Below are 103,663 nucleotides of genomic sequence, written 5' to 3'. Positions count from 1 at the left end.
TGGTGATATACCCAGGAGACCCGAAAGTAGTGACATAAACAGACATTTGCACTGCAGTGTTCATAGCAGCGCTATTTACAATTGCCAAAAGATGGAAGCAATCCAAGTGCCCATCCAAGAGATGAGTGGATAAACAAAATGTGATATATTCATACAATGGAATATTATGTAGCAGTAAGATGAAATGATGTCCCTAAGCATATGACAACATGGATGAACCTTGAGGATATAATGCTGAGTGAAATCAGTCAGACACAAAAGGATAGATACAGTATGATTTCACTATTATGATTCTGGTAAAGGTAATCTCAAAGGTTTACATTGTAGGATACAGAGGACCTGCAGGTACACAGAAGCTAGAGTCAGGGGAAAGGTTAACCGATGAGGTTGAACTTAAATGTAAAGGGAATGGATAGAAGTGATGGTAGCTAAGTAGTGGGATTATAAATTTCATTGCCCTATTGAAGGTGAATCTGATTGAAAGGGGATGATAGGGCTATGTATCCCACTGATTAACTCTGCAATTATAAAAATGTTCTCACATAAACTCCTTCAAAGGTTTGATCTTGTACAAAGAGTCAGTAGTAGAAGGATATGGGCAAAAACTAATACTGCATGCTATGGCGTATAGTTAACAGGAAGACAGCAACAGTACCACAGCAAACCAGGGTAAACAGTTGTAGAGAGGTACAAGGTATTAGAGGTTTGATTTGGTATTTGCTGAGGCTGTGTTTATCGGTTCTTTGTCTCTTTGGACCAATAAAAATTTTCTAAAACTGAGAGAGCTGCTGAAGTACAACCAAGTGAGGACACCGTAAAACATGTTTGTTTTGGACATTATCTGTAATGTCCAAGGATGGAGGGGGACAAGGGGTACAATGACTGAGAAGCTGAAAGGCATATATATATATATAATAGATGATCTCAACAAACCATTTAAAAGGAAAGAAATTCAAACGGTCATCAAATATCTTCCTGCGAAGAAAAGCCCAGGACCACATGGCTTCATAGGGGAATTTTATTAAACATTCCAGAAAGAATTAATACCAATCCTGTTCAAATCTGTGCGGCTACAAAAAGGAATGATGTTGTGAGGCACACAATTAAATGAATGCATGAACCTTGGAGACAACGTGTTGTGCAAAATAAGCCAGAAACCAAAGTATCTCTTTCAGAAAATACTTATAAGAAGATTGGAGCCTAGATTGTAAGCTTAAGTAGCTGCCATACTTAGTTGGAAGTTGTGTGTTTCATTCTGAAGCACAGCTATATGTGTATGAGTTGGTATTTCTCAGGAACTTTGAGTACCTCTGTGACACCTAAGAATCAACGCTGGAGCTCTGCAACTCTGAAAGTCAGCATTGCTATATACAACAACAGTGAATGTAACAGAAAAAGAGATCAGGCTTCAATTAGAGATAAAAACTAAGCCGATCTGGTTGGGACTAAGGTAAATCAGAATTCAGGGCAAAAAATGACAGTGTATGTTCCACTAGAGCTTCACTTACTGTATGAGACCAAAGTTTTATTGTATCTAGAATCTAAATTTTCTGTAACACACAATCTAAATCAACCTGTCTGGGTAGCTCATTTAAACAACCCAAACACATGGAGATCATAGTGGGAGCAAGGCCTAGTAATTTGGTATGGCTTAATGTCGTACTGGGGACATCCCAGGCTATGGTAGGGTGATAATTAAAAAGTATTGGTAGAGTCCCTTGAGGGACTGGAGGAAGAAAAAAAAAAGTATTGGTGGAGTTCCTTGAGGGACTGGAGAAAAAATGTGAAGCTGTTGAGCTTTCCCATCTCATGGGGACTTTAGGTCAAGCCCTTGACTTTGAAGCTTGCTGTTATGAAACTTACTTCTGTGACGGAGAAGCTAAGATTACCTGTAATTATGCCTAAGAGTTGCTTCCAGGAAACCTCTTTTGTTGCTCAGGTGTGGCCTCTCTTTTTCTCTAAGCTCAACTCTGCAAGGAAAATCATCGCCCTCCCCCCTAGAGGGGACATGACATTCAGGGATGAAATTCTCCCTTACACCTTGGGTCATCATTCCCAGGGATGGACCTGGCCCTGTCACTATAGGGTTGATGGTGCCTTCCAGGCCAAGGAGAGGGAGGGAAAGGTGCAAGAACAAGATATCAGTAGCTAAGAGAGTTCAAATAGAGTTGAGAGGCTATTCTGGAGACTACTCTTATGCAAGCTTCAGCTAGATATTACTAATAGCCATGGCTTTTGCCAACCCCCAACCAACACCCCGGGCTCTGACTGGGATTCTATAATAAAGTTTCATTTATTGAACTTTGAAACTAAGTTTACTTTCCTGAAACCCATTACCTATAATGGGTTCCTAGGCTAGATAAACTCGGAAACCCAGAGGGGCCAGCCTCTCCAAGAATATCAACTAATTCTATCCCCCTATCCTATATCGACACCCATTTTCAACATGAAAAAGTTAGAAAGAGCATAGCCCAAAGATTCTTATTGTGCGGGAGAAGGATCAAAGGAGAAGGAGGGGTTATAACAGAGAAGATAGGATTTCACAAATGAGTATGACTGCTGAATCACATATTGATATTTCTTTTAGCTTCCAGTATTTTGGAGTAGCTAGTAGGAAAAACTTAAAACTGTGGAATGGTAATCCATACCAAACTATGAAATCTGTTCTGTATCTGCTTGTTGGAGTGTACTTTGAAAATTATTGCTTTTTCTTTTTGTCTATATGTTATATTTCACAATTTAAAAAATGTTAAAAAAAAAAAAAGGACACAGTATGGACCCTAAACAACACTGATAAAGGGGCTTCACCAAATTAACAACTTCTCATCAAAAAGCACCATTTAGAATAATAAATAGGCAAGTCACAGTCTGGGAAGAACATTCACAGCCCATATATCTGGCCAAAAAAATCGTATCTAAGAATAGAGAACTCCTGCAACTTAATAAGAAAAAGATAAACAACCCAACTCAAACAATGGGAAAAAGACTTGAACATGCATTTTGCAAAAGAAGATGTGCAAGCAGCTAACAAGGATATGAGAAAATGTTCCTCCAATATCATTTGGCATCACGGAAATGCAAATGAAAAGCCACCCACGATACCAGTGCACATACACTAGCGAGTTCCGATGAAAAGCGCTGACGATGCCTCAGTTGCTGAGGATGTGGAGCAACTAGAACTCCCAAGCTGCCGCGCAAGTAGAGTGAGGTGCCGCCACTTTGGAATACTGTGTGGCAGCTTCTTTTAAAAGTTGAGCATACATCTACCCTATGATCCAGCAATTCTACCCCTAGGTACAGACCCAGAGAACGAATACGTACTCCATGCAAAACTATGTACTTCAATGTCTGTTCATCACCGTATTATTCATAACAACCAAATAATAGAAACAACCCAAATGTCCATCACGCGATGAATGGATAAATACAATGTGGCCTATCCATCCATGGAATATTATTCAGCCAATCGCGTTTTCCTGATGGATATGTTTTTCTAATCTTGCAGTGAAGAAAAGCCTTTCTAAGCAAAATCCAAAGCCAAGTCTATAAAGAAAAAGATGGATACATGCAACTAAATAAAATTTACCTCTTTTTTTTTTTTTCCAGTGGGAGGATACATCTGTACAAGTTCTATGGGGGGATGTTGGCCAATATCAATTTAAATTGAAGGCACATATTTTTCTAATAATTAACTTACAGGATTTAAGCCTACACATTTATTTGCCCTGTGGAAAATTATGTACATTCAAAAAATATTCATGTCAGCATTCTTTGTATTTGCAATGGATTAGAAAATCTCAAATATCAATCAATATGGGACTAATTAAACACATTTTGGTGTTTAGCCCTATAATGGAATCATATGCAAGCATACACCACAAGATTTATATGTGACAGGTGTGAAACTCTCTCTCTTATATATTGCTAAGTGAAAACAGCACGATTCATAATAGTGCGTATTAAGAAGTCATCCTTGAGTCCACTCTTCCCTTCTGACACATCTCTTTTCACTTATTTCCACTGCTGGAATGCTCTTCCCACAAATCTTCACAGGCTGGGTCCTTGTCATTGAGATGCTGTCTCGAATCAAATATTGACTCTTCAGAGAGGCCTTTATTGATTATCCAATATAATATCACCTGCCATCCTTCCCTCACATTATCCTGATCTGATTTCTAATCATCTCTCATGACTGGAAATTACCTTATTTGCCTGTTTACTTTTTTAATGCAGCTTTATTGAGATATATTCACACACCCAATAAACCATCCAAAGTATACAATCACTGGCTCACAGTCTCATCACATAGTTTCTCATCACATATTGACCCATAGTATTGGTGTAGTACATTTGTCACTGTTGATGAAAGAGTATTGAAATATTACTGTGAACCATAGTCCATTGTTTGCAATAGGTACATTTTCCCCCATATGCCCCTCTATTATTAGCTCCTTGTACCGGTATCGTACATTGGTTTTAATTCATGAAAGAACTTTTTCTATATTTGTACAGTTAATCGCTGACGCTGCCCACCACAAGAGTCACTGTGTTTTACATTCCCATGTCTTAACCTCCCACTTTTCTTCTGATGACATCCATGACTCTGAACTCCCCCTTTCCACCACATTCACATACCATTCAGCACTGTTAATTATTCTCACAATAACGTGCTACCATCACCTCGGTCCATTTCCAAACAAGCTCAACCTAATTAAACATTCTGCACATATTAAGCAAGTGCTCCTAAAAGGTACCTAAAAGGTAAACTTTTAGGAGTTCATTCAAATCAATAAGAAAAGATTAAAAAAAAAAACTCAATAAAAAATAGTTTTTTAAAATAGGCATTTTGCTACAAAAGAAAGATATGTGTCCAGTAAACATACAAATAAGATGCACATAATCAAAGAATTCTAGCCAAAATAGAAAAAAAAAATCCTTCTTCGCTTATTAAGTCAGAAATGTTTAAATTTGTTGACATCCGGTATTGTCAAAGATGCGGGAAAATAAGCACGCTTTCACAGCTGGAAGCAGTGTGGATGAGTGCAAACTTTCTGGAAGACAATTTAGTAATATTTACCAAAATTTGATGTGTTCATGTCCCTTAGCCCAGGGGATATTGGGCGAGCAGTTTGGAAGGAAGGGTAAGCAGAGAGTGAGGTATTCGGATGTATGAGAAGAGAGAGGCTGCAGAGGAGAGGGCTGCCTCCCAAGATATAGGATTCATAGAGACTTCCGGAAGGACAGAGAAGGTGACATGAAGACAGATTTGGCCAAGATGGGTGTCACCTCACCTAACCAGGTCTTGGCCAAAATGCTCAGGCCAGGACAGATGCAGAGGGAACTGAGGATTCAAAATTTTTTACGATTTATCCATATTGCCTCCAATACGTTTTGCTGATATTTTCTTCTGCTCTGTGGCCTATCTTTTCATTTTTGTTTCGCATGGCATCTTCCAATAAACGGAAGTTTATCATTTTAACATAGTCTAATCGATTGGTCTTTTTCTTTGTGGTCTGTCTTTTTGTGTCCTATTTAAGAACTCTTTTCCTACATTGAGGTCATGAAGATATCCTATGTTATCTGTTTCAAAACCAGAGGAAATGCTGAGGCGGGGCCTGTCTGAGCCAGGAGAGGAGTTGAAGAAGCACGCTGTGGAAAAGAATGAGCACGCCAGCCAGCCTCAGAGAGGTGACAGAAAGAATCTGCCTCAGGCTACAGGTCTGCAGCCTTTGGTCTGGCGTTCAGCCCAGACATCAAAGAGAACACAGGCTAATTCCAAGATGGAAAAACTGGCTCACTCTCAGGCCCCGGTGGGCATCGGGAGAGTGACTCAGGAGGGATGGAGGAAAGACGGGCTCAGCCCTATTTGCATCTCAATGAGGACAGGAGAAATTACTGTAAGTACTTTTTTGTTCTTGAGATTTCTGATTTTTCCTATTGTTTGAGTTTTTTTTTCTATTCTGGCTCTCTTCCCTTGAAAGAGAAAGAAATGTAGCATTGTGAAATAGACTGTGCACCCAGGGAAGTGCGTGAAACAAATGTAAGACAAAGACACAAATTAATGAGAAGTGAACACCTGTGTAACCCACCACCCCAATGAAGAAATAAAACAGCCCCTTGTAGGTTACCATACCCTCCCCCAAATAACCACTACCCTGATCTGTATCATCTCAGTAGATGGATCACCATAAAAACCATTTACTTCGTCCTGTTTTTGAACTTCCTATAAATGGCATCATGCGATACGTCTTTTGTGCGTCTGACATCTTTCACTCAACATTATCATTTTTTTTACAATTTCTCCATATTGCCTGCAATACGTTTTGCTGATATTTTCTTCCACTCTGTGGCATGTCTTTTCATTTTTCTTTTTTGTTTTGCACGGCATCTTTCGAGAAACGGAAGTTTATCATTTTAACGTAGTCTAATCGATTGGTCTTTTCCTTTGTGGTCTGTCTTTTTGTGTCCTATTTAAGAACTCTTTCCCTACCCTGAGGTCATGAAGATATCCTATGTTATCTTCTAAAAGCTTTGTCATTTGCCTTTTGTATTTAGTTAATTAACCTAGAATTAATTTTTCTGTCTGACAAGAGGCAAGGATCGAGTTCATGTTTTGTTTTGTTTTGTTTTGTTTTTCCATGTAGGTGCTTAAGCGTCACAACACTACTTGTTGAAAACACCGTCCTTTCCTCACTACTCTATTGTGCTACCTTTGTCATAGATCAAATGTATATTTAATGTGACACCTGGGACTCAGAGTTAGAGCACTGAAGCTATGAAAGTCAGCACTACCCCATTCAGCAACTGTTAAAAAACCTGAGAAGGTGATCAGACTACATCTAGAGATATGAATGAAGCTGATCTGGCTAGGACTAAGGTAAATCAGAATACTGGGTTAAAGTGCGATATGGCCTATATTTTCAAATTTCTGTGCAAGGCCAAAGGAACAGATGATAATTTGATGCGAAATTTATATTTTGGGCAGCACATTATCTAATTTAACTGGTTTGGTCAGTTTACTTGAATACCATAATTGTATGGAATCTTGAATAGAGCATGAGATCTTGTTGGTTTGTACAGGTTAGTGTGATGACTTGATATATCCCAGAGTAATTTGGGCAGAGAATAAAAAAGTATTTGCAAAGTCCCCTTGGGAGACTAGGGAGAAAGGAGGAAATATTTAACATCCCCTGTGTTAGTTAGATTCAGTTGTCAACTTGGCCAGGTGAGCATACCTAGTTCTGTTGCTGCGGACACAAGCCAATGGTACGTGAACCTCATCTGTTGCTAATTACACCTGCAGTCTGTTGCTAATTACATCTGCAGTCGGCTAGGAGGTGTGTCTGCTGCAATGAGTGAAGTTTGACTTAATTGGCTGGTGCTTAAATGAGAGAACGCAATGTAGCACAGCCTAGCAGCTCGGCATTCCTCATCTCAGCACTAGCAGCTCAGCCCAGGCCTTTGGAGATGCAGAAAGAAGTCACCCCAGGGAAAGTCGTTGGAACCCAGGGGCCTGGAGAGAAGACCAGCAGAGACCATCTTGTGCCTTCCACGTAAGAAAGAACCTCAGTGGAAAGTTAGCTGCCTTTCCTCTGAAGAACCAACAAAATAAATCCCCTTTTATTAAAAGCCAATCCGTCTCTGGTGTGTTGCATTCCGGCAGCTAGCAAACTAGAACATCCCCATCTGAGGAATTCCTGATATTCTCTCAAGCAGTGGAGACAACAAACTCAATTGGCTGAGCCTTCAATCTTGGAGCTTGCCCCAGTGAGGCTTATTCCTGCAAAGGAAAAGCTAAGCTTGCTGATAATTATGCCTAAGGGTCACCCCCAGAGAACCTCTTTTGTTGCTCAGATGTGGCCTCTCTCTCTCTAAGGCAACTTGGCAGGTGAACTCACTGCCCTCCCCACGATATGGGACATGACTCCCAGGGGTGTAACTCTCCCTGGCAATGTGGGACCTGATTCCCAGGGATGAGCTGGGACCCGACATCACAGAAATAAGAAAGCCTTCTTGACCAAAAGAGGGGAAGAGAGAAATGAGATAAAATAAAATCTGACTAGCTAAGAGATTTCAAAAAGAGTCAAGAGGTTATCCTGGAGGTTATTCTTATGCATTATGTAGATATCCCTTTTTAGTTTATGGTATATTGGAGTGGCTGGAGGGAATTACCTGAAATTCCTGAACTGTGTTCCAGTAGCCTTGATTCTTGAAGAAGATTGTATAACTATATAGCTCTTACAATGTGACTGTGTGATTGAGAACACCCTGTGTCTGATGCTCCTTTTATCCAGAGTATGGACAGATGAGTTAAAAAAAAAAAAAAAAAAGGATAAAAAATAAATAAATAATCGGGAGAGACAAAGGGTAAAAATTGACTAGGTTGAAATACTGTGGTTCAGGGAGAGGGAGAGGTAAGGGGATGTGATGTATGAGTTCTTTTTTTTTTTCTTTTTATTTCTTTTTCTGGAGTGATGCAAATGTTCTAAAAATGATCATGGTGAAGTATACACAAGTATGTGATGATATTCCAAGCCATTAATTGTATACTATGGCTGGACTGTATGTGTGTGGATATTTCTCAATAAAAAGATTTTTATTATTTATTTATTTTTGGCATGGGCAGGCTCCGGGAATTGAACCTGGGTCTCCAGCATGGCAGGTGAGAATTCTGCCACTGAGCCACCGTTGCAGCACCCAAAAGATTTTTTTTTTGTAATGTCCATCTAGTGCCGCCCTTAGACCTGATCACAAGGGAACACTGCCCGTGGCCATGTGCTCTAGGACCCTGCAGATTACAAGCACACACACACAAATAAATGTGCTTAAGAACACAATGTCTGCGTCCCTCAGAGCATCGACACCCTGTACTGGCACAGGACAACCCAGAACCCTAAACGTCTCTCTCGTGGTTTCCACTGTTTGGGCCCTATGAAAGCACTTCTCCACATTTCTTGCCCTATGTTCTCAAAACATAAGGTGGCTGAGTCTGAACACCACAGAAGTTTCTGGAACATGCTGTTGCCAACTTCAGCTGATGGACCCTGCTTAAGTATGGGGAAGGATTAGAAGCACTTAGGTAAGGAATGAAAAAAACAAAACCCTGATTTTGGAAGTCTAGCCCATAATGGTTAAGTTCATGTATCAACTGGGCCAGGTTATGGTGCCCACTTGTCTGGTCAAGCAAAGCGCTGGCCTTATCGTTCCTGTGAGGGCATTTCATGGACTTAAATCATCAGTGAATTGATTGCAACTATTGGCTGATGGCACATACAATCAACTGAAGAGATTACCTTCAACAATGAAAGTAGTCTTATCCAATAAGATGAAGGCTTTAAAAGAAGAAGTGATTATTTCAGCAGCCAGAAGGGAGAGTTTCCATCTCTACTTTGGCCAGCCAGCTTCTCTTGGGGAATCCACTGAAAACCTTCATCAGAGTTCCCAGCTTGCATTTGTGCATCCCCACAGTCATGTGAGACAATTCTTATAAATATCTCATAATGATTTTTAAAAAATAAAATAATAATAAATAAAAATTAAAATCTCATAATATTTACAGATAATTCCTGCTGGTTCTGTTTCCCTAAAGAGCCCAGAGCCCCACTGTGGTAGCCTTGTTTTTTACCACTACTTTTGAGTGTTTAAAGAAAGATAAGTCAGACTGATTCTGGGGTTCAGCATTAGGAATTCCACTTGCCTGTTGTATTAGTTTGAAAGCTGCCGGAATGCAATATACCAGAACTCAGACAGAATTCCCTTTTATAAAGGGAATTTAATAAGTTACAAGTTTACAGTTCAAAGCCCATGAAAATATCCAAATTAAGGCATCCAAGAAAAGATACCTTGGTTCAACAAGGCCGATGACGTTCAGGATTTCTCTCTCAGCAGAAAAGGCACATGGCAACGTCTGCTGGCTTCTCTCCAGGCTTCTTCAGTGGCTTCCCCAGGGCTCTGTCAGTTCTGTTGGCTCTTTTGCTTCTGGTGGCTCTAAAGCTTTTTCCAGAATGGTTCCCCTTAAAGGGCTCCACTAGCAACCCCATCTTGAATGGGTGGAGACACAGCTCCATGGAAACTATCTAATCAAAAGTTACCACCCACAATTGGGTGGGGCATATCTCCATGAAAACAATAAAAAAGATTCCACCCAGCAATACTGAATGAGTGTTAAAGGACATGGCTTTTTCTGGGGTACATAATGGCTTCAAACCAGCACACCTATATTTATAAGCTACACCTTCAATGTCAGCTTAATCTGAAATAATGGTGCTATTTTGGTCTCCCATCTGCCTTAATGTTCTGGCTTACTCCTTATTGTTTCAGAACTTGGGTATGAGCAAGGGGGCTCAAACTCCAACACAACTCAGTGAATTAGGTAATATTTATACCCATTTAACAGCGAGAGAACTGAGTCTTAGAGACATTAGATGAGTCTAGTAATAAAGAATATATTAAAATTTAGTATAAGACTCTCCTTTCAGGGGGAATATTCAACTTCCCCAAGTTGAATTCTTGATATTCTCGCAAGCACTGGGGACAACCAAAGCTATAGGCTGAGCCCCCAATCTTGGGGTTTGTTCATATGAAACTTAACACCACAAAGGACAGGTCAAGCCTACTTAAAATTAGGCCCAAGAGTCACCCCCAAGAGAACCTCTTTTGTTACTCAGATGTGGCCTCTCTCTCTCAGCCAACACAACAAGCAAACTCACTGCCCTCCTCCTGTCTACATGAGACATGACTCCCAGGGGTGTGAACCTTCCTGTTAACGTGGGACAGAGATCCTAGAATGAGCTGAGACTCAGCATCAAGGGACTGAGAAAACCTTCTCAACCAAAAGAGGGAAGAGTAAAATGAGACAAAATAAAGTGTCAATGGCTGAGAGATTCCAAACAGAGTCGAGAGGTTATCCTGGAGGTTATTCTTATGCATTAAATAGATATCATCTTGTTAGTCAAGATGTAATGGAGAGGCTGGAGGGAACTGCCTGAAAATGTAGAGCTGTGTTCCAGTAGCCATGTTTCTTGAAGATGATTGTATAATGATATAGCTTTCACAATGTGACCGTGTGATTGTGAAAACTTTGTGTCTGGTGCTCCTTTTATCTGCCTTATCAACAGACAAGTAAAACAAATGGAATAAAAATAAATAATAAGGAGAACAAATGTTAAAATAAATTTAGATTGAAATGCTAGTGATTAATGAAAGGGAGGGGTAAGGGGCATGGTATGTATGAATTTTTTTCTGTTGTCTTTTTATTTTTTATTTCTTTTTCTGAATAGATGCAAATGTTCTAAGAAATGATCATGATGATGACTATGCAACTATGTGATGATATTATGAATTACTGATTATATGTGTAGAATGGAATATCATAAATAAAAAATAAAAAAAGACTGTCCTTTCAGATGAATAAGGAAAATAAAGATTGTTCAGTTAGTTGTGTTGAAATAATCAGCTAACCATTTTTTAAAAATAAAATTTGGATCTCTCTCACACATTATACCAAAATTAACTCCAGATAAATCAAAGACTTAAGTATAAATAATAATGAAATCATGAAAAACATTAAGAATGGTCTTTTGGAACATGACATAAAAAGTTAGAAATCAAAATTTAAAAAGAGTGAAAAATTTTGCTACATCAGAATGTGAAGAAAAGGTATCAAAACTACAGGAATGGATTAAGAGTAAGAGCATGTTTTTCTGCCATACATAACTCCAAGCCACCAAAGTATGTGACATATTCCCATTTTGGGAGAGTGGGTTCCAAATCATAGATCATGGAGTCAATTGAGCCCTCAAACTTTAACTCCCTTTGTTTTTCTATAACTGAACTTAGTTTCTATCTCCATTACTGGATTTGTGTTTTGAAGGAGATTTTGTACATAAGAAAGAACTTCTACATTTGTGCTTTAATCAATATTCCAGTGTGTGAAAGATAGACATTTTTAAAACCTAATTTCCTTATGCCTGTAAGCTCAATGTATAGATCACTTTATGTTATTTATAAATGTAGTGATTAAGTATAAATTAAGAAAAATTCTATTCATAAATGTTGACTCGATTCATACATCTGGCAGATCAAATTCCCAAAACTATTTGCACATTTAATCAATCAAATTCCCTCAGGCATTAGAAGCTGTAATGACAAACTGGATATAGCTGATTCAATCACTTCAAACTTCTAAAAATGCGAAGCTAACCAGCAAAAACTTTTGACACGCTTACACAACTGAATAAATATTTTAAAATCGGGTATATCTAATCAAGCGATAATCTATTGGCTCATAATTCTTTTAAGCATCTCAAACATCTTACAAAACAAAGGAATCACAAAACTGGGCAGCCTTCCAAAAACTTGTTACTCGCCTGGACAAGCACAACATACCCAAAAGTACTGTTTCTTTTTCATGAATTTATTCATGCAAGACAATGGTTGTCGATCTAGAATGATGTTGCCCCCCAGGGAACGTTTGGCAATGCCACAGCTGGTGACAGGGGCATCACCATTATCTGGTGGGCAGAGGCCAGCGACGCCGCTTGTAAAGGCATAAACGAAATTATATTCGGTGCCTGGGCATCCTGCCTGGCCTGGGCAGGGTCAGCGCCCCAGCTCGCCGTGCCGTCAGGGTAACCCCCATAGCAGGGGCTGTACCTCTACCGCATCTGGGCTGTATGAGAAGAGCCACCCCCAGCTTCTCAGAACAGCCCCAGCTACTTCTTCTTTGAACAGACCCTTTTCCTTTCATGCCACATACAATTTTCTAGCAAGGCTTTTGTCTCCATATGACTCGGATGATAAGTAACTGCCCCCAGTTTCTCCAAACAGCCCTTGCCGCTTCTGCTTTTCATGCTGTTTAGTTTGAAACTCCCCATCTCCAAGATCTGCAGGAAAGTCCTACTCTGCTCCCCCGGGACCCCATAAAGGCAAGAGCCACTGGGGACCACCTGTGCTCCCCCCACCCTTTCCACCCCCATGGACCCTCCGCCAACCCCTACCTGAGCCTTACCGTAGCCTGGGTCAGGCAACCCCAGGACGCCTCCACCAACCTCATTCTCCCCTCCCGTCCCCTCTCCAGGGCCTTTGGTCTAACAAAGCTGTCCTTTCGTGCATTCTTGGCTGGCTGGCTATCTATTTGTGCCTCATCACCCAAAGAACTTCCCCATAAGATCCAAAACATGCTAAACATTCTACAATGCACAGGCACGCCACCACCACCACCACTGCCAAAGGATTATCCAGCCCCAAATATCGATAGTGCTGAAGTCGAGATCCAAGGGTGCTCAGAGGCAAGGCTGAGCCCCTCTTGCCGCATGGAGCCCTTCATGAAGATGCAACGAGCCTGCCCCAAGCCCACGGGTCCCAGGGCCCTTGTGCCCCTCTGCTCTCCCTCTCTGTGATGACAGGTTCACAGGCAGCAGGGCACAAATGTCCTCTCCTCTCAGACCCCCAAACTCACTGGGAGGGACTCTATCTGCTGCTCCCACCCACCCTGGGCACGGCCTGAGGGTGGGACCCCGTGCATCTCATGCTATAGCCACTCATCCCCAGCTCTTGCTCTGCCTCCCTGGTCTGGAGGCTCGTCTCTAATGGACTTCTCAGGCCCGGCTCCTGGGCTGGGGATGGGGATGGTGGGTGGATGGGAAGGACCTGCATGAAGGGAGGCAGGGATGACTCATCGAAGACCCAACACCCTCTTGATATAAATAAACATTTTGGTAACACTTCCTTTGCTCTCCTGAAATAATGATCATAAGTAATATGCCTGCCTACACAATTTTTTTTTAATCACAATATAATGCCTGAGCTATAATAGAAAAGAAAATAAAAGAACAACTTATAACAAAACAGCCTGTATTTCAAAATGTCAATGTTCAGGTACTGTGCTTCTAGAAAACATACTAAAGTGTCAGACGTCTGCTTAATAAATAAGTTAATGCCCTCCCCACTACGTGGGACATGACTCTCTGGGGTGTAAGTCTCCCTGGCAACATGGGACATGACTCCCAAGGATGAGCCTGGCCCTGGCATCATGGGAGTAAGAAAACCTTCTCAATGGAAAGGAGGAAGAGAAATGAAACAAACTTTTAGTGGCTAAGAGATTTCAAAGAGTCGAGAAGTCATTTGGAAGGTTATTCTTATGCAATATATAGATATCCCTTTTCAGTGTTTTGGTATACTGGACTGGCTAGACAGAAATACCTGAAACTGTTGAACCGTACTCCAGTAGCTTCGATTCTTGAAGATGATTGTTTAACTACATAGTTTTTATGATGTGACCATGTGATTGTGAAAACCTTGTCACTGACACTCCCTTTACCCAGTATATGGACAGATGAGTAAGAAAATAAAGACAAAAAATAAATAATCATAGGGGAAATGGGGGATGAAAGTTCAGAAATCTATTATAATGATGAATGCATAGCTATATGATGATACTGTGAACCATCAATTATACACTTTGGATGATTATATGGTATGTAAATATAAAATATGTACCAATAAAATTGCATTTAAAAATAAATAAGTTAGGATTTAAGAAAAGTGAGAAGATTGGAAAGCATTCTGAATAAGGACAAAAAGAGGTAAGAGCAGAAGTAGGCTGTCAAACACTTCAATAAATACTGTGAAAATCCACATTTTTGAAACTGCAAAAAACGCTTGTGTTTTGTGGTCTGCACATGTAAAATGGAGTCAAGTTCCAGGCTGAGATCATAGCAACAGATTTTTCACCCACACGAATGTCTGGGACACATGAAAAGTTGTGTAGAACCTGGATGATTCCTCTTGGGAACTATCACAGGCATCACGGGACCCTGGGCATGCCTGCCACTGCCCATCAGATGCCAGCACAGCTCCCCAGTCATCATCAAGCCAAAACATAGCTCCCCACATCACCAGACTCATACACACGCGCCCCCCACACTCTCTCCTCCCAGGACTGCTGAGTCGTTGATGCTTCAAAATATCAACCTGCCAAGTGGGCCCAATTCCGCCACACCTATAGAAGGATGGAGGCCAAAATGCTCACGGTGGTTTAGTAAGAGCAAAGGGGGATTACAGGGAACATTCTATTCTTTTTTTTAACATTTCTGTATTGTTAAAAAAGTTTCTTTTTTTTTTTAGCTTTTTACAGCAGTAGGCATATACACAACTCAAAATTTCCCACCGTAGCCACTTACAAGTGTACAATTATTCAGTGGCATTAACTGCATTGACAATGTCATGCCAGCAGCACCCTGTTCATCTCCCAGACTTTCTCATCATCTCAAACAGACATTCAGCACCCATTAATTACCACCCCAAGCCTGCCCCCCGATAACCTGTAGTCTACTCATAGTCCCTATGAATGTGTTCATTCAGGCTGTTTCATATGAGATCATGCTCTATTTGTTGTTTGTATCGTGTACAATTCTGCTTACAACCTGTGTGAACATTGCAATCAGAAAAGGAAAACGACAGCTATTTTAGAAAACAATGCATCAGGGCTCCCTCTAGTAAGAAAACAAAAAAAAAAATAAATGGGGGGTGTGTGGGATGTTTTGGGTGTACTTTTAACTTTTATTTTTAATTTTATTCTTATTTTCTTTACTTTATTGGAGCAAGGGAAATGTTCAGAAACCTATTGTGGTGATGAATGCACGTCTGAATGATGAGACTGTGAACCACAGATTGAACGCGTTGTATGAGTATGCGGTGTTTTAGTTTGCAAAACCTGCCCGAATGCAATATACAGTTTGTTTCGTTTCTTTCAAAGAAGATTCAAATATGCGGTGGAGAAACGATTAACTCACTTTATAAAATACCAAGACAGCTCAGCCGCCGGCGTGGGGGGACCAGCCTGGCAGGGTTGCCCGCGGGCGTCCCAGGGTCCACGGCTCAACCCAGCCCTGCAGCGCCCCTCGCCCCTGCCTGCAGGGCCTCCTGGTGGCCAAGTGCAGTACTGCACCCTCCGAGAGACAACGTGAGGGGACGGAAATGAGTCCTGACACAGGCGCCCCAAACTTTTGTACCATTGACTCCTTCCAGGTCTGGTGAAGCTGATGGACCCCTTCCCAGAATAATGGTCTTTAAATATATAAAATAAAATGCATGTGATTAAAAGAAAACCATAAATAGTAATCAAAGTTTTCTCTTTTTTAAAAAAACTCTTGTTAGATAGTAATCCATGAGCTGCTTTCTCAGCGCTTCAAATAACCAGCCCTGGTGGCAGGTCTTATAACCACAGTGATTTTCCAAGCAGTGGTGAACGCACATGGCATTTTGAGATATCAATAGCCATAACGTGATACTGCCAGTGTTTCTATCGATGACGAAGACACAGGCACTGCCACCACCACACTCGTAACAGAAGGAAAAACTTGGCAAAAGAACCCAAGTCCCAGGACAATCGAGGCTGCAAGCTTGCCAAAAGACTGCCGGAACAGAGAGATCTCACTCCAGGGAAATGGGAGTGAGAACACAAGGTGAGAGGAGGCTAAAGCAGCTTTAAAAGGCAATTAAGGAGATGCAGGGGGACATTGCAAGGGTGGTTCAGTGGTAGAATTTCTTGCCTACCATGCGGGAGACCTGGGTTCAATTCCCGGTCCATGTACTTCCCAAATACCACACAAGCAAAAAAATTCAACAAATGGTGCTGCAATAGCAGGATACTCACATGGAAAAAGAATGAAATGTGATCTGGCCATAGCATACAAAAAGAAAAAAAGGCAATTAGGGGATTTCCAAGGGGATAGTTATGTAATTGATTGACCCTTAAATTCTTCACTACATAGGATCTTACAAAGCCAGCAGCAAATAGATGTTGTTTAGGCTAGCATACCTGCCCATTTTTCTAGGCTATTCCTACAGATAGAGCTCAGACAATCACTAAAACCTTGCAAAACCTGCAGCTTCGTTGAGACTACTCTGTTCTTTTAGAAAACCCCATCTTTGGCCAGTTTTTATCGTTAGAGAAGTCCTGCCACGTCTCGGGACGCGGGTCGCTCCCAGCAACTCCCAGTCAGATGGCCATTTTATTTTTATTTGACAAGCTAAACTTCAGTTAGAGGTTAGCGAAAGTCAAGGTGCAATTTGTTTTCCCCATCCAAATTCATAAACCCCCTGAATTCTACTCACAGAGCCCCGGGGGTGCACAGAGTGCAGGTTAAGATGCCCTGGGAGGGAAGAAGTGCTTCTGTGGGTTTTCAGAAGAGGAGGGAATGGCCCATGTGGAAAGGTAAGAAAAGGGATTGGCAGAGGCGCCTTCCTCCACCAACCCACCCACCCCCGGCTCCTCCTTCCCACGGCCTCTTGCCCCTCCTCTCATTTCTTTGTCTTATTCTACCGCATCTGGAGGAAGTCAAAGGCAGAGCCTTCCCGGGGTCGGGAGCTCACGCTTGTCGGCGTCTTCACCCTCTGTGCCCAGCACCCGCCATGCAGCTGCTCCTGCTATGGGGCTGCCTCGTGCTCCCAGGTAAGAGGGGATTGGGTCATGGGAAGGACGTGGGGCTCGGTCCCTAGCCCACCCCGTGAGTCTGCAGAGAAGGCACCTCTTGGATCAATGTTTCCTTTGCCCAAAGCACTTTTCCCTTGCCCAGCAGCCTGACCCTCCCTGGCTTCCAGTCACCCCATCTGTGTCCAGCCTCCTCCGCCCTGAGAGGGGCCCCACCTGCTGCTCCTGGTCCCAGGAGAACCCAGGTCTTCACTCCCAACCCGTGGGCTCCAGGCCAGGTATGGCCGGGGCTTTCAGAGGGGCTTTTCCTCTCTCATCTTCATTTTCCTCCTGTACCCTGAACCCGGAGGCAAGGCAAGATGCCCGCCATGGCTGTCCTATTAAACTCTGCGAGCATTTATCTGGCCCTCCACTTTGCCCACTCCCAACAACCCTGAGAGAGAAAGAATTCTTGCATTACATCAATTCACAGGCCTGCTTTTTTTTTTTTTTTTAACCTGTGAACATCTAAAATCAGGACGCACCTTGCAAGTGGTATCAATTGTTCAATTGGTAGTGTTCTTTCTTATGGTAAAGTTATGCTGAGACACATATGTTATCTTCAGTGAAAAACAGGATATGATCATCACCTTTCGATGAGAAAACCCAGAGGCCCAAAGGGGTCAAGCCACTTGCCCGAGGTCACACAGCTGCTAACTGGGGGTGCTGGGATTCAGACTCCCATCAGTCTGAACCCACGCCAGGTGTGGGGAATCAGCAACAGCCCTGCCCCGGGTCCCGCAGAAAGAGTGGGGAGTCCCGGTCCTCACCGGGCTGCCCCCTGCAGCCTGCCTTCCTTCCGTGAACCGGGAGCTTCTGGGCGTGACTCCGGGGCTTGGACCCCCTGCTGTGGTTTCAGGTTATGGAGCCCTGGTGGGCCCGAAGGAGATCAGCGGGTTTGAAGGTGACACCGTGTCCCTGCAGTGCTCCTACGGGGAGGAGCTGAGGGCGCACAGAAAATACTGGTGCAAGAGAGGCGGCCTGCTCTTTCCCCGCTGCTCCGGCACCATCTACGCGGGCCAAGACAGCCCGGAGACGACGGAGGGCAGGGTCTCCATTCGCGACAGTCCCCAGGAGCTCAGGCTCACCGTGACCCTGAGGAACCTCACCCTGCAGGACGCTGGGACTTACTGGTGTGGGGTCAGAAAACTGGGCCTCGACGAGACGCATCTGGTCTCTCTGCTCGTCTTTCCAGGTAACGAATGTCTCTGCTGCCCCCTGGCTGCGGGACAGGGGATGGGACGGGGAGAGAGAGGGGCAAGCCATCAGGGGTGGACCCAGATTCCCCATCACAAAGGGAGTGCAGTACTCGGCCCGGCCCGGCCCGTCTCATCAGATGTCACGAGAGCCCGGCGAGCTCCTGCAGGTGGAGTGCTCAGCAGGGGTTGATGTGTTGGGTGAATGCGCCTCAGCTGTTCTTTCCCTCTTGCTGCCCCAGGCCACACCCCCTAGTAGGTGACAGCAGGACTGGACCCGGCTCTGTCATATGACATATTCAGTGCCTTTCCTCTCTGCCCAGATGTGGGGGAGAAAGACTGCCAGGGCTTGAGGACGAGATGGACAACCCAGGGAATGAAGAAGATTTCCTGGACTCAGAGCAATTTCTGAGGACTCCTCGGCCTGGCCCAGCCATTGCTGTGTCCCAGAGCCGCCCACACCATGGCCTCAGCTCTTGCTCTCCCCAGATCATGAGGACCCTGGGGCTGGGGCAGCACCCTCGAAGTAGGGAGCCTGAAGGAGGGGCCTGTCGGGCTGCAGCCAGGGGCCCGGGGAAGGGGGCCGAGCAGCTCTCTGAGACTGGGCCTGCTGAGCTGGGTAGAAGGAAGGCAGAGGGGGCCAAGGGCATGGCAGCCCCAGTCTTCACGTCCCCAATCCACAGATGGGCACTGAGGTTCCAGGAGACTAAAGGACTTGCCCCAGGTCTCATAGCAGGACGTAGTGGAGCCAGGCTTCAAACACAGGTGGTTTCTGTCTGTAGTGTCTGCTGTTTTCCTCTCCTGGCCCCATAGCTAGGACCCATCTCCCAGGCCCGTCCCCCCCTCTAGATCCTCGTCATCTGCTGGGCCTTATTTGAATTCAGGGAGAAAAGGTAAACTCATCCAAGACCAGCAGCAGCAGATAAAACACACTGACTTAGTTCTCTGTTATTTACAAGTGTCTCTGATCTCTTCCAATTCCCATCAGTATTCAGACCTCAGTTTATCTAGTTGTGATCTATTTTACCTATATTGGAGACTCTTCTTGTTTTCTATGTGTACCTTCGTTGCAATTATTTATTTGCATATGATAGATGCATGATTCTAATATCCCCCCGATTAGACCTTGTTTGCCTCCCTCTAATGACAGTCAGAATATTGAAAGTGAGAGAGACTGAAGGCAGTGATGTGCTGCTAAATGTTTAACAATTGGCAGGGGGGACAGATGGGCTCTGATTTGTCAGGTTTGACAGTTTCTCTGGTAGAAATACTGCAGTGGTCAATTTCCAGCCATCAACACTTTAATGATCACCCCACAAAAGTCTTGATAATTTGACTATCACCTCTTGTAAGCTGGTCTGAGCTGCCTCCAGCACACCGTTAAGTAATGGTGAAATGTTAGAAAACTTCCTAGGAAGATTGGGACAAGACAAGTGTGCCCAATGATCATTTATTTTATTCAGCACTGCCTGGAGGTCCTAGACAAGGAAATGTAAGAAGATAAAATGTGAATATTGGAAAGAGAATGATAACTATTCTTTACTTACAGAAGACTTGGTCATCTACTTAGAAAATCTGACAATAGACTCACCTAGTATTAGAATAGAGGATAGTGGAGAAAGGAGGAAAGACTGGGGGGGACTAGGATGGATGTGGGAAGTTGAGGGAGCCCAGGGGCTCCTGGGGTTTGGCTCCTGCCCACTGCCTTGGCCCTGACCTCGTGTGGGCTCAGAGGCAAGGCATCTGCCCTTGAGGAGTCCCAGTCTCGTGCGGGAGACTCAGAAGACAAGTAATGCTGCAAATCGATTTCCAGCTCTGCTGGGGGCATGCTGTGGGTGCAGAAAGGAGAAAGGGATTTGCTCCTTCTGAGGAAAGTGTCATGGAGGTGTCTTTTGAGCTGGAGGCTGAATACGGGAAGGGCGTCACATTCAGGGGAACAGCATGTCCATGGCAGAGAGGGGGGCAAGAGACTTGCTTAACTGGGAATGGAGAGCAACTCTGTATGGCTGCAGCACCAGATGGGGAAAGAAGTGAAGCTGCCAAGGTGGGTGAAGTCTGCCCTGAAAGCCACATTAGAGAGTTTGAATTTCAGTTTCTAGGCAATGGGGAGCCACTGACTATTCTGAGAAAGGGAGTAATGGCACCCAATGTGTATTTTAGAGAAAACTCTGGCATCAGTGTAAGGATGGCATGGAAGCAGCAGGCTGGGGGGCAGCTGGGGCACAAGGAAAACTAACAGACTGAGCTAAGCTGGCAGCCAAGGGGACAGCAAGGAGGGGAGGCCACCTGCTCAGCCGGATTCTACTGCCCGTGGCTCCTAACTGGCCGAGGGGAATAGATGATGATGCTCTAAGATAGGGGAGAAGAGGGGTGCTGGCTGCTCCCAAGGAGGGAAACTGGTTCAGAGCAATGATTTGGGGCCTCCCCTGAGACCAGCCTCTCCCTCTCCTCCAGGGCCCTGCTGTCCTCCCTCCCCTTCTCTTTCCTTCCAGCCACTTGCTACTACAACAAGCCTCCAGCCCCGGGCCAAAGCCTGGCACACTCAGCCCCCAGAATTGAGTGAGTGAATGATTTTTCTCTCTCCTCTGCCCCTTTTGAAAGAAATAGCCAGCGAAGGCCTACCAGGTGCCGGACACTGTGCCTTATGGTTGTCCAGGTGTCCCCAAGCCTGGGAGCCAGGCCGCACAGCTGAGGAATTGGAGGCTCAGCAGGGTTAGGTCATTGCTCAGGGTCACACAGGAAGCAGCAGAGCCAGGAAGTGGGCACAGCCTGGCCACAGAGGTCACACTGTGCCAGCTCCATGCAGGGTCTGAGGAGAGTGGGAAAGAGTGGGCCTTGTCCTCTGGCCTGTGCCCGCCACCCTGCCCTGGCTCCCTGGCTGCTGGGGGAGACCAAGGCCTTGCTGAGGCGTAGATGGTGGGCGCTGGCCTGGACAGTGACACGAGCACTTGTTTTCCTGGGGAGGGAGGATGTGCCAGGACTGTAGGGTGAGGGAGGAAGGCACCTACGTGGGTGGTCACAGGGGAGGGGCTCCCCCCACACACACACACAACACACAGGCAAAAAGGAGGTAATGTGCACACACTGGTAGGGGCTGGGTCTGACACGTGGTCTGCGCTCTCAAAGTGGCTTTGTCTAGGCTTCTTTCAGCCAGAAATGCTCTGAGAAATCTGTCCTGGGGAAGCTATGGGTCAGGGGTCAAAGGTCAGCTGTCAGGATGCAGGGTTCAAGGGTCAGGGGAGGTGCTGAGGCATTGCTTTTGGACTTGTAGCTTTTCCTGGACTCCACCCAAGAGTCACCACAGCCAAGCAGGGGAAGACAGAGGACAAGGCCTCTCTGTCCACAGGGCCCTCCCTGTCCGTGCACGCAGGAATCTCCCTGCACACAGGAACCTCCCCTGCAGGGACCTCTCCTGACGCAGGGACCTCTCCTGATGCAGCGACCTCTCCTCATGCAGGGGTCACCAACCCAGCCACACAGCTGCACTCCACCCTGGCAAAGGGCATCGGCCGCAGCAGAAGCAGCTCTAAGCCCAGGTGAGTCCCAGGTGACCAAGGTCACTCTCCAGGCTGTTACTTACCAACAGGTGCCTCTGGGCACATGAGAACCTGACACCCCTCCCTGCAGGTGCATACAGCCTCTGATGACCACAGCCTGGGGTGCAGAGGGCAGGCTGGATTTCAGCCCCCATTAACCCTCAGCAGTGAGCAACCTTGAGCAATGAGCAGCCTGCACTTCAGGAAGCAAGCCCTGCTGCCTGGGCTAAACAGGCACCCCACCCCCACCCCCAGCGCAGGGTTCACCCCTCTCCCTGCCCCAGCCTCAGGGGACAGCCACCCCAGTTCAGTAGCTTTCATCTGAACCCTTCACACCGGTCCCTGTGCCGAGCATTAAAACATGGAGCTATTTAAAAAGCGAAAATACCATCCTTACCCAACTGGAGTTCCCAGCCTGAGAATCAGTTTTTGGGGATCCTAATTGTACTCAGTTACTGATACCCAGGGAACCGCTGGAAGGTTCAGATCCAACTGCAAGTGACCCTGAGGTTGGCAGTGGGGGTGGGGGCCCCCTCTGCATCAGACAGGCACCAGATGTGGTCCCCGCTGCCTGCTGAGCTCCTTAGGAGAGGCAGAGCCATGGCTGGGACCCAGAATAAGTACATCTGCACCCCCTGGGCTCCAGGTGAGAACTGACCCGTGTACTGTGTGCTGAGTTCAGAACCCCGTGGCCGGGTGATCCAGTGAGTTGCTTAATCTCTTCAAGTGTCAGTTTCTCCTGTGTGGAATGGGACCAGTCCTACCTAGTTAGACAGTGGTCGTGAAAATTGCTGGCTGACACAAACTCAGTGCTTGGCACATATCACTGTGCTAAGCCCGTTACCCATCCCAACCCATCTAATCCTCACAACAGCCCTCAGAAGTTTTATTATCCCCATTTTACAGAGGAGGTCAGTAACACCCTGGCAGGGTAAGTCACAAGTGCAAGGCTACCCATCCAGGAGGGAGTGGAGCCAGGGCTTGAACCAAGCAGCCTGAGCTAATTGAATAAACTAATGCATGTGGAGGGCCAACAGCAGCAAATGCTCCACCGAGCTTTGCTGGGTTGGCTCTGACTTCAGTCTAGGGTTGGCTTTCTCAGCCCCATACCTGGGACCCCAAAAGGATACAGACCGGCTTATCTGGTGACAGCCATAAGGCTCCTCCCATCTCACCCTCAGGGTGTCAGTCCCGGTGATCCGCATCCTGGCCCCCGTCCTGGTGCTGCTGGCCCTGCTGCTGGCCACGGTCCTGGCCACCCTTGGCAGCCACTTGCTCCGCAGGAGGAAGGAAGGTGAGCAGAGGGGGCGAGGGGCAGGACCCTCACTGGGACTTGCAGGCCCCCATCCCCATTGACTCCCCGTGATCCCTTGTGGGCCTCCGTGTGTCCATCTGAGATGTGGGCATCGGGGGCCCTGCACCTCCTTTCTGAGGGGGCCACAAGGCAGTCAGGATTAGGGAAAAAAACATGCCAGAGTGGAGGTGGGAGAAAGGGGAGCCCTTGATTGCTCATTCTGTCTGGGCTCATCAGTCACCTCTGTCCCTATTGGCCCCAGTGGATCCATCTTCGGTCCCTGCAGGCCCAGCCCCTTGGGTGGGAACTGACTGCCAAGGGCGACACTGGACTGAGCACTTGACCTTGCGCGGGATGGACATTGTGGCCCCAGGTCTACGGTGTCTCTAGAGGTGGTCAGTCCCTTTCCTAGGCTGGGGTTCAAATCCCAGCCCTGCCCCTTTTCAGCTGTGTGACCTTGGACAAGTCACTTAACTTCCCTGAGCCTCAGTTTCCTCAGCTCACAGATACATATGGACAATAGACTTAGAATGCAGGCCACAAATGAAATAAAAATTTTTCTAGTAGCCACATTAATTAAAGTAAAAAGAAACAGATGAAGTTAATTTTAGTATAGTTTATTCCATCCTATATATCCAGAACATTACAATTTCAACATGGAATCTATATAAAAATATTAATGGTACACAGTCTACATTCATTTTTTTTATATACTGAGTCTCTAAAGTCTGGTGTGTGTGTTACACTAACAGCACCACCCAATTCGGCGTGGTCACATTTCCCGGGCTTGATGACATGTGGCTCGAGGCTCCCATTTTGGACATTATGGATTAAGAGGAATAACTGGAATAATGGAAATTAGAGCCAGCACATGCCAGACCCTGTCCTGAGGCTTTATGTTGTTTATCTCATTTAATTTCCTCTGCACTGTGGAGTCAAGACTACTTCCATTTTATAGGGGTGGAAACTGAGGCACAGAGAGGTGAGGCAGCTTGCCTAGTGTTGCACAGCTAGGAAGTGGTGGAGCCAGAAGGACGTGTGGGAAAGTACTTAGTAAATTGGCAAGCGGCCGCCTTCATTGGAGCCCTGAACTGCTTCCTGACTTCTCCCCTGTGTGGCCCCAGGAAGAGACCTACGCACCAGCTGGACTCAGGCCTAAGAACTCTGACCGTGGAGGGCCTGGCCTGTTCTAGGCCCCAGAGAAAGGCCTGTTTTTTGTTCTGCTGCCCCGAGCACAAGTCCACCTGCCTGCCGTGGCCGCCGCACCTCTCTGTGGCCCTGGGGGTCTCAGTGTGGCTGCAGCCCCTCAGGGCTGGTCACCCACAGGCCCACTCCTTGGCCTCCCTGAAGGGTTGGTTTCTTGGAGCGAAGCCATCGACCAGGTGCTTAGGTGGCTGCTGACCTTTCTGCTCTGGCTGAGCCCCTCCTGAGTATCACCATGTGGCCTCCACGGGGGTCAGCAGCAGACCCTCGCCCAGGCCCCCCTGGGCTTTCCCTACCATGTAACCCGAAGCGCTCCCGCTCGACCTCCCGCTCGACCCCCGGGCACAGCAGATAGGGGTGGGATCCAGAGGTCCAGAGCCGTGGGCCCATCGGCCTTGCCCACATGAGGTACCCTCAGGAGTCGGAGAGGGAACCTGCAGGGTAGGCATGCTCAGAGCCACTTCCCCTCTTGTCCCTCAAAGTGTGGGTCCCAACTAGCTATGGCAGCATGCCCTGAGAGCCTGTTACAAATGCAGATTCTCAGGTCCTAATCCCAGACCTATTGAATTAGAATCCACCCTCAGTGAGACTTCCAGGGGCCTTATGTGCACCTTAGGGTTTGAGAAGCATGGCCTTGGCACACAGAATCACTTCCCCAGCCAGTTTCTGTCCTACATGAGGGGATCTCAACGGCACTCACTTTAGAAGACCCCATCATTCCCAAGGGGCTGAGCTGGCAGGGGCTTTTCTGCCCAACCTGTCCTGCCAACTCCCTCCGGGAAGCCCCACTTCCAGGTGCAAGGGGTCATTCCACCTCCCTGGGAGCAGCTGCAGGCTACTCCTGCCTACTCCTTACTTTAAGGTGCTCCTCCTGGGTCTCTTTCAGTTCAGCTGGCCGCAGGGACTGAGAAGAAGGAGAAGGTGGACTTCTCATGCTTGGTAAGGAAGGAGGCTGGCTGAAGCCCAAGCTCAGATCCCCTTGGGGCTGGAAGGCAGCATCCCGAGGCCCTGACTTCATGCCTTCTTATCTGATCCTCCATGTCTAACCTGGAGCCAGGGTCTGCTCCCCACTCTGAGGAGTTGTGTGAGGGTGAGAGCACTCCAAGGTGCTGGCCAGACAGAGTGCCCACCCACCTCTGATTTCCCACTGGGCGCTGGGGGTGGGGGGATGGGGGACAGGGATGTGGTCACAGACAGCTGTTGAGCGCCCAGCCCTCTTCCCCAAGAGGCAGCGTTCTTCTAAGTTTGCTGCAAATCCCCTGAACACCCGGTGGGAGGTGGGGTGGGGCCTGGGTCCCAGCCCCTGGCTGCAAACATCACCCCAGGGATTCCAGCAGCACACCAGAGCGTCACAACTACGGAGTCCAGTCTGATTTTGCAGGTGAGGAACCTGAGGCCCAGAGAGAGGAAAAGTCTTGCCCGCAGTCATACAGCCAGCCAAGGCCCAAATGGAGGGCAGGAAGTCCCCCAACTGCTGTCCCTCCTCTTTCCAGAACACCCCAGGTGCCTTCCTTGGTTCCGAGACCAAGACGGCGGGGCAGCCCTGGGACCCATGCAGAGGGAGGCACTCTGGGGAACCAGGCAGAGGAAATGGAGGTCCCTGCACCCACCTTCCTGGAGAGGGGAACCTGCCCCCAGGCCCCCTGCCCCCACCCCTTCTCTCCCATCCCAGCTCCTACGGAGAGGGCTGCAGAATCCCACCTCAGAAAACAGAACCCTGGCCCCCGCCCCCAGCCCTCTCCCCGCAGCTAACTGAGATGTCTCCATTCTGAGTACCACGGTTACAGAGCAGGAAAGGGGGACTGTCACCCCCTTCTTTCCTGGCGCCAGGGAGGACAAAGGATTCAGGCCCGACCCCCCTCACCCAGGGAGGGGCTGCGGTGGGAATGGGGTGTCGGACTCGGCTTAGGAAGCAGCTGTTGTTGTCTCAGGAAGCTCATCAAGGCCAAAGGTGGCGGCGGGGAGTGAGGGAGAAGTCACGGCTGGGAGGGCAGGGCTGCCACTGGCCGCCTTTGGAACACCACCACCTGGCCCTGCGTCCTGGGCACACAGGGCTCACTCTGCCAACCTCTGGAAGAGGAACTGGAGCGTGAGGACACAACCACTGTCCCCTTGGGGGAGGCGAGAAAGGGCCGGCACCAGCCACGGTCTTCCACGCTGCTGGCTCCATGCCCGCACTGGGAAAGGCTGCTCATCTCCCTGGTGGACATAACTCTACCTGTCCCTGGGCCTGCTGACCTGGGAGAGGACAGGAAAGGACCAGCAGGCTGGGGGCTCAGGGACTTGGGGTGCAGGGGAGGGGTGGGCAGGCCTTGTTAGAGGAAGGATGGAGCAGATCTCCCAAGCCGCAGAGGGTAGAGGCCCAAGCCCTGCAAACATGACCAGCTCAGAGCTCTGGTATATGGAATGAACTTGGACCCTGGGGTTACTCCCAGTTCTTCCACTTGCCAGCTGTGTGGCCTCAAGCAAGATACATCTCTCCAAGCTTTGGTTTCCCTATTTCACGGGGTCACAGTTAGGAACGAGTGAGACTAGATACCCTGTAGGTGCCCAGTACATGGAGGCTTCTTTGTTTGGCCTCAGGCCCTCAAGGGGCTACCTTGGGAGACCCAGCTGGGACCTTGGCCAGCTCCAGCCTCTGCTCTGAAGGTCGCTGCCCTTGCATTTAGATAGGGGATGGGGGCGGGAAGACCTGCGTTCCTGGCCTAAAGACACATGTGAGCTGCCAGGCCCCGCGAGGGGCCTCCAGGCTGACTGGGGACCTCCTGCCTCTCCGCCCTGGGCCTCACACTCCTCCGCTGGACTGTGATCGCTTAAGGATTTTTCCCTGAATTATTTGATGAGCTTCACTATCTCTGAGCCTATTAAAAAGGCAAAAAGTCAGGTTAGATAACACCCCTGCCTTACCCCCCAAAAAAGGTAGCAGCCCGTGGTTTCTTTCTGCTTATAGAAACAGCAGTAAAGAAAACAAATTAATCATTCCAGGGGTTCCCATTTGTTGAGTGCTAAGATGGTATCATGACTATTCATTATAACCCCAAGAGAAAAATTATCACCCCCATTTCACAGCTGAGGAAACTGAGTCCCTGAGAGGTTGACTGGCTTTGCCCAAGGAACACAGTGACAGGGGCCCTGGGAGAACCGGGGCTGCAGCCAGGGACTCTGAGTCCCGCTGTGCTCGTGGCCCCCCGCCCCACCCCTGCTGCCCCTCTCGCAGGCCAGCCATCTGCCCAAAACGGGCTGTGCTGACCCAGTCTCTGTTCCAGCCCCCGGAGAACAGGTGGGTCCCGGAGCATGCGGTGGTCAACCTCGCTGGGACGGCAGCACCCACCGGGCCTCAAGTCAGCCCCGAGCCACCCGCCAACCCCGGCACGGATCAGATCCACGGCCTCGGCCAGGTGTGGGCCCAGGGCCACCTTCCCAAGCTCCCCTCTGACAATGCAGGGAAGTGGGGGTGGGCTGTCCCCGCAGCATCCGCTCCCCAAGATACGCCACCACCCCCCCCACACACACACACACATCCGCCTTCCTAGCCCATCATAACCACCCGCCATTTCTCCTGGGAAGCGGGCTCCTGACCTCACATCCTCTTCCTCCCGATCCAGAGAATTCTAGCCTAGCTCGTGGGGAGTCACCGGCTGCCAGGATTCCCACCTCGGCCATAGGAATCAGGCCTGAGGCGCTGAGGCTGCTTTTCCAGCCCGGCCGGTGGACTCGGCGGGTGGGAAGAGTCGTGGATGGAAGCCCGAGGGTCGGGGAGGGGGGGGCAGAGGTGTTGGTTCCTGAGCCCCCACAGAGGCCCAGGACTTATGGAAAAGGCTGGGGTGCACCCAGCATCCACCTCAAGAACCACTCCATGTTTTCTTTACAGACCTCGGAGGAAGGAGAGGCCCTTCGCCAGGATCCCCCAGGGAACAGGATCCTGGAGCCGCCCGCGGACGTGTGCGGGGACGAGCTGCGCTTCCCCAAGTCCACCTCGGTCTAGCCCCGGGGCGCGCTCCCGCTGCAGCTGCCCCGGCATCCACCCAGACCCGGGGCCCTCCGCACCCTCCCCAGCCCGGGCCGCCCTCCCGCCTGCCCCCCTCGGCCAGACCTGGAAGCGCCTTCACCCCTAGAGCCTGGCAGGGGTCGCCCCACAGCCCCCCACCCCACCCCGAGGCTGCTCACCCGGGGCCAGGCTGCAGTTTGTACCGTCTCAGGAAAGCCCTGGATCCCGGGTGCTCAGCGACACCCTCACCCTCCTCCCCACCCACCTGCTCCCTCCTTCCCCTCCTCAGATCCTGCAGGCCTGGTGCTGGAGGAGGAAACACCCTGGGCTTGGATCGGGTTCAGTTTTCCCGCACCCCAGGCCTGCAGGGGGGTCGCACAGGACCCAGGAGATGACCGGGTGAAACTGTCGAATCTGCTCCCCTGAGGAAGGGAGGGGGCCTGGAGCGCTTAGAGCAGAAGAGCAGCTGTTTTTTTTTTCTTTTTCTTTTTCTGTTTTAAAATACGAACTGGAGGGTTGCTCAGTGTAGAGAATGTAGAAAGATGTAATAAAAAGAAAGAAAACAAAGTTTTCACACAGAAAGTCCTACCACTACCCAAGAGAATGATTATTTCATTTTGTTATATCTCCTTTTTATCATTTTTTTCTCTACATAATTTTTTGGTGTTCTTTAACAGAGTAATTATTTTGTATATACAAGCTTATATATTGCTTTTTCCACTTAATTATACCGTAAGTCTTCCCCCATGTTATTGCAAACCTTTTATAAATAAAATGCTTACCAGCTGGGTAATATTTCATCCTGCTGTTACGTCTCCATTTAACTGATTCTCCATCACTAGACATTTAGTTTGTTTCTACTTTTGCTCTTATAAATAACCAACAGTGAGTCTTTGCATACAGCTTTTCTGCATTTTGGAGACTTCCTTAGGAAGGATCTGCATTACGTGGAAACGCCCAGTCATAGGGTGCGAACACTTTTGAAGCTACTGATACCCATTGCTAAACAGCCTTCTAAATGATACTAATTTCTCTCCCACCAGGCCTTTCAATCAGCGTTTCTCAAAGCCTTCTCCAGCCTCTGCACCGGTCCCTGAGGGGCAGGAGCCCAGGGTGCTCTCTGAAGACCCCTCAAACCCGCTCAGGGATGCCCCTGAGGTTGGGAGGGCCTGGGGAGCTGAGGTGGAGGCAGACCCTGTCTGAAGAAAACAGGGAAGCCCCTCCAGAGGGCAGCACCTGGGAGGCAGTGTGCACCGCTTACTTTCTCCAGGTGGAGAGGGAGCCCCTGGGTTAGCGGAGGGGTTGTGCAGCAAGTTTCAGGGGGTCTCAGAGAGACCCCAAAAGTTCATCCAAAGCAGACTCCTCTCGTCCTGAAAACCCGTTGGCTGGAGGCTGGTTTGACTGGGGCTGCCCTGGAGGGAACCTCTGGTCCTCTCGGTCTGTCATCTGCTGCTGCCAGAGCTTTCTGGGGACCAGAAGGTGGTCCACCTGGCCACGGCACCCCTACCCTTGCCCATTCTCTGACCACATCCTGACTGAACAGACTGATGTCTTTAGTGAGGCAGAGCTAGGATGGCATCTGTGAAATGCCAGGCGTCACTTGACTTACCAGACTCTCAAACTTCATTCACTGGTGCCCACACCCTCCCCTGACATCCCAGCACCACCTCAGCATCGGCCCCAGCTCTGCCCTCCCAGCCAGGGGAAAAGGACCACTCCCTTGCCAGCCACCACTGTGCAACCCCCTATTTTGTATAGAATTGGTAATATTTCTTCCTTTTACGTTTGGTAGAATTCATCAGTGAAGACATCTGGACCTGGAGTTTTCTTCGTGAGAAGGTACAAGCTGAATATTGTTAGTTGCTATCTTACATGGACAATATTTATTTCGATTTACCTGCTTTTTATCAAGTTATTTGATCACTGTTCATTCTTATATTTCAGATTTTCTTTTTTTTTTTACTCTTCAATTTTTTTAATCTTTTTTTTTTTTGGTATGGGCAGGCACTGGGAATCAAACCCGGGTCTCAGGCATGGCAGGCAGGAACTCTGCCACTGAGTTACCATGGCCCACCCATTAACTGTTCATTTTGATATAGTTTCAAACTTACAGGACAGTTACAAAACTAATACAAAACCCATACAAAGAGCTCCATGTATATATATACACATATACATCCTCTCAGAAACCAAAGTCTATCAGTTTTAACATTTTGCCACATTTGCCATATCATTCTATCGATCCATCAATCTATCAGTCCTTCTGTTTATTGATCCATCTGTCTATCTTTCTATCAATCCATTTTCTGAACACTTGAGTATGAGATGTATACATCATGCTCCTTGCACACTTAACACGGCAGGTACATTTCCTGAGAACAAGGACGTCCACTTAGGAGCTGTTATTAAGTTCAAGAAATTCAGCACTGACATAAGCTTACAGTCTACAATCCAATTTTTTTCATAATGTCTCCAAAATGTTCTTGGGGTCTTTTCTCCTCCATTATTAGATCCTGTCCAGGATTGCGTATTACATTTTATTGTCATTGTCTCTTTAGTAGCTCATTCTTTTTTTGTTAGGTTTTTATTGTGGGAACATATATACAACATAAACTTTCCCATCTCAAAATTCCCAAGCAAACCATTCAGTGGGATTACTCATATTTACACTGTTGTGGTATCCTTACCACCTTTCCTTACTAAAACTTTCTTATCTCCCAAAACAGAAACCCTACATCCGATATGCATTAACTTCCCATGCCCTCTGCTCCTCTCACCGCCCCCCAGCCCCTGCCACTCCTGGCAACCTCTACTCTAACTTCTGACTCTCTGAGCTGGCGTATTCTCTGATTTTTCTTTTGTAGTTGCTGTATCAGTCAGGGTTCTCTAGAGAAACAGACCAACAGGAGACATTTGTAAATATGAGATCTGTACAGGTGTCTCACACAACCGTGGGAATGCAACAGTCCAAAATCTGTAGGGCAGGCTGTGAAGCTTTCAACGCCAATGAAGGGTCTCAACAGCTCCACAGGAAAGGCTCCCTGGCTGAAGAAGCAGCGAAAATTCTCTTTTCCTCCTTAAAAGTCTTCAACTGATTGGATCAAATCAGGCAGATTGGATTATCTTGTCTGTGGGCCTTGCGCCCTCCGTTGACCGTAGATGTGATCAGCCACAGCTGCTGTCAACTGAATGATGATTTTATCAACCAGCCACGAAATACCCTTGCAACAATGGTCAGGCCAGCGCTCGCCTGATCAGACCACTGGCATCACCACCTGGCCAAATTGACACCAGAACCCAACTATCACATTGAGATGGGGCTTACGTTTAACATCCTAAATCTAGAACATTCTCATTGCTTAGTTACCAACTTAACTTCAATGGTATACATAAACTAGTTTCCTATCCCATCTGCCCCCCACCCTTATATAGCTCCTGTCACAAAGTACATGCTCATACATTATGAATTCCACACCACTGATTTACCATTATATTTTATGCACTTGTCTTTTAGATCCTATAGAAAGTAAAAAGTGGAGTTAAAACCAAAATACAATAGTATTGGCATTTATATTTACTCGGGTCATTACCCTCCCCAGAGACCTTTATTTCTTCTGGCGTCTTTGATCTCTTGTCAATTGTCTTTTCCTTTCAACCTGCAGAACTCTCTTTAGCATCTCTCATAGGTCTTGTCTACTAGTGACACACTCCCTCGGCTTTATTTATCTGGGAAATGTCTTAATCTCTCCCCCATTTTTGAAAGACAGTTTTGCCAAATATAGAATTCTTGGATGGCGACTGATTTTTGCTAAAATGTGTTATCCCACTGCCTTCTTGCCTCCGTGGTTTCCAACGAGAAAATGGCATTTAATCCACAGTGGGTGCATGGGTGGGCTTTGTGCTGAGCCACTGAGGGGACAGAGGAGGGCCCAGCCCCTGGAACCAAAGATCCTATTTTTCTTAGGTAGCCTTTTTTCTTGATTCCACACTCACCCTGTTATCGCGGTCCTTTAACTGTTTTCTGGAGCTGTGAGAAAGAAATTTATGCCAGTTCTTGCTGCTTGTTCCTCAGATTTTCTTTTAAGAGCATTTTCCTTTGTCGTTTAGAAATTCTGTTGGTAATAAACTGTTTTTATCTGCAAATCTCTTTACTTCGTTGGCATTCTTCAGTTTTGCTAGGTATACAGTTCTAGATTGACCATCGTTTTCTCTCAGCATTCTGAAGATCTTATCGCTCTGTCTTCTAACATTCATTGTTGGTTATTGAGAAATCTCTTGTCAGACTAATTGTCGCTTGTTTGAAGGTGCCCTGATTTTTCTCTTAGACTGCTCTTAAAATATTTTCCTTGTCTTGTTCTGCAGTTTCATAACTGGCTGTGCACTTTTTATTTTTCTTGTTTGGTGTGAATTGTGATTCTCAGATATGTGAATTTATGGTTTTCATCAGTTCTTCCTGGAAAATTCTATTCAAATATTATCCATACTTCATTCTTTCTAATCACAGACTGGGATCAAAGTTTTTTACACTACTTACGGCTGCCATGTCTCTTAACCCCTGTTTCATATTTTCCTTCTCCTTATCTCTCTCTTCGGCTTTCTGAATAATTTCTTCAGCTCTGTCGTCTAGCTTAGTGTTTATCAAATTTAAATATGTCTATGAATCACCAGGAGATCTTATTAAAGTGCAGATTCTTGTTCAGTAGGTCTGGATGGGCCCTAGTTTTCTGTATTTCTATCAAGCTCCCAGGGCTGGCGGAGCTGCTGAACTAAGGACCATACCTTAGGGAACAATGTTCTGGGTCACCAATCTTTTTCAACTGTATTTAATGTCCTGTTAAACCCAACAAATCCGTTGTGTTTTGTTGTTGTTGTTGTTGTCTTATTTAATCCTTGTATTTAACCTTTCTGAAACTTCTTTCAAATCTGCCTGGTCACTTTATATAGTGTCTTGTTGCTTATTCATTTTTTGTAATGCCATCTTTTATTTCATTAAACATTTTACGTGTACGTAGTTATTTTACATTTTATATATAACATCTGAAGTCCCTAGAGATATAAATATGTTGTTGTTTATGTTAAATATCACTCATGGTTTATTTCTTTGTGTTTTGTGATCTCACATGTCAGCTCATGTTTGGCTGATCTTAATCTGTGGGAAATCTGGGGGCTAAAATTGAGGATCTCTTCCTCCAGAGAAGATTTGCATTTGCTTCCGTCAGGGTCCAGGAGAAGATACCAACATGGGACTACTTTAGCTCCTTCCAGAGTCCCCAGCTTATGAGAACCTCAGGTTACTTTACCTCACCGTTGATCTTATATTTAACTTTGCAAATGTGATGCTAATATTGGTCTTTGCCCTAGGGTAAACTTTTCCTTTCCAGTCACTATGCCAGAGAGGGTTATTTTGTTTTATTTTGTGGCCAGTGGGAGATTTTCCTTACTTCCCACAAGCCCAACAATGCAACAAAAATGATTTTTATAGTATCTCATTGTTTGAAAGTACAAGGTACTTGTTCACTACTCTGTCTGAAATAGAACGCTCAGCTCTTATTTCCCAGGCACCACATAAGCCCTTTAGATTTTTGTATGACTCTAGGGAAAGGAAGGAGCTCTTCAAAACAGAACTGAGATTGATTTCATGTCTTTTCACTCTGATGAGCAGCGGCTCAGGGAAAGATTTTATTCAATTGCGAAAAGTAATAGGGTATTTCTCACACCAGTGTGTGCTGGGATAAAATTCACAACCACCCCATCAGAATAAAGGTTAATCCCTTAAATTAAATATACTTATCTTAATGATAAACTTTCTGCACTGTTCTTTTTTTTTTTTTAAACATGACAACATACAAAGACAAATATTCTTACATATGATCATTTCATTTTTGGTATATAATCAATAACTCACAATATCAGCACATAGCTTCATATTCATCACCATCATCATTTCTTAGAACATTTGCATCAATTCAAAAAAAGAAATAAAAATAAAAAAGAAAAAAACTCATGCATACCATACCCCTTACCCATCCCTCTCATTGACTGCTCATATTTCCATCTACCCAATATATTTTAGCCTTTGTTTCCCCTATTTTTTTCTATACCCCTTACCACTTCCTTTCATTGATCACTAGCATTTCAATCTACTAAATTTATTTTAACATTTGTTCCCCCTATTATTTATTTATTTTTAATCCATATGTTTTCCTGCTCTGACTATACCGTAGACAAAAGGAGCATCAGACACAAGGTTTTAACATCACACAGTCACATTGTGAAAGCTATATCATTATACAATCATCTTCAAGAAACATGGCTACTGGAACACAGCTCTACATTTTCAGGCACTTCCCTCCAGCCTCTCCCACATACCTCAACTAAAAAGTGATGTCTATATGATGCGTAAGAACAACCTCCAGGATAACCCCTCAACTCCGTTTGAAATTTCCCAGCCACTGACACTCCATTTCGTCTCATTTCTCTCTTCTCTCCCTTGGTCCAGAAGGCTCCCTCAATCCCTTGATACTGAGTCCCAGCTCATTCTAGGATTTCTGTCCCACGTTGCCAGGAAGGTCCACACCCCTGGGTGTCACGTCCCATGTAGGGACAGGGAAGGCAATGAGCTCACCCACCGCACCGGCCAAGAGAGAGAGAGGCCACATCCCAGCAACGAAAGAGGTTCTCTGGGGGTGACTCTCAGACCTAATTCCAAGTAGGCCCATGGGGATAAGCCCCATATGAACAAACCCCAAGACTGAGGGCTCAGCCCATTGCTTTGGTTGTCTCCACTGCTTGTGAGAACACCAGGAATTCTCCAAATGGGGAAGTTGAATTTTCCCCCTTTCTCACCATTCCCCCAAAGGGACTCCACGAATACCCCTTTATTCACTGTTCAAATCACTCTGGGATCGAGTGATCTGATCAGTGAGTGGAAAAGTATTTGCAAAGTCCCTTTCGGGGAATGGTGAGAATGGGGAGAAATTCAATTTCCCCAAGTTGAATTTTTGATATTCTCACAAGCAGTGCGGACAACCAAAGCTATAGGTTGAGCCCCCAGTCTTGGGGGTTGTTCATATGAAACTTAACTCCACAAAGGATAGGTCGAGTCTACTTAAAATTTAGGCCTAAGAGTCACCCCCAAGAGAGCCTCTTTTGTTGTTCAGATGTGGCTTCTCTCTCCAGCCAACGTAACAAGGAAACTCACCACCTTCCCCCTGTCTACGTGGGACATGACTCCCAGGGGTGTGGACCTTCCTGGCAACGTGGGACAGAAATCCTAGAATGAGCTGAGACTCAGCATCAAGGGATTCAGAAAAACCCTAGAATGAGCTGAAACTGAGCATCAAGGGATTGAGAAAACCTTCTCAACCAAAAGGGGGAAGAGTGAAATGAGACAAAGTGTCAGTGGCTGAGAGATTCCAAACAGAGTCGAGAGGTTATCCTGGAGGTTATTCTTACGCATTGAGTAGATATTACCTTGTTATTCAAGATTTAAGGGAGAGGCTGGAGGGAACTGCCTGAAAATGTAGAGCTGTGTTCCAGTAGCCATGTTTCTTGAAGATGACTGAATAATGATATAGCTTTCACAATGTGACTGTGAGATTGTGAAAACCTTGTGTCTGATGCTCTTTTTATCTACCTTGTCAACAGACGAGTAGAATATATGGAATAAAAATAAATAATAGGGGGAACAAATGTTAAAATAAATCTAGTTTGAAATGCTAGTGATCAGTGAAAGCGAGGGATGAGGGGTATGGTAGGTATAATCTTTTTTTTTTCTGTTTTCATTTTATTTCTTTTTCTGAATGGATGCAAATGTTCTAAGAAATGATGAATATGCAACTAAGTGATGATATTGTGAATTACTGATTATCTATGTTAATTTTTATTTCATTTGTTAATTTTTTTAATTAATAAATAAATTTAGTTTGAAATGCTAGTGATCAATGAAAGGGAGGGGTAAGGGGTATGGTATGTATAATTTTTTTTTTCTGTTTTCGTTTTATTTTTCTGGTGTCTTTTTATTTCTTTTTCTAAATTGATTCAAATGTTCTAAGAAATAAATGATCATGATGATATGTGATGATATTGTAAATTACTGATTATATATGGATTATATAAGTAGAATGGAATGATCATAAAAAAATCACTCTGGGATCAATCAGGGCAACACTATGGACAAACCTACAAAATCCCATGCCCCACTCAAGGTTCCATGTACTTATGGTATTCAACTAAACTGTCCACATAAGTTATAGTAGGACATGCACTAGTCAAAATACAAAGTTTGTACCAAATAAACATTTTTTGCTGTAGTCTCACACATAATTCAGTTTCAAAATATGAATTACCATCTATTTTCAACACCCTGCAATGTTGACATTCCTTTGTCCTTCTTCATGCAAAAACATTTTTTAATGTGTACATTTAGTCACTATCATTGTACACTCTGGGCATTCCTAGATTATACCATCTCAGTCTTTATCATCTGTCTTTCCTTCTGTTTTCATTTGTGCCCCCAGCCTTCCTCCCTCTATCATTCTCACATTCAGCTTCATTCAGTGTCCTAACATTACTGTATTACCATTATGTGGTATTCTCCTGCACTGTTCTTAATGTTTTTCTTTTAGATGAATTGGTCCACAGATGGGCATTTGGGTACCATCTCGTCCCCAACCCCACAGAGTACGAGGGAAGATTTATGGGGAAATGAAAAGATCTGTTTCTGGAGGATAGACAAAGGTCTGGAAAAAAGAAAAAAAGGCAGGGGAGGAGCTTAAACATTTAGATAGGTTTGTGAAACTGCCAGGCACTTGGGAAAGTGAAACGAGAGAGACGACAGATAGAAGTGACATCAGGAGGCTGCCTGCGCTGCACCTTCTCCTTGTTTGGCAGGGGTGATGGCCACGGGCGCACCTGAAGCCTCGCACACCTGGCACACCTGGTTCCTGATGCAGATCAAACACGGGGTTCTCTGCCTGAAGCATGTAATAGTTCATCTATGACACCGGAGTTTCAAAAGGGAGAAAGAGCTCATTGCTACGCAAAGCAAAGAGAACGGATGGTCTATCAGCCTAAAATCTGTCTCTCTGAACTGCACTAACTCTGAAAGTTTTATAGTATCAAAAGGTGGGCTAGTTGTAGGATAATGCATATAATGGCTTGAGATGATGTTAGAGATGATCTAGTTACTCAGAATGCGCAGACTGATGACATGCTTAGTCTCAGAATTATGTAAGAAAATGGTGGCCTTAACATGATGATGGACATGACTTTTAGTGTTATAATGAGGTACAGGTCCCTTATAGGTCACAATTTAACTACTGAGCATGTCAGGTGGGCCAATGTTGGTTAGATCTAGCTTTGTCTAGTAAGATAGTTTAGGAATTGGGGTGGACTAGTTTGGGCCTGACTCAAGTTCCTTCATTAATAAACATTAAGGGGTTGTTTTTGCGATCATAAGACTCTAAAGTTTAAAACAGGATAAAAGGGTACAAGCGGTACTAGACATGAAATTTTTACAATCACAAGATAAAGATTATATAGTTATATAATGATCATCAAAGATCAAAGCAGCTGTGTTACAGTAATTTCGGGTAATTCCTTTTGGCTGCTCTACAATATACTAAAGTAAGAAAAAGGCATCTATATGATTCAGTCATCATTAAGTCTTTAACTCTTAATTTCTTGGTTAGATTTCCATAGTATATTGTGGACGGTCTTCTTTGAGGACATAGGTTGTTCCCACGAGTTGAGCTCCTGCTGCCTGAGAGCTGTCCTTTTTCAAGTGGGTCCTGTAAACTGCTCTGATCATATCTTCTGGCAATTCTCCATAGACTCTCCCTCAGGCTCAGGCTTGTTTTGCAATCTCTTTTCTCCTTGATTCCTTAGCAGAAAATCATTTCCTAACTCCTTCATGACGACAGTTTGACAATGGCTATCAATCTATTATTTCATAACTATTCCAGTCACTAACGAAATTACTAAGTACTTTGAAACATCCATCTAGCCGACAGCAGAGATGAAGAGATGCCAGGGATGGCACTGGAGCAGGGAGGTGGGGGAGGGGTTCTGTGGATTTCCTTGTGGGTCCCACAGAGGAGGGTGTTTACATTAGGGAGTGTTTACTGAATTATAGATGTCCGCTCATTTCTCAAGAAACAATTCTTTCATTTTTCTTCTGCCTATTCTGTATCTTCTTTTAGAGATACATTGCACCTTTATATTTTATATTCATAATTACCCAAGGGTGATTAATTTTTGATATACTAATGCATTCCCATTATACATAATTACATGGCTCTACTTGAAAATCTCTCCCTGTCCCTAGTTTTCCTCCTCCTTCCCAGACTCCCATGCACCCATCCAGAGGTAAATACTGTTAGCAAGTGTTAAGTGTCTCCTTCCAGGCTTTTCTCAGTGTGTTCACACGTCCATGTGTACATACTCACGTGTATTTTATCACCCAAATGGGGTCACCTTGCTTTCTGACATAGTCATTCAATATGTCCTCACTATGAATTTTATTTGCTATTGTAAGGTAAGTTAATCACTACTCCATAAACCTCCAATAATTGGTACCCAACCCACCACTCCTCATAATTCCTAACCTGATTCATGCACTCCATTCACTTTTCAGGGAAAGAAGGCAACCATCACTGACTGCTTCAGATGCCCATCAAGTTCTCTGCATGTCAGGACCACAGCTTTCACATGTTCATCACATGTTCCAACTTGCATCATGTGCATTGCCAAGTCTACCCTGAGACAAACCTGTGACAGATGCTTCATGCATGACAAACTTCCCACATGCAAGGGACAGAGATATGCGTCATGAATGAAATGGGCATATGAACAAATATATCTTCATTAATTTAGTCCCATACTTTTATCGGGTGCCTGCTGTGTGTCAGGTGTTATATTAAACACTGGAGACAAAGGTGTATAAGATCGAGTCCCTTCCCTCAAGACAGGTAGTCTAGAGAGGGAAACAGCCAGGGGCAGGAGACTGTGGTCAGAGCAACACACCCTGGAAAGTGCCCCAAGCCGACCAGCAGTGCTCAGGGCAGGTTTCCAGGACCATGACAATTCTAGGACTTTCCCCTATAGCCTAAAGCAGCTTAGTCAAAATTAAAGATGTCTTGGTGCAGTGACTCTCTGGACAGCACCTCTCCATCCCCAGATGATAAGCAGCTCAAGGAAAGAAGCCAGATCTTACAAATTTTTGTGTTCCGCATGCCAAATAATTTGCCTTTACAATGTTTTGCTTTCCGGGGTGCCCTCAGGCTAGACTGGAGTTTTTGAACCATGTGGCCCAAAGGGGATGAGGGTGGAAAAGTGAGTGGGGGGCACTGCTAAAGAAGGGTAAAGACTTATCCTACAACCAAATGGAAGCATGTGAATGCTCCTTTTTCTTCCAGAAAGCAGCCCATCCCCACCTCCACCCCACCAATGCAAGCCTGCAGTGTTGGTAAGCATCTGATGACCTTTCCCTCCCCCCACCCCCACCCCAACTCTCCCTTGGTTCAAACAGTAAGACTTCATAGTGTGATCACTTCCTGGTGGAACAACCTATGACAGCTGTAATCAAATCCTCTCAAGGACGATGAATTGTCCAAAATAATCTGCCAGGCCTGTCTTCCTTACAAAATCAGTCTTCATACTGAAGTCAGTTCCACTTAAGATGCTTTCAGCTGCCAATTTAAAAGTCCTGCGGCAATGCAATTGTGTTTCTATAACTATTAGGGACCTACAAATATGATTTTAATCTCTCACGTTTTGTTCTTTTAAAAGTTCTGGTTACATGACAAACTCTGGGATGTGTCTTATAACTACTTGTTGAAGAGTGCTTTGAAAACTATTGCTTTTTTCTTTCTTTGCTTTGTATATGTGTTATATTACACAATTTAAAAAGTTAAAAAAACAGTTCTGGTTAATGGGTGCATGGGTAGCTCAGTGGTAGAACGCATGCCCTCCATGCAGGAGACCCAGGTTCAATTCCCGGACCATGCACCCTGGAAAAAAACAAAAGTTCTGGTTAAGCACAAGTGGACATTTCATAACATGATGTAAAATTGTAATCCATAGATTTTGCTTCTTTGAAAAAGTTCCTTTTAAAAATCTTTTCCCTTTATATTTTACATATATTTGTGTGTATATGTGTATTTCTATTTCTAGAATAAATTAGAAAATAATGGAGGCTAGTTGGAGAACACATTAGTCTGAGTAGCGCTGCCTGGCCGACTGGCACATGGGAAACCAGCCTGGAAGGAGACCTGAGTACATGGAGACACAGGCCAGGGTTCTGAATGGAGAGACTGACCATTGTCAAGTAGAAATTCTTCCCAAATTAATGTACTAACTTAATGCAATGCCCATCAAGATGCCAATAGAAACAGGGAGAATTTGGAGTTTACCTTCTAGAATAAATTAGAAAACATGACAAAGAAAAAAAAATCAGTGAAGTGGTTGGAAACTTTCCTAATTAGTAGGTAAAACATATACATTTTTAAAATAATTGAAACTGTGATGATGATAACTAGGCTAGATAAATCCATCAGTGGAACAAGTTAGATATCCTCCTGCTGGCCCATACGGCCTGTGGTCACCACCAAATCCAGCCCTGAGGGAGGTGGGGTTGGGTCCTGGGACGCCAGGGTGAGCTCAGATCTACAGACACCCTAACCACCAGAGTCCCTAGGTGTCTTGAGGAGCTGATTCTGGGTGTGGCCATGTTTCCCACCCTCTCCCTCACGGATACCCCTTTTTACCCCCATGTTCCTGCTCCATCAGTGCCTTCTTGCCCCAGCCTCCCCCACCCAGCTCCTAGTTAATCGCCTCTATCTGTGGGAGGCAGCATGGGGAGAACGCGGCGGGTCCTGAGGTCTGGCCCCGGCTCTGACGATGACCCTGTGACAGTGATCAACCCCTTTCACCTCTTTAGGTCTTTTTTCCCAACTATATATATGTTAATAATCCATTCTGCCCTATTTATCACATGCTACTGGACCAGGAAGGGGAAAAAAAGGATTAAAAAAAAAATAGCTTGCAACAGTTACTTTTAGAAATTGGACCGTCTTTGTTTAGGAAAATATCTTGATACCAATTACAGGCAAAAAAAAGACACTCCCCCGACTCCCACCTCAAGGGTATGGCCAAGATGGACCAGCGGTTCTTGACAACCTTGGCTATATCAGAAACACTTGGGGAGCTTTGAAAACATACCACTTTCCAGAGTCTGCTCCCAGTCGGGCAGAGACTGGCTGCATCCTGTTTCCAGGTCCTGTTTATTTTTCCTCAACACAAAGGAAGACTACATTTCCCAGCCCCCCTTGCGGTAAGCTGGCTCCATGTGACTAAGTTCTAGCCAATGGTAGGCGGCAGGGGGGCTCGTCCATAAAATCCCTGCGCCAGTTACCTCCACTCTTTTGCCCGTGGAGACCACTCGTCAATATGACAGTCACAAGATGGACGAAGGCTGGATTCCTAAGTCACTGCCAAGAGCATCATCCAACCTGCATGAGATGTGATGTGGGCAAGAAATGCTGAGATATTATGATTGATGACTGCAGTGGTGAGCCTTTCCCGATTAATATACCCAGAACTTTAGATTTGATGGATCTGGTGTGGGACCCAGGCAATAGTCTTTTTGTTTTGTTTTGTTTTGTTTTGTTTTAACTCGCCAGGTGATTGTAATGTGCAGCCAGGGCTGAAAACCACTGAATGAAGACAGAAATAGAAGTGCAGAGTTGGTAGGTTTAGTAGAGATATATTGAGTTTCCTGGAGCACCTCAGGAGATGGCAAGAAGGCTGCTCAGAGATGAAAAAAGAGAGAAGGAAAGGGCCCAGCAACATGGTGGGGTCAGGAGAACCCAGAGAAAAGCTGACCTAGGACATAACCTATTGGGTGGTGGTGATCAGGGGACATTTCAGAATAGGCGTGATCAATACTCAATACTCAGTTCTCATATCAGAGCCGTGTAATGGGTGATATAAGCCCCTACAGCTGCCCAAATCAAATAGGCCTATTCCATCCCTTTGTGAGTGGACACAGGGAGGAAAAAAAGGAAGGGGGACAGTTCCACATTTTGTCATGACAGAGAGAAAGGAACTGCTAAAACCTCCTCCTAAGATCCTCAGTGTTACTGAGGGAGTAGCATGTCCGCTGGGCTCCCCCTCGAGAATTCAGGGAGGGAGGGAAGGATTTGCCACCACTATCCCATGGGGACATCTGTGTGACATTTCAACCCACTCTCTATGGCTCCTGCTGTTGATTATCTGGAACCCATCCTAGTGTTATCCCTGGGAAAATCCCCAACACTTTTTTTAAGGGGGTACATGGTCCGGGAATTGAACCCGGGTCTCCCACATGAAGAGCATTCTACCACTGAACCACCCGTGCACCCCCAATCCCCAACACTTTTGCAAAGAACAAACCCAAGGCCCAGAGAGGTACCGAGACCTGCTGAAGGCCACACAGCAAGCTCCAGGTAGAACTAAGTGGATTCGCTATAAAGGCCCCAAATTCCTCAGCCCCTGGGAACATGCTCACAGGCTCCAGGGACTGGGAACAAGCATTTAGAAAGAGCATCTCATATCTGGGAATGGTGAGTGTAGAGGAACAGGAGAGGAGAAAGGCAGCCCGCAAAGAACACAAGACATGTTTCAACTTCCATTCCAGAATCATCTGTGTTGGGCTCCCCAGTAATCAGGGTTCTCTGAACCACCCTCTTCCAACGCCATTCACCCAACTCCAACCAAAGACAAACAGAGCCCAGAAGCCTTTGCATTAACATTTAATCAAAGGAAAAGTAAGAAAACCAGAGGGAAAGCTCGAAAATTGGATGGCTAGGGGTGGGGGGAAAGGGAGGGGCAACAGGGCTGGGACTGACTGTGGGCAGTGGGTGGCAGGGTCCGCAGTATCCTGAGGCCCTTCAAGGACAAAGTCTACATTGGGAAAGGGGGATAGAGATCATAGAGCTAATGCAGTGGGCCCACACCTGGGTCAAATCAGCCCCAGTCCTACATTGGCGGGGACCCTAACAGCCTTCCTGCCCATTTGACAGGGGCCTGGAATGGACACAGAGTGGGACCCAGGCAGGTATGAGGCCGTTTAGAGCAAGAAGGACTGAGGAGAGACAGGAGAGGAGGGGCCTAGCCCTCCCCTTGGGCATCAGCAGGAGCGACAGTGCTACACTGGGGATCTGCAGTGACGAGCCAGGTGCCAGCTGCCCCACAAGGCACCCATTTTGTCTGGACACTGTCCAGGATGACCTGTTCCCAGATCCACCCCACCCCCATCATGACAGTCCCTGGGGAAGGGGGAAGGGGGTGGCTGTGAAAGGGGTTGTGAAAGGGAGTGTTCTCTGCCTCTACTCCCCAGTCCTCTGAGTGAGGTGGGATCTGACAAAGAAAGCATGGCCTCAGGTCAGCTTGAGGAGGAAACACCCCATTTTCCTCCCACTTCCAGTCCCTTCTGGCTGAGTGTGAGGGCAGTTCAAGGGAGAGCTGCGTCAAGGATAAAACGGACAGAGACTAAAGAGGAGTATAAAGATGTATAAAGTGTATGCAGAGCTATGCAAATGAAGTGGGAGCAGCCTTGCTCTTTACATCTCATTTGCATATAGTATGCAAATGAGAGTCTAATATAATAAATATATTTCTAACATTTGTAATAAATATTCTGTTTCCTCTCCCTCCCCTTCCCTAGGAAATGGGCACACAGTGGTTGAGGGGCCAGCTTTGGCTGACAGTGCAGCGAAGACGGATGAGACAGAGAACTGGGAGGCACAGGGGCTGGGGGAGTGGGGGGTCCCCTAGAAGGACAGGGCTCACCTCAGAGAAGTACAGAGAAGGGTGAGGGATGAGATGACTGGGGAAGTCTAGGACAGCATTCTTCTCTTAAAAGGGATTCTACTATTCTACAAAACTACCTTCCCCAAGCACTGGGGGCTGGCATTTAGGGTGGGGGGACATAAGAAGAGGAGGTTTGAGGAAGACATCTGGGGAGGGCTGAGGCTCTGGAATCAGGGAGAAGGGCCTTATAAGAAATGGGGGCTGATGGGGAACCTCCAAAGCAAAACAATTTCTCCTCCCCCAAAACCAGGCCTGACACACACACACACATACACACACACACACACAAACACATACCAATGCCAGAAACACAGACCAGGAGGCCATGGCCTGTGCAACCCACAGTGTGCACAGCACCCCCGGGAGTCAGGTGACAAGGAGCCTGGCAGACCGCAAACACCCTCCTACCCATGCTCCCTGACCCAGGGTGCGAGGTCCCCTCCACAGCCCCTGCTGCCATCTCAGGGCGGGGCACAGCAGCCCTGAGGGACCCTGACACAAGGTTGTACCTGGCCCTGGATCAAAAGAATAACAAAATGGACAACGGTCATGGACAGGAGCTCAGACAAGTTCCCCACATGGTCTCGGAGAGCTTGGAGCCCTTCGGTCACTAGCAGCAGGCTCCTTGTGGCCAGGTTCAGCCCTAAGATCCACCCTCCCCAGCCTGAGCCTGCTGGCCCCTGCCAGTCTCACCCCGCAGGGAGCAGCACTGACCGGTCAGGGGCACAGTGGAGAAGTTTGTGGAGAGACTTCGGCAGTGAGAAGCTGGGGGTGAGGGAGGGACGGGCAGCGTCCGCTCCTGGGACCCCTGCCCCATTTGAAGGAGCAAGAGATGCAGCTACCAGCTCAGGCTGTGGCCCCTCCAGCCTTCAGGATGGCACCAGGCTGGCACCACCACCACCAGGACTGCCTGGCTCCCAGTGGGCCATGCACTCCCCTGGCTACCTGGAAACAGCCCAAGGCTCACTATGGGACACAGGGATAAGAGGTGAGAGGGCCCAAGAAGGGGTGGCTATGCTGGTCCAGAGGAGAAAAAGTGGCTGAAGAGAGGTGGCAGGGGGCAGTGAGTTCACTGACCATGCAGTTCCAAAGCAGCTTTTCCCTTTGCTGAACTAGGCATTATGGAGGTGACTCTGACACAGTCCTGGGCACAGCTTGGCCCTCAGAGAGGGACGTCTGGTGGGCAATGGGCATCAGGAGTGGGCAGCACCTGGGCACAGAGTACCCCATGAACACCCGCCTCCCTGGCAGTGCATGCCTCTGGGCTGGAACCAGCCTTAGTACCCACTAGGTGCCATTCCCCAGGAGAGCTGGGGAGCCAGGGATGGGGCCAAAGATCATGGTTGGGACCAGGGTGAGGGAAGGGGATGGATTCAGGGTTCTGGGTTACGACCTAGAAGGGGCGAGGCGCTGGTTGACGGGGTCAGTACACCCAGCTGACGGGCACCCACTGGGGCTCCGTGCGCAGCTTCTCCATGGCAGCCTGGAGCTCGCGGAAGGTCCGCTCCAGGTTGCTGTTGACCAGGCTGAGGTCAAAGTAGTGCCCGTAGCCCCTCTGGATGCGGCTGCTCTCCTCCACTGTCCGCCTCAGGTCCGCCTCCTGCCCGGGCACAAGGCACCTCTTGCCGGTCAGCGCCCACAACTCACCCCCATCGTCAGGAGGATCGAGGGCCTGTCTCATCCAGCCCCACCCCCAAAGCCCACAATACTGGGTGCTGAGCCCCTCCTGCCACCAGGGACAGATGGCTGCTTAGAGGAAGGAGGGAAGGAAAGACTTTCATTACATGCCACAACGCTTTTCAACCCAGGGATCTTCACTACAGCCCTGCAAGAAGGGAATTATTCCCCGTTTACAACACAGGAAACTGAGGGACAAAGACGTCACACAGCCAGCCAGTGGCTGAGTAGGGTCTGCAGAGTCCCAAGTCCGTGCTGTCACCCTCTACTGTCTGACTCCCAGGGCAACCCCCACCCCAGCCAAGACACACCTCTCTAGGAAATAGTGGGGATGGGGAAGGAAACCCAAATGCTGAATTAAATAAGCTGAGGCAGACGCTCTAGGGCTGGCCTAGCTGCCTCCCAGCAATGCAGTCTGCTGTGTGTGTTGCCACATGGAGGTGCCCAGAGCTTCCAGGGCAGCCAGCAGCAAAGGCCTGGCCCAGGAGCTGCAGTACCTGGTGCAGCCAGCAGAGGGACCCAGAGCTCACAGCCCTGTAAATCCTACTCTGGGGACAGCTGCAGCAGGACACAACCCCTCGGTGCCCTGGGTCAGGCAACATGGGCATGAAGCCTCTCCTCCAGACAGGGCATCTCCCTGACACTACCTCATCTCTCAGCAGCCCTGCATCCCCCAGCTTCTGGCTTCCGCCCTACTTATTTCCCAGCTGTAAGCAGCCCCAAGCCTGACTCACCCCACTTCAGCCCCACGGATCTGCCAGTGGTCCTCTGCAACTTCCTGTGGTCCTTGCAGAGTGGACAGAGCATGGACTGGGAGTCAAAGGCTCCTGCGGCCTGGACTGGCTGTGTCCCTGACTCCTTTGGTACTGTAGGCACTTCACTTCCTCTCTCACACCTCACAGCCCCATCTATAAAGTGGGGATCCCAAGTCCCATCTCACTGATACCTTGGATGGGTGCCCACCATGACCCTCTCCCCTTCCCCGACACTGTCTCCTTCTCTGCATCAGCTGGAGCCTGCCTCCCACCACCCCAGGCTACCTCCAACCCCTTCCCACTATACCTCAGAGCCCTCACCGTGAGCTGCTTTGTGGACACACCACTCTCTAGGGCGGCTCGGTTCATGGCCCGCAGGGTCTCAAAGTCAGGGGCCTCGATGAACACCACGTAAGGGACAAACTCGGCCGTTCTCAGCACCTTCACCGCCTGCAGGAAAAGAAGACCAGGGTTGTAGAGCATATCCCCACCGATATCCTGGGAGCCAGAAGAAGGAGAACTGGAGGTGACTTGGGAACACAGCCTGGAAATGGATGAGAGTGGCTACCTGGGGTTTCCGGGACATGAGTCCTGGGGGTGAATGGTAGGGGAGCAGCTTGCAGGTAGGTGGCTGGGGATACGGCAGCTGGAGGAGACCAGGGGAGGAGTGGTGGAGCTGGGGGCTGAGAGAGGTTCTGGGGGGGCTGGGTTGCTAGCAGTAGCTGAGGGGACAAGTGCCTGAAATAGAAGGGGGAGGGTTGGAGGGAACAGACTACCAGGAGAGGACCCTGGGAAGGAGCAGGCTGGTGCAGTACCTGGGGGTTGACGTCCAGCACGCACACCTTGCTGGCAGCGACCACGCCCCGGATGGAGTCTATTCGGGTCCCATACAGGTTGCCCTCATACTCGCCATGCTCCAGGTAGCGCCCAGCCCGGATGTCAGCCTCCATCTCAGCCCGGGACACAAAGCTGTAACCCTGGCCCTCCCGCTCTGAGTCTTTGGGCCGCCGGGATGTGTCTAAGGGGAAAGTGGGGCTGAGTGAGCACAGGCAGGCTGCACGGCCTCAGCCACACATGCGGGAGGGCAGGTGTCTACAGGTACCACTCAGCTCCGGGCCCTGTGCCTTCCCACACACACTGCCTCACCCTCACCATTAGCACACATGGAGCCCCGAGAAGCCCAGCTGGAAGGATCTTCAGAGATCACCTGGTCCAGCCCAGTGCACACAGACAGGAGCTGAGTCCCAGAGAAGGCAGTGTGCAGCCAAAGTCATGCAGCAAGGCCAAAGCAGACCCAGGGCCAGCACTCAGGCTTCCTGCCTCCAAGAACTCAGAGCTTCTACCATTCCAGCTGCTTCTGTCCCTGAGAAGCCCTGTCTTCCACAAGACCATACACAACTCAGAGCCTTATTGCACTTGGGTCCCAGCTTGGGACTGACCAGGCTTTGGCAAGTAAAACATGAGAGAAGAAAGAGTAAGGCCAGTCCAGCCCACCTGGCCACCTGTTTGTCAGCCCTCTTGGCCTCTCCTGAGCCTGCAGTTCCCTCTCCCACCCACAGATGGCGTATGCTTGCCTCTCATTTAATTCTCCTCCAGGGGTCAGGTTCTATTCCCTTGGTCTACCTGGCTCTGTCCACCCCTGTCCCGCTTCTCATAACGCTTCTCTCATTCTCTCTCTCTAGTGAATGCTACACCCTTCTGTCTGTGCTATTCTCTCCTGTTTTCAGGCAGCAATAGTAAGCATAGGTACGAGTGGGCACTCCCTGTCTATTAGTCACTCTTCTATAAGACTTTATGTCTATTAATTTATTTAATCCTTACCCACCATGGAAGTCAGCAGTGTTTTGCAGATGAGGAAACTAAGGCACAAAACAGCTAAATAACTTGCTTATGGGCACACAGCTAATTCATGGTGGAGCCAGAATGGGAGCCCAGCTAGGCTCAGAACCCCTGCTCTGTGCTCATGCTCCCTCCACCCACAGCTACGGCCTCCTGCTCCCCCCGTCCAGCCTTCAGAACCCTGGGAGGCCCTGAGCGCCCTATGGTGCCCCCGACGCCCACCAGGGGCCCAGCCCTGCCTCAGGGGTCCAGCCCCCCCACTCACAGGGCACTGTGGTGCCATAGCGATCCGGGTCCCACATGATGAGCTTGTTCTTCAGGCTGCGCCGGCCCACGCCCTGGGCCCCAATCAGCACCAGCGTTTTCCGCCGGAACGGGGGCATGCAGGCCACCTCCTCATAAATGAGCAGCTCATGGCGGTCAAACTCTAGACACAGGAGGAGGCACTGCTCAGCCGCCACAGGGCGGGGCGGGGGGTGGCTCTCAGAAAGATCAGGGGTAAGAAGGCTGGGTCCAGGGCAGCAGAAAGGGGAGGCAGGGGGCACTAGGAGGGGCCTGGGGACAAGGCAGGCAGCATTCCAGAGAGGAGAGCACATTCACCGTGCCCTGGGAGGGGCCATGCCACCTGGGGGAGGTTACGCCATGCCACCTCAGAGGAGAATGGGGCTAGGGGGTGGGGCTAACACACACCTGCATTCTTGGTGGTCAGATACATCATTCGTTTCTTTTTCTTTCCTGAAAGGCTGCCACATAGAGTCCCTGGCCATAGGGAAATGAGCAGGTGAGGCCTGGCAGGCCCCACATCCCAGACTTGGAGTGTCTGGCAGGGACAGGTGGCACCCCATACCTGAGGTCGGGGTCAGCTCCAGGTCCCGCTTGACAAAGGCTTTCCGCTTCTCCTCCAGCAGCTGGCTGGGGATGAGCCCAGCGCTGCCCCCTTCCACGTGGCATGCCTGGAATGGACACCGGACAAAGATCTGCCTGAGCCTAGAGGACCTCTCTGTCTGCCCTCAGCTCCCCTCCACCACCACACATGGAGGGACCGCGGAGAGTAGGGGCCATCACCTGCCACCAGTTGGCGTCGTCCTGGTTTACGATCTGCAGCAGGTCCCCGGCGCTGAAGCGCAGGCCCGCCTCCTTGCAGGGGATGAGGCTATCTCGGGCCGGGTCATAGTCAAAGTGGCATTTCACAAACACCTGAATCCAGGGATCAGCGAAGAGTAAGGAAAGGGGCAGGGGAAGACTGGCGGGGATGATGCCCTTCCTGCCTGGGCAGGGGGTAGGGTGGGGGTCACACATCCCACCCTCTGCCCCCCTAATCAGAGATGCAATAGGCTCAAGCAAAGCCTCTCGGGAGGGGTAATGCCTCCAGGCCTGCCCAGCCACCTCCCTGGTACCAGCCTCCCTTCCCACCTAGAACAAAGGGACTCATAAAACGACTGGGATCCCTGGCCCCACCCAGTGAGGCCTGGGAACCAGATAAGGGTCTGATCCCTAGGTCCACTCCCCACCCCCCTTGGGGAGAGCTGGCAGCAGCCTGTAGGGAGCCCACAGGAGAGGTGAGTACAGCAGCCTGACCTTTGCAACTCACCCTCCAGGAGGCAGCCATCCAGGACACCTGTACACATGCTGTTCACACACATATGTTGCACAATGCAGGCACTCACTTGTACACTCAGGTACCCCAGGCCATGGATGCATACATGTTCCTTGCACACACCCAAGCATTCCCAAGAATAGCACACAGCAAATGCGAGTGCACACACGTGCACCATGCAGAGACCTGTAGTGGCCACCCCAGGCTCCCTGTCTTGCCTCGGGCATAGCAGCTGGAGAGGTGGGTGCCCACCACCATGGATGTGGCCCTGGCAGCTGAGTAGTTCAGCCAGCCCTTGTACTTGGCTGGATGAGGGGCTGGGCAGAGTCCCACCTGGCGGGGCAGATGGGGCTCCTGGTAGCTGGGCAGGATCTTGAGGATGACGCTGCCACTGGCACTGCGCAGGAGCTCCTGCAGGGCGCGGGGGTCGCTGCCCACGGGCTGCCCGTTCACCTCCTTGATGATGTCACCCACATGCAGCAGGCCTTGCTGGGCTACCATGCCCCCGTGCAGGATGCGTGCGATCACCAGCTCACCGCCCTCCACGCGGAATGTCACACCCTGGGTGGGGTGGTGGGACAAGGATGAGGAGACCAAGTCTGCAGCTTTTCCAGGAGCCTGAGTCCTTCCCTCTCCCCTAGCTGCTCCAAGTCAGAATCTTCCACTGGGTTTAATACCTCCCTATTCCAGCCCTTCCCCAGGTCTCCATCCTCCTGCCCAAAATTCTTCACATATAGGAGGCACTAAAGGGGCAAGTGGAAGGAATGAAGGGCCCTAACACCTGTCCCTGTGCACCTCCCATGCGGTGTCTTTGGTCTCCTGAGTCAGTATACACCCTTCCCCGGGCAGAGCTGTCCCGTAGTCTTCAACCCTCTCAGGATGGATCAGTCCTCATTGGTTACCCCCTACCCGCACCAGGCCCTGCCCATCCCCCTCACCAGATGTTCTCCAGCCGTCTTGCGGATGCCCACCATGCGTACAGCATCAGGGGGCACGGGCTGGTTGCTGAACGTGGGGTCCAGGCCAGGACTGGGGGGTGGTGTCTCATAGGTCTTTGAAGCCACAGAGTCATGAGTCTCCAGGAGGGACTGGGGTGGGCACAGGAAGAGGGGGAGTGATGGGGCAGTGCCCGGTGGTCCCTTCCCATCCCAGCTCCAACTTCCCGCCAGCTCCAGTGGCCTGCCCCAGCTGTCACCTGATCTCCACCCCAGCCTGGCTCCCCACACCTGGAAGTGGGGTTCCTGAAGGATGTGGGCCAGCTCGGCAGCCGTGCTGCTCTGTTCAGCCAGCTGCGCCAGGTCCCGCAGGATCTCCTGTACCAGCTCCAGGTTGTTGTCCCGCACCGCTTCTAGCTTCGTCTCCTCCAGCCGCTCGTGGGCCTGGGGTGGAGGCGGAACAGGTAAGGCCTACTGCCCCCCCCCCAGGGGCCATGAGATCCCAAACAGCAGCCCCCACCAGCTCCCAGGCATCTCACCATCCCCTGGCCCCTTCACAGTCCCCGGCCCAGAATCCTGCCTGCAGACCCCCCCTCCCACAGCATTGCCCACTGGTGTCCCACTTCAGGTCATCATTCACACACAAGCATACCCACGCCATGCATACCTGGCTCTCTCCTTCTTTCCCCAAAACAATGATTAAAGGGCAGTTTAGGGACCCTATAAGCTTAAAAGGACCCTATAAGCATCTGAGTTCAAGGACAGCTTCTTCTAACAGACATCATGGTTGGATGAGGCCATAGAGACCTTGCAGCTCAGAATAAGGAAGCCAGGGAGGTGAAGCAACTTTACAAGGTCATGGGACTTGAACTTGGGTTTCCAGGCCCTTGGCCTGGTGCTCTGGGATGCCTCTCTGGTGAGGGACAGGACACAAAAACCAATGCTTGGCACCAGGAGAGGGCCCCACACCTACTCTTGCTCTACTGACTCTGGGCTCGCACAACAAGGGAAATGGAAGTCTTGGAAAGCAACCAGTGTGGTGGGGCGCCATCTTAGCTGGGCGGGAAGAAAGGAGTCCTGTTTCAGAGATAGAGATGAATACTCTTTTTCTCCACATCATTTGACATAGTTACAGACAAGTTCATAGACAAGAAATTTAGCATTGATCAATTTATATAATGTTATAGAATAGACCATCCATGTTCAAATGTTCCCTCTTGTCCTCAGAATGTCCTTTATAATGGCTGAGAGATTCCAAACAGAGTCGAGAGGTTATCCTGGAGGTTATTCTTACGCATTAAATAGATATCACCTTTGTTAGTTAAGATATAATAGAGAGGCTGGAGGGAACTGCCTGAAAATGTAGAGCTGTGTTCCAGGAGCCATGTTTCTTGAAGGTGATTGTGCAATGATACAGCTTTCACAATGTGACTGTGAGATTGTGAAAACCTTGTGTCTGATGCTCCTTTTATCTACCTTATCAACAGACGAGTAAAGCATATGGCATAAAAATAAATAATAGGGGGAACAAATGTTAAAATAAATTTAGATTGAAATGCTAGTGATCAATGAAAGGGAGGGGTAAGGGGTATGGTATGTATGAATTTTTTTCTTTTGTCTTTTTATTTCTTTTTCTGAATTGATGCAAATGTTCTAAGAAATGATCATGAGGATGAATATGCAACTATGTGATGATATAGTGAAATATTGATTATATATGTAGAACGGAATGATCATAATAAAAAAGATAAATAAATAAATGTCCTTTATAGTTTTGGGTTGTTGTTTTTTTTCCCCCCCAATCCCGGATCCAATTAACAACCATGTGTTGCATTTGGTTGTCACAGCTTTTTAATCTCCTTTAGTCTAGAACAGACTCCAGCAATTTTTGGTTTTTCAGGACATTTTTAAAGAGCCCAGACCAGTAGTTTATAGGCTGTCACACAACTTGGGCTTATATTATAGTTTCCTCGTGACTAGACTCAGCTTAATCATTTGGCAAGAATTCTACCTGGGTGATCTTGTGTCTTTGCCACTGTATCACGAAAGACACAGATCTGTAGGATGGTACTTTGAGATTGTGTGACCATCCTGTTCCCCAACAATCTTTCACCAAAGGATTTAGCATCCATGTATGACCGTTACATAAACTGTTACTACACTGGGGGTTGCAAAGTCACGACTATCTAACTCTATCATTCCAACCACATTTATCGGTCGGCATCCCACCACTCAGGGGGCTTCTCTTTCTCCCCCACTCCCCTTCTCCCTCTTACTCTCTTACTATCACATAGGTTTTCTTTTTTCACTCAGCTTATTAGAATCCATTATCTTCACTAGATACTCTTTGATACCTTGAGCTTTTGTTTGTTTGTTTGGTTTGGTCTAGTATGTGTGTTTCTTACTTCAAAGTATGGCCTGGAAATCACTCCATGCCACTTCATGGAGAGCTTCCTTCCTTTATTTATTTTTTAATTATTGCATTTGACTCCAATTTCAGAGTGACTGAAATATCGTTAATTTATTCAACCAGGTATGTAGGTGGTTTCCAGTATTTTACTATTGCAAATGACGGCACAATGAATGACCCTGGCATAAGCTGTTCTCTGTTTGTGGAGATCTTCCATATAAATGCCTTCAAGTATGCCTGGGTTATGTAATGTATATGTAGTTTTGTTGGACACTGACAAACTCCCTTCCAAGGGACGTGTGCCCTTTTGCCCTCCCCCAGCACTGCAGGAGAGAAAGACTGCTGGAAGCCTCCCCAGCTGGTTGTGTGGGCAAGTCCACAAATATCAAGCCAAGCACATGAATGAGAAAAGATCTCTCAGTGATGTAAAATTTTCATTTTGCATACTATGAGTGAAACTGAGTCTCTCCTATTTGCTTAAGGGTCATCTGTACATCTTTTCCTGTGAATTAGCTGTTCAAGTCTTTTGCCAAGTTTTCTATCAGGTTTTGGTCTTTCCTTTATCCCAGTTTTTAAAACCTCTTTATACATTAGGAAGATTAGCCCTTTATCTGTGATATCTCTACTGATATTTTCTCCCAGTTCATCTTTCATTTGTCTTTTATCTATGCTATGATATTTCCTACCATGCAAAAGTTTAAAACATGTGGTTGAATTTATTTATCTTTTTCCTTTTTAATGACATCTGAATTTTAAGAAGTGGCCTTAAAAAAAAAAGGGCTTTCACCACACAGATACAGGTTTTCTTCCCATAAGCATATGTTTTGCTTCTCTATTTTTTAACATCTAGATCAGACCCACTTGGAATCTGATGTATTAGTGTGAGGTATGGATCTATTCCACTTTTATTTCATTCTAAATGGCTAACCAGATATCCCAATACCATTTATTAAAAATCCATAAGGAAATCATTCTTTAATGTTTTAGTTCTGATAATGGTAGTATAACCGAGAAGTTAGGATTTAAGGAATGATTATGCTTACTGAATCATTATATAAATATTCCTTTTTACTTCCTGGTATATTACAGTAGACATAGGGAAATACCTGAAATCTTTGAACAGTAATCCAGCTGCTTTGATCTCTAATAATGATTATATAACCTTTATCTTGTACCCTTGTGATTAACCCTCATTTGTACCCATTTTATCCACTATAATCTAGTTGCCCTGATCTTTGATGGTTGCATAACCTTTGTCTTGTACCCTTGTGACTGTAAAAACCTCGCAACTGACCCTCATTTGTATCCATTTATCCAGATTTTCGACTTTAGCTTAGGATCACTAAAGACAGCCTCTACTGTTTATTAATGAAGGGTCTTGGGTCAACCCAGAACGAATCACCCCAAGTTATCATAATAACCAAAACTAGATGGAAACAAAATGTGCCACCTGACATGCACATGTAATTAAATCACCTCTGATTACATCATCTGTGGCCATTGTGCTCATTATCCTAAAACTTGCCCATTTTTTAATGCCATAAAACTATCAGAATTACTACAGTTCGAGGCTACAGACTTTGGGGTCAACAGACCAACTGATCTCCTGCTTCACACCTAGCAATAAACCCTGTCTCTCTTTGGAATCCTGGTATCTCAGGAATTGGTCATTAGACTGCATCAGGCAGAAGAATCCACCGCCTTTGTCCAAGTAGTGTGATTATTTAAAAAAGAAAAACGTTTATCTTGTAACAATACACACTGAAATGTTTAGTTAATTAAATGAGGTATGAAATTTGCTTTAAAATAATTCAAAGGAGAGGGATGTAGATAGGGGTATAGATGAAACAGTTTGTTTATGTGTTAAATGTTGAAGTGGGGTTATAGATGATGGGCATTCAGAATACATTCTGAAATTTTTCATAATAAAATGTTTGAAGTTCATGAGATGGGAAGATTTAATAACACCCTCAATAGGGATACTGTGAGGATTCGGAAAGATGTGTACAGTGCCTGGTACACAGCAAGTACTCAATAAAAGCTAGCTGCTTTCTGTCTTCTTTTCCCCAACAGGCCTGGGGAACAGCATCCTACATGGGGAGGCCGCATGGGCCCCACTCACTTAAACCCCCCTCTACCAGGAAGGGTTTCACCCTGTCTCCCACAGCCGGGCAGTGCTACTAGTGGGAAACAATACTGAAGAGCAGAACACTTGGAGACTGCTCTTGCAACAAGCCTGGACATGAATCTTGGTCATTTAGCTCAGCCCACAGCACCCCTGGGAGAGGGACAGAGGCTTCCCCAGCTCCATGTTATCCCTTTGCCTAGAGCAATGCCGGAAATCCTGGGCCCCAAGGAACTATTTCAAGAATGAACAAAGGCAATCAGGCATGCAAGGATCTCAACTTGAGGACCACAGCTGGGGATCCTTCAGGTTAACAGGAGCCAGTTCTAGCCCAGGTGTCCTGATGTGAGGTTAGAGGGGTTGCTCATTTTGGCTTTAGCATCTTCTGCTCCACTGATGGGTAGAGAACAACTTTCCTGATCCTAGGATATGCTAGGGGCCTCTGAGAGAGAGGGAGGGAGAGAGAAAGAGAAGGAGGAAAGGAGGGAGGGAATGAGGGAGAGAGGGAAAGAGAGAGAGAGGAGAGAGAAATGGGAAGAAAGAAATGAGAAGAGAAAGAAAGATACAAGAAGAGAGAGAGAAACAAGACAGAAAGAGAGAAAAAGAGGAAGGAGGGAGGGAGAGAGAAGGAAGAGGGAGGGAAGGAAGAAAGGAGGAAGAGAGGGACGGAGGGAAGGAAGGAGGAAGGGAGGAAAGAAAGAGAAATAGAACGCAAATCCTACCATCCTTGTACATACAATCCTATGCAATGTTACTTTGCCATTCCTCCCATCAAGAAGAGTCTCTCCACTCTTCAAGCTGGGCTTGAGCGTGTGACTTGCTTGGACCAAGGGGACATCAGCAAATGTGATGCAAGCAGAGACTTGGAAAGTGTTTGTGCTTTGGGGCTGGCTCTCTCTTGCTGCTAAGGCCACCATGTGAAGGAGCCTGGACCACCCTCCTTGAGGATGAGAGACCGTGTGGAAAGGCCCCGCCATCCCAGATGCTGCAGTAATCCCAGCTGAGACATCAGATATGTGAGAGAGGCCATCCTAGCCCACCCAGTCCCAGACAAGAAAAACCATGCAACCAACCCACGGAACTAAGAGAAATAAATCATGGTTTTAAGCCACTACATTGTGATATGGCTTGTTATGCATCAAAAACTCACTGATACTCTGGGCTCTTCACTGCTGGAGTCTCTACTTGTCAGAGCCCCTATTTCATTCACCTCCCTGAACCCTCATTCTTTCAGGGCTAGAATTCCATCTTGCTTTGCCAAGTCTTCTGCCCCAACCTCAACACAGGACAGGGGTCCTCCCTGTGAAGCCCAGCCCAATATCCAAGATGATATTATAGCAACTCTTCATGGCCTAAAAAACACCTCCACTAAGAGTTACTTTGAGAGGACCTCTATTGCTGCTCAGATGTGGCCTCTCTCTCTCCAAACCCAACTCTTCAAGTGACCTCATTACCCTCCCCCCCACCCCCAACATGGGATATGACATCCAGGGATAAAAATCTCCCTGGCAGCATGGGAGATGATTCCCAGAGATGAACCTAGCCCTGGAACCATGGGATTGACAATGCCATCCTGACCAAAACCTAAAATTCTGGAATTATAACTCATACCAAATTCTGAAATCCATTCTACAACTAATTGTTGCAGTGTGCTTTGAAATGTTTTTATTTTTTGTATGCATGTTATTTTTCACAAAAAAGAAAAAAAAGTCAATTGTGATGATAAATGCATGGCTATATGATGATACTATGAACCACTGACTGTACACTTTGGATGATAACATGGTACCTGAATATATAATGTATAACCAATAAAATTGATAAAAAAAAAAAACCCACCTAATATTCAAACCTTTGACTGCCTTTCTTTCCCTTAACATGCCAACCTTGAAACAGGATTTGATTTTCTAAGCTAATTTTCTGCCTTCGTGTGCCACCAAGGAATCTAGTTTATTTTCCATCTCACTCATGTTCTTTTGAGACAAGATACTTGGGGGTCAGCTCTTTTCAGGTTTTGTTTTGTTTTTTAATAAAATGGAATTTGTGTTCCCTTTTCCTAGAATTACCAATTGACAATCATAATGTTAAAAATAAAAGTCTGATGCATTATACTTCAAGACGCTCCCCTGATGTACAGACTCTCCTTGCAAATAAGTAATTGCACTGTATATCAGTCTTCCTGTCAATATTAATTATTAAAGTATTTTAGAATTTTTAAAACTAAAAAAAAAAAATTAAAAACATCTCCACATCTAAGACCTTGACCCATCCTCACTATAACTGACAGACATAATTATTCCCACATGACCAAAGAAAAAACCAAAGCACTGAGAGATTAAAAGACATATAAAGCCACACAGCCAGCCACAAGTCTTCTGACTCTAACCTCTATGTTCCTGCTTCTCCATCTCACATGGTTTAGTTCACATGCTGCCCTCACAGGCCTTCCAGCTGACAGATGTCCCCACCGCTAACAGTTAGCCTGAATTTCTGAATGTCACCTGCCTTGGATGCCCCACCTTGGTTGGCCCTGCCTGCTGCTGGAACACCTGCTACTGGGTCCACGTCAGCTTTCCCAGATGCTCCCCACCTGGCAGGGCTGCCGCCTGCTGTCTGTAGCGAACTCCCTGGATTTATGATCTGCCTGTGAGACTTTCAAGCCGTTAGATCTCTGGGTTTGTCCACTCAGGCCTTGTTTCTAACTCCAGATTCACCCAGCCTGGTCCCTCCCATGCTGTCTGCCACATCATCAGAAGAGAGTCAAGCCCATCTCCCTCACAAGCCTGCAGGTAGGAGGTTAATAGCCACCACCTGAGGTTCCAACTTGACTCCATTCCTGTAGGTTTCTGGGCCACTTCACCAGACAAACCGTTTTTGCAGCTGGATCTTTGATCAAAGTCCTTTCTCTGTCATTTCGGTTAGAAATAAAAATTGGTGAGAAGAGTGGCAAACTTATATTGCAAAAGGCCATGTGTACAGAGATGGGAGGTATTTGTGGCCATTTTTCTTTGCAATCTACCACACCATCTTTACAGAGCTCAGACAGGTCTTTACAGAGAATTACATCCTGGTTGTGTCACAACCAGATGGAGGGAAGAAGTCACAGAATTCCTCCTTTAGCCCACTAGCCTCTTACTGAGGGGTTTGAGGCCATAAACCAGAGAGGCCATAAATTCCCTGATAAGGCAAAAATCCTCTCCCTGCAAATGGTCTTAAAGAACAGGCATCTGTACATTCCTATGCATGCAATACATCTGCAAGTAATCTATCTGTGCATGCTCAATAATAGTTATCTGTACTAAACCACTCCTGCTACATATCAGTAACTTCAAAGTAGCATGTTTATGATCTTGCAAATCCTACCTTGGCTCTGTGCCTTCTTTGTTCTTGCCATATAACTCCCTGTAATCCCCTGGGTGGCAAAGAGCACTACTCTGAAAGTCCTGCAGCAGCCCAGGACCAGCTTCCATGTTTGTAAGTTTCCTAATAAACTTTTACTATTTTGATATATGGAGTGGGCTCTTCATTTTCCAGTCTTAAGCGCCCATCAAAGTTTGGCAGAACCTATTCTGTAGGTTCATGGTCAGACAGGGGGTCTCAGAGTTGAAGAACCCACACTGTCTTCTGTTGCGCTCTATGTTCCTGGACCCAGGAATTTCTTGGGAGGAAAGTCTGATCAGGTTATGTCCAGAGCATTTCTGGAGAAGGGAGTTTACTTAAAGTCTGATACAGTACATTGGTAACTTCTCAGTTAAGCTTTACCATGAGGTCTCAGGACTGGGACACTACTGTGCCCCTGAGAAGAAGATATGAGACAGACTTGGAATCCATCAGGAGAACAAACTATCTAGCAGTTCAATGCCATAGCCCCAGTACTGGGCTGCTATAGGCTGAGCATGCAATAGAGAATAGATGAATGGATGCATGGATGCATGGATAGATGGATGGATGGATAATGGAGGCAGCCAGTCAGCAATCCTATCATTGTCACAATCATAGTCACCAGAGAAAAACGCTATCAAGCATGTCATGTTTTGTGTTTCTTGAAGATGATTGTATAATGATATAGCTTTCACAATGTGGCTGTGTGATTGTGAAAACCTTGTGTCTGATGCTCCTTTTATCTACCTTGTCAACAAAAGAGTAGAACACATGGACTAAAAATAAATAATAGGGGGAACAAATGTTAAAATAAACTTAGATTGAAATGCTAGTGATCAATGAAAGAGAGGGGTAAAGGGTATGGTATGTAAAGTTTTTTTTTTTCTGTTTTCGTTTTATTTCTTTTTATGAATAGATGCAAATGTTCCAAGAAATGATCATGATGATGAATATGCAACTATGTGATGATATTGTGAATTACTGATTATATATGTAGAACGGAATGATCAAAATAGGAATGTTTGCATTTATTTGGTTTTTTTTTTTTGGTATTTAAAAAAATAAAATAAAATAATTTTAAAAAAAAAGAATGTCATGCTTTGAAGGGAACCTTCTACTCTGAGATTCTGCCAGCCTGAGACCCCCCCCATCCCTTATTTCGCTGACTGCCTCACTATAGAAGCAAAAGCTAAAGTAACCCAGAGATTATGTGGTCTAATATACCAAATCCGAAGTCAGTTTTGCAAGGGTACCAAGGCTGAGGTTCAAAGATTCAAAACACATTGTTTTGACACAGTTAAGAGATGTGATGTAGCAGAGCTCAGCTGTCACTGTTTTGTTTTGTTTTGTTTTGTAGCACCTTTTGTTACATAACATGAATTTCCTGATCCACGGAACATATGCTCTTGGAAGCACACACACAGGCACTCGTGCACACATAGGCAATCACATGCACACAGGCCATCATACGCACACAGGCACACGTGCACATGTGCACAATGACTCCCATCTACTCAACTACATTCTTCCCCCAGGTCTGGGCTTTGACATAGTGGTCTGGGTACTGAAGACATTAGCAGAAGGAAGAACGCCATTTGTTCCGTGTGTTTACATGACTTGGTGTACATGTCTCCATGGGGCACAAAATCAGGGATCAACTTCCCTTTGGAGTCCTGAGCAATCCTTGCCCTGATTAAAAAGTCTCACTCTGGCTCTCCTCCAGCTGCACCTCTCCCCATGACGCCAGGAATGTATGGGGCCAAATAGAGGTATATCCCACCAGAACCTGAGCCCCTCCCTTCTAGATCTTTCTCTGGATAGCCAAGACCCTAATATTCCCTGCCAAACGAGCATGAGCCTCTTTCCTGTCTATCCTCTCGAGGATGACAGTGCTGCTGACATGTGCACGCCTAGACCAGAGAGATCGTGAGCAGGCAGTTGTTTATTGGGGGTGGATGGGGCTTGAATATGAGGGCTGAGTTGTCCACATGCACATCTGTGAGGCCCTCATGGTGCAGGATAGAGCAGGGGTGGAGGGAGGAGGAGAGAGAGAGCCAGAAGCCTGTTCTCCTTCCACTGCCACATTCTGCGCAAAACTCCAAAACATCCATCCGAGAATTCTAACTACACACCTGGCTTTCCAGGTTCTTTGAAAGGTGAATTTATCAAGATAGGAGAAAAGATTTTTATTTAGCAGTTTATTAGTTTGACATTTAAATATTTAGAACTATAGTCTGCAGGTCTCCATTTGCCCTCTTGAACTAGGACCCACAAATACTGGAGGTGGGCCTGCTGCCAGATGTTGGAAGACAAGGGCATGGGTGAGCTACCTGCAATGATCCTGTCTGCATTTAGGGGGCACCTACACCAGCCTGGGAGTTGCTAAGTCAGAGACGAGCGTACCCCGCCCGTTCCACACCCACTCCCCACCAGTCCATACAAACATGGATCTCGAGTAGGCCTTCACTACCCTTCTGAACTAAGCTGCAGGAGAAACCACTAGACCTAATAGCTACTCCCCCTTTTGTGATTACTAACAGAACTCATAATATTAGGGGTGACCCAGCTAATACTACATTCCCCAGCTCCCTTTAGGTGTGGTCATGTGACAGAAGTTGCAAATTCCAGGAAGCCTTCTTCTAAAGGGGACAGACAGCTGAGTTGCTGCCGGGAGGTAGTCATGATGGTCTGGCAGCCTGTAAGACTACAGGTCTCCTTGAGGACAGAAACCATGCCCTAAGGATGGTACAGCTGAAATACAGAAGAAGCCAGGATCCTGGAAATAATGTATGAGCCTATGCCAGCACCAGTTTGTCTACCTCAGGACTTCGCTTACATGGGAAGCCCTTCCACTTAAATCCTTAAGTGTTTCCATTTCAGTTACTTTCATTTGTTGCTATCTGCAGCCAGACCTAAATCTAATTGATAGCCAAGCTAGAAATTATTCGGGGTCCTAGAGCCACTTCTGGTACCAAGACAACTCATACCACATAGATAATACTGAACGAATTACATCCCACATCCCACCAGGCCACTCTCCCACCACAGGGCTTTGCACATACTATTACTTCTGCTGGGACACTCTTAGCCCAGATAAGTCGGCTCACCCTTCAGATTTCAGTTCATCCATCATGGTAAGGTTGAATTCCTTTGATCCAGGCCCTCATGGAGCCATATTCCTTTCCTTCAGAGCATCCATCTCACTTTGGGTTTAGGTACACAGCCCCTTGCCTCTCTGATTAGTGTCAGTCTCCCCCACTGGACTGTGAATCCACAAGGGCAGGGCCAGTTCTACACCGACTCACCACTGCCTTCTCAGCACACAGGGCCTGGCATATAAAATGCATTCAGCAAAGACTTGTTAAAGAATAAATAAGTAAAGAAGACATAAAAGAAGAACTAACTAAAAATAAATGTTCATAAAGAAATGAACTATATTCATGGAAGACTCGAAGTTGAAAGATAACTCTCCCTCAATCTTTAAAGTCAATGCCATTTCAACCAAATTCACTACATAATTTTTTGTGAAATGTGACAAATTATATAGGATAGTAAAGAGCTAAGCATGGCTAGATAATTTTGAAGGAGAAGGAGAAAGAGGAGAGAGGACTTGATTTCCAGGTAATAACATTTACTATAAAGCCACGGTAACTAATGCTAAGTGACTGTGATATCAGTGCAGAGATAAGCAAATGGAACCGGATGGGCGAGAGTCCCAAAACAGAAATATCTGTGTGTTGGAACTTGTGATATGGCAAGCAGCATTTCAAACCAGTGAGAAGTAGCATTTCAAGCCAGTTTCTTACCTAAATTGGATAAGATTATATGAAAGAAGACACAATTATCTTGGAAAAAGATACAACTAGATCCCTACCTCACACCATGTACTGAAATAGCTTCCAGTTGGACTAAAGACCTAAACGTGAAAAGCGAAACTGCAAAGCTATTAGAAAAAAACATAAGGAAATAGCTTTATCGTATCAGATTATGAAATAACTTCTTAAATAAAATCAAAATAAAGCATAAACCATTAAAAAGACAAAAAAATCTGACTGTATTAATACTTTAAAACTTTGTTCTGTTCAACAAAAACTATAAAGCAGAAAAATTGATATAGACTTAGACCAAGATATTTCCAACCCATATAACCCACAAAAGCTTAGTGTCTGAATATATTTAAAATTCCTACAAATCGATAAGAATAAGATAAACAACCTAAGGAAAACAGGTAAAGATATGAATAGGCAATTCACAGAAGAAACTGAAATGACCAATAAACCAAAAAGATGCTCAGTCTCCCCAGGAATCAAGAAAATCCAAATTAAAACAGAGAGATGCCATGCACTCCCATCAGATGTTTTGTTTTGTTTTTTTAATCTGATAACATCGGGTGTTGGGGATTCATTCATTGCTGCAGGGATAACTGGCATAGTACCTTTAGAGAGTCTTTTGGCAATCCTCATAAGACTGAAAATATATATACTCTGTAATTTGTTGCCAAGTGTCTACCAAAGAAACTCCACACATGTATAGAAGTAGGCGGAGATGAGCATGTGCACTGCAGCACTGTTTTGTTTTGTTTTTTATATATTTTTATTGAGAAATATCCACAAACATACGGTCCAACCATATTATACAATCAATGCACACAATATCATCACATAGTTTTATATTCTTCACCATTATCATTTTTTAGAACATTTGTATCACACCAGAAAAAGAAATAAAAAGAAAAAAAAGTACTCATACATTTCATAACCTTTACCCCTTCCTCTCATTGACCCACAGTATCTCAATTCACCCAATTTTTACCCTTCATCTCCCCTTAATATTTATTTATTTCCTTATCCTTTTTTTAAACTCATCTTTCAATATGCTGGGAAAAAAGGAGCATCAGACACAAGGTTTTCACAATCACATGGTCATACCGAAGAAGTCATAAATTCTTCTACAAGAATCAAGACTACTAGAACACAGTTCAACAGTTTCAGGTACTTCCCTCTAGCCACTACAATACACCATAAACTAAAAAGGGATATCTATATAATAGTAAGAATAACCTACAGGATAACCTCCCAATTCTGTTTGAAATCTCTCAGCCACTAAGACTTTCTTTTGTTTCATTTCTCTCTTCCCCCTTTTGGTCAAGAAGACTTTCTCAATCCCATGATGCCGGGTCCTGGCTCATCCCTGGGTGTCAGGTCCCACGCTGTCAGAAAGATTCACACCCCTGGGAATCATGTCCCACACGGTGAGGAGGGCAGTAAGTTCACCTGCCAGGCTGGCTTAGACAGAGAGTACACATCTGAGCAACAAAAGAGGTTCTCTGGAGGTGACTTTTAGGCATAATTATCAGTAGGCTTAGCTTCTCCTTTGCAGGATCAAGCTTCATAGGGGCAAGCCCCAAGATTGTGGGCTCAGCCTATTGAATTTGTTGTCCCCACTGCTTACAAGAGTATCAGGAATTCCCCAGATGGGGAAGTTGAATATTTTCTCCCTCTCTCCCTCCCCAGTCCCCCAAGAGGAATGTGCAAATACTATTTTACTCTCTGCCCAAATTACGCTAGGATATATCGGGGCATCATACTAACCTATACAAACCAATAAGATCTCATGCCCTATTCAAGATTCCATTTAATTATGGTGCTAAATAAACTGACCATACAAGTTAAATTAGATAATGTGCTAGCCAAAATATAAATTTTGCACCAAATTATCATCTCTCCCTTTGGTTTCGCACAGAGGTTGAAGTTTGAAAATATGGGCCATATCATCCTTTACAGTATTCTGATTTACCTTAGTCCTATCCAGATAAGCTTCATCCATATCTCTATATGAAGTTGTAGCACTGTTCTTAACAGAAAAATCAGCGACAACAGATCAGCCTCTCAGGGTAGAACCAACAAATAAACAGGCTCTATTTATATACTAGACTACCACAAAACAATTAAAATGTGCCTATCTATCAATCTATCTACCTACTTGTGTCAACAACTATACCTCTTGTATGAACAAGATATCTCAAAAACATAAACAACTTACAGCATAATTTCATTTATGTAAAGTTTAAAAATACTTATAACAATTGCACACCAATGTTCAAAACAAAATTATTCACAATAGCCAAAAAGTGGAAGCAACCCAGGTGTTCATCAAAAGATGAACAGATAAACAAAATGTGATATATAAATGCAAAGGAATATTTGGCATTAAAAAGAATGAAGTTATGGATGAACCTTGAAATATCATGCTATGTGAAATAAGATGACACAAAGGACAAATACGGTATGATTCTACTTATGAGAAATATATAAAATAAGCAAATTCATAGAGACAGAAAGTAGATAAGGGTTTACCAGGAGCTGGAGAGAGGGTGGAATGGGGAGTTATTGGTTAATGGGTCCAGACTTTCTGTCTGAGGATGAAAAACGTTTTGGTAATGGAGAGTGGTGATGGTAGCACAATCCTGTAAATGTCATTAATGCCAAACTTAAAAGCAAACTTAAAAAATAACACATACAACAAGTATAGGCAAGATACTCAAACACTCAGGAAATAATGTCATCAACTTGAAGTCAGTGGTTACCTGTGGTGGGGAGAGCAGTGGAAATGAGAAGGGGGAAGGCTTTAGTTGTATCTGTATTTTTCATTTCTTAAAAAGAAAGAGGAAGAGCAAATATGGCACACATCAACATATGGGAAATAGGTACTCAGAGGGTTGTTATTTCCTACACTCATTCATTCCACATCTGTTCTGTGACCACCTCCATGTATGTGATGGCCCTGTTCTAGGCTCTGGGCCTAGAACAGACAGACATCCCTGGACTGTTGGAGCAGACTTTCTGTGTTGGAAATATGCACAACTCTGTTTTTACTTTTAATAACTGAGCATAATCTTCAGTCACCCAATAAAAAGCAACCTGCCTTTTCCCAGTCTCCTCCAATCTGCTTGGTTTTCTCTTCCCCAAAACCTTTCACTATTAACCCTCTCAAGCCTTGCATCGTCCCTAGCTAACAACCTCCCCAGATCTTCAACCCTCTCGCAGATGGTAACATGACCTGGTGTGTCCAGGGGATACCGTGTCCCCTGTGCCAGTGCCCCACCTCCAGTGGGACCCGTTCCTTCTCCACACCCTATACAGGGTTGTGGCCTCCCTGTGGCTGGGCCTCCACACCCATACTCCATGGACAACCTCGGACATTCCCATCACCTGGCTGCACCACCGTCTCCCCTCCACCACTGTTCTTTACCAACTTCTTCATCATCACATCCCATTCACTGAAGATACTAGACTGCTCAGGCTTCTCCCCACCCCAACATCTGCTGTAACCCTAAATTACAACATTCATCCCATACCCAAACCTTGCACCCCTGGTCCTTTTTTAAAACCAATGACCTCCTTGTCTACTACAGCTACACCCTGGGCTGTTGGGCTATTCCCCAGGCATACTCCTTGGAATCTTTCACCTCACCTCCCACCTCCCATATCCCTCTCTCTGGCTTTGGTCTCCTCTTCTGGCTATCCACACACCCCTACTAGAAACATTCTGGGCCTCAGAGAGACCCCAGGCCTTCCCCTCCATTTCCCCCTTGCCTTCCTGTCTCCTCCTGGTCCCTTTTCCCTCCCGTCTCAGTCTGGGCTCCAGAGGGGATGCTCTGAGCTGCTCTCACCAGGCCCCTTCACATTACCCCCTGCATCCCAGTCTCCCATATCCCAGGCCTGGCACAAGCCCAGGAACAAAGCCACCCCTTCCTTTCTCTGCATCTCTGGACTCAGTCACTCCCACCACAGCAAATAGGGCTCCTGACATGGACAGTCCTACTCCTTGGCCCCTTCTCCCCTCCCCTTCAGTGACAAGTCAAACCCAACTCCCAGGAGACAACTATATGACCTTCACTGAGAAATCAGGCAATTAGGTCTGATTTCCCTCAACTGCCAGCCTTGCCTCCAACAGAGCCATGGGTACCATCTCCATGCCCTCCATCACCATCCCCTCCCCTTCGTCCTCCTCCTCCCCCTCAGGAATCCCAAGCACCTTGCTACTCCCCTTCTGCCTCCTCCACATTCAAACACCAAGTTACATCCTAAGCATTTCTTTTGCCCCATTTTGCCAGACAGGCCTCCAGTTCAGACCTCAAAACCCAGGACTCCCACAACACAGCCCCCAACTGTCTTTCCAATTCCATGTGTGACCTGCCAGCCACTCTCCAAATAAGTGCCAAATGGATGCCCTTACACCACCCCCCTGCAGTCATTACACCTCCACTCAAAACTCAGTAGAGGTTGCGTGAACTTCAGATGTCCAGTGCACCCTCTACCACCTGCCGGCATCACCTCAGCTGTCTATCTCGTACCTGAAGCTCCAGCCTTGCACCCAGGCTTCCAGTTCCATGCATCCTTCCGGCTCCCTTTCATCTTTGTGTTTCTGTTCAAGCTCTTCCTGGGGCCCAGAATGCCCTTCCCTCCTCACTCTTCAAGACTCAGTTCAAGCTGCCCTTCCTCTAGCAAGCCTTTCTGCCCACCCCAGCCCGAGGAGGCACCTGACCTTTATGCTTCCCAAATGTCTAGTACCTCGGGCTCTATCACTGCCATTATCAAACTGCTTTATAGTTTTCCCTTTTAGTGAGTCTTTCCTGGACCTGATGTGTGGCAGGTGATCTTAAAAAGAGGTCTACAGAAAAGGCCTAAAGGCAGAGAGATGGGCAGAACCAACTTTGGAGAGTTCAACACATAGCCATGTTCACCCCACCAATCACACCCTCCACAAGCTGGCAGTCACCAAACAACCATCCACATGGGCACATCTACACACTCACCAGTTGGGGAGGGACAGACCCTCTACCTCAGTCCCTCAAACTCATCACCTGGGCTTGGATGCCCGTGCATACACACACACTTGGGGAAGTCTGCTGTGTCACATGCCCCACTCCCAGGGCACCCCGTGACTAACACCCACTGCCCAATGTCTTTCCCCAGGCACAGGCCTTGCACCCACCACTTTAGAGTACTGTACCTTGGCCAGGGATCTTACTATGGGACTTTCCATAATGCCTCGAAGGAAGATCAGGTCCAGCTCCGCGGCCCCTGTGGTATTGGGGAGGGATCCCAAGTTGTCCAGTACTTGCTGCATGGCTGGGGGGAAGGAGTAGACTGTGAGACACACACAGGTACCAGCTGAACACAGCCCACAGGAGACATAAACCCCCCAAATGTCCTGGCTCCTCTCCACCAGAATACAGACCCTCCCTAGCACAGTACTTCCCTCTCTTCCAAGCTAGGGTACCTCAGGCCCTTGAATGTCCCTCTCTGAGGCAGAAGCACTAAGAGTCAGTTCCACTGGCCTCTTCTCTGCCCTAGATAATGCCAGCTTGGACAAGTGGCACAAAGCTCCAGGTAGCAGGAAGTAGACACAGAGGTGGGGGAAGAGAGAAAGGGAAGCAGTTGTCAGGTTCTGCCCAGAGCCAGAGAACACTCAACCTCTGGGTGGGTTGAAGCCCCAAGACTCAACCACCCGCACCTGGCCAGGACTCAGGTCCTAGGGAAGACACTACTTGGAGCGCATCCCTGAGAGTAGGTTCAGAGCCAAGCAGGCAGCCGTGCCTTTTCATAATGGAGTAGACCCAGGGCCAAGTGCATCTAGTCACAGCTGTACCACTAACTCAGTATGACTGCACAAGTCAATGTCCCATACAGACCTCAGTCTTTCCCTCCTGCAAAATGGGTGGGTTGGACTAGATCGTGCCTACAGGCCCTTCAGCTTTAACAGACAATGATCTATAATAACTGAGAAGTTAACAAGACTATAAGCTGAAAACCAGAACATTGACAGGAGCTGGGGCAACAGACACCCTGGAGCCTGGGGTGGCAATGGGCACCCAAGGACAGAGGCCAGACCAAGATAACCCAGGGATCAGAAAACCCTCAGCCTGGGTTAGGACATAACCAGGGTCATAAGAACACCTGAAGCTTGGCCACAGCAGCAGTAGCAATAGGTGGGGGTATAGGTGGGGGCACCAGGCTGTGACAGGTTCTAGGAGAAAGAAAGGAGAAGCAGAGCGTACCAGCTGGGGCAGAGATGGGCAAGGGGTATCATTACCATGCCACCCTGCCACCCACACATGCATCTGCATAACAACAGCCAAACTGTAAACTGTGGTGAAGGGCGGTAGATACAGAGGAAGGGGCACTGAAACTAGAGCTGACAGAGAGGGCCAGGGATTCCTGGACTCTCACCCTCTTCCCTCACCTCCTCCCCACCTTCTCCAGAAACAACGATTTAAGTCTATCCCCTAGATCCCAATGCAGGCCTGGGGCTCAGCATTGGTCAAGGACCAGCAAGGACCTTATAGAGGTCTGCAAGAGGTCCAAGCACGGGCCCTGCTCCCCAATCCTGGAGTCACCCTCATACACAGACTGCTCTGCATGACAGTTCGGGGTGGGGTGGCCTGAACCAGCGGATTTGATGCCCTCTGCCCAGGTCAGTTCTCCTGGGGTCATGCCCCCAGGTCCTTCAGTCTCCTGGAGGCCTGCCCCTAGGTCGCCCTCTCCAGATGTCCCATACCTCACAGGGGGAGGGTAGGCTAAGGGGCCAGTTTCCCCCCCACCCCACCCCCGGCTCCCGGTCCCGCCTTCTCCCTACCTTCCCTCCGGAGCTCCGCTTCCTCAGAGGAGACCAGAGATATACCCTCCAAGGAGGCCCCACTGCCTGGGCTGCCCGCCATGGCTACCTCCCACCCCCGGCCCAGGGGCTCACAGAGTAGCCTCCTCCGCCGCCGCCGTCTGCCGCCTTCCCAGCCAGAGGTGGGCAGCGCTGGAGAGGGAGGAGCTCAGGAGGCGCCCTCCGCAGAATCAGCCAATAGCAAGGCTCAGCTGCCCTGACTGCCTCGCTGATTGGTCAAAGTCCAGATTGGAGCTGATGGGTGGGGAGGGGGCAGTAGGAAGGATGGGAGAGAGGATGGAGGACTGAGAGAGCCGTCGTCCTATGGTTGGCCAGACCCCCACGTTTTAGTACCATTGGAGGTAGGGAAGAGGAGGCCGAGAGTAGACGGAAGTGGGATGGGGGCGGGGGAGGGCGGGGAGGGATAGCTTGCTGCTCCTTCAGGACTGGCGTGGTGCCCAGAGATCCTCCCCTCCTCTCAGAGCCCAGATGTAAGAAACTCGAGCTGGGGGAAGGGATTTAGCCTCAGGTTGTTCCTGTCCCGCCTCTCCTCTGAATTCCCACGTCTAATATATACCCCTAAACCCCCTCCGCCCCGCGCCCTGCGCCCTCTGCTCCCCCTCCAGGCCTTTACCATGATCCCCTCATCAACGAAGTCCCCAAGAACGACCCTTAATACTCCACCAGGAGGTAGTGTCTCCACTGGAATAGGGCATATCTTCAAGCCCCCAAATCCCTCCTCAAATTGAAAAGCCAGACAGGCAGAGGGTAGTGGCAGTACCATGGGCAGGGAAAGGTGCATCCAGCCCTTCTGGCCTCTCATCTCAGCAGCAGCTTCTTCCATGCTCCCATCTCCCAAAGCTCTTCCCTTTGGGTAAATTGGGCTTCTTGGAACTGGGTAACGTTAAGTTGAAGTCACAATCATGTAGCAGGGGTAAAAGGTGGGGCAGAGGGTCACAGGCTCCCCAGCCAAGTCCCCAGTCCTCGGATCGCAGGGACTAATAATGCCACCACCAGGGTGCTGTTACTGCCACCAGCCAGCCATTCCCTGAGGAGTGGCACTAGGTCGCATTGCACCCCTGGTTGCCATGGCAGCAGGCGGGATTACACACCAGGACATTAACCCAGGGATGTGGGAGAGATTTAAAGGGACAGCTCCACCTAAAAGCAGCCCCTCATCCCAGCCTAGATTCAAATAAAGGAGGGAGTCTGGGGAACCGGGAAGAAAGGGGAGGCTGCAGGTCAGGAGATGGTCAGGGCAAGATCTCTAAACTCTCAGCCCATACCATCACCCATACATCTCCACACCCAATACCCATCCCCCAACCCAAGGGCCCCCCTCACCTTACTCAAAGTCGAGCTGGGGTCTTTCGGCAAGAGGAATCTGCCCATACCATTTCCCTCCCTCCAAAATAACACTAACCAAATTGACTCTTGGGGAAGGGGCTTGCCGTCTTCACCAGAGTGGGGAGGGGTTCTTTGAGGAAGGAAGAGAGGGGAGAGAGGGTGAACCTGACTGCAGAGGCAGGGACACCGATGTCTCTCCATCAGTCCTGTGCAAGGTGGAAAGCCACCAAATCACAAGGGCCAGAGCCTAATGTTAGATTTCTGAGGCAGGGAGCTAGTGCGACCCAGGGGCAGGGTGGGGAGGGATGACAGCCGAAGGGAAGAGGACCACTTTGTAGTCCTTCCTGTGGATATTGGAGGCCAGGAGCAGCCTATGGCACAACACCCAGGGGCCCCTCTGGAGGAGTCTTTTGAAGAAGCAGTCCAGCATCCACACCCCCAGGCTCTACTACCTGTCCCCTTGGCCGTGCCCCATCAAGGGGACCACAGCAGGGAAGTCCCCCTTCACCTCTCCTGGGCCCTATTAATGGGCTTACAGGCAGCCCCGGATTGAGGAGCCTTTAATTCATCGGCTCAGGGACAGTTTAACTAAGTCCTAAGCAGCTTACAGTGGGGCCCAGTCAGGCTGGAGCAGGCGGAGAGTGCAGGGGGCTAAGTGGGCTGGATAGGGAGTGAAGGCTCTGACCCCCCACAGGGCTGCAGAAGCTAGGGGACTCTGCCTGTAGAAGAGGACTTTCTGGGGGGTTGGGGGTGAGGGCATCATTCCCAGTAGCTCTCACTTTCTTGGTTCACGTTTTCTGAGGGAGGCACCGGGGAGTCATTCTAACTCAGGTGGGGTACCTGAGACATCATGCAGTCTTGCAGGAGCAGCAACAGAGCTGAGGGCAAGGGACAGGGCTGCCAGGGAGGCAGATAATAAAGGGAGGTAGGGTGGGGATGGGGAGAGTGGCAGGTGTGAGGGTGGGATCAGATAAATCAGAACAAAACCATAACAGGCTGCAGTCTGCCGGGCCCTTAAAGAGCCTCTAGCCCAGGGAACTTACCCTGGGTGGGTCCCCGAATGCACCTAACAGAGTCCATGAACTCCCACAAGTGGAACACAGATTTTGTACATAGAAGCACTTGTCTTCCATGAGGGCCCACTGCTGTCACTATGTTCTCAAAGAGATCCAGAGTGAATAAAAGTTAAGAATACTGACCTTATCCCATCATCTCATCTTATACATGGGGAAATCCAGGTCCTCAAAGGGAGGTGACTGGCTCAAGGCCACAGGGATAATGACAGAATGAAAACTCAGCCACAGCGGCAGTGTCATAACTGTGAATATTTCCCTTTGAGTCTCACATCAACCTGTTAACATTATATTCCTTTTACAGAGGAGGAAAAGCAGGCTCAGAGAGGCTAAGCGGCTTGTTCCGAGGCCTCCTTGTTGTCTGGGTGGCCTTCTCCCTTACGGTAAAATGTCTGCTAGAACGAAATCTAGGAGGCTTCCTGACCTGGTTCTCCTCCCCCTCCACGTGCAGCTTCTGTGCCCCTGTCACACATACACCCTCTCCCAGCTTTCTGGCTTTGTCTCCACCTCCATGCTAATGGATACGGCACCATGGACTTCTCAGGCCCAGGCTGTGCTGCTCTAGTCCCTTCACTCCCAAACTATTCTCCAAGGCCCAGTTCCTGGGTCACGTGAAGGCCACTTCTCTGACTAGGCTGGTCCAGTGCCCCCCAGCAATAGCATGAATCATCTCAGGGTAGGCATCCCTGAGAACCCCATGGAGGTGAGTTGCCCTGTCTCCAGCCCTGCCTGGGGCAGATTCAGGTCTTACTCCTGCTCTCCTCTGTACCCCAGCACAGAGCCTCACACAGAGGAGAGGGCCATAGGGGCTGCCTGAATAGCAGGGTGGAGTGGCAGTGGGGGGCTCTCTGTTCTTGCAGGGCAGCCATGGGAGTGATTCCCCACCCCCAAGCCCTTGCCTGGCACCCTCTGAACCACTGGAAACAGCTGGCCTCCTCACCCCTTCTTACCAGACTCAGAGTTGGTGGCGGCAACAGGCATGGTGAAGTCAGCAAGGGCTTTGAAATGTCTCTCCTGGATAGAGGGGAGAGAACAGGGTGAGAAGGGAGGGGTAAGGGCAAAGCAGGGGAGAAGGGAATAGGAAGGGCTCTCTAACAGAGGGTTATTCAAACCGAGGGTTGAATAATAATAATCATCCCAATAAGTCCTGGGAGGCAGGAAGGACAGATATTATAGACCCATTTCACAGAGAAGGAGACTGAGGATCAGAGAGGTTAATTGATCTACCCAAAGTCACAAAGCTAATAGAGAGAGCTACAATGAAAACCTTTTAATTAAAAAAGTGTTTCTGCCTGCCCATCTGTGTGGGGTCTGGGGGGTCGGGGAGGGAAGGGGCCTCAGAATTTGAGCCAAAAGCAGGAGAGATGAGTATGCCCACACTGTAAGCTCCCAGAGAGCAAAGACCAGTTCCACTTTACTGGCCTCTGGAACCCTGCCCAGCACAGAATGGATGCTCCAAAAACACTGGTCCATCTGACAAGGAGAAATGATGTCCGACCTTCTCAAAGTCTCTCTGGCTTCCTCTTTCTCCCCTCTCCCTTTCTTAGTTCAGAGCTGGAGAGCAGAGGGCTCCAGAGAGATCCAGGCATGAGGAGTCCAGAACTGTACTTCCTAGCCCAGGGCCTCCTCAAGCTGGGGTTGGCTCCCCCATTCTCACGGGGGATACTACCACCCATCAACCCATTGCCTTCCCATTCCCAGTTGCCATGACAATGGGAGGCAGTGGCTCACAGCAAGGGTGGGAGAGTGGGGGGTGGCAGAAAAGCTCAGAGGCAGCTGGCAGTGCCCACTTTAGGACTAAATGCCTTCTGGGCCCTGAGGGTGGAACAATCTCAATTTCACACTCCACCCCCCCACCCCCTCACCCACAAAAGGATTCTTCCCAGAAGAACCCCCACCTGATTCTCTACTCCCATCCCCCTCCCAGGCCTGAACTGTTCACCTGAACTCAGGCAGCAGAAATTACAAAGGTTCAGGGGAGGACTCCCTATCCTCCTGGCACTGCCCCTGAGGACATGGAAGAAAGGAGCTTTCAGGGAGGAGAAGGGCACCCCCTGTCAGGCTAGCACCCAAACTAGGAGAAATGCCCAGGATCCTCAGTGCCAGCCAGTGCCCCACCCACCCTGTGGCAACCCCTGCTGTCAGTATTCCTAGAGAACCAGGGGGAGGAATCTTCCTTCTCTATCCCAGGTCCTGATGACCTGGAACCTGGGACCTTCTCCCTGCCAATAGTGCTCCCTCTGACAGAGGCACCAGCAGAGCCAGTGGGGACTCCAGATGTCGTCCTTCCCTCATGAGTGGAGGGTGGGGAGAGGCACAGAGGATTCTCTATGATATCCTTGCCCTCTGAAGTCTTGCCCAGCCTGACTGGGTTTTCTCCTTGGGGAGACGGTTCCCACGGCATCAGCTGGCTCTGCCCCGCCCCTTCCCCTCCCAGTCTCCTCGAGGGCGGGGCCTGGGCAGTGCCCACAGGAGAACAGCAGTGCCAGGCAAGCCAGCCTGGCTCTGTGCCAAGTTCTGGGAACCAGGCATACTGGGAACCTGCACTAGGGTTTCCAAAAGCCCGGGTACCCCTACCTCCAGGTTATACATCACCCGGAGCTTCGCTAGAGATGTGGGCCAGCCCAGAAAGGGGGCGGTTTCCACCACCCTCCCATCCACACACCCGCCCCTCCATCCATTCACATACAAAGAGGTGGGGGGGAGTAAGGTCTGACAAAGGCCCTTTGGGGACCGACCGGCTATAGGGGCAGAATTGTGGGTCAGAGGACCAGATGGGGGTGGAGTGGGGGGGTGGAGGCCGAGCTGACAATCAGATTGCCCCCGGCCCTGGAGGCCAGACCTAACACGCTCGGCGCTAGGACCTGGGGGGAGGGGGGGCGTGTTGCGAGCCCAGAAAGAAGGCTCTCTGCCTGCGCGCCCGCGGGAGACCAGAGGATGAGGTCACTCGATGGCTGCCCGCCCCCCAGTCTTCGTTCCCCCACCCCTTAGTTGACCCAACTTTCTGACCCTGGCCCCTCGCTTCTGGCGCCCACCTCCATCCCAGCTCCCCAGGCCCTAATTCTGGCCCCTGAACCCGACCCTCCCTACCCTCTACAGCCTGAGAGGCGGAAAGGGCAGCGCGCCCCCTTCACGGGACCCCTTCCTCGGGAAGGCTCAGGCATTGGGCCTCAGCCCGGGGCACCCCCCTCCGAAGCGCAAACAGCGCAGTTCTTACATAATGCCGGGCTCGGAAGTCCCCCCGATCCCGCACAGCCCCTAGAGGGGCCCCGCACAGCTCACCAGCTCTGTGCCCGATGTCACTGTGGAGCCCCCACGGCGGGGGCTCGGGCCAGCGTCATTGGGCTGCGGGGTTTGGTCTATTCCCTCAGGCGCCGCAGAAAGAGGGCCGAGAAGGAGGGGGAGGGCCTGGGGATGAGGACCCCGGGAGTTTGGACCCGAGGTATAGGGCCCCGAGCGCCGTGCCAGGGCGAAAAGCAGGCGAGGGCTCCGGGGTGGCCCGGGGGCCGGGGGCGCCTACCTGCGCCGGGGGAGTCCTTAGCTCCGGGCGCTCCGGAGCGGGCGGCGCGCGGCGTTTATTCGCCCGTCAATCGCTCACCCGGCTCTTAAAGCGGCGAGGCCTCCTCGGCGCGAGGGGGCGGAGGCGGCCAGGAGAGAGGAGGGGGCGGATATAGATGCCGGTGGACAACCGGGAGAAAGTAGTTTTTCCGAGCAGCTGGGCAACGCGAGGGTAAGTGGTGGTTTGGGAAACGCCGCCCAGCCGGCCACCCACTGCTTGTTCCCCGCTCGGGGAAGCACGGACTGGGACCGGTACCCACTCGGGTCTCTCGGCGCCCAGGGATCCCTTAAAAGGGCGATGGTGAACGCAGAGCCGACTGGGACCGAATCGATTACTCCCCTTTTCCCCGTTCCAGGTGTGCCTCAGTTTCTTCATTATCCTACTTTCCAATTGGGAAAGGGAATGGGAGGACTTCAGAAAGACTCTCTAGGAACAAAAGGCTCAGGGGCAGATTTTAAGGACTCGAATGGTGAATATCCAGATCCCAGACTCTTAAGGATAAATAATGTGCGAAAAAACAAAAGAGGAAATATCTCTTAGATGGTGGGGTTCGAGACCCTATTTAGGGCTGCACGGGGCGTTGCTCCATGCCCCTGTCAACGGAATACAGAAAAATACAGCAACTCGTTACGCTTCCCTGGTACCCCATCTCAAGAAGCAAACAAAGGGTTAAGCCCACTGACTCGCCTTCGCTCCTCCTCCGGCTCCACCCCAAACCTGCCGGGTAAAGATAAAGAATGCTGGAGGCTCTTTGCGTGGATTAGGGACCAGCCTTGGCTCAGGGCGCCAAATTTATAGGGTCTATTACTGCTCTCTGACCACTGTGCTGAAATATCCGGAGGTTATCCCTCTTCATTATTAACTGGGCTCCTGTGGTCAAAAATGGACTGACTCTTGGAAACAGGCTTGCAAATCTCAGAAATGGGTTTTATCTGCTATCCATTCTGAAAATAGGTACCCGGGTCCCAGGAGCTGACCCGAGTTCCGAGGTATAGGTTTGGGGATTGGGAGAGGGAAAAGCCACTGAACTGGGTCAAGTGTCTGCTGAAAGCCCTGCTGTTTAGGTGACCTCGGCCTTTACAGAGAAGAGGAAGTTAGTTAGCATCCACAGATGGTGGGACTGGACTTGCAGGCTCCTGGGTCTTCCTCCAAGGAGGCTTCCTGGACCACACTGCTTCTAATCACTGCTTTCAGGCCAGAAGACCCTCCTAATCCAACTCAGGAAAAGAAGTCCCCGTCCCATTATAAATGCTGCCTTCCATTGCCACCTCTCGGCTATTTGTATTTGGTTGGGTAGCTGATCTTAAATCCTTCCAAAACATTAATTACTTCTTCAAAATCATGCAACTATCACCCCAGAGCAACAAACAGCAAACCTTCCATTCCATCCAAGATCCTCAGGACAAGGTGGGATCCTGGATTTGAGCTATTGTTACAGCCTGCCTCCCCCCATTAGCCATTCAACAAGAATCTCTCTGAAAAGGGCCTTGCAGAATGACAGTCCCTCACATCTGTTCACGGCTTTACAATTGATGAATTGTTAGATTCTCACGACTGCTCTGTGAGATTCTACTGTCTCCAGAGTAGGGGAGAGACATTTCTTGAGCTCCTATTCTATACCAGACATAGTGCCAGCTTGGGGCATACTGAGATAGTTACATAAGTGCCCTAATCTCTTGGAGCTGACAGTCTGGGGTGGAGGGGGGAGATTGGGGGAGGTGGGGTGTCACATACATGCAAAAAGCACATTCTCTCTATGGTACAGTTGAATGTCATAACAGAAGTGGTAAGTGTTCTAAGCTGAGGCCCCAAAGGAATAGGGTGCTACTGGTGTAGCTGCAAAGGGAAGCAGCCTTGAGGAGATCCATAGCACATCCCATGGTAGTTAGGGGCTGGCCCCTGGCAGGGTGGGTATGAATCCTCCCCATCTGGGCTCTGTAATGATCTCTGTCTCTCTCCCTGCCTCTGCCACTCCCACCCCGAAGGTCACAAGGATTCAGGCAGTGCCTCTGGTTCCCTGAAATCAAGGCTTTCCTCTGCTGGATGTTCAGTCCAGAGCATTAAGAGTCAGTGTATGCAGAGAAGTAAAATTGGGAGCAGGTGGTCTGAATTTCCAAGAGATCCCATCTGCACTGAGCAATAGTGTACATTTGGAAATGTCCAGCAGGGGCCGCCAACAGCCATCCTAAGTCTGGCTATCTTTCCATCCCTGCTTCCTGTCTCCAGGCCTGCAACTAGCTAGAACCTTGTTCTGGAAACCTTTTCTATTAGCTATACCTCTCAGTAGAAAAAAAAAAAAAGAGAGAGTATGGAGCACGCAATGCCAATATATATATATTTATGTATTTGTTTATAAAATTATTATATTTGTGCTTTTGAACCAATATATTAAAATCCCTTCACAAAAAAAACAGACATTTAAAAAGGATTAAATAATTTTAAACTATAAATAGAAGTGTCAATATTTTCTTCCCACACTCCAAAGGATCATTTGTGTAGCCCTAGGGACCATGTTCCATCCCCCACTTTGGAAACCACTGCTCTAAAAGCAAAACAGTGGTCCCCCATAATCCCATCCCTACTTCACTAGGCACCAAGATAAGTAGCTTTGCCTCTTCTCCAGGACCAAACCAAGACCTCCCCTAAGGGCTAAATGTGCTGGGCCCTTTCTCCCCTCCATCACCATCCCCTTGCCACACCTCAGCCTGCCCTATGCCCACGTCAGATTGCCTGACTTGAGTGGAGAGACAAAAAGTCTCCCCCTGCAAGCAATCTCTTTGTCCTCCTCTCCCCACTCTATGCCTGGCCCAACACTCACACTTCACCATGCCTCCCAGCTTTACTCTGTCACAAACCCCTTCAGGGTAGGAAGTTCTGGAGCCAGACACTTTTGGGTTGAAATCCTGGCTCCACCACTTGGCATGTGTATCCTTAGACCAGTCATACACCCTCTCTGACCCTCAATTTCCTCATTTGTGCAGTGGGAATACCAATCTCCAGAATAGGGAGGGTTAGGGGAGATGGCAGATGTAGAGTGGTTGCCATAGTGCCAGGTACACAGAAGGTGCTCCATAAATGGGAGCAGATCTGGGCAGGCTCTGGTTAGGTGCCACCTGGGGAGTGAGTGGTCAAGCCTTGTCTCTGGCCATCCGATGTGCCCATGACTGGCCTCAGACTCTCCTGGGTGTGGGTAGGGGTCTACTCTAGCGCTTCTGGAGTTCCAGCTAGCTGGTTTGGACAGCATGTCCCTTTCCCACTGCCCACACACCCTTTAGTGGTATCTTATCCACCCCCAACTATGCCACCTGCTTCTCTTCTTCTTTTCTTCCACCAGTGACCTCACTGATATGCCAAGGGCTTTGATGTGGGTATCATGTGAGGGGTGCTGGGAACAGGCAGCCCATACCCAGAGAGAATGGGCTGTCTGTGCCAGGTGGGCGAGAGGTAGTGAAGCGGACCTCAGAGACAGAGCCAAGGGGTGGGGGAGAGCTCACAAAAGTCAATGCAGACCCTGGAGGTGGGGGGGGGGGTGTGATCACGCTTATGGAGGGACACCCTGGGCACTTACCTTTCTGATTATCCACCTTTCCCACCCAAAGGACCAGCAAAGGGGTTGGCTGAAGGAAGCAAGCAGGTGGTGGTATCCCTCTAGGAGGTCTGGGCCTTCCTGAGCCAGGTGGGTAGATAGCTGGAGTCCACTGGTACACCTCATGAGTGTGCACCCAAGTACACAAGAAAGCAAAAGTCTATGTGTGCAGGTGCTTGTCTGTGAGTATATGTTTATTTGTGCACGAGCATGTTCATGATGCATTTGCGCCTCTATATGGTGTGTGTATGATTGCACATATGTGGGTAACTGTGTGCCATGTCTATGCACGTCTGTACATCACTGCCTGAGTGTCTGTGTATGTGTGTGTGTATGCCCGCACATGTAGGTGGAACATAGGGGAGTGCTGCCTTTTGCCACTGTGCGATCCTGGGTACCCCTGTCCAGCAGCCCAACCTGTCTTTCCTGTTGCTGTTCAGAAACACACACACACACACACAACTCATTCCAAATAAGAGTTGAAATCTGGGGCAATTTTGTCCCATGTCCGATGTCTCCCTCCCTTGGACAGCCTGACCCAGCACCCTAGAGTGGGTGAACATCCAGTCTACAGGAACCAGCAGGGAGGGGGACACCTGGGAAGCGTGCATGAATCACAGCATTGTAGGGTTAGGGATAGGATATGGAGGAGGAAGCCTCTCCAGCATCCCCTATAAGTCTCACTGCCCTTCCAAGTAGAGATAACCTCCTTTCCTGACCCCAACCCCCCACTCCCCACCACACACCCTGTGTTTCATCTCAGTCTCCGTTTCATATCCATTGGGATCTTAATTCTTTCAAGGAGGAGGTTGACCAGAAAGCCTCAGCACCCATTCACACACCCATCCCTGAGGCCCTGCTATCAGAAACTCAGCTGACAGAAACCAAGGGCTCATGTGGATGTTCTCCAAAGACTGTGGCCTTGGAACCAAAACTTCTCTTTGGGACTTCTCTTCTCCCCTGTACGGAACCTTCAATCCAGGGGTGTTCTTAGGACGTGAACTCTGTTCAGCCAGTTTCACAGCTTAATTTGGCATCCCTGGCTCTGCCCTTCCTTCCAACTTACTCGCACCAGTTCCTGGATGGTCCCCTTCTCCCACTTTCCCTTCCTCTCCTACCCACAGACCCAATCAAGTTAAGTTGCTTCTGACCTCCCAGGCCTCTAAAAAGCATCTTTTCCTTGTCTCCTTTTGCCTTCACCTCTCTCACCACCCTGGATCACTCAAAGGGTCCAGAGAAGCATGAAACAAAATTTCAGAGGGACCCTAGAGATCATGGTATCCAGCTCTATGATACAAATGAGCTTTGAAGAGTGCTGAAATCTCCCCAGCAGAGCATGGCAAACCCCAAAACGTGTGGCCTCCTGGCTTCTTAGCCCAACATTCTTCCCACACCACCATTCTCAGAGTCCTGCTGACATCACGAAGCCTGCTTGCCTTGAGCTGTCATGGGCCCCCAGGGCCTGCTGCCAGAGCCTTGCCTTACAACACAGATGTGTCCCGGCCTCCGACACACTCAGCCAGACAGGCACTACTCCATTCTTCCTGGGGAAAGCAAAAAAGTTTGCCAGGGTTAGAAATGGGGAAGATCTTTCCTTTCTACAGGGCCTGGGGCATTTGCCTAGTCCGCTTACCCCACTGCTCAGATTTGCATTCTTTAATTTTCAAAAAGTTTATTCATAATTCAAAGTTTTATCCCACAACTGTGGGAAGGAGCTCTGAGCTCTACATATCATCCTCCCGCCGTCCTAGAGCCATCATTATTGAGCCTTCTGCCAAGCACAGTTTCGGTCTCTTTACATGTATGAATGTATTTAATCTCCGTAACAACTTGTTGAGGCACTCCATTGGAGAGATGAAGAAACTGAAGCAGAGAGAGGTGAAGTACTTTGTCCAAAGGCCTTATACTAGTAAGTGGTGGAGCTGGGATTTGGCCCCAGGCCGTCTGTTCTCAGGCTCCACTGTAGATGCTGCATCTCGCTTCATAGATAGTTATTATCTTCATTTCACAGATGAAGAAGCTGAAAGTCAAAGGCATTAAATGACTTACCCAGGATCCCACAGCAAGAAAGCAGCAGAGCAAGACTTAGCGGGCATGATTAGTTAAGAGATGTGCTTAGTTTGCCATCAATTACTCTTCAGTTTACCAAAATAGGATAACTCGCAAAAACAGCTGAATCTAAACATTTAAATTTGATCTAATACTATGCCTATAATGATTCGCATTAAAAGAAATAAGCACATGACAGTTTGTAATCTTTCTTGCTAATCCTTAGCTATTATTCATCTCAGCTTAATTTAATCTTGACTTTATCCAGACTTCATTAAAAATACTTTTACTAAAATGCCCTAACTCTTTTATTGACATCAGATTCTGGACTTGAGGACAGTTTAGCAACACGTACTAGCAGCGGGCAAGAATTCCCTAATACCAAAGCCTTGGGGCTTTCAGTCTCCACCTTCCTCCTCCAATGCCGAAAATTCAGCTTTCTGGCCTTGGCTTTCTCATCCGTAAAATGGAAAGTTGGGGGAAAGGGGCTAGTTAACTAATTTCCCTTCCAACTCCCATGATCTATGTACCTAAAAACATAATTTCCCACTCTGCTCATGAAGGAGCTAAAAACCTCCCTCTTTCCAACAGGCATTACCAGGAGATGGTTTCTTGGTAGCTATGTCTTGAAGCATTAAGTAATTCATTCAATAAATGTCCATTCTCACTAGACTGGGACGTTCTTTGAGGACGGTGACTATATCATATTGACCGCGGTACCGCCAGCCCCTATATAGTGTCTGGCATTGGTGGGTGGTTGGCTGTACGTGGGACTGAATCTCTCAGACAGGGCAATGCAGCAGCAGTGTTTCAGGCTTCCCAAGTGATTTCAATGTACAGCCAAGGTTGGGAGCAGGTACATCTAAGAGATCGTTAGCAGAAGCTAAGGCCTGAGGTCCTTGGGTGGTAGACTGGAACAGATGTGTGGATAGGAGAGAACTCCAGGTAACTAGGCACAGAGAGGGCTCGCTGAGGCCTCTTTCCTGAGAGGGTTGCCGTGGACATGGTAGGCACTCAAGGCACTAGGGCCTGCTGTGAGAGAATCCAGGCCCGTCCCAGAAAGAACTAAGGAAGAAAGAGAGATGAGTGTGCCCCTTGGACCCGAGGGAAGAGAAAAGGCCGCTGCCCTGCACGAAGGGGCTACCCATGCTCTCCAGTGCCCACCCTGCCAGGGGGACATCCTTTTGGTGCCTCAGGACGCAGAAGCCTGGAGAGATCGAACGCTGGCCTCTGATCACACCCAGCTGTGGGCTTCAGGGTCCCTGGTCCTTCCTGTCCCTGGCATATCTGAAAATGGGGTCAGAGTTAGTGCCAGTAAGAGCTCTGTCCCTTCTACTCCCTGCTCTTCCAACTGTGCTCCTGCTGGAAGTGGGTTGGGCACAAAGAATCAGCACAAGTTTCACAACCACGCCCTGGGGAAGCAGCACTAAGAAGCAGGTAAAAGGGCCCTGACAGGTCACACTACCGAGGTTTTGTGATGTGAGACAGCCCAAAGCCTTGAATTCATCATTTAGGCAGTCCAAACCCACCACCTCCAAGAGGCCCTGCAGGTCAACCGCTGGTAGCTGCAAAACCGCTACGTAGGCTGGCACAGTGGGGCTTGAAATCCTGAAAGCAAAAACCTCAACTTCAACCCCTCCCCATGCCAGCAGGCCTAGAGGTCGGGAGTATGAACACCAGGGTGCCACAGCAGCCCTACAGGGAAAGGAAGTGCCCTGGATACAGGTGGATAGGAAGGCATCTGGTTTCTCAGCCTGGATTTCCTCCTCCTAACCCCAAGAAGAGCCCCTGGGAAAAGTCTCTTAACTCTGGAGACAATTTCTTTCTGGGATCTATAAACTTGGAGCAAAAGTTACTTTCCTCTCCAGCACCTCCCCATCTCTGCCACCCACGGCTTTGTACCCCTGGCAGGGACTGTGCTTTGGCCAGGGCAGCTAGTAGCCCTCTGGGCACCATGTGCTTCCACCCCCACCCTCTCCTGATTCCCAACTCACAGGTCAAGAGTTAAGAGGAGGACAGGTTGGGGGTGGAGCCTCAGAGGGAAAGGGAGCATGGAGCCCAAGAAATATAAAAGGCTTAGAGGTCCTGGCCCAAGATCCACTGCTGATCCACTCTGCACCACCCAGCACCATGGTAATGTCTGATAGCCAAGCCTGGGACCTCTGTCAGCTGTGTCCTCCAGGACCTTGGGGATGGATGCTGGCAGAAAGGGCCACTCCCCAGGGGAGGAGAAGGACCAGGGCCACCCTCCTCTGCCAGTCTGATGGCCAGGACAGTTGCAGGATTTCCTGCCCTGCCCTGGTGGGATTAAGGGAAGTCTTGGCCAATGGAGGGTTGAGGATTGAAGGGGCTGCAGGGATGTGCATCATATTTACAGGCTTCATGTGTGTGAATCACACTGTGTGTGCCTGTGTTTCTCAGGTACAAAATTCTCTGCATCAGTGGGTTATGTGTATGTGAATCCCTGGGCTTGCAATACTGTAGGCATTTAACATGCATTATCCAGTACCTACTAAATGTCAGGCACTATTCGAGGTGCTGGTGATACATCAGTGAACAATGTAGGCAAAAGTGCCCAACCCTCGTGGTGCTTACATGGGTGGAGGGATGCCGCAGGGGAGGGACAAAAACAACAAATACGTAGGAATATAATAAGCTAGACTGTACAGTTGAAGAAAAGCAGAGCAAGGTGAGAGGGTAGGCTGCTATTAAACAGTAGGACCCATTCAGAAGCTGAGTTTTGAACTGCTACCCGAATGGGGTGTGGGAATTAGCCACACAGTTATCCGGAAGAAGTCTTCCAGGCAAAAAGAACAGCATGGCGGGCATTTTTAAAGGAACAGCAAAAAGGTAGAGTGGCTGCAGGGTCGTGAGCAAGGGAGAAGCGGGAGGGGTCAGTGAGGTTTGGGGCACAGCGAGGAAGGCCTTAGGTTTCAGGGGCTGTAAACCGCGCGTACCCGAAGGTGCGCCCCTAAAGCACGTTGTCCCCGTTTACTTCGGTGCTTTCTTGCGGTACTCTGCACGTCCAGGTGTGCACCATGCACACCCGGGAACCTCGGTATTCCTCACGGCGCTGTGCACCTGCGTATGTCCCAGGAGCACACACACCCCACGGCCTGAGAGCCCCGAAACCCCAGCGTGCCCATCCCGCCACGGGATCTCACACGGAGCGGGGAACTAGGCGTCACGTGACCGCCCGCCGCCGCTCTCTCTGCCCCGCCCCTCCAGATGCCGCTTCTGCGCTGCGCGTGCGCACTGGCCCTGGGCTGCTTTGTGGCGTTGCTGCTGCGGCCCGAGGGCGCCGGAGGTGCGGAGGTCGTGGGTCCGCAGCTGAGCAGACCCAGGGCTGCCAGCTGGCTCACGAACTTCGGCTCCTTCAACAGGTACATAGAGAAGCTCTTCAACAGCAGGTGGGTCGGCCGAGGGTCAGAGGGAAGAAGGAAGGGAGGGGGGTGGGGGCGGAAGCGGACGCTACCGGGCAGTGCCCGCGCGCACCGCGGCCGGGAGCGGAGCTCCGGAGCGGCCCCCTGACCGCTGCAAGGATATGTCCTCCAGCCTGAAGCCCAAGGACACCAAGAAATCTAAAGACGTTAGCAACCACCAGAAACTCACGAACGCCACGAAACCACCGCCACCGAAAGCCTTAGAACCCCAACCGCAGACTTCCTCCCAGGGCCCCAGGTAGGAGAGCCGGAGCGCTGCTGAGAGCAGGGCAGGGGCCTCCGAGCCAGGGGCAGGTTGGGTGGGAGCGAGAGGAAGCCCCTAGAAGGGACACCTGGCCCCCAGGGACTGCCTTCTCTGGGCTGGGCCTTGACCTCCAGATTCCAGACCCGGGCCCCGCCCACCAACACCTTCCTGTCCTGAGAGGTACCTCAACTCCTCCCTATGCCCCAGTGCAACAATAAAGAGAAACAAAGTCTCTATTGCTGTGGTGACTTCTGTGGGCAGTGGGAAGGAGGGGACCCTGGAGCTCCTAATGTGGAAGAAGACCTACCTCAGTATGGGATACTCCCATGCCTTCTTCCACGAAACCCGTCCATCCTTCCCTCCCCACACATACACACCACTGCCAGGGCTTGGAACTCTGACCAAGAGGGAGAACGAAGATGAGAGAAACAGGTCCCAGCAACCTTACAGGAGGGCTTCACCCCACCCTCCAAGTTTCTGCACAGAATGGGGCAGCTTCATGTGCCAGCGCCTCTGTCTGTCTCTCATTGTGCTTTGCCTTCTGGACCTTCTCAGCCCCTCAGGCAGAGAGCAGAGCTGGGGAAGGGGCATGACCCAGCCCGGGCCTGTCCTTGAGAATCTGGGTGTGAGGGTGGCACTCTTCTCTGGGGGCTGGGGACCATCTGAAGGGCCTGGGCAGGGGCAGCAGCCACTTGACTGCTGAGGCAGCTCCCATGATCCAAATTTCATGCCCCTGTATGTCCTGAGCAGCATCCTATTTTCTGATCCTAGGAAGTGTCTATACTCTCTCCCCACTCAGAACCCATCCCCTTAGCCGCCAGAAGAATGTTGGAACTTCAGGCTCCATGATCCAGACTCAAATTCTGGTCTGCTGAAACCAGCTCCTAACCCAGCACCTCCCCTTGGATTTAAGAACCAACTTGCTCCGTGCATTTGCCTAGCAGTTGGATCATCCGGAAGCCCTTTGCATGTTAGGGCCTGGTTCCATTTCTGGGTCATTCTCACATACCGATCTGAGCAAGTCCTTGATTGGAAACACAACAGGATTGTGATGTCATTGCGCTGGAGTCGGTGTGAGGTGTTGAGCCCAGGAAAGTGGATACCTCCCCCACCAAACCCACAAGCTCTAACCTTTCCAGCAGAAGACACGGGGGAGCCAGGGAACCCGTTCCGGAAACCAAAAGACTTTAATTAATTCTCTAATTTTGCACATCCCCAGCCCAACTTGACTGTCCCTTATCCCGGTCAGTTCTCCCAGCCCCAGGAAAGGGGAATAGAGGCAAGCTCCCTTCTGCCCAATTTACACACACACACTTACCCCCCCACCACCACCACCACCAGCACCTCTACCTATTCAGGGTGCTGGATAAGGGCAAGGATGGGGGAAAGCCACGGGGCAGCTGGAGTGTGGAATCCCCAGAATCTACCCCTGGTGGTGGCTGGAAATCTCTGCTAATCTAGCCTCCTCCTTAGGAGGCCACATCCCTCCCTTGCAGCCTCCCCTCCTCTGGAGCTTGAATAGCTCCTCACTACCTCTCAGAAGAGTCCTCTTCTCCAAGTTTCTGGTTCCTTGAAGATGCTTCCTTACAGTCACCCCAAACCTGCTTCCCAGAGTCCCCCGTCCGTGGGCCTGCCCTGTGTCTCAAGATGACGTTAGACTGGCCAGGGACTGCATGACAAGTCTGCCCCTCAAAAGCTTCTGTTTATTGACTGGGTCAAGGGCTGTGTGGTTTCACACATGTGATCTCATGTCATGCACACAACAGCCCTAACATGCTGCCTACTGTCCATTCTTCCCATTTACAAATGAGGCCCAGAGCACTATCCACTGTGGCCAAGAGTGGCAGGTCCTGGATTCAAAGCCTAACTCTAAAGCTGGTGCTGTCAGTCGCTGTATTAGACTGTGTGACCTGGGACAACTGCTTTACCTTCTCTCTCTCTGAGCTTCAGTTTCCTTTGTGCAGTGAGAGTGACAGCACCTCCCTAGATTCCCCAACAACCCTCACATGACACCATCTCCAGACCCCTCCCCATCGCAGTCCCCCTCCCTGGCCATGCCCCAGCTGGTCCCCATGTCCCCTGATGAACCATCCCTGAATGACCACAGCCTAGCGAGACGCACTCTGACCCGCCCGGAGGAGGGCAGCTGTGTTGCCGTCCTCCGCAGCCAAGGACTGCCTTAGCCCCAGGGTCTTTCTTCGGGGCTGACCAATGCCCAGCACCAAGGCCCTGTAAGTGAGTACTTGCGCTGGGCAGGCATAGGAGGGAGGACTGTAGAGAAATGGGGACACAGGAGGGGGAACAGGGTGTGTTTGGAGACAGGGCTGGCAGGCTGATGATCAAGAAGGTCTGAAGGTGCTGAAATGAGAAGATTCTAGCACAGGACCGCCACTTCGCTGGCTGAGTGACCTCCTGGGAGTCCCTGCCTCTCGGCCACACTTCCCAGAGGGGATGAGCTGAACTACACTCTCATAATCCTGCAGACATCCTGGATCCTTTGTGACCCACCTCCCCCTCCTCCCAGCCGCCTTTCTCTCATGTACTTGGCGTGCTCCTGCCTGCATCAGGGTCCACAGAGACACGGAGAGAGGCTTTGCTTTTGTTTTGCTTTATTTAGCCAGGGCAGAGCAGAGAATGGGCTTTGGCCAGAGGTGAATGCGGAGGGCTGTGCCACGCCACCCGGGGAGTCTGAGTTGGCAGGAGGGGGCATTACAAGTCCATGGGGCTGAGCTCCCTGTGAGGAGAGGGCAGGATGTGGTGGGTTCATGCCCTCAGGAGACCTCAGGCCAGCCCTGGGCCTCTGTTCTCCCCCCACCTTCACAAGCTCCACTCCAGTCCCCCGCGACCTTTCCCCCCTTTGGCCCTGGAGTGGGGTAGGGAGCTGGGCAGACAGGACAGAATCCCTCCTACCTGGAAGCAGCTGCATGGCGGGGTACCCACTCCAGGAAGTCCCGCATGTCCTCTTTGTCTCGCTTCCCATACCTGAGAGGGGAGAGGCAGCTGGGGCAAGCACTTTATCCAGGTGCCAGCTCACCTGCCTCATCCCTACTCTTGGGTGCCGTCCTGCCCCAGGGAAGCAGACCCCAGGCCTGGTCAGTAGGGCTACTCTCGGTCCCCAAGAGCAAGGATGAAAGGGGCTGGGGACAGGGTCGTGGCCAGGAGTGCAGCATGACCCCAGGGTCCCGTGACTGGGATCTCTTCCCTCCTTCACACGCACACCTGGGCCTGGACAGCATGTTGATGTATCTGCGGATCTCAGCCGCATACTGGGCCAGCTGCTCTGCGGTGGCGTTTTCCTCGGGGTAGATAGGCTCCAGCGGGGCTACCAGGGAGCCCAGCAGCGGCTGCAACAGCAGAGCCATGTAGGTGCACAGGAGCAGCAGGGAGAGGCAGCGGCGCGTGGCAGCCATCTGAAAGAAAACCAGAGGAGAGAGGGACAGGGGAGGGAAGAGAGCTGAGAAGGGACAGAGACAGAGACCGGAGAGGTAGAGACCAAGACACTCAGGAAGATGGGACAAGGAGAGAGCCCAGCAGACAATCAGAGATGAACAGAGAGACGGGAGGGTAGGACACAGGGGTAAGAAAAAGAGAAGGAGAAGAGTTGTTGGGGAGAGGGAGGAAACAAAATGAAAGCCGAGGGAGAAGGGAAGAAGAAAGAAGGGGTGGGAGCATGAAGAGGGCAAGGAGAAGACGGGAGAAAGAAGGGGAGGATTGAGGGAAAGAAGGGTAATCGGGGCATGGAAGAGAAGAGAAAAGGATGGAGACATGGAAAAGGGGAAGGAGCAAGAATGGGAAAATGGAGGCAGATTCCCCAATGCCCAGGGAACCCTGGGCCCCCCGTTAGCCCTTCACTGCTTCTCCAGCCGTGGGGAAAAGTAAGAGGGTAAAGCAAAGGGCTGCTGCTTGCAGACCACCCCAGCTCCAAGCACTGCCCTGGAGAGCACAGGCGGCTCCCCTCGTGAGCACCCTAACAGCTGGAGCTCAGCCTGGGCCTCGGCAAAGCAGAAAAGCTTTTCAGAGAAGGTGAGTATCTGAAGGAATCGGGTCGGGATGCAGAATTCATGATATTGGAGCCCCATGGCTCTGAGGAGACAGATGGAGGTGTTAGGGTTGGGGAAGGGGCTAGTGGGAAATCAGGGCACTCCAGCTCACACACGGGATGGATGGGGAGAGATAATGAACTTGTGAACCAAAGGACAGAAACCCGGCCCTCTCCCCAGCATGCCCACAAGGGCAGACAGGCAGATACAGGTCCTAGAGAAGACGCTACTGCCGTCGTCACCTGGCCAAACTGGCACCGTCACTCGCAAGGTCATGGCCACAAGTTCTGTTCACAGCCACCAGCACCCTCCCTGCACACATACACTCTCTCTGCTCTCCAGCAGATGCTTTCCCAGTGTGGCAGGTTTGTCCAGGTGCAGAGCCAGCTCCAAGCAGACCTCAGACCCCCTGGAGCCCCCCAGGCCTGCAAAGTATCAAGTCCTTCCCACCACCTCCAGCCCCTGCCCTTAGGAGCCCCACAAAGCCCGGGGCAGTTCTGAGCCCACTTACCCTGAGTCCTAGGTGAGCAGGCACCTGGCTCAGGCCCCCCGCACTCAGCCCATGCCCCTTTATAGTCCCCAGCCCCCTAGAGCCCCGCCTCTGCCAGCCTCTCTCACTCCACAGCCCACACCCCCTCCTCCCATCATCTCCCTGGCACCCGCAACGCCAGCGCTGGGGCTGGGGACGGGAGGGGGCAAAGCAGTGTCGTGGGTGACAGACGAAAGGCATACGGGCAAAACTGGACCACGAGAAGTCTCCGGTGGGCCCCATCCCTGATACCCCTTCCTCCTTTGAGCACCAGAGCTTTGGTTCAAGAAGAGGGGATCCTGAGATTTCAGGGTGGCTGAAAGACTCTGGTCCCAGGTCTTTGAACAGCCCCTCTGGCCTCCCAAGGATGAACCCAGTCATCAGACTGTTTCTCCTGAAGCGGAAGGTTGAGGCTGCAGCTCTGAGACCCCAGGGCTGAAGGTTGGCGACTCAGGCCTTCCTTTCCAGTTTGGGAATAGAACGAGTTGGGAATGGGGAAGGGACCTTAGGTTCATAAGCAATGTGGAGAGAGGCAGGGACCCAGGTAGAAACTCATTCGGCTGGTGTGTAGGATGCAGAATGAGGAATGAAGTGCCTGGGTTTAGGATAAGTGTGTGTGTGTGTGTACGCCAATTTCTGGTAGCTGTTACCCCTCCTATCCCAGACCTTCCCATCACCCACAGAAGTGATAAAAACCAGCATCATTTGTAAAGCCTTGAATTTTCCAAAGTGCCTCCTGCTCCATCACCTCACTGGATCCCTACAACAACCCATTTTACAGATGTAGAAACTGAGGCTCAGAGATGTTGTTACTGCACCAAGTCAGTGGGGGAGACAAGATTTTGAAACTAAGTCTAACTCCAAAATCTGGACTCATTTTTTCTAAGCAGGGATATATTGCTATTCTCTCTCTCTCTCTCTTTTATTTTTTTGGCTGAGAACATTGAGGCTCAGAGAGATGGATACACTTGCCCAGGATCACACAGCTGTCAGAACTCAAATCCTGTATTAGACTCCCAATCCCATTAGCCCCAACCCTTCCAGAAGCCTCTCAGCCTTTCACCTGCTACAATTTCCTTCTTCAACCCCCAGCCCCCATCTCTAGCTCAGGTCCTGGAGCAGTGAACGGCTGTGTCTGAGTAGGGAGCAAAGGACATCACCCCCGAGGTCCTCTTATCCCAGGTGGGGACACCAAGAAGTGTGTGGTGTCAGGGGCATGGGGGAGTGAGGACTGAAGGTAAAGGCCCTGACATAGTAGGCTTAGGTTTCAGGCGGGCCTGAGTCCAAATCCTGACTCTACTATTGGCCTGCTGTGTGAGCCTGGGAAAGTAATCCTTGAGTCTCCTTGAACCTCAGTTTTCTTCTCTGTATAATGTCAGTCATGTCCACCTAGTGAGCAAAGGAAGGCCCAGTGAACATCAGTGTCCTTCCCTGTTCCTCTCTATTTGGATTTATGGTAGTGCTTCACCTGGCAGCAACCAAATGTACATTTCACAAAGCAAATATGGACATCATTCTGTTTCAGCAAGTTCTGTCCCTTCTCTGGGTTTCAGGTTACTACTTCGGAAACCACGTTGGTGGTGAACTAGTGGCCCCTGTTCCTAGACAGGCCTCCAGTGGGGCCGGCAGGGGCTGCCTTTTGCCACTAGGGGGCACCAGACTCACACCCTGTCTCCAGGGGTCTGGGCTCCCAGAGGACTAGAGCCTGGTAGGACCTGTCCTGGCCACTACCAATGTCAGGGCTGAGCCCAGCAGACAGACAGTGGGTCTGTGGGTTGATTCCAGTGCCACAGACAAGGCCTCAGGGGGCCTTGAGGGCAGGTGGGGTCCCCAGAGCAAGGGAAGTAGAATCAGGGCCCAGGTTCCATAACAGGCCAGAGCCTCCAAATGGACCTGAGTTGATCCGGAAGGAGTGGGACAAGGGGCTCGAGCTCTGCGTGGTTGAGGACAATAAAGCTCTCCTGAGCCCAAAGGTATCTCAAGGAGATGGGGACCCTCTTGGTTTCTGGCACCTCCCACACTCCCCCTCATCTGTTACTGCCACCAATTCAGGGAGGTGTTGGCCTAGAAGTCAGGACTGGTCTGGCCAGCAGAGGTGTCCTGGAAACAGGGACAGAGCATAGCACCTGGAACCATGTGGTCCTGCATTCTGGGCCTGACCCCTCCCCACTCACAGGTGCTCTTAGGGAAGCCAGCTACCTCGCTGAGCCTCAACTTCCTCAGCTAATGAGTGGGACAGTAACTCATTCCTCCCTCACAGGGTAGCTGAGAGACGCTGATAAGACCACCTGTAAAGTAGATTCACAGGTAAGGGACAGCCGCTGGCTCATTGAGTGACACAAGCCAGCCCCTTCCCCTTTCTGAACTTCTGTTTCCTAGACGTAGAGCCCCTGGCAGAATCCATGCTTCTTCATTTCACCCACTAAGTGGCTGCTTGGTGCCTGGCTCAGAACAGACATGCATAAAAGACAGCTAATTGCTAGATTAACTGAGTTGGCCAGCAGGAGAGGAGAAAGTGGAGGACACAGTGCCGGCCACGCTTCCATCCTGGCAATCACAGGGCACGGGCCACAATCCCCTTCACCCTGGAACCCCAGGCGTTTCCCAAGTGTTCTCAAAGGCTCATTGTCATAGCACTTGCTCCATCTCCAGCACTGCCCAATGGCCAACCTCCTTGTCCATGGGGCATGAGGTTGGTGAGGGGAGAAGGACCACTGTCCTTTTCGTTGAGTCAGACTGCAAATAAGCACTTGGTCCTTCTCTAAGCAGGGGTCCATGCCAAGCCCCATGGGGACATACGAAGCGGAGAAAGAACCGTCCCTGGGTTCTGTACACACCACACAGTTTAGAACGCTCATCCCCTACCGGTTCCTCCTCGACGATCCCAGAAGAGGGATCTGTGGTTGTCAAAGGAGAAACTGAAAGCTGCAGGTTTGATTGATGTTGGTGGAATACCTATTTCTTAGGCACTAACAAAGCTCGTTTTCTTCTGTGACAGGACAAAACTGCAGATACAGGAGTGTTCAATATTTCCCTCTCCTGACCCCAGTGCCTGCAAAAGCAAATCCTGTAATGGCCAACCCAAATTCCTCCCAACGAGTGAGGCGTCCTTCTTGCTGAAAGAGAGCCTGAACCAAACCACATTACACAATGCTAGCAAGAAGAGGATATGAAGGAAAGAAAACTGTGGGGGCTGTGTGGAAAGGGAGAAATTTTCCCTTGGGGTGGTTGGAGGGGAGCGGGACCAGATCAGTTGTGGGAGGGATAAAAAGAGAGGGAAGAAAAGGAGAGAAAGGAAGAGTTTAATAAGCAATGGTGTCAAGTTCTGGTTGGATATATGTGATGTCCCTTGAGGAATGGGAGTAAAAGGTGGGATTGTTTTTTATTACTTTTGGTTGTGGAGCTGTCAAAAATTGTATCTTGAAAGCAATGCCGTTTGGAACCTGAGCCCTGCGGGACTCTAGGTTTATAGAAGTTACATAGGTTCCAGGCTGTTCATCTGTTCTGGGTTGTAGATTCAGCTCTGCTACTCAGTAGCCCTGCCATTCTCTAGCTGTGTGACTGTGGGCAAGTTACGCAATCTCTCTGAGCCTTTATGTCCTCAATTGTAAAGCAGTTCACTATTTTTATTTAAGGTTTCGCCACCCCTGTTTAACCGTTGAGGAAGTAAATGCAGTGAGATGAAACAATTAGGCCAAAGTTGCACCAGCAAGTGATAGCAGAGACAGGGCGCCAAGCCAGATCTCCTCCCTGGGACCGCTGCACCGGCTGTGGGAGGCCTGTCCTCAAAGGGCTCGTGCCCATGAATATTGGAACACTGCGGTGGGACCAGACGGTGTGAGCGCTCAGGGTCAGACTACAAAGCTACTCGGGGCAGGGCAGGGACGTTCCTGGAGGAAATGAGGCTTGAGGTGGCCTTGATGAATGGAGGGGGAATGTTATTTCACAGAAGCAGAGTTGTCGGGGTGGGGCTGAGCAGTTCAGAGTCACACATGGAGGAACCATGGGAGATGTCACCAGAGAAGAAAGGGTGTGTGGTGGAGAGCCCTGTGCTTCAGGTGGAAGACTGTAGACAATGCTCAGTGAAATTACAATGGGATGCAGTAAATTCTCTTATCTCTGTCCCCAGCTAATGGCCTCCTGCAAGCCTCTTCCCATCGCTGGGCCTCAGGATTCCCGTCTGTTCAATGAAAAGATGGAATCAAATGATTTCTAGAAGTTCAAGGGAGATTGTGTTTGTAGCAGATAGTGCTTGTTGCCCAAACATCTACTCTCTCCTTCCACCGTAAAAGAGCTTGAGATGAGCACGTGGCCACTTAGCTAAAGGCAACTCCTTGGCTGTCCTTGCAGCGACACAGGGCCATTAACTAAGTTTTCACTAACGAAATGAGAACTGAAGTGATTTGTGTCATTCTATTTTTAGGAATGGGTGTGCCGTCCTGTAACAGATTATATTTTCCCAAAACAGCCACAGAAATATTTCCTAGTCCCCTTCCCAGAGATGGGGTCAGTCTCTCTTCCTCTTAAATGTGGGTGGACCTGTGAGTGCTTTGGGCAATAGAGTATTGGGCAAAAGGTGCCAAATCACTTCTGGGGTGAGGTCATAAGAGGTCAGACCTCTTCCTCCTGGTTCCCTGGAGATGCTCGCTCTGGCTCTGGGGGAAGCAAGGCCACCTACCCCAAGAGCATCGAGCCGGTGAGGCCCTGGGTGGCTGCTCTGGGCAGCAGCGTCCCCGCTCCCAGCAGCCAGAACTGCTGCCAGACGACCACAGCCCCAGGCAAACTCTACAACAGCCTGAGACTCTCCAAGTGAGAACCGTTCATGGAACTCTTCCCAGTTTCCTGACCCACAAAATCATGAACAAAGTAAAATGGTTTAGCTGTTGTGTGGGAGTAACTTGTGAACACAGCATAGTTAGCAGTAACTTTCCCTTTCCCCTTCTCTCCTCCCCACTGGCTGGAGCACGGACGACACTGGGGTGGCGGGACATCTTCAGCCACGTGCTCGAACATGTGGAGAGCCACCCCCTGCTTCCTGGGTGCCTTCACCAAGCCGAACTGCCCACCCCCCAAATGCCCCTGCACTTTATGTAAGAGAGAAATAAACTTCTACCTTGTTTAATTCTTAATTCTATCACTGTTTGAAAAGCCACATCAACACCCTAAGTAATGTAATGTGTGTAAAGCACATAGCTCAGTGTATAGCGCCTAAGTGGTGGTGCTAGAGATGACCGCTTTCCTCAGCACGCGCGCGCACGCACGCACACACACACACACACACAACTCCCTAAATGGCTTTTCCTCCACAGCCCGGGTTTGAATCCCATCTCCACCCTCAGCTGCTAAAGCCCTGGGGGCCGGTAATACACCTTCTCAGGGAAACTGCCTGGGGTGTTGGACCTAGCCCATCTCCCCACCACCTTCATATTGGGGGGCTAGTGGTGGTGGGGCTCTGCCCCATCTATTCTCCCAGGTTGCCTAGAATGTTCCTTTCCCACCCTCGGCCCACTCCGTCCTCCTCTTCTGGCTTGGCCCACCCGCTTTTCAAGGAGCCTCACCCAGCTGAAGGGCTCCTCGCAGATGCCTGGCAGGGTGATAGTATCTTCTTCCAGCTTCAAGCAGAGGGAACCACGCCCCACCTCAGCTCCAGCTTTGTCCCTCCTTCTCCCAGCTCTTGCACCTCCACCCTCCATCCCACCTGGATGCCCCCTCGGGAAAGGAGATAGAAACACAATTCTGTTTCTGTGAAATTTGCTCTTTATTTTGGGACCAAGGAAGGACCACACCCAGCCCTCCAGCCCAGGGCAGGGGCACCCAGACTCATTCCTCCGGACAGGAATCCAGGGGCGGGGGCAGGAGCAAACACACAAATGAGGTCGGTGTGGTTAGCACATCTTCCAGGAGGCCTGGGGGGGGGGGGGGGCGGGGGGGCGGGTCACCATCACACGTAGCCGCCTTCTGATCTGCAGGAGGAAAAGGAAAGGGATGAGGCTGCGGATCTGGGGAAGCGACAGCGTGGGGGGGCAGTAAGTACTAAACAGTGTTGCCAGCGCGGTGGGGGGACAGTAGGGCAGTAGGACCAGGCCACGTCGTAGGAGGCAAGATGTACAGTGTGGGGGGGGCGCCTTTACCGCGACCTGACGGGATGGTCCTCGCCCTCATGGAAGAGAAGTTTCGAGAGCTGAGCTTCGGAGCTGTCCCGTTTCCCATACCTGGAGGGGCGGGGCCAGGGGGGGCGTGGTCAGGCCTGGTCCCGCCTCCAGGCCGAGCTGGGCGGAGGGCGGGAGCCGCGCGAGCCCCCGGCGGCCGTGCCCGCCCCGCGCCTGCGCTCACCGCTGCCGGGTGACCAGGTTGAGGTAGTGGCGGAGGGAGGCGTAGTAGCGGCTCAGCTCGGCGGGGGAGGCGTCCTCGCCCGGGGCCTCGGGCTTGGCGGGGTAGGCGTCCGCCAGCGCCCCGAGGAGGGCGAGCACGGTCAGCAGCAGCGCCGCCATGGCGGGCCACGGCCTGTGCACCGTCGACATCTGGGGAGAAGGTGTGGAAACCTGGGTTCAGTTGCGAGCCTCGACCCCCGACGGCAGGAGCTGCAGTGGCTCGCTGTCTGTCCTTGGTCACTGCGCCATATCTGGCCTCAGTTTCCTCATCTGTCAGAGGGGCATAAGCCCTATCTGTCCTCCCCTTCTAACCCCAACCCCCCTACTTCCCCTCCTCCCCCACCCTCGCTGCTCAAGGAGGCAGACGGAAGAAGGGGACTAGGAGTCTCTCCTTCCCTCCTCTGCTGGCCCCCTTCCAGTCCAGCCTCCCGCCACTCAGCCTTAGCTTCCACCATCGCTGCCTCGGTTTCCCCGCAGAACAGCCTGAGGTCCCCGGCACCCGACATTCCTTGGCCCAGCCACTCACAGCGACAGCTCCTGAAGCCGAGATGAGCAGGAGGGGGAGGGCAAGGGAGTCCCAAGGGCTGGACTGCTGCAGGGCGGGCTGCGGCCTTCTCTGCTCGTGGCTTCCCTGCCCGGCTTTTATGCCGTCTGAGGAGGAAGGGAGAACCCCAGGAGGAGGGGGAGCCCAAGGTGGGAGGGCCCTTCCTCCTTCCTCCCTCCACACTTGCTGGATCTCTGAGCTTATCCCCAGCCAGTGTGTGATGTCTCCATCCACCTTGCAGGAGCTGGGGGTGGGGGTGGGGCCAGCCTTTAGGCTCAGGTGCAAGGTCCTTTGGTGCCTAGCCTGAATCCGGTCTGCAGCCTTTAGCATCCCAACGGCTTGTCTGGCCTCCTGAGGAAATGAGGCACCAGAATTCAGTCTCCTAGGGCAGCCCCTAGGGCCAGGGAGGAGATTCCATTTTCCCTGACCTGTCTGACCGTGTGTGGAGGTGGGCGGCGTTTCCTCTAGCCTGTGACCACCCCTTCCAACCCCTGCCACATAACACCTTGGAGAAGAGCAGAGGAGTGACCAGGGCCCATGGGACTGTCCCTTTCTAGTGGAGGCGAAGGAGGCGATTTATAACTTTGGTTCTCCATTTGCTTTTATGATATCCTGGGGGGATGGATTCTCTAGGCACCCTATTATGTCTTCTCTCCATTAAAGTGTTGGAGAAAGGGGCAGGAGGGGACAGAAGCCATTCCCCCACCCACCCACACCCACACCCACACACACACACAGGCACTGAGGCAGCCACTGTGCATTCGGCCTGGCACAGGCGGACTCGGGGCCAGCCAGGCCTGGTGGAGAACCCCCTCCCAACATGCTGTGCCCCACCCTCCTGCAGGTGCCACTCGTGGGGCTGAGTGACAGCAGGGCTGCCCTCGTACATATCACCATCCCAGCCCATCGCAGACTCCACTGGGCTCGGGGCCAAGACCCTCATCCTGGGCTTTGGAAGGAAAAAGGAAAGGGCTGTTATTTATTGAGCAGCTTCTGTGTGCTGACATTGCATGACTTCACGCACAAGGTGAGAGGCTGAGTTTATCCCGATTTTACTGATGAGAAAACAAACTCTGAGAGGTGAAGGGGCAGCCAGGCATCCAGGACTCAAACAAGAGAAAGGGGGTAGGGCAGGCCCCGGGAAGAGACCTTCTCAATCACGGCAAGAAGACTCAGTACCTGGAATAGACATAGGGACTCAGAAATCAGCCATGGGAGTAGGGGAGGCTGGGTCTGGTCAGCGTCAGGGAGGGACCTCCAGACTGCCAGCCCCATTGGGTCCACCAGCCACCACCGGGAAGAGAGCCGGCCTCTGGGAAGTCCTCTTAAACAGCCCTTTCCAGCTGCCCTTCCTCTGCCTGGCCAGAGCCTCCGGTACTTGCAGGCATCCCTTAGGGCAGGAGGGGCCTTCTTGTCCAGGTCCCTGGTTCTGGGCCAGCCCCACGCCCCGCCAGGACAGATGGCCTTGGGTGCTATTTTTAGAGCTGTTCTGAAAGGGAACATCCAGGGCTCCCTCAATCACCTTTTTATGGGTTCAATCACCTGCATTCCCCGGAAATGGCTCCTTAGCAGCCAGTCAAGCCCTATGGCCCCCCACACCCCGAGAAAGGCCAGGGCCCCTCGCTGAGGATGGAGGTGGAAGGGGACACCAGGAAGTGGAGACCTGGAAATATCTTCCTTCTTAGGCAGCTCTGGTGTGAGAGGCGGGGCACGAACTTGTCCTCCAGGAACCCCAGGCCAAGAGGAGGTCATGCCCATACCCTTAGGGACCCCCAGACTGAGGTGACGGCACAGCAGCATCACCAGGGAGCCCCTGTCTGAGGGGGAGACACTCCACTATCCTTCGAGAGCCCCAGTCTGAAAAGGTTCCCAGAACACAGAAGCAAACGCAGGACAAGCCTGTGTCCAATTTGAAGGGGACACATCCTCCAACAGCCACGGAAAGAAAAGGGCCAGAGCTCAGCCTGCAAATGGCAACGGCAGCCAGAGGGCTTAGGAGAGCTGTGATCCCAGCGCTTAGGGCCCAGACAATGGCTCTGCAGGCTGACGGGCAAGGAGATGGGGTGAGAGGGGAATGGGGGATGGGGAAGGTGCTCTTTTGCCCTTTTGATCCTGCAGTGTCACCGGGGTGTCAGGGGAAGGCAGCCGTAGGGAGGTGGTTTCCAGTTCACTCCTCCTGGGCAGAGCGAGATGATGGGAGCTGCGAGATGCCCACAGGGAATCTGCAGCATCCCTGGAACCCCTTCATGCGTGGGGGAGTGTAGGGTCAGAGGAGAGATGGGAGGAGCAGAGAAACAGTGGGGAAACAAGGGGGAAGGCCCGAATTCAGGGTACCACTTCTGAAGATGACGCCTCTCTTTACCTTTAGAGTGAAGGTAAATGGGACCCAAGGTGGTCCTTTGGCCAGGACCATTAGCCAGCCCCCAGCCTCCACTTCCTCACAAACCCTCCCATCCATCACGCCCACGCCCTCTAACTCCACTCCCCAATTACAGGGCAAGTCAATTGGTTCATTAATCACCACCCCCTCGTTGGGAAGCTTATTAACTTGTTGATTAGTGGGGAGGATGTCTCAGCCCTTGATCAATGGCCTCAGCTACCCCCACCCACACACCCACCACCATCACTGCTACATGACTCAGTTGCTATGAGACGCAGTGGGGGGCTGACATCTGTGAAGGGAGAAACTTCAGAAATAGTTGCCATTGTAGACTTGGGACCAGGACCTGCCTCGGACTTGGCCTCGAAGGGAGAGGGGCAGAATCATTGGGGATTTCCTTAGTCCCTGTACTCAGAGCACCTGCACTCAAGGCAAAGTCATCCTAGGGGTCAGAGAGGCCATGAACTTGGAGTCCAGCTGACCGTTCCCCTTGCCCAGTTGACTCAAAGGCCAGTTACCAAGATAGAGTAGCCCTTGTCACTCATCCCCAGAGGCTTAGCTGCATCTCCTAAATGTCCTTGCCCGTTCCCTGATAAACTGTGCACTGGGCAGGGGTGGCCCATTGCCTTCCACCCTCAGGCAGAGCCTTATGCCCAGGGTCCTATGCTCCACGGACAGTGGACTGCCACATAGCAAGAGTGATTCAATCTTCATTCAACAAGCACTTATAAAATGCCTGATCCAGGCACTGGGAACAGAGAAATGAACAAAAAGGCAAAATCTCTGCCCTCATGGATTCACACTCTAGTGGCAGGAAATAGAAAACAAATTAATGAACACATCGGCATTTCATATGTCTGATGGTGATAAGTGCTATAGAAAAAAATGAGGGTAAGGAGATAGAGTCCTGGTGTATGGGAGACTTGTTTTATGTTGGGTGGTCAGAGAAGGTCTCACATATCAGGTGGCATTTGAAGAAAGCAAGCAAGCAAACCAAGAGGCCACCTTGGGAAAGAGTGTTCCAAGCAGGGGGAACAGCAAGTGCAAAGGCCCTGAGGTGGGAGCATGTTTGGTGATTTGAGGAATAGCAAGGAGGCCCATGTGGCTGGAACAGAGCGAGCAATGGGAGTTAGAAGGCGATGAGATGAGGGAGGCAACAAGAGGGCAGATCATGTAAGGCCTTGTAGACTGCTTTAAGGACTTTGGCTTTTGCTCAGAATGAGATGGAAGCTTTCAGCAGAGGAGGAACATGATTTGACTTCAATTTTTAAAGATGTGCTCTGGATGCTGTGTTGAGAATAGACCAGAGGGAACAAGGTAAGAAACAGGAGACCAAGTTAGGAGCTTAGTGCAATAACCTAGTTGAGTGATGATGGCAGCTTGGGCCAGAGTGATGGGACACACATACACACACAGATACACACACACATTCCTGACAGGTGTAAATGTCCCATACACACCTAACCTAAGAATAACTGCCAGGCATGTCCACAGAGTGCTGACAGCTCATTTAGCTGAAACAATCCACCACAGAAGATAACGGAAAATCAATGGTTGTCTGGAGCAATGAGGCTATGGATCTGTCTGTTCTCTGATTGTCAAGCCTCCCTTATTAGTCCATGTGGAATGCTGTTACCCTGATTACTGGCTGCAGCCTGGGAACAGAATGGCCGCTGCAATAGTGCTTACAGAAATGCAAGCATGCTCATTTTGTCGTGAACGTAAATGTCCTCTTACTTAAAAATACTTTGGTTTTAGTATCAAGAATATATAAAGAGATTGTTCAACTCAACAACAAAAAGACAGACAATCCAATTACAGAATGGACAAAAGACATGAACAGACACTTCTCAGAAGAGGAAATACAAATGGCCAAAAGGCACATGAAAAGATGCTCAACTTCCCTGGCCATTAGGGAAATGCAAATCAAAACCACAATGAGATATCATCTCACACCCACCAGAATGGCAATTATCAATAAAACGGAAAACAACAAGTGCTGGAGAGGATGTGGAGAAAGAGGCACACTTATCCACTGTTGGTGGGAATGTCAAATGGTGCAACCACTGTGGAAGGCAGTGTGGCGGTTCCGCAGGAAGCTAAGTATAGAATTGCCATATGATCCAGCAATACCATTGCTAGGTTTCCACTCAGAGGACATGAGGGCAAGGACACAAATGGACATTTGCATACCAATGTTTATGGCAGCATTATTTATAGTTGCCAAGAGATGGAAACAGCCCAAATGTCCATCAAGAGACGAGTGGCTAAGCAAGCTGTGGCATATACATACGATGAAATATTATGCAGCTGTAAGAGAGAATAAAGTCATGAAGCATGTAACAACATGGATGGACCTTAAGGACATATGCTGAGTAAGATTAGCCAGAAACAAAAAGGCAAATACTGTATGGTCTCACATATGTCAATATGAACTGACATTAGTGAATAAACTTGGAAAATTTCATTGGTAACAGAGACCATCAGGAGATAGAAATAGGGTAGATATTGGGTAATTGGAGCTGAAGGGATACAGATTGTGCAACAGGACTGATTGTAAAAATTCAGAAATGGATAGCACAATGCTACCTAACTGTAATACAATTACGCTGGAACACTGAATGTGAGAATGATAGAGGGAGGAGGCCTGGGGGCACAAATGAAATCAGAAAGAAAGACGATAAAGACTGAGAGAGTATAATCTAGGAATGCCTAGAGTGTATAATGATAGTGACTAAGTGTACAAAAATTTAAAAAATATTTTTGCATGAGGAAGTACAAAGGAATGTTATTACTGCAGGATGTAGAAAATAGACGGTAATTGATATTTTAATATTTTAACTTATGTGTGAGACTAAAGCAAAAAATGTTTATTTGGCACAAAATTTATATTTTGACTAGGGCATTTCCTAATATAACTTATGTGGACAGCTTAATTGAACACCATAAGTACATGGAACCTTGAGAATAGCATGAGATTTTGTTGGTTTATCCAGATTGATGCCCCGATAAATCCCAGAGTGATCTGAACAGTGAATAAAAAAGTATTTGCAAAATCTCCTTCATGGAGTGATGAGAAAGGGGGAAAATTAACCTTTCCCAAGTTGAATTCTTGATATTCTCACAAGCAGTGCAGACAACCAAAGCAATAGGCTGAGCCCCAAATCTTGGGGTTTGTTCATATGAAACTTAACCCCACAAAGGATAGGTCAAACTTATTTAAAATTAGGCCTAAGAGTCACCCCCAAGAGAACCTCTTTTATGGCCCAGATGTGGCCTCTCTCTCTCCAGCCAACACAACAAGCAAACTCACTGCCCTCCCCCTGTCTACGTGGGACATGACTCCCAGGGGTGTGGACCTTCCTGTCAACGTGGGACAGAAATCCTAGAATGAGTTGGGACTCAGCACCAAGGGATTGAGAAAACCTTCTCGACCAAAAGGGGGAAGAGTGAAATGAGACAAAATAAAGTGTCAGTGGCTGAGAGATTCCAAACAAAGCCGAGAGGTTATCCTGGAGGTTATTCTTACACATTAAATAGATATCACCTTGTTATTCAAGATGTAATGGAGAGGCTGGAGGGAACTGCCTGAAAATGTGGAGCTGTATTCCAGTAGCCATGTTTCTTGAAAATGATTGTATAATGATATAGCTTTCACAATGTGACTGTGTGATTGTGAAAAAACCTTGTGTCTGATGCTCCTTTTATCAACCTTATCAACAGACGAGTAAAACATATGGAATAAAAATAAATAATAGGGGGAACAAATGTTAAAATAAATTTAGATTGAAATGCTAGTGATCAATGGAAGGGAGGGGTAAGGGGTATGGTATGTATGAATTTTTTTCTTTTGTCTTTTTATTTCTTTTTCTGAATTGATGCAAATGTTCTAAGAAATGACCATGTTGACAAATATGCAACTATGTGATGATATTGTGAATTACTGATTATATATGTAGAACGGAATGATCCTAAGTTAAGAATGATTGTGCTTGTTTGTTGTTATATATTTTTTTAATTTAAAAATTAATTTAAAAAAACTAAAAAAAAAAAAAAGTGAGGGAGACTATATCCTGGAGCAGCTAGAAGGAAAACTCTGAGAGGATGGTATGGTAGCCCATGACAAACTCTGGGATCTGTCCTGTAACTACTTGTTGAAGAGTACTTTGAAAACTATTGCTTTTTTCTTTCTTTGCTTTGTATATACGTTATACTATGCAATAACAAAGTTTAAAAAAATTTATAAAAATAAAAATACTTTGGTTCTTTGTAGAGAAAGTAACGGGGAATGAAGAATGACCAATTGACACCACTGAAAAATGGCCGCATCCCTCCAAAGAAGTATCATTCACATCCAAACATACTTTCTCAACTCCTTGGCCGAGCACTGTGTAAGGAGGCAGGGCCACGCTCTATTCCCCATGATCCGTCACCACGTGCGATGCACCAGAGAGGGCAAGTGGATCTGTGGGTGAGCGAGTGAAATCTATGCAAACTGTCCAGATTGTGTCCCACAGTGGATTCTGGTCACATCTGGGGAGTGGAGTTGGGAGGCAGTGATGCCAAAAAAACAAAGGA

At 49.0% G+C, this 103,663-nt stretch overlaps 4 protein-coding genes across 17 annotated transcripts; 1 reads left to right on the top strand and 3 right to left on the bottom strand.

Moving 5' to 3' along the window:
• Positions 1–17,338: 17,338 nt before the first annotated feature.
• Positions 17,339–40,805, top strand: CD300LG (CD300 molecule like family member g). 2 transcript variants are annotated; one of them, XM_077164241.1, is made up of 9 exons: positions 17,339–17,455; positions 18,333–18,668; positions 21,124–21,228; positions 22,127–22,205; positions 23,387–23,499; positions 25,589–25,641; positions 27,969–28,100; positions 28,574–30,529; positions 39,327–40,805. In XM_077164241.1, the coding sequence occupies exons 1-8, from the start codon at positions 17,416–17,418 to the stop codon at positions 28,685–28,687; spliced, it is 972 nt and encodes a 323-aa protein (XP_077020356.1). In that variant the 5' UTR covers positions 17,339–17,415; the 3' UTR covers positions 28,688–30,529; positions 39,327–40,805. The 2 variants fall into 2 exon arrangements, with proteins under 2 accessions (XP_077020356.1, XP_077020355.1); XM_077164240.1 differs by having other exon boundaries at positions 21,941–22,205.
• Positions 40,806–42,391: 1,586 nt separating this feature from the next.
• Positions 42,392–75,936, bottom strand: MPP2 (MAGUK p55 scaffold protein 2). 11 transcript variants are annotated; one of them, XM_077164233.1, is made up of 15 exons: positions 75,861–75,890; positions 73,291–73,354; positions 72,311–72,425; positions 70,702–70,814; positions 68,277–68,395; positions 51,637–51,789; positions 51,349–51,498; positions 50,744–50,971; positions 49,879–50,010; positions 49,661–49,766; positions 49,504–49,572; positions 49,079–49,240; positions 47,790–47,992; positions 47,296–47,424; positions 42,393–46,142 (listed from the first exon to the last, which is right to left on the bottom strand). In XM_077164233.1, the coding sequence occupies exons 5-15, from the start codon at positions 68,391–68,393 to the stop codon at positions 45,966–45,968; spliced, it is 1,626 nt and encodes a 541-aa protein (XP_077020348.1). In that variant the 5' UTR covers positions 68,394–68,395; positions 70,702–70,814; positions 72,311–72,425; positions 73,291–73,354; positions 75,861–75,890; the 3' UTR covers positions 42,393–45,965. The 11 variants fall into 11 exon arrangements, with proteins under 11 accessions (XP_077020343.1, XP_077020348.1, XP_077020349.1 ...); XM_077164234.1 differs by lacking the exon at positions 72,311–72,425 and having other exon boundaries at positions 75,861–75,877; XM_077164236.1 differs by lacking the exons at positions 72,311–72,425; positions 75,861–75,890 and adding an exon at positions 75,623–75,646.
• Positions 75,937–87,823: 11,887 nt separating this feature from the next.
• PPY (pancreatic polypeptide) lies at positions 87,824–89,791 on the bottom strand. Of its 2 annotated transcripts, none has more exons than XM_077163006.1 (4): positions 89,773–89,791; positions 88,441–88,631; positions 88,132–88,203; positions 87,824–87,955 (listed from the first exon to the last, which is right to left on the bottom strand). In XM_077163006.1, exons 2-4 carry the CDS (start codon positions 88,629–88,631, stop codon positions 87,931–87,933), a joined length of 288 nt encoding a protein of 95 aa, XP_077019121.1. In that variant the 5' UTR covers positions 89,773–89,791; the 3' UTR covers positions 87,824–87,930. The 2 variants fall into 2 exon arrangements, with proteins under 2 accessions (XP_077019121.1, XP_077019120.1); XM_077163005.1 differs by having other exon boundaries at positions 88,439–88,675; positions 89,773–89,784.
• A 5,916-nt stretch (positions 89,792–95,707) lies between these two features.
• PYY (peptide YY) lies at positions 95,708–96,887 on the bottom strand. 2 transcript variants are annotated; one of them, XM_077163003.1, is made up of 4 exons: positions 96,688–96,887; positions 96,124–96,311; positions 95,922–96,002; positions 95,708–95,753 (listed from the first exon to the last, which is right to left on the bottom strand). In XM_077163003.1, the coding sequence occupies exons 2-4, from the start codon at positions 96,309–96,311 to the stop codon at positions 95,732–95,734; spliced, it is 291 nt and encodes a 96-aa protein (XP_077019118.1). In that variant the 5' UTR covers positions 96,688–96,887; the 3' UTR covers positions 95,708–95,731. The 2 variants fall into 2 exon arrangements, with proteins under 2 accessions (XP_077019118.1, XP_077019119.1); XM_077163004.1 differs by lacking the exon at positions 95,708–95,753 and having other exon boundaries at positions 95,918–96,002.
• Positions 96,888–103,663: the final 6,776 nt, after the last annotated feature.

The sequence above is a fragment of the Tamandua tetradactyla genome, chromosome 6, assembly GCF_023851605.1.
Source record: "Tamandua tetradactyla isolate mTamTet1 chromosome 6, mTamTet1.pri, whole genome shotgun sequence".
In the NCBI taxonomy this organism is placed as follows: domain Eukaryota; kingdom Metazoa; phylum Chordata; class Mammalia; order Pilosa; family Myrmecophagidae; genus Tamandua; species Tamandua tetradactyla.
Note: the sequence above shows the minus strand (reverse complement) of the source record. Positions and strands in the feature narration are given on the sequence as shown.

Coding starts and splice junctions, on each gene's coding strand:
- CD300LG (XM_077164240.1), top strand. CDS start 17,416: ATGCAGCTGCTCCTGCTATGGGGCTGCCTCGTGCTCCCAG. Junction 23,500..25,588: donor GCTCCGCAGGAGGAAGGAAG/GTGAGCAGAGGG, acceptor GGTCTCTTTCAG/TTCAGCTGGCCGCAGGGACT. Junction 25,642..27,968: donor AGGTGGACTTCTCATGCTTG/GTAAGGAAGGAG, acceptor TCTCTGTTCCAG/CCCCCGGAGAACAGGTGGGT.
- MPP2 (XM_077164228.1), bottom strand. CDS start 69,984: ATGGCGGGCAGCCCAGGCAGTGGGGCCTCCTTGGAGGGTATATCTCTG. Junction 68,396..69,902: donor AGCGGAGCTCCGGAGGGAAG/GTAGGGAGAAGG, acceptor CCTTCCCCCCAG/CCATGCAGCAAGTACTGGAC. Junction 49,573..49,660: donor GGAGCTGACCCCGACCTCAG/GTATGGGGTGCC, acceptor CCCTATGGCCAG/GGACTCTATGTGGCAGCCTT.
- PPY (XM_077163005.1), bottom strand. CDS start 88,631: ATGGCTGCCACGCGCCGCTGCCTCTCCCTGCTGCTCCTGTGCACCTAC. Junction 88,204..88,438: donor CATGCTGTCCAGGCCCAGGT/GTGCGTGTGAAG, acceptor CTCCCCTCTCAG/GTATGGGAAGCGAGACAAAG. Junction 87,956..88,131: donor CGCCATGCAGCTGCTTCCAG/GTAGGAGGGATT, acceptor CTCTCCTCACAG/GGAGCTCAGCCCCATGGACT.
- PYY (XM_077163003.1), bottom strand. CDS start 96,311: ATGTCGACGGTGCACAGGCCGTGGCCCGCCATGGCGGCGCTGCTGCTG. Junction 96,003..96,123: donor AACCTGGTCACCCGGCAGCG/GTGAGCGCAGGC, acceptor CCGCCCCTCCAG/GTATGGGAAACGGGACAGCT. Junction 95,754..95,921: donor GACCATCCCGTCAGGTCGCG/GTAAAGGCGCCC, acceptor TTCCTCCTGCAG/ATCAGAAGGCGGCTACGTGT.